The 123,357-nt window shown below is 46.0% G+C and overlaps 3 protein-coding genes across 6 annotated transcripts in view; 1 reads left to right on the forward strand and 2 right to left on the reverse strand.

Moving 5' to 3' along the window:
* The window catches only part of HMGB3 (high mobility group box 3), a 6,668-nt gene extending 6,089 nt beyond the window's left edge, over nucleotides 1–579 (reverse strand). Inside the window, exon 1 of the mRNA XM_068152181.1 lies at nucleotides 480–579. The gene's annotated coding sequence lies outside the window, so the exon portion shown is untranslated. The remainder of the gene's footprint in view (nucleotides 1–479) is intronic.
* A 37,892-nt stretch (nucleotides 580–38,471) lies between these two features.
* CD99L2 (CD99 molecule like 2) lies at nucleotides 38,472–71,899 on the forward strand. The gene is made up of 11 exons (XM_068152182.1): nucleotides 38,472–38,585; nucleotides 57,382–57,447; nucleotides 58,714–58,752; nucleotides 59,908–60,003; nucleotides 61,038–61,115; nucleotides 61,836–61,928; nucleotides 63,683–63,745; nucleotides 64,818–64,850; nucleotides 64,945–65,064; nucleotides 67,667–67,732; nucleotides 68,190–71,899. The coding sequence occupies exons 1-11, from the start codon at nucleotides 38,528–38,530 to the stop codon at nucleotides 68,252–68,254; spliced, it is 777 nt and encodes a 258-aa protein (XP_068008283.1). The 5' UTR covers nucleotides 38,472–38,527; the 3' UTR covers nucleotides 68,255–71,899.
* Nucleotides 71,900–75,622: 3,723 nt separating this feature from the next.
* Nucleotides 75,623–121,596, reverse strand: MTMR1 (myotubularin related protein 1). Of its 4 annotated transcripts, XM_068152183.1 has the most exons (17): nucleotides 121,338–121,596; nucleotides 118,518–118,623; nucleotides 116,385–116,408; nucleotides 114,159–114,209; nucleotides 112,761–112,836; nucleotides 111,774–111,868; nucleotides 111,488–111,595; nucleotides 110,988–111,089; nucleotides 110,205–110,288; nucleotides 109,407–109,556; nucleotides 108,885–109,073; nucleotides 107,848–108,033; nucleotides 104,219–104,425; nucleotides 98,398–98,490; nucleotides 92,655–92,768; nucleotides 90,526–90,702; nucleotides 75,623–76,870 (listed from the first exon to the last, which is right to left on the reverse strand). In XM_068152183.1, the coding sequence occupies exons 1-17, from the start codon at nucleotides 121,454–121,456 to the stop codon at nucleotides 76,706–76,708; spliced, it is 2,046 nt and encodes a 681-aa protein (XP_068008284.1). In that variant the 5' UTR covers nucleotides 121,457–121,596; the 3' UTR covers nucleotides 75,623–76,705. The 4 variants fall into 4 exon arrangements, with proteins under 4 accessions (XP_068008284.1, XP_068008285.1, XP_068008286.1 ...); XM_068152184.1 differs by lacking the exon at nucleotides 116,385–116,408; XM_068152185.1 differs by lacking the exon at nucleotides 114,159–114,209.
* Nucleotides 121,597–123,357: the final 1,761 nt, after the last annotated feature.

Raw genomic sequence — 123,357 nt, forward strand, 5'->3', positions numbered from 1 at the left:
GAGGAGTTAGTCCCGGTGTAGTTGCTGCACCAGCCATATTACTCTCGGCAGTACGGGAGCCCGGCGCGGAGAAAAGGGGCTACACCGGGGACAGGTAACCCCTCCGCGCCAGGGGGGTGCTCCCGGTGGGGCTGGGGATGAGGACGGGGGGCAAACGCTGTTCCTCGCCTTCTGCCCACCGCCCCACCAGCTGCGTGCGGCATCTGCCCCGACACCACCGATCCGCTGGCGAGGAGGACAGAAAGTTTTGGGTGATTTTCCCTTTTTCCCCCCTTTTCCCCCCCCTTTTAGTTAAGGAAAAAAAAAAAAAAAACTCGGAAGAGGGAAGCAACGAAAAACAACAACAAAAAAATATAATAAAAAAAATAATCCCGGGGCAAGTAGAGCAAAGGGGTGAAGGCGCGGGGGTAGGGCGGGGCGGCGGCAGGGCGGACAGGGGGCAGCCGCCCCCCGAAAAGTTGCGGCGGGGCTGCACGTACCTGTATTGTTCGCGGTAGTGTGGACAGGAGCTGGAGCGCAGGGCACGACGCGGGGCTCGGCGCGGCGCGGCTCAGCCTCGCGTTGGCTGCCTACGAGAGCGGCCTGATTGGCTGCAGGGCTCTGCCGTTTAAAACAACCTCCTCGCCCGCTGATTGGCGAGGCGCCTCATGAATATTAAGCACGGCGGTGCGGCGGTTGGCGGGCGCGGGTGAGGTCATTCATTCAAAACGAGCGCCCGCCGGGGACAGGGGCGCGAGGCGGCGCGCGCCAGGGGTGTAAGGGGGGAAAGTTGGTGCGGAGGGCAGGCAGGGGCGGGATCGCGCACCGCTGCGCGCCCCGCGAAGTCTCCGCCACGGGCGGGACGGAGCCCTGCGGCCTCACGCCGGGAAAGAACTGCCCTCGCCACGTGGTTGTGGCTGTTCGGGGCACTCGGCAGCCCCACGCAGCGTGGCCGTGTGAGGAGCTCAGTCTTACCCCACACACATTCCCCGTGTGGGGCAGCGGTGATGGGCATCGTGGGCCGCGCCGTGAGCGGCTGTTTACGCTGTCCGCTCTGGTATCCTGTGGAAGATGAGATCCCTGCGAGAGTAGGGGGACGCGGAGGCACGGCTAGCAGGGACAAGGGACAGCTACGGGAGCACCCTGGCCTACAACAGTCCATCACCGCTAACTTCTGTCCTGCTGCCCGATTACAGTTTCAATAGCACCGTTTGCAGAGCCGGTTACTACTGTGTATAACAGGGAGGGAACGAGCCTACAATAAACTCTACTGACAGTCCCAACACAACAATAAATGGAAAAGGAACTACAGAGCAAGAAACTGCGTGTTTGTTGCAGGGCACGGGGTGGATCAGACAGTTTTACCTACTCATTAATTTGAATTACTATTTCTGATCTACTGCCACGATTTGTTTAGTACTCACTTTCTAGGATTTGGCTGTTATTACAGAAGCTGGTTGTATGCAAGGAAATCTGTAAACATGCCCTGTGACAGAAACCAGCCCAGCATGGCTCAGAGGCCAAGGGGACAAGACCTCCTTTGGCTCTCTTGAAAGAGCTATTTCCTATAAGGCAGCTGCCAAATGGTTAAACTGGTATTAGTGGCTGACCATAATTGTTGGTTGGCTTGGAAAAAAGAGCTGTTACTTCAAGGCTGGAGCGGTAAGACTCAGAAACCACCACATACTGTTATGGGCTGGGCGTAACTGCCACCCTGCTTTTATGATAGCCAGAAGAAACAGTTGCCCTCTTTAAGGAAGAGATAGTGAAAAGAAGCCTCCACCCTGGGCTGAGACACTGCCAGGCAGTGGGGTTTCCCAGCTACTGCCCTGCGGAAGCACTTACGGCTATAACAACATATGGTCACAGGTTGCCTTTGCCGGAAGACATCAAAACAAAACAAGCAATGAGCCGTAGAGGAGTGCCAACCTCCTGCTGACAGATCCACTGGGAAGCATGTAGAATTTCACCCAGGATTTTAGCCAAAGTCCTCCCTTAAGGTATGCCTCCGCTGTCTAGCAAGCGCCTGAATCCAATTGTTATCCCTACATAGAACCACTGAGCCTTACACCCATGTCCTTGGGCTTTCCAAAACATGTATGGTAAAACCAGTCTTACTAGCCTCTTGCCCTAATTCTGCCTCCAAAAACCAAAAGCATAAAACAAGGGGTTCATTCATAAACATTAATGAGGCTACCTGAGGGACTGTATTTTGTAGCATCATCATAAAACAAGACAAGCAATACTACTGCAGGATAATCCCTTTGTAGCTGACAAACATCCTTCTCACCTATTTTTAGGGATACTTTAAAGTGTTTCAAACTAGTTGAATAATTAAAGCTTTTTTTCTTGGTTCTGGAGTTGCACAGTTTTTTGCTCTGAAACACATTCTTCCTCGAACTGTAGCATCACCCTACAAAGCACACCAAGCTGAGAGCATTGCAAAGGCAAGGGGTGGCAAGCCCAATGGACAGGCACCTGACATCAGTACACATTCCTTTTAGTCCTGCTATTCCAGGGCATCCATCCCATTTCTCACAGGCCAAGGGAAACACTCCCTGAGATGCTTGTACTAGGAAGTCTAGTAAAAGTTTTGACAGCTGGTCAAGGGGCAAAGGAGATATTTTGGTAGCTGAGAGACAGCTGGGTTGAAGGTTTTGTCCTAGTACTCACAGCACAGTTTTGAAAGCAGTGGAGAGCTGAGCAGCAAATGGGTGAAATTATCCCTGTAGGGAAAGCTCCTACTCACCCCAAGAACTGCCACTGCTGAAAGAAATTCTCCTGCAGTGCCCTCTGCCCTGTGCACTGCATCTGGCCCCTGTGTCTGAGTGCTTTCCTGCAGTGCACCAAGAAAACAGCCAAGAATGTTGGCTGAGCAAATCTAACCTGCTGCTTCAACCTCTTCCAGATCGTGCAATCCTACTTCCTCACACTACCCAGCTCAGGCCTTCACCTGGCCCCTCTGGGAACCACAGCAGCTTACTAAGCTAACAGAAAATAAACAAACCAAGCCCAAAATTCAACCTCCTTATTTTTTATTTTTGATGGGTCAGTTTTCTGCTGCATTAGCCATGAACCAGCATGTCAAGGAGCTGGGTGACTACCAGAGCTGAGGCAAAGGAAGGTGCAGAACAGTACAGCCGGGAGTAGGGACACACTCCTAAGAAGTGTAGGTGTGGCAAATTTTAAGGTTTCTGTTGTCTGATTTAACATTACAGATTCTCTCTTATTTATGCTACCAAAACTAAAAGAGATTTCAGGATGCCTGGCTCTTGGTACAGAAGGCAGCAAGGTTTGCAACAATGATAGGACAGCTCAATGTGTAGTCTTGTGCTTTCCCCTTTGGAAAGTTCTGACCTGATCCTCACCTACAGGCAGGATTTATTTAGCAAACATTTGCTACATTTTAATCAACTGTCAGCCATAGCCTGCATCCCACAGCAGGAACCCAGGCCAGGCAATATCTTGAATACAGGCACCAAGGCATAATATTTGGTTCAAGGTCCCATAGCAAGCAGCTTCCAATACTCGCAGTAGCTCGTTGCTGAGAAGACTGACTGCAAAGCCCTGTCCAAGCTGGAGTCACCAAAAACTGAAGGCTTCTGGCCCACATATGTCATGTTGTCCAAGTTAACAGCAGAGATGCAAACAGCTGAGGCCACATCACTACTGGCCTAAATGTAATGGCATCTCTTCAGCCTCAGATGATAGAACAGGGAGGCTGCTGTGAAAAAATCTAGAGTCACCAAGGAGTCCTCCAACAGATTAACAGATTACATAAATGCACTTTAAATTCAAGAGAGTCATCCACTCTTACAAATGAAGTGTCTCTTTCTGCTCCCTAGAATTGCCTGAGGTGTAGAGTAAGTTCACCTGTTCTTTAGCCAACAGCTAGAGCTCATCTAAACACTAGTGATTGCTTGGTGGTGTTGGCCCTCTCACAGCGCTGTCCTGCTCCAGTTGTATCAAATAGCTAGCAAAATAAGGCCCACCATGTATTTAAGCTGTTCAGAAGTGCTGGAAAGGACCAGAACAATTAATTGATCTTTGGAACACCACACAATGGTTGTAGTAAGGAAACTGTATCCTCACCACCACTGATGAGCTCCACAGCTCATCCAGCCATTCTCACAATATACCTCAAATATCTTGTTGCCATTGGTAAGACCGTGAACACTTCAGAGGGATTCTAGAGGACAACTGTGTGTGAAAGATTAGTCCTCTAGATCTCTAACAAGCTTCCCAGATTGAATCCAGGTTCTCTTGATCTAGAAATTCAGCCTGACATTAACTTGTCCTTGACCTCTTGCTAGTTTCACTAGACACTCGCTCAGCATTTGGGATGATTTCAGTCAAACAGGTGATTTGGGTTTATATCCTGTCCTTGCAGGATTTGTCCAATAGTGGTCAGGGCTCATGGTGCTTGCTGTTCTGGGTGTCTTGCTCATGGGTCACATCACCTACTAACAACTAGGAAGAGGCTAGTATGACTTCACATATTGACATTGCAAAGCATCTCAGTGAATTAGAAACGCACCAGTCACAAAAAATGACTAGGTCCCTCGATGCAATGACAACTTCAAAATGAGCTACCATGTCTGAAAAGCTTCCCAAACATACATGATCATTTCCACAAGGAATAAGTCCATTAGCTGGTTCACATTTTGGAGGGGCAGGTCAAATACACAGTGTGTTGCCAAGGCAGTTTCCTTACTGTGGTGCTTCTTGGGCTCTAATTCAGCAGCAGCATTGGGAGTAGCCACAGAAGATCTGGTCTGCAGTATACATGTACTATTGTACTACTTGAAGATGTGCTATTTCACCCCATCAGCCTTTGTTTTCCAGTGCTGGTATCTGAGTTTCCACTTTTCTATCTGCTCAACTGATGCAGGTATCAGAAAGCCACGAAAGTCAGGGTGGGGCAAATAACTGCAATGAGGTATTGGATATCAACAATCCTTTTGCCCTTTACCCAGCTTTGGAATACACTGAGTATGTGATTGTGTGGTTAAATTAGGTGCACCCATGGTCTCGTGCTCCTGACCACTCCACTGGGCAGTTCAAGGCAAGGAGTACAGGAGGCATCAGGAAATCTCACTGGAAGCCTGGGGCCATCTGCCTGCTGTCCTGCTCAGCTATGAAGTAATTTTCTGAGGCCTTCTAAGCTGCAGAGCACCATGAGTCACAGGCAAAACCAGAAGTCTCCCAGGAAGAAACGCACTTGGCTTTTCACAGGGTAAGGAAGCTCAGGAAAACATTTCTGATCCTAAGTTCTATCAGATGTGCAGCTTGGTTCCCATGAAAGGTTTTTTTAAGCAACCTCAGCATCCAAGGTCCAGATGCCAAAGGTATGCTCAAAGCCCTGGTAGAAATACCAGTGAGGGGGCTACCCACCTCTGTTGCTAGGGGTTAGCTACCAGGCAGGCATTGGCAGAAGGGTCCATTCCACCAGCCCCGTTTAGAATCCTTCCCCAAGGCTGGGACTGCACCAGGCTTCAATGGATTGCAGGCAGCTCCACAAAATGGTCCTAGCGTAGAGGCAGCAATCCTGGCACATCGTCAGATGTTCCTCACAGTGTATCAGACCATCCTGCCCTTAGCAAACCAGTTATTCCACTGGGGTTGGTAGGATGCAGCTTTAGCAGTATAATTCCAACTGTGTTTGGTGCTTCCACTTCTGCATGGATCACACCTCTTTACACCCCTGACCTACTGGCAAAATTCTCTGGTGAAGGTTTGACCCAAATGGAAAGGCTGATATAAATACATCTGCAGGGTTCTTCCAGCAATTGGGAATCAGGGCAGGGGGAAATCCCTCCTAGGAATCTAACAAAGCCAGGAAACCTTTTTAAGCACAACCAGCCTATCAGAGTGACAGAAATGACATTTAAGGTTGGATGGACAATAGTGACATGAAAAGTATTAAATGACCTGTTCATCTCAACAGCATATTCATTAGGCTAGTTAGGGGCCTGTTTCAAAAGCCTTCGGTTTGGACCTAGCTTCTCCCATCACTGACCTTCTGTGCTAACATGCAATAGAGACAGAGAGGCTTGGTTAACCCTTCTCTAACTGGCACAGTCAAAAGATGCTTGCAGAGGTTTGACTTACAAATGAGAGAGATCATCATTTTCTTTCTCTAAAAATTAAGAGTTTGGCCTCAGAAAAGATGAGGAGGGATCCCTCCGTATGAAATACTCCCAGTCTTACAACACGTGGGATTTCCATGCATGGATTTTCTGATGCCTAGCCTAAGGCTGAATTCCAAATCCTGTACCTACAGTAAAATATTTGTAATTGCTCACTGGGATCCCAGCCAGTGAGAATATTTTCATCTTTAACCTATGAAACAAAAAAAAAAAGAGTTATCTTAAATGCACGCCAAAAGTAGAAAATAAAATTAGCAATGGTGTTTAAGGAGCTTGTCAGCATGCAGGGTCAGGGAGGCAGAGGTTAATCTGATCCCAATTCAACCACAAGAAAGCTAATCTTCCAACAATTAAAATATTAGTCCAGATGAACAGGTGACCCCCCCTCAGATCCCCTAATGGGGTGGCACAGCCTGTTATCCCCAGTAGCCATATCCCATTAAGCTGACACCTCTGCAGGAGTAGGATACACTCCCAGTTGCACACACAAAATTAATTATTGTCAAATGCACTTCATGGGGACTGAGGTGAGAAATAGAAGTTAAAATAACTGACAGTCATATTAGGCAGCAATTCAAAACCTCCTTGCAGTGTAACTACAGGCAAGATAAACAGAAAGTCGTGGTTACCTTCACAGGTGGGCTCCCCACACTTCTTGTCATGTTGTCCCTACTCCTCATGGCTTTTTTTCTTCCTTTCTCTCCCTTTTTCCCATCCTGGTTTGCTTCCCTTCACACCTTAGCCCTGGCTCTTTCCCAGCACACACTGCCAAGCTGTCCAGGGGGTAGAGGCAGGCAGTTTGCCCCTGCACACCTGTTCCAAGAGATTTGCCACCTCAGTACAGCACCTCCTACACTACCAGACTCCTGGAAATTGCTTGCCTCCTGCATGCTGCCTCCTTTCATTCCCTGCTCATCTCTGCTCCCTCATCTAACACATCCTTCCTGCCATAACACACTTTCTTCAGGCGTCTCCTTCCATGCTCGGCTACCACAGGACCATCTGCTTCCAAGTATCTTCTTTTTTAGAAGCACTATCCCAAACCTTGTAAACTCCAAGTGACCTGGCACATGAGCAATGTGCAAAATTCAACTTCAGAAGGGTATTTCTGTGTATGTTTTCCATGCAAAGGATCACACTCAAATTAAAGGCACTGGGGGGAATACAAAATAAAAGGGTGCATTTATCTACCTACCCCACCAAGACAAAAACTGTATGTAGAAAGCCAGAACAACTGGACACAATCTCTGCAAGTTTCTCATAGCCTTCAGTGGAGATGGAATCTAAATGCAATTTTAAAGGAGAAGATTTTAAGTGTTTTGCTTCCACTTTAATTGGCAAGTAATCAAGACCACATTCAATGCAAAGCAAGTCCTCGCAATCACGCTGTGACAGCAGACCAAAAAACTCTATTAGGAATCTAATGCAATTACAACCCAACAGCAGTCCAGCAAAGGACTAGATATAAAGGCAGGCATGACCCCACATTAGAAAGAAACTGGTGATGGTATGGCTAAAGCGTAGTTCAGATACCATTCAAGTGACATAAACAAAAGCAATCAGAATGGTTGGTGCTGGGACAAGAAAGCTGCCACTGGATACTTACTTCACAGTCCTGAGATGTCTCTATATTCAGAGTTGATTTAAATCATCAAACAACAATTTTCAAACCCAAGAATACCCCTCCTGCACTCAGCCATACCTGAACACAAGTGTGCATCCTTTTCTCTTTAGCCACCCTGCCACTGTCCTCGGGATTAGGCCAGCACACGGCATGCAGACAGGATGATACGTCAGAACCACTTGCTTTCAAATGAATGAAAGAGAAGACTATCCACAAGAAGCATGATCTTAGTGGTACACTATCTCACAACATGCTTCTGAATGAAGCTTTAGGTCTGGCCATGGTTTGTAACTTTTAAAGACAGGCTGTCTGTCTCCAGATACCCATGTCACTGCCAAGACAGGGAGTGATGTACAAAGTCCTTGGCTAGAGAGGAGGAACAAGAAGTTTTCTCCACAGGAACCATGAACCAAGTGCTTGGTCTCACCTGTGCCTGGTCAGGGTGCTGGGCAATCATCTGTGGGAGCACATTGCACAGACCAGCTGTACTGGCTGGCATCTTAGTAGATTGAAGGTCTGAGTGTAAGAAAACAAGAAGAGTGTTGGATGATTCCAGCCTAGTGGGGGGAACATGCCACAAGAATAACAGGGCTTGAAGAGGTGCTAAAAACCTAATTGTCAGAAAAGACATAAACAATATAGGTCCTGCAAAGGCAGAGACTAAAGAAGGTGTTTTCTCGATCTGTGACCTGCACTATGCTGCTGGGACATAAGCTCTCCAAGCTGCCTAAAGCTATGAAATTAACACATTGCCCATGTGCACACGGACTCCCAAAAAGCAAGGGAAAAATTACAGACTGAAGTTACAAACATCTATCATTTAGGAGTATATTGAACTGGTTGGAAAAAAAACCCACTGGGGTGACACTGCACAAGATGATTCTTGGATTGTCTTCAAAGGGTTAAGTGGACCTTCAGTTAAAAAGGGAATGAAAAACACAAGCGCAGAAAAGCCCTCAAAGTCCTGTAAGCTTCCCCTCCTCTCCCCCACGACCTCTCTGTCCCCTGTGCATTTTCTTCTTCTAATAAATCTGCTCAGAAAATATCGTTTCCTTTTTGGTACCACTTTGGTGCCATCACTTCACCATAGCAACAGACAGCAAACAGCAGCTTGAACAACTGGAAGTTGCTGGCTGACTCAGGTAGGCTCTCCTGCAGCAGCAGGCTTGAGTGACTCTGCTTTTGGAAAACGATCAGTTGCATAATTCCAGATTAAATTCCACTAAAAGGGAATATACACAATTAACTAAATGCCACCAATTAAACTATCAAGAAGGCAGGAATATTTTCAGTCAGTGCACTTTGTGTGCAGCTACACTGTAATCAAGGTATGACAGCAGCTCCTGTAGGCACACCAAGCTGCTTTTAAAGTAACTACCTCAAGTTCTGGTGACAGACATGGACAACAAATCCCACTGGGGGCAGCTGGGTCCATCACAGGCAGCTCCCCTGCTGCCTGTGCTGGCATGAGCCAAACTGTCAGCAGTGCCCAAGCTACTAGAGCCTGGGGGTGAGATTTTGTGAAAGACCAAAAGCCTAGGTCACTCTTAAGCAATGCTCAGCAGTGAGGATGGATCTGAGCTAAGACACAATAATACAAATCGATGATCTTTGAGGTCTCTTCCAGCCTTAGTGATACTGTGAAATTGAAGCAGATGAGGCTCAATCCTGCTGCTAGACCACGGAGGTATTACACTCAGCAGGGCAGCTGGGTTCTAAAGTAGTCAACAGGAAGAAGCAGCAGTGAAGGAGAGGAAGTGGGGTGTTGCAACACACGTCTGGGACTTGCACAAGTATCTTTACATTACTGAAAGGCACAGGAGAATCGTAGACTGAGACAAGGTATCCAGCTCAGGTTGCTGCCACCAGGTGCTTACATCTACTCTTGATGATGTGAAAGGAACAACTAATTTGGGGGGGGAAGTGTAGTAATAAAGCATGTAGATTTCTGCCAAGTATTCCAGAATCGAATTATTCTTCTTGCTTTAGATTCCATTGAACATCTGCTTTGTTAACATATTTAATCCCTGTTTTGCATAGGAGGGTAGGAACAAGTGAGTAGCAACTACATTTACAGTGAAACTGGTTTTAAAATTGTATAATTGATGTGTGCACATATTCTTTCCAGAGACACACAAACGGATACATACACAAGAAACGCTTTACAGTTAAAGGAAGGTGAATTTACCTTACCCCCCCCCAAAAAAAAAAAACACCCCTGCAACCATTTCATTTTTCTTTTAGGCTTCTTAACCCATTTAATATTTAAAAGACATTGTCTGTTGAGATCAGGGTGTGTATAATATATTTATCATCAAAGATTCCACTGAAGTCAATTAACTATTTTTTTTTTGTTTTGTTTAATTACAACTTCTCCTATCAAGACAAAGGTGTTTTGAGAAAACTCTCCCCCAAATGTCTCAGCTTTGTGCTTTTCCCCAACTAAAAATAGATGCCTTTCAAAGAAAAACGGCTTCAATCACAAAAGAAAAGACAAACACGCTGAAAAGATTAAACCAAAATGAAAACTCAAGAAAACCTGCCAAACTTCCTTCCCTGTATCATCAGAGGCAGCACATTTTCAGGATGTCAGCAGCAGCCCACCGTCTCTGGCATTTTAAAGCATTCCCCCCAAAATTCAGACCCTGCACAGCCTTTGCTGCTCTTTTAATTTATAAGCTAGTGCCCAAATCCTGACCTCCAGTCACAACCCCCGAGTTCACTGGAATTTCATCGACTAAATACAGGACAGAATGAAACTTTTTGTAACTGAGGCATTATTGACCCACAGTACGTTAGCTGGTGGAAGATGTTGGGGGTTTTTTTCTTACCACTGCATGAGACACAAAGTCAGGAACTAAAAATATTATTCTTTTTTTCAGAATCCCATTTTCCTGTGGGGTGGGGGGAAGAAAAAGAAAAGAAAGGTAATTATAGGGAAATGGCAAAGTTATTTGGTCTAGCTGTGAACATGGCAACTGTGATCTCGGGGTCGTCTTGTGCTCTTTCCATCAGCTCATTTGTTTTCCCTGTGGCTGCTTGTGTATATACAATTGTCTCCGGTTATCATATGCTGAGCATGATTGTTCCACACTCAGATTTATTCCCAGCATGAAAATTATTTGAAAATGGGTGGAATGAGGGGGAGAAACACAGCCATCATTTGAGGAACTCACACACTAGAGTGCTCAAGAGCTTCCTTTTAGATGTGCCTTTCCTGCCAAGAGAAGGCATTGTTCCAGTGACAGCCAAGAGGCGTGTGTTACAACAGGAAAATCTTATGGGAGGCAAAATTTAAATCTCAATCACAGGTGAAAAATCAAGGCAGCAGAGGAGGGTATGTATTGCTCTTTTCTCCCTGCCTCCTAGAGAAAGTTGTGACTGCCTTGTTCTTACTGACGTGATTCTGCAAGATAGCCAAAGCCCAGAGCAAGGTAGCTAAGCGCACTCCCAAGCGCTGCATCTTTTCTTAGCACAATGTAGTTTTAGAATAGAATAAACCAGGTTGGAAGAGACCCTCAAGATCATTGTGTCCAACCTATCATCCAACACCACCTGAGCTCTGTGCAGAGCAGGAGAGCGGTGACACTGTAGTCACTGGTTAGCTTCAGTGCACCAAGCCCTGTCTGTACTCCACCAGCTTGGGTCCCTGGTCCTGTCAGGTCTGCAACTCAAGGCCAACTATGACCCATCTGACCAACTGCTTGTCTCTCAGCTCTTCCACACCACTCAGAAGAAGCAGTGTCTGCATCTGTAGCAGGTGTAGGAAGTGGAAGAGGTCACCCCTTCTACCAGGGCATCAGCTGATGGGGCCTTTCCAGCCCTAAGCTCATAAAAGACCTCCTCTGCCAGCACAGCTGAGCCTACATCAGTCCTTACCAGTCAATTCCACCAAAGGAGAAGTGCAGCTTCCTTATACTCCAAACTGATGTGGCAACACTGGCAGGATTTTGCAGTGTGGCTCAAGTGCCAGCATCACTTGTACACCAGTTATGGTTTCCACAGAGGAGCACAGTGCTAACACCTGCACTCAGGCAATTATTCGAGTCGTGCCTGATGACAATTTAAGACAAACATGTCAAGCCTGTGCAGATCCAGAGAGAACTCAGGTGGGGTTTCTCCACACACAGACCACTGTAATTCTGAATGGCAGATCACACTCCTCAGCTTCTTCTACTCCCAGCTACTCAGCATTTCTCCCCTGTTGTAGTAATTCTGGCAACAGCGCTCACTACTACTCATCCTCTTTGGATAATCACACCCTGAAGAGTACCTCTTGCAGCCAAATGTTTTACAGTGAAATCTGAGAAGGTCTGAACAATCCTAAGAGCGGGTCAGCAGCGGCACTCCCACAATTATTATATACAAGGTAAACGTGCTCCTGCCCGCTCTCCATTGAAATTTATAGTGATTGATTCCATACAGTAACACAGTAAGCAGAAAAATCTCACAGCCTTCATTTAAGAGGTTTCCAGTTAATAAAAAAAATGCCACGGGTTGTGTGCTGGCCCCCAGCCTGTCAGCTCCCTGTGCAGGAAGGGGACTCGGCTCCCTTTGCTAGGCTCACATAAAATGCCGGGTGATATACGGCTCCGCTCCGCCAGCGGCGTGGCTGCAGCACAAGCCAGAGGAACTCAGGCTGCGGGTCCTAAGGAAACCTCCTCTGCAAGCCCAGGCTGGAAGGCCCAAGGCAGAAATCACCCATGGCCTCATGCAGACTGCTTTTCCAGTGACACTCCAGCATCTGTGGGGAGGGTTTGGCGATGCACCGTTTCCCAGGTACAAGCAGCATGGAGTTGAGTCCCTGATTAATTTGGTATGCAGCATACCTGACTGCATGCAACAAAAGCTGGCATCTGTCAGATGTGGCCAGGATCACTGGAGTTATTTTTTCCACAAGGAATACAGACCTTAAGAAGGTTTTTAAACTTTCCCCAGACACTAAAGGTGGCCCTGTTGCTCTGAATTCAGACTGCAGAGAAGACAGCTCTTCACCTGTGAGATTTTAATTGCAGTAGCTGTACAAGTAACTCAAGAAAATTTACCTGGGGTCCAATCCTGACTCTTACTGAAGCCAAAGGCCAAGATTCTGCACAAGGGATATCATTGCATTGGTGTGGGATGATTCATTCCAGCCAAGAGCACACACCCTATGAAGGAAGAAAGAATCTCCCCTATTTCCCCCATCCATTTCCTCCTTAAAATAAATAAACAAACGAATGCATCGCTGCCTGAGCCTTGAGCCTACACAGCCCACACCACTGGCAGGTCCCCACTGCTCCCTGGCAAGGCCCCTCTTCCCCAGAGCTCTCAGACACAGCACACTGTGACCTGTCACCCTCAGGTCTGGTGCAGCCTTTTCCCCTTGCGCACCCATACAGGTTATATTGCCTGTCCCCTCAGCTGCTGGAATTTCACAGCAAGGAATGGATGCCAGTGTTCTCTCTAGAGGGGGAAGAGTCACCAGCCGTGCAACACCCAGCAACAGATCCCAGCTCCTGGCATAGTCAGTCATGGCCAGTGTCTACCTGCCAATCACTGTGTTAATGCATTTCAGGACTCATCCCACGTTTAGAGAAATTCTCCTGTCTGCGCAAGAGGACACCAGCATCTCTCAAGACAGACTGGTGAGCCAGTGGTGAATCCGAGCGCAGGACAGGGTTTGTAAAACTGCATTTGTAAATCCCTCAGTGGGAGAAGTCATGGTCCCCCCTCCCCCTGCTCACAGGATCTCTAGCGCCAGGGGCTTTACACTCCAGTGGCACACTCCCAGTGTGCCTTGCACATCTGCTGAACTAAGGAAAAACTGGACACTGCAGAGCTGTGATTTATACGACCAGGGTAAGGCGCTGCTGGAGAGGTGCCTCCCTGCTGCAGGAGGAACATGCACTCACTTCTCTTTCTCTCCTCGTGCATCCTGCCCTTGTGATTACCACACAGTTGCAGAGGGGAAGCTTGTTATGAGACCGTCGCATCTCCTCGTCCTTTTGCAGCATCCACAAACCCCAAGGCGTGCAGCTACTGGGCTAGGCAAAGGCTCCAGACAGAAGAAAGGCCCAGGCAGCTGCGCCAGCTCTGCCACACGAGACCCCCAGACCTCAGTGCTTTAGAGGCAGCAAAGCACTTTCACAAGTGCTGAGTGCTTGAAGAGCTCCACCAGAACTGGCCAGGTAGCTTGGCTGCAAGAAGAGTTAACTCAGTGGAAGAAGGCAGAGGAATAAAAGGACTTCCTTTCTTTGTCAGGCAACAGGTCACACATGCATGCAGACAGATCCCAAAGCCTGTCTCCACTCTTACATTTCCTCTCTTCCTTTCCCTGATGCTTTCCTGACACATCTTCTTGTGCACTTTGCTCAGCTTTCGAAGTAACACTCCTCCCTGCTTGTTCTCCTTCCCACTCCTTGTCACTGGAGTCCTGCTGCTGTCATCACACTCCCATCAGACTTCTCCTTTCAACTGTGCGTTTCCACGCTGTCTCTCCCAACTGTCACATACGCTTCTGGTTCAAACATCTGTTCCTCCCCCTCCCAGGGAAGTTACTCCAAAGCATGCTGCTTTTTGTCTGAATGGCAGGAAGGATAGATGTGATTGTACACGTGGCACTACACAGCGAGCCGTGCTGCCGAGTGGAAGGCTCCTCTTCTGTGGTTTGGGCACATCAATTCCCAGGGCTACAGGCTCAATCCCTCCTTATTCTGCCAGGCTGAAGAGTGAGATGCCTGCTTCTTGCACCCTACAGCCTAGCTGCCAAGAGCTAACAGCCTCTGCTCTGCAGGGAAGCCAAGGAGAGGAATACTTGCTACCTGGCACAGAAGGAAGGTCTGCACAATCATTTGCTGTATGGGGTAAACAGATGCCCCTGCAAGAATGACCCAACTCAGTGGTGGTACAAGGAGGCCATGTGTTTCACAGTGCCAGCAAAAGGCTGGCCATTTGCAGGAGTAATGTGACTACCCAGTGCCTAATAGCTGGCATTGCCCACTGGCCTCAAAGAGCTTGTGCCATTGTGTGGTGAGATTCAGGCCAGTGCTGAATAGAGCTGTAGGGGTTAACCCAGGCAGCATGTCCAGCAAGATGTCCTGCACAGTCTGCTCAGAGGCAGACCGTGTTGCCAGGTGTCTGCAGACCACCACAGCCCCACTGCCTGGTGCCCAGCTCTGCTAGCAGCCCTTGAACTGTCACAGAATCATATGATGGTAAGGGACCTTCAGAGATCATTGAGTCCAACCCCACTGCCAAAGCAGGATCACCTAGGACAGATCATCCAGGAATGCATCTAGTCAGGTCCTTAAAGTCTCTAGAGAAGACTCCACAATCTTTCTGAGCAGCCTGTTCCAGTGCTCTGTCCAACCTCACTGACACCATGGGGAGGCTGGAGAGTGATCATGGGGGGAAGAAAAGCAGTCTCTGGCCTCCTCATTTTTCTGCCCCCATGCATTGGGTACAGGAGCCACATGCATTAGTGGTGTGCTTGGACAGCATGTCTCCATGCTGGGACAGACAGAATCCCCAGATCGAGTTCTGTGTAAAACAGCAGGCTGTAAAATGACATCCCAGTCCTTAGGTTCTTCTATCCTTCTCCAGAGCATTTGCTGTTACTCAGCAGAGACAGCAACTGGACCTGTGAAGGGTTTCACACTTCACCTAGTGATCCTCTGTTTCTAGGCAGCGGGAGGACTGCAAGCCCATGCTATATAACCACCATCACACCAGGAATGTCTCCTTCAACACTTCAGCTCAGCCATCCCCACAGGCTGGGTATCAGTTCCCAGCACGTTCTCATTCACCAGGCACACTGCATGTGAGTGCCCAAGGCGGCTCCCTATGCACAGCAAACCTTTGAACAAACAGTGCAGCTGGTCACAAGCCCCTCGAGTTAACGCAGGTGAAGTGGTTGGTTCCTCTACTGGTGTGGTCACTCAGAGTCTTTCTTATCATAGAGAAAATTGGTCTTTCATGGGTTTTCAGGCACACCCCCAAACCAGGTGTCAGATCTTAGAAAAGAAGGTTCAGAAGGTTTTTGTTTCGGTTGCTAAGTTCTGCAGCCCCAGTGAAGAAACTGAAATGTAGTTTCTACTCTATTCCCTTTTCAGCTGCTTCTAGGTTGTTCAAACAGATTCCTACTCAGGGTGAAATGTTCACTGCTTGGTCTCAGCTCAGAGATGATTTCTTTTATTTCCCCCTGCAGGAACTGTGAGCAAAATACTAAATGCAGTAGATTTGGAGTTTGGGGAGCACAAGCAATCAGATATTTCCCCCTCGTTCCCTCTGATACCATATGTTCCAATTGGAAATTTTACACTTGCATACTGGTAACTCATAAATGGTGGAGATGATAGACTTCAAATGTTCTCATTGAGAGGCAGAAAACAAACCCAAATTTAACAAAATAATTGGTTCAATACTGTTAAGATGAGTTTAAAGAATTCTGATAATGCTTTTCCCTTCCCCGGTGTCCCAGGAGGGACAAGTACACACATTTTATTTTAATCTATGTGCCATAATTTTAAGGATAGCTGACACAAGGTGGGCTTTGTTAAGAGGTATCTATTTGCTTTGAAATCTAAAGAAGTTCAGCACTTACAGGCTGCCAGAAATATTCATGGAACTTTTGAGCTCTGCTGTCAAAACCACCAGAAGTCTGTAAGCTGAACAGCTCCCGTTCAATGCATTTTTGTGCTCCATTGCAAACGCTACAGTGGGGTTGCTTGGACCTATATTCCCCTCAACCCCAAATTCACTTAAAACTAGAGAACCTCAGTGGTATGTTTGGAAACCCAGCCTTCCTCACCCACAGTGTCAGCTAGGTCACCTTACATGTCACACACACGGGATTCTTTTACTTCAGTCAGCCCTGCGAACCCCACACGAGCTTTGGATAACCTATTCATGCTCTACATGTTGGTATATAAATGCATTAGTTATAAGACACCATGAACTTTAAGCACAGGTACTTTCTGATCACAACAGCTCAATCATTAGCAAAGTCACCTATGCATGTAGGGGGTTATATACATTCGCTTTTCTAGGGGCAGGTTGCTACTAAGGGAATGTAGGGAGGCAATATCCCTTGGTACCCTTCTCCCATTACCACTGCATGGCACAGATGTCCTTTTCTATGTGGCTTAGGAGTCGCTGAACAGCTTCTTTCACTCCATCCATTGTCCTGTTTATGGCCAAAAGAGTCACTACTGACAACTCACATGTATTGAGATCACTACCAAACCAGACTAGCACATTGTGGCATAATGAAACAGCACACCAAATCACCCTGTTTGGGCAAGGAAATCTCACAACCTGAAACTCACCAAACACAGGGGCTGGCAGACCATTGAAGAAGCAGATGATGGCTCTCTTCCCATCCTGCTGACCAAACTGACCTAGTGGCCACCTGGAACACAGCAAGAGACGAAACCTCTTTGGCAAGCAGCTCCCAGCCTGTTCTCTGCCTCCACAGCATCTGGCATGAGCTAGTTTCACATCTAGTGCTCTTGCTCACTTTGATATCTCAGATAGTTGTGTACCTTAATGATTCATGATTGTTACTCAAGTCCCACCTGCAAGCAAGGAAGCCTCCACACCAGCCTGCTAACCTTATGGGGTAGCTGTGGGCTCACTTCCTCAGCCTCCTGGGAGCTACTTCGTTACACCAATCTCACAGCATGGTGATTCTATTAAGTGCTATGGAAGTAATCTTGATTTATGCCAGTGGGAGGGAAAGAATAATCAAGTCCTGTGTCCTCACCTTCTGAGCTACTAGTACTGCTCTGATCTTCTTCATACTTTGAAGTGCTTTATTCCAGTCAGGTTGGTAGAATTACTTTGCTTCTGTATCCTTAAGCTCTGGTCATTCTTTGCCGTAATTCCTTGCAGCAGCTCCTGGAAAGGTGTTTTTCTCCCTCCACTCCCCACAATAAATGAGTTTGTCACTTCAAATATACTGCCAATGTGTTACATGTCCCACAGTGTTTGTGGTTATATCAGAAGTGTTTGTTTATAGCACCATAATTCAGCAATATCTTGATTACAGGAGAGACGGTGTTGTAACTCACTGTGGCTAGGGAGAATATTATTTTTCTTTTCCTTTAATATAAAATGTTGATTTTCAGTCAATACACTGAAAGAAAAAAGTGCATTTGTTGCCCTAGTAACCAGCTGCCTCGTAAACAATAAGATGTTAGGAGCACAAGGTGTTAATTGTTCTAAGTGATGCTTACGGTCAGGGATAAAAGCTAGAAAGGAAGAGATCATAAGAAACATCTGGGAAGATACAGGCAGCTGTTCTCTGCTTGGAGGAAGCCTAGACAAAAGCAAAGGGAGACACAAGGCAGTAAGTAACACGGCCACCAGAGGAGCAGAATGAAGTGAATTGTGGCCATGTGTGAAAGCACCCCTGAGCAAAGCCTCCAAAAGCACAACATGCTTCTGGGAGCCTGACAGGGTTTTACCAAGCACACTCCAAGTTCAGCATCTCCACCCCCAGATGTAGTAGCTTTTCTGCTGCTGCTTATTCCCTCCTGCTGACCAGACTCGTATCCATTTCCCCTTCTGCTCCTTGGCCTGGAGTTTCTGTGTGCTGTGCTCCAGAAGCCTCCTTCCCATGTGCTGTTTATCCAGCATGAACTGAGGCCTGTCTTGGAGCAGGTGCCACCTCCCTGCAGAGTATTTCCACCACTGGCACAGGCCAGGCTGGAGCCCCCTCCCTGTCACATACCTGCCCATGGTGCAACACAACTTCATTGCCCTGTAGAGCAGCAATTCCTTTCAGGGTCTTGGCATAGCACACCACACCACATCTCCATGGCTGCTCCTGTCCCAGTCATGCAGACTGCTGAGAAGTGAGAGCAGCTGATGGCCTGGAGGGCAGACTGGACTCCAGAAAGCACCTGGGTTTCTGCTCCAGCATTCTACCAGACTGATCCTGTCAACCCCAGTGGGCTGCATGCTGGGGCTGGGTGAGCAGCACCAGAAGGGCTCCTTCTGCAAGAGGCCTCTAAGGGAGAAAGACTGCATGAGAGCTCCTCTCCCATGTCTCTCTAAGATGAAAGCAAGCTGGCGAGACAGCAGTCTCATGCTCTGCGGCATCTGCCACCTCTCACCTCCCTCCCCCACTCCCAGACCCTGCAAACTGGAGAGGAAACATGAATACTGCCAGATCTGGAAGAAAGTTTTCTACTTGAGCCCTTTTCTAGGTGCTCACTTAACCTTGCCAGCATCTTCATTCCCTTAGGAAATAAAGGCAAGGAGCACAAAACCAGCAGTGTAGTTGTAAACTAAGCCCCTCCCAGGGGCAGGGTTATGCTAATCAGAGTCTGTCCCAGCATGGTACATGGATTATGTGTACACTGTAGTGACATATGGTGAGGAAGGCTTATGTTCCTCACACTGCTGCCCTCTGGCAGGCATGGCTGGAGGGTTTCATGCCACATGTTAGCCATGGGCACTCAGAAGGAGAGAAGAAAGGCCAAGCTTCTGCTTTGACCTGAAGAGGAAAAGGCTGGGACATCAGGATTGGTGTACCCTTGGACTCCAGTTTCCAGTGGTATGTTCTTGATGTCTCATTAACTTCTGGGGGGAGATTTTTTTTTCCCCCTGTTGTTTTTGTTTACTAACTATTGGTGTTTATACTTGGTAATAAAGCCATATAGCGCAGTAACCTACACCACAAAGCCCTGTATGCAATCTAATGATGCATCACACTGGTGATGAAGACTACATCTAGCTACACAAACTTCATATAAAATTAGAGCTTTATTTTCTTTCTCTTGCTCCCCCTGGTACAGTTGCTTGTGATAATGCAGCCATCTCCATCTCAGCACAGCCTAACATACACCTCTGCCACTGACCAAGGCTGGGGTGTCTGCCATGCATCCTTTTTTACACTAAGAAAACAGAGTTTGAGTGAATAAAGCTGAAAACCAGAGAATTTCTTCAAATGGAGACTGCCTGGGCAGCACTTCACATAACAAAGCTGCATTTAAACTGAAGTCTGTGGGTAAGACTGAAAAATAAAGACGAACGAGTTTGGTTGGGTAATTAGATAATAAAATTGAAGGCTCTGGAATTTAGCCCAGGAATATAATCCAGTATATGTGGCTGGCTAGTCTGCTCCCTCTCCCACTGCTAACAGCACTATCTTAACCTAGCAAGGAAAGCTGTACTTCACATGGAGTCCAAAGAGAGAAATGTGCTCAGGTAGCACAGCCCATGTACTAGCACAGAATCAGTCCCGCCATCTGTCAGTCTCCAGCAGCTGGTTTGCTCCCCATGTGAGAGGCAGGGCTGCAGAGGGGTGCTGCAGGACTTGAGGTGGGCTTGCCTGCTGCTATAGCAGTACCCATAGCTCTGCACAGCAGAATAGACCCCATCCCAGGGAGTGTTTACAGGAGGCTCTGTGTTTAGTAGGAACACAAGGCAGGTGTTTAGGAGCAGCAATCTGGCTGATGGCTTGGGAGCTTCACAGAGCTCATTTGGGCACAGTGCAAGTCTTCCCATGGGTAGGCATGAGGAATACCTCTGCTCATAGCCCACTGGAGTAAAGCTTGCTCAGGCTCAGAGAGATGTTTGGGCAGAGCTAAAGCTAATTCTCCTACATACCTCACTCTGCCAATAGATACCAATGTGGCTATGTAAAGAGCGGCGTCTAAGCGTAGAAGGGGCAGTACGGACAATCTGAAAGGAAAACTCAGAGTGGCTTTTGCTTTCTGGAGTGACTGTTTTCCTACATTTGGCTTTCAAATTGCTGCAGAACTGAAAAGCAAAGTAGAGGCAAGTTCTCTTTAACTTGGAAAATCCTTCAAAAATAAAGCAAAGCCGTTTTGAAAGGCAGACTTTGTCAGCTGCCCTATTTTTAGGATTGACTCCTACAGGTTCTTCCTTCAGTGATAGCAGTTTTGCCTGAGCAATGACTAGGGACTGCAGAATTTAGGCTTTTAATAAAGCAATTGTGTAATTAAAAATAAATGGGTCTCTAGTGTCACTATTTAAAAGAAAAGAAAACTTAGATCAAATAAGGCATTTCTTTCTTTTTGGTTTAGTCTGCTTGGATCATGCAGAGCTTTAATGACGCAGTCACAAATGTTGTATTTAAAAGGCCTCTTAGTTGCTGAGAGCAGCCCCAGGAGAGGGCTATTAACTGGCCAAATTAGGCTATTTATTTTTGTGAGTTTTGCAAGTTTGAAAAAGAGAGGCACATTTTCACTTAGGAGAGTGATATTTCAAATAGGTCACAGGAAACTCTGGCAGGCAGGGAGCAAAGCAGAGCGTCAGTAGGAAAACATTAACCAGAGACATTTTGCAAGTGCAAGTCGACATTTGGGTTCCTAATGGCTTCTGAAGTCCATTCAAAAATCTTTCAGTGTATGTAAAACAGGGGCAAGGCACCGCAGCTGTGCAGGAGCCCTGGCCTAATCCTGAAAGCCTTTAAAACGGCAGAGCTATGCCTGCGGGTGCTGCTTCGAGAGAACTCGGCGCTGTCAGCACTGCTGACAAGCTCAGCAGTAAGTGTTTGAAGGAGGTGGACTCTGCCTGTTAGTTAGGAGATAGCTGATGCTTGCACAGATGGCCAGTCAGTCCTGAAATCTCACTGCACTTTTCCCTCCTCCAGCTTTGCTTTTGATTCTTCAGATAATCAATGAACTTAATTTTCCTCTTACATAATCACAGCCTGGAACAAATCAAGAGCGACTTCAGTAAATCCCACAAAGCAAGATGCAGGCACACCTTAAGAACCAGGCCAAGTACTTTTTACATGCGAGGCTGGCTGGAAAGGGTCCCTACATACCACCTCAATGGGCATGGCACGTGGTGGCCATTAGCACACCACTGCCTCCTTTTCACATTTGCAAACAGAACCAATTAACTTAAAAGTCCACTCAGGAATGACTCACATGAAGTTACTTTGAAGGATGCCCCACCTGCCGTTAACTTCAGCAGCTCAGGAGCAAAAGAAGCCTCTGGGTCCTGTCCCTCCTCCAGCAGGGCTAGGGTCCCTTGAGCTGCTCCTACGCAGGTGACCTGAGTACCACTGCATCGATATGTGATGGAAATGCTTTGCAGGACCAGGACCAAAAAGAGACAACAAATTCTAGAAGAAGATACTAAAAAGCAGTGTTCCTAGAAAGTGGTGTCTAACTGGTTCCTCTTGATGGACTGCAAATCGATTAGTCATACAAGTCATAAAACCAGAGAAGGTTAGAGGAAAACTAATCACAACCTATTACAGCAATCTTTCTCCTCTCCAAGGCTTTTTTTTCTGATATAAACCAGTTAATCGAGGACTTAGAGGATTGGTATTATCTGAGACTGTGACTGGCCCATCAAGTGCTTTGGTCAGTGAACAAATCTCTCTCAAATTTGGACAAATCTCTATCAAAACAAATTTCTGTGATGGTGGTGGGCTGGGCTGGCAGAACCACACTCTCCTCCTTCAGCTGGGGAACCAGGTGGAGTTGCAGGTGCTTTGTGCCCAGCATTCCCATGGGATTTCAGGTTTTTACAGCACACACAACTTAATGTTTTATTGCATCAGAATGTGAGAGCTGGTGTTGGAAGAAAGGGAACTGAAACAGAAACACAGAGTATGCAACTTCACCAAAAACCTTGACAGCTGACGCACAAAACATCAAACAGACCTTATCTCTAGTTTTTCTTCTTCCCATAGTTATTGTGCTCTGTCCTACTAACATAAACCAACCACCCCACCGCACAGAGAGCCCAGCTAAAACTAGGAGGGATTTCTGGCATGGTGAGGCCATGGTCTGGACTGTGAACACCACTGTACACTCAGCAAGAGAAAACTAGGGACAGAGGGAGTCCCTCCAGCCATGCCGTGGAAGAAACTCCTGCTCCAGCCTGTGTCACTGGCAGCATGTGACAAGGCAGGTGTTAAAGCTCACACTGTTGTGCAGAGGAGAGGAGGGAATTTATAGGGACAGGGAAAGGACAAACATGTTGCTTGTCCATTTGGCATGAAAAGAGCTATAAATATTGTGATAATTGTCTCCAGAAACCTAGGGCAACCTCTGCCCTGACTTGCAACCACATGCTGTCCCTTTGGACTTTACTGAAGCTTTTCAGGTTACAAGTCACCAGCTCAGCTGGCTCAATTGTCAATATACCCTAAAAATACCATAGCAAAAGCATCCCTTTCCAAGGAGATGTGGAGCCTGCTTCTCTGCCTCAGACAAACCTGATGAAGCTCTAGTATCACTCATCATCCAGTTGTACAGTGCTATTCTCCAGCTGGACCTTGTGTCTGCTCCAGTGTGGTAATGCCTCCAGATCTACTCTGTGTATTAGCTTAGCTCAGCAATATTTATTTAGCAGATAAAACTTTCATGCCACTCCCGTAGAAATAGTTTGCAATATATTAACAGGGCCATAATATTAGTCAAAAGCATTTATCTGAGTGCCCTCAAACATTTGGTGTAAAAGAAGTAGCAGATGCCAGAGGTCACAAAGCAAATTAAGTCCCTATGAGAAGTTAACCATTGGATAAAGAAAAATATAGAAGATGATCTGAGGGTACTTTAAACCACTCTTTCCTCCAGAACTTTGCAGCTCACAGCATGCTGTCCATAATGCACTCCAGGTTACTGCTTGAGACAGCTAAATATGGGTCCAAGTCCATTAAGAAATAAAGAAATAGTTTGTCTTTTTCTCATCAATAGGTACTATGTAAACCATGCCAACATGCAGTCTCAGGACAAAGAAGTGTTTCTTGACCCATGCACCTGCATCAACATCTCACTGCTTACCTGGCCAAGATGAGCCTCTCAAGAAGACCTGCATGGATTTGGGTCTCTCTTGCTTTCCCTAAATTTTCAGCTCTCCACCAAGGCACTGGGGCACCTTCTTCCACTGCTGCCCTTCTGGGAAGGCAGTGGCCCTCAGCCAACACCAGTCACAGAATGGCTTCTGCTGACCCTGCCACCACGCAGGGGTGCAAGAGGGGAGGCCCTTCTGGGAGCCAGGTTCCCTTCCCCAGCCAAGGGAAAAGATGTTCTTCACAGCGGTGTGGGGCTGGCAATGCCCACTGCAGAAACCTCTCCTTGGCCTGTTTTCTTTTTGTCTCTGTTTCCCCATTCAGGAAAAAGCTTCTGTCACAACAGCTGCTGATTCATTTTCTGACTTGGTGCCGAGCGCGCCAGACATAACATTCGTTTGCTGCCAGAGTGGTAAAAACAATGACTTACCAGCTCATTTTTCTTCAGTTGATTATGTTTGGGGGGGAGGGAGAGGAGAAAGGAGCTTTAATTAAAATTAGATAAGGAGAAGAATAAATCCACTGAGATGCAAAGAAAAATGTTCTGCAAGGCAGGAAAGGGGAGAGCATCTGAGGCAGGGTGGGAATACTCCTGACCAAACAAAGAAAAACAAGAGAGTCCGTGGTCAGTGTGAGAGACTTTGTGGCCCTTTGCTGCCCTTCACCAGTTTTGGTTTTTATACACTTTCCACCTTTCAGGTGCCAACGGCTTCCCAAACCAGTGTCTCCCAGATCCCACATGATGCTTTCTGGACTGAGAGGTGAACCACCCAAAGACAGCTCCAATAAGGGCAGTACAAGTAATCTGATCTTCGGTCCTTCACACCTTTCTTTCCTGACTCCTTTCTGGGATGAAGTAGTCCCACCATCAACATTTATTTGCTTCTTACTAACATTTTTTCTACTATTTGCTTCTGACTAACAATTTACCCCCTAGATAGAATCTACATCTAACTCACATTCTGAAGATGCTGAGGACAGTGGTGATTGAACTAGGATTTTGGCTCGCTTGTTAGACATTAGAGACAAAACAGCCAAGTCTGGACTTGATGAGTGAAGTCTGGACTGGTAGATTGTCCAGAATTTTTCTCAGTATTTGACAGGGTGCTTTGCACACATGAGAATTAAGCTAATCCATATTCCCTGACCTCAGTCGTATACCACAGGTCATGTTTTGAAATAGCTCACCAAGTCACTAACTTTCATGGCAAATATTCAAGAGAAGCTTACATGCCAAGAAAACAATGGCACAAGTGGCCTGAACACTCTAGTGTCCTGCTGATGTTTAGCAACAAATGATTTCCTAACAGACTGGCCTATCCACAACCACCACAGAGAAAGCAGGACCCTGGCCCAGTCTGCTGGCCAGTATAGACCAAGAACCACATTAATTCACATATTTAAGTTCTCTAATCTTTCTGATAGGAGTTAGTGTAGCAGCACAGTAAAGTGCTGATGCTTGACCTGAAGTCTTTGGTTCCACTGTCTTCAAACAATGGCCAAAGCAAGCTGCTGTCCTCCTCCAAGTGTTTCATTCTCATCAGGTTTGTTTCAGTTCTTATTTGACAGAAATGGAAGTCAATCAGTGCAAGAAAATGTAGAAGAGTCACAGTAGCCAGCACAAGAGTGAGGACCAGCTACTGAAGAGCCTTCCAAAGCCACTGTCCCAACACTACTGTTATCATTGAGTCTGATGCTAAAGAAGAGGCTAAGTCTTGAAGAGCACCAGAGGCTGTGCAAGAAGATTTTTAAAAGGAGCAGTCATTCCACAGGTCCCCAGCTGTGTGGTCAGATAATATGAACTAAACCAATGATTCATCAAAGACTGCTTATCTAATGTGAGGTAATCAAACATATGAGGAGGAAATGCCTTACCTGTATACTTAGGAAGTCCTTGCATTCTTTGCATTAAATGGTTGTTTGCTCTCTCTACTTGAGAGGAATATGAAGAATGGCTATTTGGAATGCAAAACTCAAGATCAAGAGGTCATTCTTGTTCACCAGATGAAATGAAACAGAAACTAGAGAATGTCTTAAGCAAAAATGGAGGATTTTCAAGAACACCCAACGAGGTGCACACAGTTACCACTACCAAACCACCAGAATAGCTGTCCACCTTCTTGGAATATTTTTAGAAATCCACCTCATTATGTCAATTTCTATTGAGAACCAGAGGGGAATATTTTCACCATTGTCCTCTCACAGAATAGGGGAGAAGGGATTTAAGGGATCTTTTACATTCTCCACTCTTCTCTCTGCTCCACAACTAAATTGCTAGTTGCTTGACTTCATCTACCTACATCGTTTCATGAGGGCTTGTACCCACTGTCCTTTGGATGACCTTGCTAAATCATCTTCCTCTAGCAAAATAGAAATAGTTAAGAAAATCTCCAACACAACCAACCAAATTATGAGAACACCACCAAGAAAGATTTCTCCCTCCCATTACCTTTTGCAGACCCTGCAGAATGGCATGTTGCACTGCAGAGCAACGCTCATGCTGTGGATCAACATATTACATAGAATAAACCAGGTTGGAAGAGACCTTCAAGATCATCGCGTCCAACCCATCAACCAATCCAACCCACCCAAACAACTAACCCATGGCACCAAGCACCCCATCAAGTCTCCTCCTGAACACCTCCAATGACAGTGACTCCACCACCTCCCCAGGCAGCCCGTTCCAATGGGCAATCACTCTCTCTATACAGAACTTCTTCCTAACACCCAACCTAAACCTCCCCTGGTGCAGCCTGAGACTGTGTCCTCTTGTGCTGGTACTGGCTGCCTGGGAGAAGAGACCAACATCAGCCTGTCTACAACCTCCCTTCAGGTAGTTGTAGAGAGTAATAAGGTCACCTCTGAGTCTCCTCTTCTCCAGGCTCTGACCATCCAGAGACACCCTCCTCTTTTTGGCTTCAGTTGGACACGTAGTTGCTCAGCACCTTTGCAAATTAAGCCCAGAAACCAACACATTAAATTGTATTGCTGCACAAGGACCTTCATTTGCAGGCTTTTATCTGCAGGAATGATACTGCATTCCGTACACTAGACCTGCTTTTGTAATACTATGGTTCATCAGGATTTTTTATGTTAATACCCAACCAGAAATAATCCACATGTGATTCATAATAATCTAACTGAATGGCTGCACTGAATGTATTGTAAGAAATTCTGGTTAGGAAAGAAACTCATTAAAGAAATAGTGACTACTATTATCCCACTGCATATATTGTTCTACTGGAAAGTTTCCTTGAGTAGTTTCTTTAATTAGCAATTTGATATTTGGAAATAGTGTGATCTCCACCACACACAATTTGTTGAGCAGACTTTTGCTGGCAATACAGAGGAAAACAAGCAGCCTTTTCAGAGTTTGCATCTCTAGGGCTTCTCTTGTCATTTTTCTAGCTATTCAGCTGCTGTATATATGTGTATAGCACGGTGACACCGTTCTTGGGGGATTTGGATTCTTAAAAGTTACACAGATGAAGAGCTCTTTTATTGGAGCAGAATATATTGTCTCTCTCTTTTTTTTTCTCTTTCTTTTTTTTTTTCTCTTTTTTTTTTCTTTTTTTTTTTTCTTTTTTCTTTTTTAATCCACATAAAAATATTTGCATAACTTTGGGCTATTCAAATGGAAGGTGTTGACCCCAGCTGTGTTCTAGTGAATGAATCATTTATGTAGGAGCTCTTTGCACAGAACGTATGGTATTTTATCTTTGCTGGTTTTCTGCCAAACACAGTCTGCAACAATTTTTCCCCTTTGCCACATTTGCTGCTTGATATCCTTTAAAATATACCAGCTCTAAGTGTGAGAAAGCAAAGCAGACTCTGGGCCCACTCTGACTGGGAGTTCTCTGTATGGGTACTCCTATGCTGGCACTGAGACACCCTTGCTTTTGGAGAACATCCATTCCAGATCTGGGATCTCCTTGTGATGAATATCTTGAATTAATGCTGATTTAAAGTTCATTTAAGTCTGCAGGGAACTGCAAAAGCCTGGGAACAAGCACAGAAACAGAGATCCTCTTCATATACAAAACAGGAGCTGCCCTGGAGCAGAGGTACAGAATTCCACCGCCTTGAACATCCTAAGCTCTGCACCTGCAGGGAAGGCCTGGAGGAAGGGAGACTGTTCCTGCCATGCTCTGTTATGACTATCCTCCAGGTACTGCTTAAGTGGTATTTTGGCATGACATATTTCTACCCACAAGGGCAGGGAACAAGACTATTTCATTAAGGGATTGAGGCACTGCACGGCCAAGCCACTATTTCACTGGGTTTGATTTGAAACGGTAAGCGAGAGGTCAAACTCTCTCATCACTGATCTCCCGAGGGAGAAGAGATAAGGTGGAGTGCTAAGATTTCCACAATCCAATGTGAGTAGATAAGGTCTGAATGAGCAGCCTCAACCGTAGGCTGCTTCTCTAAGTGTTTTTTATGGCTTACACTAGAAACCCTCATACCTCTCTACACTGAATCACATAATTACAGTTTCCACAAGAAATTCAGAGCAGGATCTCCTCCCACTAAATTTTCTCTCACCTGTACTCCTTTCATCACCAAAGATGACTGTTTGTCAGCACTAGCTCTACTGCTGAGACAGTTCACATGCAGCTCAATTTAGCAGCCAACAAAGACAAGACTATTCCCCCTTCTAAAATGCTTGCCCATGATTGTGAACATTGCCGTGAGGAATTGTTTGTTCAGGACACACTTGTGGTCTTGGTGCATTCTCCCTGCTAAACAAGGAACTGATTTTACAGCAGCTTTCATCACTGGGAGGTTACCTTCCAGATTCCCAGGAAAGCCTTGCTCAGATGGGGATACTGTAGATGGGATGCAGCCCCATTCATCTTTGCCATCCCAGCTTCCTCCTGCCCAAGCTCTTCCTTGTCACAGGAGGCTCCCTCTTCATTATGCCCTTCCTCTCATGTGCAAGAGAAACATAATAGCCCAGCTAAACCTGACCCTGGCTAAACACTAAACACAGACAAGACACTTCTCTGTCACTGTTAATTCATCTTTCAGAAGCAGATCATTTCTGGTATGAAATGCTTGCTGCCATCCTCTCCAGCCAGCAAGCTGGGGTTTATATACTGCTCTTCCTGAGTCACCCAAGAACACTGGGTGACACGTGTAAATGTTACAGGCAGAGCTGAAAGTACCACTGTAATTACAGCTGACTATTGTGTAACTCCAGTTTTAGTTGCTTGTAATTTCATCCATAATTAATTGTTTGGGCTGAAAATTTCTCCAGCTGGGTTTGGCCTCAGGCTAAACTTTTTCATTTCAGCTGAAATGGCTCAAGTCTTTCCCAAGAATGTGTTTAAGGAAAAAGACACTTTTGCCCCTGTTAAAAGGATCTTTTTGTCATCTACTGAAATGCTGTCATGTCTCCACACTTCTAAAAGCAGTACCTTGAAATACTGGCAGACTCAAGTGCTGTGAAATACACATTTTTTCATATTCTCAGAAGGAAAAAAAAAGATCATAGTTTGCCTGTTTTCAGTCTCAGACTTTATATATATATATATATGTATGTACACACACACACATATACATATATACATTTGCTGTTCACACACGTGCAGCAGAGATCCAAGCAGCTACTCTGACTCTTCTTCATGCTGAGCAAGCTGAGTGCCCCGCTGTGCTAGACACACCAGTGAGGCAGCACGTGCAGTGACCAAAGATACTCCTGCAGCTGCAGGGCTTGGTAGGGCATTCATTGCAAATATGCCCTTTGGTTGCAGGGCCTCTGTGGTACCAGGCCAGAAGAGAGCTGGAGCATAGCTCAAGCTGGGTGAGGATACAGACCCTACATCTCAGCAAAAACTGAGGAGGCAGCTATTAAAAAAAGCCTGTCATCAGCCTACCTCCAGAGCAAGGTCTGACCTGTAGACAATGAGGATGACCCTGAGTGCACATGGAGCAGCAAAGACAAGCCAAAATATTCAAGACTTGTTCAGTAAACAGCTGCTGTATACTCAGGTTAGCCAAAGAGACAGAGGTGAAGAAAACAAGTATGTGATCACTCATTAAAAACAGCACAGCACACCTCAATAGGCATGAATGCAAGCTGTACAGACAAACTTAACCTAACATTTCTTCTGGAATATCTGAACTTCAGACCTTATGTCAGGCAAAGGTGTTGCACCCACTTTCAGAGGGAGTACATACCCAGTGACTTCTGGTCATGCAGAAACCAGTCAAAAAGCCCATCTCAGAACAGAGAACAAAGCCCACAGGAAGTGTGTTTATCAAGAAAAATCTGAACTACTTCATTACGATCTATACCAACCCAACAGAGTCCAGAGATGTCATTAACAATAAAGAAAGCCCAGTGCTTAGCTGCCTAGGAGCCAACTGAAAGAACAAAATGGGCCCAATCTGAAGCAGAAATTAAAACACTCAGAGATAGTTCTTACTACTCTGTGAACATGAGTCAATACAAGTGAAAATGGTGCACAGATGGGCCAGCACAGAAGCAACAGAAGTGCCGTGATATTTACAAGGGGAAAAAAAAATATCTTTCCTTACAAGTGTAAATATACCAGAGAAATCATCCGCTCACAGCACAAACCGGGGCTTTGATGTAGCAAACACTCCCACTAGGGACGGCACTGGCTCCGCCGGGAGGAGCAGGGATGGCAGACGTTGCATCTGGAAGACAGTAGGCTCATGGCACTGAGCTTTCCCAAGGAGTGACAACACACAGAAACATGCCAGATGACATGGACCATTTTATAGCCTTTATAAAATCATCAGCGAGGGGCCAAGCACTGTCCCATGCCACAGAGAGATGCTAAGAAGGGAAGAACCATGGTGAGTGCTGGCTCTACCATCTGGTAACAGCAGCATGAGAGCCCCGCCAGGCTGGGCTCCAGATGCACACAGCCTGCGCTCCTCAGCTCAAGGCAAACCACAGCCGGTCACACCACCAGCAATGCACCAGCTTAAAGACACGTGAATCAAAGCTGGTGCTGTTCCACATGGAGCCAAGCAGGTGGCATTTGGGGTTCCTTGGCACCTCCTGGAGCAGTGATAGCATGAGCCTCTTGTCCCAGGTCACCCATCAGTGCAAGCTGCTCAGTTCGCAGCACAGCCATGGGGCTGAGCTCTCTAGGCAAACCAAGTTTCTTCCCACCCATCTTCCCCACACCTGTAAGACAGCAATAGCAATATTTACATTGTACAGTTGGCTCAGGATGGGGAAAGGAAAACCTAACTGTCATCAGTGCTGTTCAGAGAGGAACAGCTCATGGCCTGACCACTGCAGGAATGACAACAGACTCCACAAAGGAGACTGTGCTCCCAGAGCTCATCAGGAAGCTGGAGATAGCACAAACCTCACCCCAGTGCTAGAATGGACTGGCAGCTTTGAATGGGGAAGAAACAGCTTCTTCATCACTAAGGATTACAGTGAATTGTCACAGAATTTCAAAATGGGTTTCCAAGTGGGTAAACCAAACTCTTTCCCATCCAGCTGCTCTGACCACTGACGCTGCAGTAGCACAAGCACTTGTGTTCTACAGGAAAACCAATTTTAAAGAATAAAACCAACTTTCAGAACCTCTAACCTCCCCAGGGTCCCTCTAAAAACTTTGTGGGTTTGCACTATATCGTCTCCCTCTCAGAGACTTATTTCTTTTACTGGTGTGGTGTGAGAGACCCGAGCATGGCAGAAGAAATTAATTAACTGAGCAGACAGCAATTCTGCCATCAAATGAACAAAATGAAAGAGTAACAGAGACTCACACTTATAGTCACCCCTAAGTATTTCACATGACAACAGCAGGGAAAACACAGTCCAGACTGTTGTTTTAATGTTGATAGTATTCCAAAATCTGCAGTGCTTACTAATTTCTCACTGGAAATAAAACCTTTGACTTCAGTGAGAATTCTGTCTGGGTATTGAAGTTGGTTGTTACACTACAGTCTAGCAATAAGAGTCTGTTTTGATAGTAAGATCTTTAGCACAAAGATAACTCCTCTCTATGCCTGCCCAGAGCACCTGGACTGAGAAGCGGAGGATAAAACTTTGGATGAACTGCATTAGGTCTGAATACCTCCATGAACACACATGCTCTCTACCAACGGCTGCGACAGCAGAGAGTCTGAGCTCTTCTTTGCTATGGGTAAAGTTTATACTCTGCAATCACCTGCTGGCTGCCAGAGGTCTGCCTGACACATCAGCCTGCTCTGCTAGGTAATGTTTGCTCTTTGCATCTCAGCACCAGGCTTGTCATTGCTGCACGCATCCTGCTTGAACACAGACCAGGACCAGGATGAAATGAGGCTGCTAAGTTCTCCTCAAATCAGAAAAATGCTAAAGAATATAGGAGGGGACAGGGGAGGGAAGAGAGGAAGGAAAGTGTTGTGATCACAGCAATAGTAAGAGGGAAAGGAAAAGAGTTAAAATTAAAACAGAAAAGAAAAAAAAGCAAGCCGTGTGAGCGTAAAACAGAATCACTTCAGGCATGTGTCAAAACAGTGTCAGATCTTTTTCTGTTCATTAAGTCAGCAGTTAAACACCCACCAGCTCTGCTTTTTGCTAACCCTGGAGTTCTGCTACACCTGGAGATCCACTCGGTGGCATCAGCAGTAGAAACAACTGGGTTTGTAGGCAACCAACTTCATCTAAGGTTGAGTGAACCCTTCCACCAGCAGGGGTCAGGTCACATACTCCATAGGGCGGTGACCAGCCCAAGAGCCCAGACCAGCACACACCAAAAGCCGTGGAAACGGGGCCAGAATTTTATAGAGTGGGTTGGTTTTTTTTTCCTAAGTGACACATAATAGCTCTTAATATATGTCTCCAGGGTCTGATAATAAGAAAATTACTCCCATAATACTATGTTCAAAACATCAAATTCATATCTATCCAGCTAATGTGGTAGAGATTACCAGCCTGTAACAAGGCTTGACAACCCCAGCAAGGGAACAACTGTGCACTGATCCGAGAAAAACTTGCCCATCTGCAAAAGTTGGGGGTTTTAACTCTCTCTCACATTGAAAGCAGAGTCACAGAGAAAGTACCAGACATGTGAGCACTTCTTGATAAGGTTTTGAACCTGTAACAAAATACATTATCACTGCCTGATCACAAACTTTTGTAGCATGGTTAAAAAAGAAATACCACACAGCACAATACAACACCACCACACAGAACACAATGCCAACCCCCACACACTGTGTAAGAACAATCCCACACATCTGAGATTTTAAAAGCCTTACTTTGCTTTTTTTGTACATAACTTCTGTTACATTTGATGGAACAGGTAGAATGAGTAAACAAACCAAGCCTTATACACAAAAGGGAGATGACATTGTACAAGACAGAGTGCATATTAGACTGAGACCATGGTGATTTGCTAGGGCTGTATTTAGATGAAAGAGTCTGGGATTTTTAGTGGTTTGGCCTTGAAATCCTTCCCGAGGGTCATGTACAATTTAGCTGTGCTAAAAGTCTCCTTTAGATTCAGGAGCCAAGAAGATAATAATTTCTTTTTTTCCAAAAGCCAGCATCTAGAATTTGGCAACAAATCCACTTTCCTCCCAGGCAGTATTAGCCCTGAGTTGTACCCGCTCTTTGCCAGTGACCATGCCACCACTGTACTAACACAGCCACATAGATCACACCTGTCCAGTGCAAGGGGAAAAACGACCAAGCAGACAACTTGACTCCCTGACACTACCTGTTCTGCACTCAAATTTCCACACTTCCCAGTCTGAATAAGGCTGCTTTATACACCATTTTACTACCGCAGGTAATACTGCACACTCTCAGCCACAGGAACAGAGATTTTGGTGAAACCAAGTTTGAGGGTTTGGGAGGATTTTTCCCCTTAAAAAAACCCCACAACTCCCCACTTGTAACTATGAACATTCCTCACCAGTCAGCCAAAAAACACACAAGGTCTTTCTGAGAAACTAAGGCCTGTGCAACAAAGTTTTTAACTGCTGTGGAAAGCAGGAAAGCTCTTTTACAGCTCTTCACTGATCCACTGGACGTCACCTTACACTCTGCAGCCCCTCTTGGATTCTGCAGACTTATGGAGTAGGCTGAGAAAAAAAAATAAAAACCTTGGCTGTGAGCAGTTACACTGATTCTTGAGGCATGTTTTCTTTGGGTTCAGGCCTCAGATTCTCAGCCAGTGATTTCTGTCCCTGGTGGAAAATGAAAAAAGAATAATAACAAAAAATAAAAGAAGATGAAAACGCCAGGCAGGGTTTTCTGCTTTTCAGGAATCTGGAGAACATACACGAGTTTCTGTTGCATTTCTGAAAGATGTGAACTGACCCTAATGCTCTGGTGCCCTTCCATTTGAGATCGCAGTTATTCTGACAAAATAAAGTCCTGCACATCTCTGCCTGTGAGTCCTGCTGGCGGAAGAGCAGGGCAGCACCCAGCACTGTCATGCTGGGAAGCAGGAAAGGAGGCAGCCTGGCCATGCTAGCTCCCATTTGGTACTGGGGACCTTCAGGCACCAAGCAAAGCATATCCCTGTGCACACTCTGGTTGTGCTCCCATGGAAGGGGAATGCCTGGTCCCCCCCCCGCCCAGTGCTGAAGTCCACATTGCTGACACTTGAGCATGTTCACACGATGGCTTTAATGACTCTCAGAAACCTTTTACATAGGCACCATGGCTTGTGTCAGTTACTCCAGTTTCAAACAGGTGCACAGCAGCCTTGTTTTAAGCACTTGGCTGTTGGCCTGGAGTAGACGAGCCCAGAATTAATTTTCTTCATTTAATTTACAATTCAATATTTATTCCAAAACTGCACACTGCTGCTTGGGATGGACAGGTGCATTTCATCAGTACATAAACCACACTCAAGCAGTCCAGTTTCTTCTCATTCCCAGCTCCTTAGAACAAACACAACATTCCTCACACACAATCTGCCGCTTAGCTTTCTCTTTCCCTTTCAAATGGCACAGACAGCTGACGAAGAGCCAGGCACTCACCTTGACCCAGACTCGAAGCTCCATCAGACTTTCTCAGCAGGAACAGCCAGGCTTGAAATGAGAAGTAATGCTTGGCAGGTGCTCCCAGGGGACTGGCCAAAAATAAATGTACTCTCCAGTTAATTTCCATTCAAGTACTACTAACATTTCCCCTGTAAGAAGCTAAAGTTTTTGATTTACACAAACCAAGGTGGTTCTCTATTTGTTTGCAGTAGCAGTGGCAGACCCATCACACAACAGGGAATATTTAGACCCATTTTAAGCACCTACATAAGGTACCCATGCTCCCCATACAGACAAGGGATCTTTTAGGGTGTAATTTAGAGCAGTGTAATTAGGAACCTGCCTCTCACCTTTGATTATAGCAGAAGTCTAGACATCTAATTTAGGAGAGAAATTACATACTTAAAATCAGCTTGTACAAACAACCCCTAATGCATCAGTTCTGCAAGGAACCAGACTGGAGGCTCTCTGGGAAAATGGTTACAGCAAGCAGTGCCTGGCACTTGGCAGGTAGTGAGAAGAGGAGTAAGCCTGTTTATAGGGAGCTCTACTCAGCTGTGACTTCCACCAGGCAAGCCACTGCAGCCAGCCACAGCACGCAGCAGGATGGAGGTGGAACCAAGTACCAAAGACCCACAGCCACTTCCCTCAGCTCAGCTGCTGCTATTGATGGAGAAAAAGTCTGCTGGATCTCAGCTCTGGCACAGGACCAGAGCTGGCAGCACAGTGACCTGCCAGCCCATCGCCCAGGGAAACCTGCTCCTTCTCTCTTCACAGTGTGATGCAGCTGTGACGGAAGAGACTGGCAATATCTCTGAGCCCTTTAACTGCAGGGCCACTGGGGTGGTGCAGGCTAAGGATTGTTTGCAATCTTACTGCTGTTTACTGCCTTTTTCTTTCCTTTTTTTTTTTTTTTTAATATATACAGGAACAGCTTGGATCATAAATTTAATCAAGACTTTAGAAAACAAGGCATTCAGAAAATTTGACCAGATGCATTCCAACTTCTTAAGGGAATTTAAAATACCTCCAAATTAGCAATTTCCTCCCCTACCCCACCCCTATTTTTTTTTTTTTTTTTAACTTAAAAAAAGGATTGTTGCATTTGGGAATGGGGCCACAAACAAATAACACCTCAGGCAGGAGAGGGATACAGGTGGAAATTTAATTCAGCCTCTGAAATTGTTCATTTTAAATTGTGTATAGTATTTTCATTTTCCATCACGGATAACTGTGTGGCAAGGGTATGCATTTCTACATGACAGCTCACTCTGCTTTTAAAACAGCAGCACTTCAGCAGCAGCTAAATTGATGCTTTTTATGTGCCCATTGCTTATGAGAGCTAATTGATGAGTGGCTGCAAGGGGTACTCAGATGTAACGGATTACATGTTCTGAGCCTGCTAAATTTTTTTAACAGATTCAGAAAGAAAAAGATCCTAAATCAGATTTTTGTCTCTCCCAGCATTACCTTTTGGATCACCATTTTCCCTTCCCTTTAAACATGTTTTAGCTCAGAGAGACAAAAGCATGCTAAGCCCAGGGAGCAGATTTTCAAGGCAGTAAGAGGAGTTAAGCATGATAGCTATTAAAGTATAACCGGAGACAAGTGTATTTCCTCACTGAAAGTTTCTCCAATGGCTGTTTAATTGGCTATTTAAAGATTATAGATTTAATCTATCTCAAGAGAAGAAAATGGAAAGGTCGTATTCTCTTTGAGCCTGGAGGAAAGTGATCCAAGGGGAACACAGCACTTGCACTCCTGGACATGACGTGTGCCAGGCTCCAGTCTCAGCACAGGCACATCCTCTGCAGAGCAACTGGAAGTGTTTAAGCCTGGGCTGCCTGCCTTAAACACTCCCCAAACCAAGAATAGCCTGGATTCCTGGCGCAGGTCAGGCGATGCTGAGTCACTTGCTGGCCAGCACCCAGGCTCTCCAGAAGCCTCGGGCCCAGACTCCCTTAAAGGCACAACTTGCACTCGCCACAGAGAGCCCCAGCTCTGGCTGGGCATGACATGCTAGCGACAGCACCCCTGGATATCGAGGGCTCGTTTAGCCAGATGAGCTGTTCCATCAAGAATTCCCACTTCTCACAGCCCTATTTCCATCCAGCCTCGGAGCACAGCGCTGCTGCCCTCCTGCCAATGCCACATTCATACTTTCCTTTGTAGTTATGAATCAACTCACAAGCACTGGTGTGCACCCCAGGCTCACACAGAACAGGAGACAATATAGTGTCACGGGTTGCATCAGCTGCTTCGACACTCCCTCAGGCCTTCAGGCTTGCAAAAGCTGATCTAACTCTACTATAAAGGCCTTTTTACCCGCCTCCTCCCCCAACAATTACCACAGGCTTGGAAAGCCATTGAAATGCAAATAGCTGATGGAGGTTATTGGGGAACAAATAGGAAGAAACGATATTGTGAATGCATGGACAGCCTTCTGCAGCAGCTGAACTGCATCTTCTCTAGTTCATCTTTTCTGTAACCCAGGACTCCTGTAACTCCCGTTTGCTGCTGCAGCAGCAGAGAGAACTGCATGATACAGAAGCATCTATCTGCATGGTACATGCTGAACTGTGCAACTTACTGAAACATGCTCTACTGCAAGCTTTAGAGATTTCCCCCTCCAGAAGACTTGTGGAAGGCAAGAAACTGGGAGCTGTGGAGCCTGCAGTAGAGCATCTCTCCTCCTGCTATCCCACCACAGCCTTCAAATTGAACATTTCTAAAGAGGACAGTAACTCCTCCATGGTTTCTTTGCTCACTATCCTTTCAAGTGATGTTGCCATCAAGGACAAACAGCACTGTCCAGACCTGATGCAGTAACAACACTCAGCCGCAGCATCAACAAAGAAGATATTTACCTTATTACTACACTTAGAAGAGATGTAGAGAAGAGGATGCAACACCTGGTGCATACAAACCACAAGGAGCAGCTTGCTTGCATTGGCAAGAAGGTGGCTGAGGGCTGATCTAATTGAAGCTTACAGCTGCATAAGGGCAGTTACCAAGATGACAGCGGTAAACTCTTAATGGTAGTGGCAGTCAGTACAACGGGGGTGATGGCCAAAGGATCAGTAAGAGAGAAGGATTGGACCCAGAAGAATCTCCTCCACTAGGCAGTGGGGAGACAGTTCTGTAGATCACCCAGTAAGGTGGAGGAGCCTTCATCTCTTAAAGTTTTCAACTTCCCACCAGACATAGCCCTGGCTGATGTACCCTGCGGTGCGTGGGGCCCGCTCTGAGGGGGCGTTTGGGTTAGAGACCTCCAGAGGTCGCTTCCAGCCAACATTTCCATGGCTCCGTAACCTTCACGTCAAAACCTTAGCACTAAAGCATGCACCAGCTCCCTCCCCTGCACTTCGGCAGAGACCTTTCCCGGGAGCTGGGCAGAGCCGGCACCACCGTCTCATCCCGCCATCACCGCTGCATTCTAGCTAGCGCCCAGAGCCCCCGGGCGTCCTGCCCACTGGCACCCAAGATTCCCACATTCACCGGGTTCCTGCCCACCGACACCCAGGGCTCCTACGGCCATGGGGGGTCCTGCCCGCCGAGCCTTCCCCACCGCTTTAGCGCGTTACATCCAGGCTGCACCAGCCCAACGCCCCGCAAAGGCTTCCTGCGCATCTCCTCATCGCTGTTTGCTGCCCAGGTTCTCCCCACTCCGGTGAGTAAATACGGGGCTGAGCCCAGCAGCACCCACCGCACACGCCCGGCGGAAGAATGTGCACCGGGGCCGGGGTGGCAGAAACCCGTTTTCGCCGCGACGGGAAGAGGTGAACAGGGCACGGAGCCACCCAGTGCGGCAGGCTCCGCTGCCAGGGATCCTCCGCGGACCGCAGTTCTCGCCGGCCACGCTCACTGCTGTCCCTGGCAGGGGCACACGCCCGGGCAGAAAGGCAGCCCAGAGGGTGTGGGAAGCTGGGAGCAGTGGGGGCGGTGGCATTGTGCGCCCGCCCCGCCCCGCCTCGTCCCGCCCCGGCGGAGACAGGCGGCTGTTCCGCGGCAGACGCGCAGCCCCGCCGCGACATGGCCAGCCGCCGTCTCCTGGGGCTCCTCCTCGCCTTCGCCGCGCTGCTGGGCGCAGGTAGGGCGGCCCGGCCGCGGGCACCGCGGGGCGGCAGCGGGAGGGGGGAAGGCCCGGGGCAGGGGGGGGTGTCGGGGCGCGGCAGGGGGACGCGGTACGGTTTGCGCATGATCGCAGCGCCGGGCCCGGCCGAGGCCGGCGGACCCCCTTTCACTGTCCGCCCGCGGTCACCCCGCAGGGCTTGCAGACACCCCCAGCTATGGTGACTTCTCTAATTGGAGGCCTCCCCCACTTGCATGTAATCTCGGGGCCAGGAGAGGCTCTCGGGGGCGGGGAGATGCACCTCCAAGGAGGGTCCCTAGCAGGGGGCTCCCAGGAGGATGCACCGCCCGAGGGATCGCCCTGCGGGGGAGGTGGGGGCGGCTGCTCCCCCCGAGGCCCCACCCCGCGCAGAGCGCCCCGGCTCCGCAGCTGATGGCGGAACGCCAGCCCCTGCGTAGGGCCAGGCCCGGCCGAGGCCATTCCCTGTCACCCCTCAGGTTCCTTCGGATCCCCCCGGCCTGGACTCTTACCGACCTCCCCTAGGGACCGGCCTTTGTCCCCCCACCCGGCGGCTAGGGATGCGTCTATACAGGTATCTAGCAGATAAGATGGCTCTAAACCCGTCATTAGGTGACAACACAGGGGATTAAAGCATCCTCGAATGCAACGGATGTCTCTTTGTGAGAAAGTGTCACAACTGGTATTTAAACGAATGTGTCATTCTGTAGGTATGAAGCCGCGCAGCAGCCCCTGCCTCGAATAATATGAAACAGAGGGAGTCACTGGGTAGTCTGGAAAGGAGTTTGATTTTGTGTCTCTGCTTACTGAGCTGTTAGAATAGTGGATTCTCTGCGTGACCCAAATTTCTCAGGCTGCTGGTTGTATTCTCGCTTATTTCAGTCCCACTGCTATTTCTGCAGATCAGAATGGTCTAACCCAGAAAGCAGTCCCAGTTGGACACTAACTAGAAAGATATGGGGGAAAAGCCAACAACAACCAAAGACTTATTTTGTTTGTTGTTTTTTTGGGGTCGGGATTGTTTTGTTGGTTTTTGGTGGGGGTGGTTTTGTTTGGTTTCGGTTAGGGGGTGGGAATTAAAATCAATGCAAATCTTACTCCAATTCTTTTGTTTCTTTAAGAAAAAAAACAACAAACCTGTTACTCTTAATATGCTCTATGTTTAAATAGAAAAACAAATAAGTCCTCTGCAAGGTTGTCCAGAGCAGATAGGCTGAAATCAGGTAAAAGGTCTTGGGAAGTTGTTTTCTTTTAAGAGAAACCCTGCTGGGCTATGAGCAGCTTCTGCAGTTGGAAGAGATGAGGTTTACCATAAGTCAGCCTAGAATTAGTCTCTGATTGGGTTAGGTACTTACCTGCTCACGCACCTAGAAGGGTAACGGCGTGGTATGGAGTTATTTATGCTCACCAGTGTAGCAGCTATGGTTTTAGTTAGTGGATATCAGTTTGACAGGCTGAGCTAGAAGACTGAATACAGTCTGGTTTTAGATTAAACTAATAAAGAAAATCTGATTAGTTAGCAGTAGAGCTATTTGCATTCTGTGTTGTTTGCAGCATGGGGAAAGAAAAATGCTGTTGTGTTTCATTTTGGAGCACTGAGCTGCAGGGTCCAGCTCTTAAATATCCTTGGCTGTGTTTGTATCAAAAAGAATTTCACTGAAACGTTCATAAATCATTCCTGCTAGCGAGGTTTCACAGGTAATTGAACAACATTAAGTTCAGCTCCTGTCTGAGCTGCTTTAAATTGCCTCTCCATGGAAATAACTCTACAAAGGTAAGCAGGTGCTGCACTTGCAACCTCTTCCACACAGAGCCCCGCCAAAACTGGGCACGTAGAGACAAGGTACTGGTGTGTGGCTTCAGCCTTTCCACGTGGCCTCTGGTTCCTCCCATGGCGTTTCTGTGGCTGCTCTCCCACTCCATGGGCAAGTGCCTGCTCCTCCCTCCGTCTCTCTCCCGAATGTTTTGGAGCAGCTTTGCAGCACCCTGACAGAGGCTCAGAGAGTCCTTCCCCACCCTAGCACTGAACTGGCCTTTTGGGTACCCGGGAGACTTCTCTGCTGTCATCCTGTGCCCACAGGAAAATAACACGTGGTGGGAAGGAAGGAAGTGGGTTACTGAGGCAGGGCTTTTTACTCTCTCTCTCCTTTGTTTTTTTTTTTCTCATTCTGAAACAGTCTTTCCAGCCTTGCTGGTGATGGGTGACTGACTCTTACAAACTCAGAGATTTACAAAATTCAAAGAACCAAGGCCAGCAAACTTAGAGAACAAAATTGGTACTTACCATGATTCCTGGAGCTGAGGTCCAGATCCACTCCTGGCACAGGAAGAATGTGCATCTTGTCTGTGGCTCTCCTGTAGAGCAGAAACAAACCCTCAATTCTTAATTGAAAATACGTGGTGGGGTTTAGGTTTCCTTTTGGTCAAATTCCACAGCATTTCCTTCATACACTAGTGTGAGCTTTAGCCATGCTGCATTTTTCTGCACCTCTAAGCTGCCATGCTCCCTGTGCCCTCCCCACCCATCTGGCTGAGGGTGCAATGCTAGAAACAGGAATTGCTTGCAGGGCTCCAAGTCGTCTTCTACTGCCACTAAACTCAGGTGCAGTTTAATGCAATAAGGGGCAGAAGTATGAAAGTGTTTTGAAGCAGAGTAGGAAACCAAATGCCCTGCAAAGCCTTTTTGCTGCAGCCAGAGGCAAGCACTCCTTGTGCTAGCATGTTTTAAACATGCAGATCTGTGGCTTCACCAGAAAGTAGTTATGTTTGAGTCAGCCAGGCTTATCCACATGCTTGTGGAAAATCATAAGGAAAACAGTCAGAGAAAGAACTTTCTGTGGTTGTTTTTTTCCCCCTCTCCTATCCTTGCTCTCGTGGTAAGCCAGTACAGAAACATGCTCATGTATTTTCCTGGGAAGACAGCAGATTTGACATCTGAGTACAGCGTCCTTGCAGGTTACCTCTTGTGGGCCGGGCAGAAGGGGCACATCTAGATTTTATGCTTTGCCTTGTGTAAGAAAAACTTGAAGAAGTTTGTGATTGCAAACTGGCAATAGGAATAGTTTGGCACATCCTCCAAAGCTGCAGTATCAGCAGTGACAGGCAACTCTGCGTTGACATCCTGCATCTATTAAGACAGTGTCTCAGAGATCACCTCGCCTCTCGAGTATGACTACAATATCCCACCAGCAATTACAATAATTACTTAAATGTGAAAGGAATATTAGTATAATTAGTTATGAATAACTGTTGCACAGATGGCTGCAGTCACTGCAGGCAGCTCCTCTGCACAACAGTGCCCAACTAAGAGTGCAGAGAAAGCAGAGAGGAGCCAGCTCTTTTCCAGCTGTTTTTTTGCAGGTGTCCAGGCTCCACTTTGCAGTGGTGGACACAGCTGGCAGAAAAGGGAGTGCTGGTGCCAGGTGACCCATTGGCTCCGTGCCCATCACTTGCCGGGGTCAATTGCCATGCTTGTGGGAGAGATGCAGAAGGAATTACTAGGGGCAGAAGCAAAAGCCTTGGTGTGGCATCGATAGCTGCTCTGTGTAAGGTGTTTACCTGCCCACCATTGGTTTTTTTTGTTATAATACCTTACTATGTTGTTAAAGTTTTAAGTACTAGGTATCAATGAGTCAAAGTAACACACTTTAAGAATTATTTTGACTTTGATACTGCCTTTAGTGCGCTTGGCAAAGCAGAAAAAGCTAAATGGGTTTTCTTACAAGCTATCTCTGATCTTAAAACAGATCTGCATTAATTAAGTGTGCCACTCCCAGATATTTGTGCATATAGCTTTAGAAATAATTAATTTCCACACTCCTTATATTTCAGAACTTTTTCTTCTACCAGCCTAGTGATACCAGTGCTTTGAAATGGCCATCTCTTTTTTTTTGCCTCTACAAAAATGTGTTTTTATTCCTTACCATCTGTTGCAACCCTTTCAGCCCTTGAAGCACATAAACCAGAAGAGTCTATTGATCTCCAGCATTGACTGGAATAAAGTTTTAGGACTGCTCAGTTTTAAAAAACTATTTTGTTTCTCCTTGGAAAAAAAAAAAAAAAGATATCTCTTGGAGGTTTAAGGCATTGACTTTACAATTAAGTAAAGGGAGACCCGGGGTTTTATTAGGCAGTGCTTCAGAAGCTGCTTCCATAACAGTATCACAGTATAACTAAGGTTGGAAGAGACCTTGAGAATCATCGAGTCCAACCTATAAACACAGACCCCATGACTAGACCATGGCACCAGGTGCCACATCCAATCTCCTCTTGAACGCCTCCAGGGACGGCGACTCAACTGCCTCCCTGGGCAGCACATTCCAATGATGAATGACTCGCTCGGTGAAGAACTTTCTCCTCACCTCGAGTCTAAACTTCCCCTGGCGCAGCTTGAGACTGTGTCCCCTTGTTCTGCTGCTGGTTGTCTGGGAGAAGAGACCAACCTCCTCCCGGCTACAACCACCCTTCAGGTAGTTGTAGAGGGCAATGAGGTCACCCCTGAGCCTTCTCTTCTCCAGGCTAAACAATCCCAGCTCCCTCAGCCTCTCCTCATAGGGCTTGTGTTCAAGACCTCTCCCCAGCCTTGTTGCCCTTCTCTGGACACATTCAAATGTTTCGATGTCCTTCTTAAACTGAGGGGCCCAGAACAGGACACAGGACTCAAGGTGCAGACAACAAAACGTACAAACAAAACATACGCTTAATACACTACAATACACTGATGGCAAAGAGAAAACCTTTGCATTATTTCCTTCTTAATCGGATTGATGAAATTCACAATGGGTGAAAGTTTGAACAGAGGAAAACACGGGAAGATGAACGTGGCATATCAAAACACAGAACATGAAAGGGCCTTTTCTGAAAGGGAAACTTCAAAGCTGGGGACCCAGATGCTGGAGTCACTAGCTGTGATTTGCGGCGCGAGCACACAAACACCTTTGCTGAGCGAACGAGGCTTTTGAGAAGAAAACAGAGCCTCAATACAAGCCTGTGAGCCATTGCAAAGCAAGAGGCAAACATTTCCTGTATTTTCTGCAGGGATTTCAGTGGAGGTGCACAAGATCGTGTCTACTTTGGTCTTCTGAAAGCTCAGCCTACTGGTGCGATGTGGCTGAAGTCCACGCTAATATGTATTTACCAAACTGACTTGTAGGCACTCCAGAATCCCTTTTCATTGCTTTCCAACCTTGTCTAGGAAACACAGAAAATTGCTGTGATAGGAATACCAGGACCACAGGCAGAAAGCGTGCTGAGTGCAAGCTTCTCTTCCCTGAGATACTCACCCACATAAGCAGCATCTTCAGACCTGGCCCACTCCTTCCCTGCTGTAGGGCTTCAGTGCTGGCACAGCATATACATGTGGAGAAGCCAAAGAAAACAAACACAGAGGCCCTGGCATGATTTTAGAGGTGGTGACTCAGAAAGGGAGGAGAGACTGTATGCAGCATTGTTTTGCTGTTGCGTGACTCCGCAGGTTGGCTCCAAGCAAGCAAGGTGCTGGGCCAAGACAATTGTTCAGCATTTGCTTCCCCTGTGCACTGCTCTCTTTGCCTGTGCACCAAGAAACCTGGACAGAAAGAACTTCTTACTGAAATTCTGCTTCAGAAGGATGTGTTCCTGGCTGGGTGTTTAGGGGCAGCTGCAGTAGGGAGTCCAGCAGGTAAAGATGGGAAAGATAAACAAGCAGAAGAGGTTTCCAGCCCATGCTGCAGCTGGCAAAGGAGATGCTTGTGCTGTAGAAGGGGCATTAGGTATGTGGGTAAGATTTGGAACAGCACATTAATCTGTGACCATAAAGTGTGGTCTGCTGACAAAAGTGCTTCTAGGGGTAGTTAGGGGAGGGTCTCTATACCAGATGTCTGTGAGACCTATATGGGATGACAGCAGGCAGCTAGGTGAAGCATGCATCTCCATGATGTCCGACCACCTCCATCTAGGTGTCTTTGCTACTGCAGGGCTTGGGTCATATTTACAGACAACACAATTTGAGCAAAGCTAATGCCAGACCCTGTCTACCTACTTTGGAGCAAAAACCTTCCTAGGTCACATCCTGCCTCCCAGAAAGTAGCATTCTTCTTGGAGATTTCCATACACTGCAAAGCCTGGGTGTACCCCAGGGTATGCTTTCACACTGTAGGGAGGTAGAAAGACCAAGAACCAACAAGCTCCCACTTGCCCAGCACATTTTCCCACCCAGTAAGTTCTTTTGTCCAGGGAATCATAGAATCAATAAAGTTAGAAAAGACCTCAAAATCATCAGGTCCAACCTTTCACCCAAGACCTCATGATTACTAGACCATGGCACCAAGTGTCACATCCAGTCCCCTCTTGAACACCTCCAGGGACAGTGACTCCACCACATCCCTGGGCAGCACATTCCCCATACAACCTGATGACAACACAACACTGGGCTGAAGAGGTTGCAGATCCCCAGAGCTGAACCATCTAGGGTGATGTTTCCAGTGGGTGCAAGCCTGGCCTAAGCATCCCCTGCACACCCCCAGGAAAAAAGCCTGCTTTCTGGCCCTGAAACAGGCTGGTTTCTAACCCAGGTGCTTCAGCTGGGCATCAGCTACTGCTGCTGGTGACAGACCGTCTCACACACTGTCAGGAGCCACTGAGTGGATGCCATGCTGTTTGTGTGTCATTATTTGCCAAGAAACTAGAATCTGCGATTTCCAAAAATCCACAGCACTAAGCTTTGAGCCTGCCTCTGCTTTTGAAGATACAGACAGATCCCAATACATGTCTTTGGCCTCATACAGAAAACAGAGCATTCTTAAGTGAGGTTAAACATATGTTTGGAGAGAAGGGTCTCTCTCATTTGTAACGATGGCCTATAGCAGAGTGAATGACTTAGATCACTTTTTGCAGAGGAAGTCTCGGAGCCATAACACTGGAATTAAAGTCACAGTTCACAAACAGTTGGGTCTGTAAATGTTGGTGCTGTTTCCTCCACAAGTAGGGTCAAGAGACCTGCTGGTGGATTTCTCTTTGAAGTCAGTGAGTGCCTGTTTTTGTGTTTAAATTATTTCATGCCACATCAATAGCAAATGGTGCTCTGGTGATAAGGCAGCTGTTCCTCTGGTGATGAGAGGCAAAATGGGTAGCTCTGCACCTCCTTCATCTAGAAAAGTGTTTTGTCTTGGGGTTGAACAGCTGTCTTTCATGATGCAGAAAGTGACAAATTATAGTCATGAATTATTTTTTCTTATTAAAAGAAGTCATTAAATTCTGTCACAAAGGCTTCCAGAACTTGCCCTGATGTCATTGACTTAACATAAACACTTTTCCCCCCACCAGATCTTTCCCACCCAAAGAACAGAGAACTCCACTTTTGCCTCCTCATAGTGCATTTGGGAGGTGATGGGAACATGGTAGGGGCTCACCAGCTGGTCGTAGGAGACAGCTCTAGGTTAAAGCAGGCTTCACCTACCCAGTTGCTTGTGCTGGGCACAAGAAGCAGCAGAGGCTAGATGTACATCCCAAACTCTGCTCCCAGGGGACTTCTCCAAATTCCTCTATGAAAGCAAAGAGCCAAACCTACCTTATTGAAAAATGAGCTGTTGCAAAAGGCTGAAGAATGTAGCACAGCTTCAGGCTCAGAAAGCAGCTCCTCTTGCTGCAAGTGAGCCACGAAGAGTGGTGTTGCACCCACCAGGAAGGGTGAAGTAACCCGCCCCAGCTACAGCTGGCCCTGGCTGGCAGTTTAAAATCACTGCTGTTCTTGCAGCACCTGCTTAAAATTAGCTCCAGCAGATCTCTGCCGTTGCTTCTTAATTGGAGTAGGGGGCTGTGTGGTTTCCTACCCTACTGTCTGTCCTTGGTGGAAGGCCCATCCTATGGCAGGACAGTTCAGCCCCTTGGCTGCATGGCTTGGATCTGCTATGCTCCCCAAAGTATCAGGGAGCAGAAGCACGGCCAGGAGAGCCCTGTGTGTCCCAGCACACCCAGTGCAGGGAGAGTGCAGACAGTGAGCAGCAGAGGCTGCTCCACAACTGCCACTCTGATCCCAGTACCCAGGCGCTATGGGAAGGCCAACAGGCAGCTGCAGGCGCTGCACTGCAGCAGCCAGGCAGGAGCCCTGCATTGCAGGCTGCAGTGACAGGGGACAGACAAATGCCTTCAGCCAGAGGAGAGGGCTGTACCCCCCCCCCCCACCCCCCTGTGTTCTCCCAGGGCCTCACTCCATCTGTCAGCATCGCCTAAGTCTTCATTTCCACTGCTGCTCCGCTTCCGATTTTAAATAGCTCAGTACGACAGGAGCAGCACATCCCAAGTGATGAAGCAGCATTTTTACTGTGTAATTCCCTATTTACCTACTTTTAACTACAGCATCTTCTCTTGATCTTTATCTGCTGAGAGCAATCTCTTCCCATCGGGAATCAGGTGCTAAGCGTTTAATCTCCAGCTTTGCTTTTCTGTGGGCTCCTGCATCGCTGGCTGTGTCATCAAAGTTGTTCCATGCTGGCTTATGAGCAAAGTGCTTTCATGCCACAGTTTGTTGCCTGGTTGATAAACAGGCATCTTTGGCCCCAGGCAAATTCAGTCATTGCTTAACATGTAAGCAGAAATCAGGTGGCTAATGTGGATGTATCTTGCAAAGTTTCTGCATGCAGGGAAGCATGAAAGCACCCCGATTTTAACCCCTTACTCACAGTCATAGGTGGAAAGGAACTTCATGTGTTTTCTGACGTTCACTAGGGACCATGGACTGAGCAAGTTCATGTTTCCCACTTTCTACCTTGTGAAGCTGTGGCAAAGGCCAGGGGCAGGACATCTGGATACAGGTGGTGCCAAGGCTGCCCCCAAAGTGGTTTCAGCTCAGATCTTGGCTCCTGCTCCCAGCCGCCCTTTCCCTGGCTCTTGGTATCACTGCACTGGGCTGCACCCAACTGCCCAAATTGCAGGGAGAACAGAATGGAACTTCTCAAGAGAGAGATCAGGGCACCCCCATGTCTCCCTTTCCCTTGCTGCAGGAGCAGTAATCCACTTCTGTAGACCCCTGCACACTGCATCTGGGTGGGGACAAACTTGAGTCCTGGATGTCACTGCTAGTTCTTTGGTGACCTAAGCCACCTTCAACCCACCTTTGTGGTGGGGTCGGTGCTTATTTCCCCTCTGCTACTTGCAAAGTGGTTGGGATGTGGGAATTAAAATAACAACTATGTCATCCACGTTCTTTTCCCCTTTAGGTATAGTAAGGTTTTTGTTCTCAGAACAAAACCCCCAACAGAACAGCAAAAGAGTGAGAAGATGCAATTCCCTTTCTTATGTGATGTGCCTTTGAATTATTGAGAGTTACCTGGGGCATTTTCCCAGAATCCCTGGGAGGGTCAGAGATTTGCTTTTGAGGCTCAGCAGCAGCGGTCCTGAGAGGGCTGGGACAGGCTGAGCTCCTTCTACCCTCATTAGTCCATGGCCACAATGTCCTGGTACACAACACAGGCACAAAAGGATGGGCATCATCCCACAGTCATCCTGTGTGCAGCTGGGCTCAGACTCTCCCTAGAAAGGGGGAAACTTAAATACTTGGGCCCAAAACTGTCCAGCCCAATGCAGTTGATCTGTGAGTAATGGAAAACAGGTTTTGACAGTGCTGTACCAGAGGCCTCTTTCACACAAACTTCAAAGAATTATTATCTTCTTGCTTAGAAAATGTCACCCACTCTATGCACAGAGGTGTCAGAGAGCCTTGGAAACCTTGAAAACTTTGAGTGCTGATACTGGAGAAAAACATTTTGATTGGCATCTTGTGTTACCACATCAGAGATACCTGCTTTCCAACCATGCTGAGGTGGAAGAAGACCTGGTGAAATGTTTGTTTCACGTGTCATAGACAAGTCGTAGACAAGACTTAGATGCTGTGGGTTAGACCTGGTCAGCGGCTGGCAGTCCAAGGCATCCTGTGGGAAGCCCTGATGAAGGGCCTGGCCTAGCTCCAGTAATGCTGCTCTTCACAGGGTTTTGCTTTCACACTGAGCTGTTGAGGGCTGCTGGTGACACATGCAAGTGTTTGTCCATCCAAGTGTTTGTTTGTGGTGGGTGTTACTGCCGTGGGCAGTGCACCTGGGGAGCCTGGAGTGCCCTTGTGGGTCAGGGAACTGCTGGTCTCCTGCAGAGCTGAGGGCTCCAGCCCAGCTTTGCAGCATCTGGGTGGCCAGACACTTCAATTCAGCAGGTCAAACCCTGGGTGATCCCTGCACAGACCTTGGGGATGATGTAGTTCATGGCACTGTGCAGCCGTACTCCTCCTTGGGATTGTTCCCAGAGAGTGGTTTGGAAATCACATTAAAGGGTAGACAAGGGCCCTTTGCAATGCCACAAACACCGAGGCTGTGGCCTGCTCCCTGTCAGCCTGCAGGGATAGGACAGTCCCCTGGGCAGCAGGGCTCCTCCGTAGCCTCACTGCTGTTACACTGACTTCTGTGAGATTGCATGAGGCATGGTGTGGACCCCTCAACCTTCCCTCCCAGCCCTGCACAGCCCTGGGCTGGGCACACACACCTCTCCTCTTGTCCAAAACAGATGTTGTGGCTGCCCATGGGTGCTCAGTACATCATCCCCAGGATTAGGCTGTCTGTATCAGAGCTGCAGTGTCGCAAGGCCAGCTGGCGCTTGCAGCCCCCTCATGTTCCCAGCTTCAAGGCAGTGACACACTGGCACCACACCAGCAGAGCAGTCAGATGTGTGGAAACACTTTGTTTCCCTCCGACGGCAAATCTGCTCCCTTGCATCTCAGTCCCCAAGTGTGTGGAGAAAGACTCTTGCTACACTTCTGCAGCCTCCAAGCTAGCAGCCCTGCACAGATTTGAAAAGCAAAATCACCTGGCAGGGACTCCACAAATACCCTTCCTCATCTCATTTTTTTAGTAAAACAGGGAAATAGGGTAATCAGCACTGGTTTGAGTTGGTAAGACTGAGAGCAGGGGAGGGAGGGAGGGAGAAGAAAGTTAGGCTAAGAGTTTAGCATGAGAAATGCTTCTGGATTTGAGCATGCTTTCTGCTCCTTTGGTGATGAAGACTGGTGAGCTTGGTGATGGAGACAGGTAGATTTGTTGATGGAGACTGGGTGGATTTGTTGATGGAGTCTAGGTGGATTTGTTGATGGAGGCTAGTGATTTTGGTGGTGATGGGTTTGGCAGTGGACGCTGGGTGGTGGTAGTGGCTGGTGGGTTTGGTGGTGGGAGCTGCTGCTGCTCCAAGAAGGGCTGGCTAGGGTTAAATCACAGTACCTCATGACTTTGGACTCCATCTGTTATGCTGGTCACTCAGGACAGGAGAGGTGGTGTGTTGCATGGAATTACTGGGCACCAAATCCAGCTCAGTTTCAAGTCACTGCTCACTTGCACTGCTTCTTGCAAGGCTTCTCTTCTGGTTCAAGTGGTTCCTGCTATGGTAATTCCCATAGCATGCAGTTAAAGTCCTCTGTTACAACAGTTTAGAGGTATTTTTTCCATTACAAAGTCCACTCTTGGTCTCTTTGGACCAGGCTGTTTGGTTTAACGTCACAATTAACTCCTCCCCTTGCCCCTGCTCTGGCTTGAATTTACCCACAGATTGTAGTTTCTTAGAGTTGTGCCTGCCCCAAGTGGAGCCTTATCTATGAGCCGCAGTCCCTTTACAGGTGTGCCTGCTGCAACATAGGCATCCACAGCCACAGTTGCTTTCAGGTGTACCTGTGCCAGAGTGGCCTTATCCATGGGCCACAATACCTTCAAAGATAAACCTGTTCCAGCATGGCTTTACATGTAGCTACAGTCCCTTCAGACATAAACCTGCTCCAGCATGGCCTTAGTCATGGCTGCAGTCCCTCTAGGGGTGCAGCTGCCTGTCATGGGCTTATCCATGGCCACATGCTCTGAGGTGCTCCATCATGACCTCATGCACAGTCATTGATGCTTCAAGGTATACCTTCTCCAGTGGGGATTTATCCTTGAGCCACAATCCCTTCAGAGGCCTACCTGTCGTGGCACAGACATTACCATGGCCACAGATCCTCTGGCATGGACTCCACCACAGCCACTTCAGAGCGTCCTGCTCCTCTTCATGGGCTCATACACAGGTCACAGTCACTTTGACTCAAGATCATGCTGGAGTTCCAGCCTGTCCAGTACAGCAGCACTGAAACAGCTGTGATGCCCTGGCCATCTGCCAGCCTGAGCACATCCTCACTGCTGTGACCAAAATGGACCCCAGCACAGCAGCAGTAGAGCGGCACAGCATGCAGAGACAGCAAAAGCAGGCTGCCTGGGGGGGGTGTGCGATTTCCTTGCTGATCCCATCACTCTTGCTGGGTGCAGAGCATATTGGGTGCTGCCACCGAATCATTTAAATTATCCCTAGTAAGCTTTGAAATCAAATTGTAACAGAGCTCTGCTTCCTGCCCAGCTGCTCTGGCACACAGAGCGGCTGAATTTCCCTGTGGCTTACAGCCCCGGAGCAGGCACGTTGCCCTGTGCTGCAGACTGCGCTGCTTGGCAGGGGCTCTGCTGCCCCTCCTGCCCCACCCAGCCTGCCCAGCCCGGCTTGCCCTGCTGCTCAAGTGGCCCAAGGAGAGGGCAGAACTGGGAGTGTTGTGGCCCTGAGGCTCCCTGCAGGGAGGGGACTGGGCAGTGTGAAGGGCAGGGTGGGCGAGGGGCCTGCGTGGGTCCTGGTGGCTCGGCAGCAACGCACTGACTTCAGCAGAGGCTTTGGGCATTTCCGTTAATACCTTTCAAACATAACCACCATTAGTCCTTCCACAAAGAGAAAGTCTTCATTATGCAAATTCTCATCTTAAAGCTTTATTCATGTGCTTCCTGGCAGGCTTTCCTTTAATCTCAAGAGCAAGATTGCTTGGAATTACCATATACCCTTGTTAATTGCATGAAAAAAATAAATTCAGCAGAGGTTGTTTTTGCCATAATCAAGAGTGATTTTGATTAGTACTTCTGGAAATCAAAATGTTTCTCTAGGAAGGGGGAATGAGGATGGCTCTGTTGCCTTGTCCCCCGCAAAGAGCAGAGCCATGCCAGCCGGGAAGCTGTGCCCTACCGCTCTCCCCTGACTGCGCCCTGGACTGAGGCAATGTATCCCTGGCTTCAGCCATCAGTCCTGCTGCTGTGGTGGGTGCAGGGGACAAGTTTCACCCCATGTTGCTTCCCAGCAGAGCCCTGCCTCCCCTCACCTTTATGGGCTGCCACAGGAATGTTTGTGCAGGAGCATGTCCCTGGGCAGTCTGTCTTCCCTGGCAGTGGCCAAGGAACTGGAGGAAGTTCAGAGTCTGCCTTTCAAAGCAGAACTAATGTCAGGAGGAGGTCTGTGTTCAGGAGACAGCCTGAACCTCTTCATGTCTGGAGAGAAGTCTAACTGCTCTAAGGGTGTCCTTATCCACCTGGCCCACCAATGCTGTTCCCACAGACTACCAGTAACAGCCCAGCTCCAAGGGGCTCTGCTCTCCCTACACACACAGGGGTTGTGCTTTGGTCATAGTAGTTAGCAGTAACTCAAGAGTTGCAAGCAACTGGGCACTTGCAAATGAATTTCCCACACTTGGCAGGTGGCTGAGTCCAGCACCCAGGTAGTGGTAGTGCAGAGCATCAGCAAGTATGAAGCTCTGGTCTGTGCTGGCTGGGATCACTGCTTCGGCCAGTGGCCAAAGAGGTCCCTCAGTGCTGTCAGAGTCACCCCAGCTGCTGCAGAGCAGACCTTCACCCACAGAGCAGCAACTGTAGGTTCCCTGCACACCTTCGGGGCTGTATCTTTGCTGAGACAACAGGAAACACCACTGTGAGGATGTGGTCCGGTATCAGCAGCAGGACACAGCCCTGCACCCAAAGCCCCTCCAACCTCAGCACCCTGCCCAGAGGTGCCAGCAGAGCAGTGGGTGCCCTGCTCACAGACCCTCCGTGTGCTGATGCTATAACTCAGAGCTGCACAGACACGGTGGTCCCTGGGAGCTCCTGGTGCTTTGGGGTACCTCAGCACATGCTTTGCTCCTGCTTTTCCATTTCTGCCCCTGCATCGCTCCTGAGGTAGGTGGCTGAAAGTCAGGCAGTTGGAATGAGTTTCTGCTGCCCTTGTACCTGCTTTGCATTCTCCGGCAGTCTCCCGGGCTGTCAATCTGGCACCGTGGCGGGCTCTCAATTCCCAGGGAAGCTAAACACATATATATATTGCACAAAGAATTCCGTGGGCTGGCACTGAAAATGGAATGCACCTCACTCCGAGCCCTGCAGACGGCTTAGCAAGATACTGGGTGTGAGTTATGATACTGTAATTCAGGCTTTGTCAAACAGTGGGGCTTAATTAGAATATATATATAATTGTAAGAACTAAAAAGCTGACGAGTACAATTGTGCATTTGAGCTGCCTGCTACAGAAAATAATGAGGAGAGAATACATTAAGGCACAGAACCCTTCTACCTTCAAAGAGCAGCTAGCTCTGATTAAAAATACCCCCAGCAAGGCGAGGGGACTCGGTGAGAGGCAAGGGAGCCTGCGGCGCCAGCTCGACCATAACTCTTACCTCTGTTTTACAGCCTCCTCCCAGCACAGCTGTAGACTTGGATTCCCCCCACCTCCCTGGTCTGGAATTGGGGGATTCATATTAGGTACCAGCAGATGTCCTGTCTTGGTTTCTTCTGATTGTCATGCTGAAATAAAATATGGAAAACACATCATGTTTGCCTGTTTTCCCCCCAGCACAGACCTGCAGTCCTGCTCCAGTGCCCTTGGCCAGCTGGCACAGAGGCCTTGAGTTGCCTCCCAGCTGCCCTTGGGAATGTGCATTTGCTCCCAGCAGCCAGAGAAAAGAGTTCTTCCAAGGACCCAGTGCAAGTGTGTGGAAATAGACCCCCAAACTAGCATAGTCATCAGCCCTGACAACAATCCCATACCACTCCCCAACACAGAGCAACCAGCAGAGGATGGTTGTGCTTATTAGTGGCTTTACAGCCCTGTAACAGGTTGCAGGCAGTGTGGGGATGTCGTAGAGGGCAGGTGAGATGTCAGGGCATGATTGACTGGCGTGGTTTAACCCCAGCTGGCCACTAAGCCCCACACAGCTGCTTGCTCACTCCCTCATAATGAGATGGGGGAGAGAATCAGAAGGGTGAAAGCAAGACAACTTGTGGGTTGACATAAAGACAGTTCAATGGGTAAAGCAAAAGCCATGCACACAAGCAAAGCAAAGCAAGGAATGAATTCAGCGCTTCCCATGGGCAGGCAGGTACAGCCATCCCCAGGAAAGCAGGGCTCCATCACAGGTGATGGTGACACAGGAAGATAATACCACTTCAAACATGCCCACTTCCTTCTTCCCCCAGCTCTAGACTGTTGAGCATGATAGCACATGGAAAGGGATATCCCTTTGGTCAGTTAGGGTCAGTTGTCCCAGCTGTGTCCCCTTCCAGGTCCTTGTTCACTCCCATCCTATCTGCTGGTGGGGTGGTGTGAGGAGCAGAAAAGGCCTTGACTGTGTGGGCGTTGCTCAGCAGTAACCAAAACATCCCTGTGTTGTTAACACAGTTTTCAGCACAAATCCAAAGAGCAGCCCCACAGTAGCTACTGTAGAAACAATTAACTCTGTCTCAGCCAAAGCCAGCACAGGGACCCTGACTGATGGGCTCACCTTACAGACAAACACCTCTGCTACCCAACAGTGGGCTGCTTGTCACCTCCAGCAGGTGGGAATGTGTCACAGCTTCTCCCCAGGGAGCCCCACTTCTGCCATGACCATGGAGCAGGTCCGGGGCCCCAGGATCAAAGGGATTTGCATGAGGCAGCACAGGGAGCAGCTGTGCCACCTCCCAAAAGCCTGCGTTTGCAGACAGCCCTGGGTGCTGAGTGCTGGTTGGGTTTAAGTGGCTGTAAAGTGCCAAATTTGTCACCACTTAAAAACTGAATAAAAGAAGGAGCAGGGAAGTGTTCTGCTCTTACCTGTTGGAGCAAGCAGGCAGGTTTGTGTGCATGTGGTGACAGCCTTTGGTTATTGATCCTTAAAAGGTGTAACATGTCTCTCTAGCACCCTTTGCATGAAATAAAGATGTTAGCTTCAGCTGTCAATCTGTTATTAATGCCTGCCAGTGCCGAGGGGAGTCTTGGGTTTAAATTGCTTTGGAAAGGATCTCAGCTTGCTGTGGGCAGTGGTGGGAAAGCCCTGGGAAATGGACAGCAGCTCCCAGGGAAGCTTTTACCAGGCGTTTCCATGCATCAACAGTCTTCCTAACCTTCCCGTGGGCTCCATGCACACCTTTTCCCAGTGGCAGCTGGGATGCAGCTGCAACCCCGGACTTGCTAGTGGTTGCTGGTTTACGTCAGCCCCATAAGGATGTAGGGCCCTGAACACCTTTCATCCCTGCTGGGCTCACTCATGTACCAAGTGGCTCCTTGGAAAGTGATTTTTTAAGTGGCCCCCTCCTTGGTGGGTATCCTGTCCTGCAGGGAGAGATGCCAAGAGGAGCTGTCACCAAACCCAGGGAGGTGTAAGTGCTGCCCAGTTGATGGGACCGATGGGCCCCCCGAAACTGGGGGGGGAGGGGTGGGGGGTGGGCATTTTTGAGGCACTTGGCATTCCTTGCAGGGCCCGTGGGGGGTGGGTATCTTCTTGCAGCCCCACAACCCCTGTAGCCCTTCTGCAGAAGACTAGGCAAACTGCACAGACCCTCATGGCTGCCTGCTCTCTCGCGCTTTGTATCTGTGCTCCCACATCACAGGCAAAGCACAGGGAGGATGTGCTAACTGCAGGGCTTGGAGTGCTGCTAGTCAGTGCCCTTAAGATTTATTTAATCACAGAGAGCAGGGAGGAGAGGGGAGGGACAGCCTCTGGCATACCAGTGTGATTCTTGCTGCTGCTGCTGCTACCTCCCTCCTGCCAGCTCGCTGCCTGCTACAGAGGCAAGGGGAACTGAAAGGAAATGTGGTCATGATGCATTTCTCCCAGCTGGGTTTGTAGGGCTTCTTGTCCTGCCAGAGATGCACCATGGTTTCCCCCTTCCACCTTTTTTTAAACACAGATTAAAATAGAAAGACGAACCCTGTCTGGTTCCTGAAAGTCCCCTAAAGGCTGGGGGAAAAGCCAAGCAGGGAAGGGGAGCTGACATGGAGTTGCCAGAATAGCAAGCTTGGGACAGCCAGCCTCAGCAGTAATGAGCTGGTGGGGTCTCAGCAGGGGTGTGCTGGTGCTTTGGCAGGGTGGAGCTGGGCAGGTTGGGGTTTTTGGCACCATGGACGTGCCTTATTTTGCTCCTTGGTACAGACACACCGCCTGATGACCCTGTGGCTTCACCTGGGTTATCAGAGCAGGAGAGCATTGCTTGTCTCACAGGGCCAGTGTTTCACCAGCAGTAAGGCCCAAGAGGCAAATATTTTGCCAAGGGAGCAGAGGGTCCTGTGTGAAGGCTGAGGGTGCCAAGCAGAGCCCTGCCACACTGCCGTGCTGCACAAGGGGCTCTCCTGTGCGCCTCGCTCTGTGCCATCACACACCTGGTAACAGGCTGCACCTGTGCCGGGGCACTGCCTGCCACCAGCCCTCGCTCCGGGCTAACAGGGCAGGCGCCGGCACCCCTCCCTCCTCTCCATGGGAAGTGCGGCCATGTGCTGGTACGCATTACTTACACACACGCCCCAGCAGTAGCTTAACTCCGAGCGCTTCTCCAGGGGAGGGAAGCCCAGAGCAACTTCCCAGCCATAGTCCCTGAATTTAAATCGCTCTCGGGTGCGCCGAAGGTCCCTTTAACTAGGCAGCAAACGCAATGAGATGTGATGTGTGAGTAAGTGAAACCGGAGCTGGAGGTGTTGCGGTACTTAGTGACCACTCTCAGTGGAAGTTTTTCACCGAAATGCTGATACCTGCTTTCTGATGGACTGGTGCCTTCCACTTGTTATTGTCCTTGTCAGTAAAGCCTTAAATTTATTCATGAAGCACGCTGGAGCTCAGGTGGCAATAGCTAAATCCATTTAGCAGTAGGAATAAGAGGAAAGCCATTTTAATGTTCTCTTACAGTGCTGCAGTACTTAGCAAACCCAAAGGATATTAATTACTCAGCATGCTCTGAGATGTAAAAGCATGAATTTATCAAGACAAATACATTCAGAACTAGGGTAAGTCAACAGTAATTAACAGGATGCACAAAAAAACCCAAGATGGAGAAAGGAAGGATTAGCTGGCCCTATGGCAGGAGAGCGCGGCGCAGCACCGAGCCGTCCCCGGGATATTGCAGAGTGACTGCAGTTGTGGTGAAGCATCCCTAGCGAAAAACATTGCCTCTGCCTGTCAGGTGTGTCCCTAAGATGGGAGTTTGCATTGCCCAGGCAGAATGATGCAGGTGGCCTCTGAAATGCTAAGTTGTGCTTGGCAGCCAGCAGCAGCGTTGTCATAGGAAGGCTTTGATGTTGGGAGGCTGTGGTGAAGGAGAGGTGCATTGGGCTCGTTTGTTTTTCACCACCCTTGGCTGTGCTGTCCCAATGTTTTCGTGGTGTTCAGCAAACATGCATAATGGTGAGCACAGCCACACGTGAGTGACAGCCCTAGAGATGAAGTGTTAGGCTCTCCTTGACAAATTTAAGCATAGCCTGTGTTTTTATACCACATCCATTAGGGCAGACAAATGGAAAATCCAGAGATGACTGCTCTGCAATTTAACAGTCACAGCAGCTGGAGAAGGCTGATGTCTTCCTCATCACCGGTGATGGGTCAGGCTTGGAAAAGCCCAGAGAGTTCTCTAAAAACTAAAGCAATTGGAGCAAATGAGCCTAGCCCTGTCATGTTTAAAGGCAACTGCAAGTACAACCAGTGCTGATTCTTTGTCTCCAGGTCATGGGGACGACTCAGATGACTTCAACCTAGAAGATGCCCTCCTTGACACTGTCACCAAGCGACGTAAGTTACATTTATTTGTTCTTTTTTTTTTTGAAGAGGAGGAAACAAGCAGGTATTAATAGAGGCCATTTGTTCTTTGGGGCCTGATGCTGGTGGGAGAGTGCTGGCAGGTATAGAATAGAATAGAGTAGAATAGAATAGAAAGACTAGACTAGGCTAGAATACAATAGACCAGGTTGGAAGAGACCTTCGAGATCATCGTGTCCAACCCATCACCCAACACCATCTAATCAACTAAACCATGGCACCAAGCACGCCTCCAAGGCTCCTCCAGTGATAGACTACCTCATCACCTCTGCCCAGCAAGCCCTTGAATACAGCATGTGGGGAGACCTGGTTAGAAACACCCTACATCCACCTCATGCAGAGGGAAAGCAGTGTTTCTCCAGGATGGAGTTCTAGTTGTGAGTGGAAGAAGAGTCAACACTGTCCCCACAGCCTCTCCCAGCTGCTGCATCCCACTCTGGACTTCACATCAGCCCAGAATAAAAGCAGATGAAGGGTCTGGAGTTAGGTCTTATCAAGCTGTGCCAGCACGCTGGAAATGAAGCCCAGCAGAAGCACTCTGGTATTCAGAGGCGCAAATGGAAATTCATGGGAATAGAGCAGCCACAACTCCTGCTCATAATTTATTCATGTACTTGTAATGCCAGCCACTATTAATAGATAGTGGCTTATAGGGGTGTTAAAAAATAAAAAGCACCCCCTCCACATGCTGAGCAGAGTGGGGTTTAGGGGTGACCAGGGGAGCTGGGGTGTCGCCAGAATCCCTCCAGCTGACAGACCCCCCATACAAAATGCAGCGCTGGAATTTGTCTGTCGTCTAACAGACCAGCAGGGAACAACAAAACACTGGCAGCCTAGCCTTGTTTTTCATACTGTTCTGCACAGTATCTATTCTTGCTCTGTTTACTGTTGTCTCCAGGAGTCTTCCCTCAGAGCAGTTCATTGCAGCTCTCTGCTCTCTTTGTGGTGGGCTGCTGGCCTGCACAGTGGCAGCATTCAGCCTCAGCCTCAGCCACTGCAGAGCCCTGGGCTCAGTGCTGCATGGAGCTGCAGCCTCTTGCCCTGGTGCACGGCAGTCCCACTCCTTGCCCCCACGTGCTGTGTGTGGTGGGTTTGGTGGCTCTGGGCTCCAAGTTTACAGATGATGGTCAGCTGGAAAGCTTGTGGTGAAATCTTTGCCGTTTATTTTCAAACCAGAAGTGACACATTTTTGCTGATGCCCATGACTAACATTTTCCTCCCCCATCTGTTTTGTCACAGCCACTCCCAAAGGCCCCAAGAAGCCGGCAGGTGGGACAGGTGAGACCTCCTTCCATGTATCTCATTTAAGCACAGCACGAGATTTGCTTCTCATGAGGGTTGTAACCATGAGCTGCATGTGTGCATCTGGGTGCTGCTGCCTTAGCAGAGGCTTTGGGACACCTTTGCTTGCTCATAAGAGAGCTGGTAGCAGCATGCAGATGTGCATTCCCCCTGTACAGCTCAAGTAAATGCAATATTGATATTTCTGTCCATGCTGAAGGCAAGTGGCAGTGGAGCATTTACAGCCAAGGCTGAATTTTGCACACTTTGCAGTATCCTAATGGGAAAGACACAAATCATCCCTCAGCTACACAAGGGCTTTTGTTTCTGGCACCTGCTGGCTTTCCTTCCAGGAACGAACCCACAGGATATTTTCCTTCTTTTTTTCACTCCAAGGGAGCCCCAACCTCTACAGAAAGGCCCAGCCTAGTGGCATTTCCCAAAGCCAGGGAAGATTGTTTCTTCAGCTCCTTGTGCCTGTCAGATGTGCTGGCTGGGTAGCTCCACAGCACCTGCCCTGGCTGGGGAAGCTCCTTTAAATGCACCCAAGTTTGACTGCTGGCAGCTCTTGTGGCGCAGTTCTGGCCAAACACACCTACTTAAATATAGAGCAGTCACAAGAGCTGAGGCTTGCTCAACCCTGCCAGAGGAGCCCAAAATAAACTGCAGCAGGGGAGCGCTCACGAGTGAATCCACTTGCCCTGCATGAGGATCTTGGCGCAAATCTGACTGTCCAGCTCCTTGGCCACTGTGGTCTTCACTTGGGACAAGAAAAGCCAAGTGCCAGAAGCATGCACAGGGCTTCAGCATTTGGATTGCAGCCTAAAGGAGAGGCTCTTGGAGCCAATAAACTCTCCCTGAGAAATGGATGCATGCTGAGGCTGAAGCTTCTTCCCCAGGGAGTGCTTCTCAGATGAGTGATGGCACCAAAGGGCTCCCGTGGCGGGTTGCTGTGCTTTGGTCCCTGTCCTGTGCATGGGCTGCTCAGCCTGGTGTCATTCATGCCGACACCAGAGCTGGTGGCCTTGGGCCATGGTGCAGTGACTCTTGTGCAGCACCCACAGAGCTGCCGTGCTGGGGAAGTGTCCTGAAAGCCTTACACCATCCCCATAACATTATGGGGGGTTTAACAATCCCTTCTCTCCCACACAGGCTTTGATTTGGCTGATTACTTTGACACCCCTGCGGAGACTACCACCAAACCACCCAAGCCAACTCCAAAGCCCTTCCCCAGGCCAGGCAAGCCAGGTACTACAGAGCTCCCTGTGCCCTGGGGAGGGTGCATGTGTGCCCAGCTTTGGGGCTCTGGATGGGAAAAATGCTCCCCAAGGTAACCAGGAGCCACCCCAGCAGCCGGGCAGCTGGGATCCAGCATTGACACACCAGCTCCAGCAACAGGTGACTTCATAGGTTTAGGTTGGAAAAAGATTGTTAAGATCACTTCCAACCTAGCCTGGCCCTGCCAAATCCACCACTAGACCATGTCTCTCAGCACCACAGTTACAGATCTTTTAAATACCTCCAGGGCTGGTGACTCCACCACTTCCCTTGGCAGCTTCTTCTAGGATTTGTCAACCCTTTCTGCAAAGACATTCTTCGTTATGCCCCATCTAAAGCTCTCCTGACACAACTTGGGGCCATATCCTCTTGTCCTAAAGGTGGTCACCTTTTAAGGTCCTTAAAAGGTGATCACATCCTCCTGCTCCACTGTTCATAGAAGAACTGGCAGAGGAGATGTGCTAGGAGCATCATCATTGGCATTTTACCATCCTTCCTTCCTGCTGTCCCCATGTCCTGCCTGAGCCATACCAGGGGGCTTTGCCAAGCAGCATTTGTAAAATGCTGTTGGGTGGGGAGCTTCATCAACAGAGAAGCACATCCTTAAGGATCTTTCCAGCAGTGCCTGGTTGTCCTCTTGTGTGCCACAGGTAGCTGGCAGTGCAGGGCTGCCCTCGAGGTGGCAGAGCGTTCAGGAACAGGTGGCAGCATGTGTCCCACCTGCAGCATGTCTAGGTGGTGTTTCTTGGTAGCTCTGCTTGTCAACCCTTCTCAAATTCAAGACCCACTGACATCAGGCCTGGTGCAGGAGATCCCACCACCCACACTGAGGCATCCTGAGAGCACCAATGGGCAGGAGGTGCCCCTGGCGTCAAGGGCAGCTGAAGCTGTGGAGAGACCAGAGCACTGAACTGCCCCAGCACAGCCCCAATCTCCCTGAAGGAGGCAGCTCCCCTCCCAGGGTAATGTCATGTTGAGCTCTTGGATTTTTTCCTTCCCTTCAGACAACTTTTGGGATGGCATCCACAGCACCACAACCAAGCAGCCAAAAACTACAAGGGCTCCCCCCAAGTATAAACCAGGTGAGTGTGAGCTCCCCAATTCCCATGGCTTTGCCCTGACTTCACTGCTGCACAGACAAAGGCTTTGGGATGGGCCATGGCAGCGGCACTGTGACCCTTTGCCCCCTCTGTTCACATCAGACACCTTGGGAGGAAAACCCACACAGCAGACAAAGCATCTCAGCATTTCCCTGCACTTCCCTCGGGGGTCTCGATGGATCCTGGACCATTTTGCATTCCCCTGCCTGATGTGAGGCTGCAGGCATGCTGTCCTCCCTGGCGTGGCACAGTGCACCATGGCACAGCACAATAGCTGCTGTGTTGGAGCCAGGCTGCTCAGGGTGCCAAGTGGGGGGCAGTGGCACCACGCAGTCAAGGCTCAGGCGGCTCCAGCCTGCATGCCAGCAGAGCACAGCCAGCTCCTTCCCCCTCACTAATGAGCCCTGGGGAGCACCTGCTTGGCTCTGACCTTTCCTACCAAGCCTGACTTATCTGACTGCCTGGTACTCGAGCCATGGTGAGAGACTCTGTGGAGAGAACATGGCTTTTCTCACCACAGTGGTGCAGGGACATGAAACAGGATGGGTTTGGAAGATCTGCAGAGCACAACTAGGAGGTGCTTCTGTCAGGGGGCTTCATCCCTTTCACCAGCACTTTTACCTGACCAAGCTAAGCATTCCCTTGATTAATTCATTTATTGCAGAGTCCCTTAGCACTGCTAACCCCCATGTCGTTTCCTAGGAAAGGATCCTATGGATTTTGACTTGGCTGATGCCCTTGATGATAAAAACGATGGGAAAGATGCTGGGAGACCGAATGTAAAGCCAGGTGAAGGTATGTAGATTTCCCCTCCCCTCGCCACCAGGGCCTGCAGGAGATCCTGCCCTGCCCCTCCTGGGAACACACTGTCACTGCCAGGCACTACCCCTGCCAAGTGACAGCGTAAGGAGAAACCCAGGGGCTTCCCTGCCCGAGGCACCTGGCTGCAGCCAGCACTGCTGCCTCTTCCCTGCCCACACAGAGGAGGGGAAGGTTTGCCTTCCAGCGGGGAGGAAGGAGCCCCCACCTCAGTGGTCCTTGGCAAAGAGGGGCTCTGGCTAATGAACTGTTGCCTGTCTGCAGGTTTCTTTCCCAGGGTCTCTTCTGACCCATTGAAATATGATGATCACGCTAAGTTCCCCCTTGTCCACATACCTGACAGCTATTTAACCAAGGGCATGTGCTGTTGGGGTTCGCAGCCATTGCCAAGACATAAATCTGGAGCAGGCTGAAGGCCTGGCATAGCACACACTACAGGCTGGGAGAGGGTTTTTTCCATCTCTAAAAGCCTCTGGTAAATGAATCACTTGTCTGCCAGGATTGTTCCCTTGAGCACTTGAGCTGGAAAGCAGACTTTGCATGGCTAGTTTATGGATGTCGAGATGGCCATATCCCCTGCTCACACGTGTAATTAATGCTCAGGTATTTTATTGGGTTGTCTTAACTAGGTGACTTGTCTGCACTTTGATATTCTGGGCTTGTTGAGGTTTCAGCAAAGGTTGAGGTGTTGAACTGCTGGAACGTGGCACCCATCACAAACCAGCACGTGATTCCTCTGGCCTTGCTGCACCCTGGGCTGCCTCAGCCCTCTCCAAGTTCTGTGAGAGTCAGGGGGGTTCTCTTTGCACGCTCATTACTAACACCACAAGTCTGGTTTTGTGTGGGAAGCTGGTGAATAAGGGCAGTCTCTTTCAAGCTGTTGTGGCAAAGGTAACCCTTCCCAAAGCACAGCATCAGAGAAGGAGCCTTTTGCTGGCTCATTGTTTGATCTCTTCTCCCATCATGCATGTTGCTGCACTGTGAAGATCCCTCTGGGACTAGGACCAAGGAGTTCAACAGCTCCACTCATTCAGCTGCTGATGCCCAGGCCATGCTTCTCTGTGCCTGTCCTGCACAACATTCCCTCTGCAACATATTTTCACCTGTGCCAAGATGTGCTAGTGCTCACTTCTTCCACTAGACCTCTTTTTTTCTTTGGGGAAGAGGCAGAGTCAGGTCTCTGCCTGCAGGACCCTGGGATAATCTATCTGTCTGACTGGGAGTCCACTGGTTTAAATCTCTGGGCCTTGGTGCACAGAGAGCCACACACAGCTCTTCAAAACAGCCAGAGAGTTCTGCAGAAAATAATCATATGACAGAAGCCTCTGCCCAGCAGAGGAACATTTCCCCAGGAGCAAGGGCTTGCAGGAGGCCGATCCCACCCTGGGTGTCTGATGCTTACAGATGACCCCTACCCAGAATCCCCCAAAAGCCTTGTTTCCAGGCCCTGTCTATCCAAAGGCAATTGGTTTTGGGGACCTCTTTCATCCCAAGCCAGCCACACACTATTTCTCCTTCCTGCTGTGTTGTTTTCTAGGCAGCCCTGGCTACATTTTCTCCTTTGGGAAGGAGGCTTTGGTGTTTTGCTGGGACAATTTGGCTTTGTGCAGGTTAAGAGGATAAGCTTCCCTATATGTCATGGAGCCTGTGAAGCCCATGGCCACTACCTCCCACTGGGGCCATGTCTCCCTTTGGGTGCCAACCACCATTTGTTGTTGTTGTATTTAAAGCCTTTTCAGACAGTGACCTGGCGGACATTGTGGATGGCGGCTACAGCCCGGACAAGAAGAAGGGTAAGCAGTGACCTATGTGTCTTTGGTTGCTGTAGCAGTCACAGCTTGGGCAATAATCCCCATGTCAGTCACACTCCTAGAAACCACCTTGAGCAGAGTGGTGCTCATCTTTGATGGCTATGGAGGTCTCAGTCATGGGAACAGGGTGGGACACATTTCTGTCCTTCATGGTCACACGTGATACCAGCGGATGGAGGTGCATGGTTTGGATCTCACAAAGGCTCTGCAGCTCCAGCTGCCACCAGAGCAGATGGGAGCTGCACCTTCCCATCCACCTTGAAAGCAGATGCCCAACCCTGTGCTGTGAGAGGGCACAAGCCTTTGCTTGCTTTCCACTATGCAACCACCAATGGTTGAAACAGGGTAGGAAACCAGCAAGAGTGGGATAAGCTTGCACACTTGCAAGGATCCACAGCATTAAATGTTAAAAGCAGTTGAGTAAAGAGATGAACACCACAAGGCCAATCAACAATTAATGAATCCCCGTGCCAAGGACAAATTGCATTAGAGACATTAATACAATGCTGACCTGCTTCCATAAATTCAGGATGCAAGTGACTCAATGAGGACTGAAGATTCCAGCAGGAGTAGCTTCTCCTCCCAGCCCTGTTTCTCCAGGGAAGGTGATTTTAAAATAGACTTCAAGCCAAGTGAAGATCCCCTGACATTATGGAGCTTATCCAGTCACCTCTGTGATGGCACAAGTGTGCTGTGTAACTGTCAGACAGTGTTTCATTTATCTGCTCTTTACACCAGCAGTGGCATGGGGCAAGGGTGAGGTTAATCTGAGGTTAACAGGCAGAGGTGTCCTCTGCAGAGGCTCATCCCAAAGCTCCCTCCAGGCACACATGGTGGGGGAGAGGAGCAGCTTCAGACCCCTCTGAGAAACAGCGAGGGGTAACCCTGGGCAGCCAGGCAGAGGTGTGGGACAGCAGAGACATTAGTCCCCGACCCGGAGGCACCCCTGGGGCCAGGTTGCTGCCCCTCTCCCTGCTCCCTCTCAGGCTGCCTGGCACAGAGGTGGAGGGAGCAGAGGGATGCGGGGCCACTGACAGGCTGATGTCTCTTACAGGTGATGGGGGTGGCACAGACAACAACTACGGAGGTAGGTACCACCGGGGCCAGGGGGTTGGTGGTGTGCTGGGCTGGGTGGTGTGTGCACCCCTGCTGCACAGCACCCTGCTCTCTGCACCCCACAGGCACAGCAGTGGAGACAGGGACGATCGCCGGCATAGCCAGCGGCCTGGCCATGGCACTCATCGGGGCTGTCTCCAGCTACATCTCCTACCAGCAGAAGAAGTTCTGCTTCAGCATCCAGCGTAAGTCCCCCCACATCGAGCACCTTGGGGGTACAGAGTAAACACCCACCCATGTGACCCCTGAATCCCACTGCCATTTGCTGTCAGGCATCCAGCGACCCAGAGCTGGCAGAGCAAAGCCCAGCCATGGGTTATGAAGCACCCCACCTGGTCAGGCATTGCACAGGCAGAGACCCACCAGCACCAACATCCCCAGCACCCACTGCCACTCCACAGGCTGTGCACAGCCCCTCACACAGACAGCCAGGACAAAGATGAACATGCTGACACCAAATAAGATAAATATAGGAGGGGAAATACACCCCAAAACAAAAACTCACCTAAAATTTCAGCAGGAGGTAAAAAATCACCAGGCAGAAGCAAAGGAAACCGAACAAGCACCTGCAGCTGTGAGTGATGCAGCCCAGCCCTCCCTACCCCACCCTCCCACAGTCCTACAGCAATCACTGCAATTAAGGGCAAATTAAGCAGCAAAGCTTCATGCTCTCACGAGGCACCTTGTGCATCAGCTGCTCCATAATGCTGCTCGGTGTAAGGGTGCCCCGACAGCCTCACCTCACAGCTCCAGCCTGGCCATGGTGGGCTCCTGCAGCCTGTTCTGGGGTGGGTTGTAAACAGATGCAGGAAAGCTCTTTTGAAATTCATCAGCTGAAATCTGCAAGTTTCCTTTGCTCTGGGGGGAAAAGGGTGTTTGGGGTTGGAAGTTTCTGCTGGAATGGTGCTATTTTCCCAGTTGTGCCTGAGACAAACAGGAGCATTTTGGTAAATTAGATCAGCAGGAAAAGTCAAATGAATGTGATGGAATGAAACACCCTTGTATGTTTCCCCCCACTTAAATGATATTTTGGCAAGAATAAATAATTAAACCAAAGAAAAAAAAGAGTAAAGGCTTTGATGAGGGGGAAGCTGAGAGACACAAAGCCCCAGAAAGGCGGCAGGAAATTAAAGTTAATTATAAAGGAGGATTAATTTAAGCCATCAGACATGGCATGCTGGGCTAATGTCAGGCCTTAGATGCATTGCAATGCATGACAGAAATCTGAGAGCCGTCAGCTACTGCAAATGTGGCTTTTCACTGAAGAACATAAATTGCATTTGGTGTTATCCCAGCAAAACACATGTCTTGGAGGAGGCAGCAGTGCTGTGTGATGACCACACCCTTCAAGCACAGAGGGACAGGCTCAGCTTTTCTCCTTGCCCAGCTGTCCTCCTGTGGTGGCAAGTGTGGCTCCATTGCTTGGTTTTGAGCCTCTTCTGACCAGGATTTGCTGGTTCCTCTAAAGGAGAGGTACGATGCTGACTAATGCTCTTATCCCACTTTCATTCCTTACACCACATCTGCTGTGCCCTGGGCTACGGCTCAGCCCACGCTCCTCTGCCCCAAGCCACTTTGCTATGCCCAGGCAGGACAGGAGTCATCAAGTGCTGCTCTGGCAGGTCCCCTCCTGCCTCCACAGCTTGGCCAGCCACAGACTGCAGTGTCTGTGCTGGCATGGAGGTTCCTTTAGTCAGCTGCAGAAAACTTTCTTCTCTCCTGTGCCTTGGTGGCAGCAGCTGCCCCATTGCTGAATGAGGCCTCCCATTGCATGGTTTTGCTTTGGCTCAAGCACTGCTCCCTGCCTTCCTCTTTCCCCATGAGGTACAAATGAGCCCTGTCAAAACCTGCTGGTAGGGCATAGTGGGTCCCTTCCACTCTTTGTGCTGCCTTTGGATGCATATGAAGTTTAGATGCCTGAAAGTGCATGTTGGCTGGCCACAGTATGGACTGCCTCAGCCTTCCTTTGAAAACCACCATGGTCCCTACTCCATCCTGCTCCCTCCCTAACAGGGCACAATGGTTAGCGCAGGACTCATGTCTCTGCCTCTCTCCAGAGAGGTCCTAGAGAAGCTACAGAGCACGGCTGAGGTGTGGTGATGCATCCTGAACAGTCTTAACTGAATCTTCTGCAACTCTGATCTGGACCAGGGTGATCAGAGCCACCTCCTTTCCTTTGCACACCCTCTCACTGCCACCTTGCAGCCACCTGCCTCCCCACCAGCCTTGCCTGTTTGCCTGGGCTGCACTTGTTGCAAACACCAGAGACTTCTTTGCATTTAAATAAAGGACTTACTCAGGATTTGACACCCCACTGGGATCCTGCTTCATCACCACAGCCCAGCTTCTTGCAGCTCTGCATAACTTAGCTCTTAATGAGAACTAGACCATCTATCTGTGCTGAGCCGCAGCCACTGCTACACAGCAGCCCTGTCCAGAAGCTGTCGCTCCTCCATGCTTCTCCTGGCTGAGCCTTAGCACAGTGATTAGCCTTGCTGCCTCACATGAGAAAGATGAAACCAGAGACTCAGAGAAAGGGGCTGCTGCTAGAAGCTGTGCCTTCTAGGTAAGCCTGTGTGGTCACTTTAAAATCCAGCAACACTTCCTCAGCACTGAGTGGTTTACTGGTATTTCTATACTGCTGTTAATGCAGAGGAGGCTGCAAAAAGGTATCTTGGCTTTCACAGCAGCTAGGCCCTATTACCAGGGTTTTTAAGGCAAGACATCAAAGCAGATGATTTTTAGTTTCTACCCGCCCAGCTCACTTTCTTTATTGTTACTTCGCAGAGGGACTTAATGCGGAATATGTGAAGGGAGAAAACATGGAAGCCGTTGTGAGCGAGGAACCCCAAGGTGAGAACCTGGCATTTCTTACCCTGTCTGCATCCAGCCACAAAAGCAGCTTTACTGAGGGACTTTCTTAACATCCCTTGTGCTGTACTTAGTCAGTGCATCTCTTTGATGAAGACACCACTTAGGTGACGCTTCAGCTTTTTGTGAAACACCCACTGCAGTGTTTCCCCCCCCTGCTCTATTGCACACAAAGGAAAGCCATGGTAAGAGACCAAGGAGCTCATGCTGCAAATGCTGGCAGTTAATATTTAGCTTTAATGTTTTCAGCCATCATGAGTGGCTTATACAAGAAAACCATGATCCTTCTTTCCTAAGATAATTGAGGCTGTGACAAAGGCTTTTCCACTGTCACATACAACCAGCCAGTACTGGGCACCCGTTGCTTGCACTCTGGTTCCATTGTGTGCTATTGTACTCATCATCTGTTGTGTTTGTTGTTTTTTTTTTCTCTCCCTAGTTAAATATTCAGTACTGCAAACACAGTCAGCAGAACCACCAAAACAAGACAGTGGAAAGATGTAAAAGCATGGCCTGGGGCTAGAAAGGAATCAGTCAGCGGCAAACGGAGATCTTACATGCTTGTAATTTAGCTTATTATTTAATTTGACTCCAAAGCTATTTAATGTGTACTAAGGCTTGAACTGGCTTCTTACTGCTCTAGGCTTTAGGGTTAGAGTGGTAGCATTTGTGTAGTTTTTTGTAAAGAGGTATTATGTTTACAGCAAAGTCATAGTGTAGGTTTAACATCCAGTTGTATGCAAACCAAACAGAAGGTGCTTCAGTAGTGGTCAGTTTTAATTAAGGGACAAGGTCTTTTTTGAGAAGTTGAAGGGCTTACAGGATTGAGGACAGTGAAGTGCCTGTACATAGCAATCCAAAGCCAACCGTGCAAAGACTCTTGCTCCCGCAATCCAGGAGGAAATGATCAACGACCTATTGTGCCTCTGAGATGTGCACAAGTCTATGGGACTGGATGGGATCCACCAGAGGGTACTTAAGGAGCTGGCAGATGTGCTCACCAAGCCACTCCTCATGATTTGTCAACAGTCCTGGCTAACTGGGCAGGTTCCAGCTGACTGAAGGCTAGCTAATGTGACAGCCATTGACAAGAAGGGCCAAAAGGATGATCCAGGGAACTACAGGCATGTCAGTCTGACCTGGGTGCCAGGAAAGGACAATAAGGCGACACACCTAGTGGATGAGGGAAGTGCCATGGACATTGTCTACCTGGACTTTAGTCAAGCCTTTGACATTGTCTACCTGCATTGTCGCTGAAAGGAAAACTCTGTGTTTGGATGCTTTCAAGGGCAGGTTCAGCTCTCATTCTCACTAGAACATACTACAGATTTAATGCAAAAGAAAATACAGTAAGTGTCTGTTACAACTTGTAATGTTCACTACCACAAGAGAGGTCAAGCTTAGCAAGATGCACTCTGGCATCTGAGGCAGCAAAAGGATATAAAGCTTCATCCTTTGTGTGACTTGCTAACCTCTGAAAGAGGCAGAATCTCCTGAGCGAATGGTGCTCCACTGCTGTCCTGCGTGGGGTTCCTGCAGCCTTCTGGGAAGCACCAGGCCGCGCTGATGCCCCCACCCCAATCCCTGTGAGCAAGAGCTCACACAACCCTCCTCAGTGCTGCGGAACCGGTATCGAGACCTGACCTTCACTATCTTGCAAGAATTGGTGTTTGTGTCTTCAATTCCTCCCCAGCCCTTTTTTATCACTGCTAAAAATGTGATACTGCCACTTTCTGATGCATTTATCCAAATCAATGATTGCCTACAAAGCATGCTCTCAAGTGAAGAAGAATGCACTTCACAAGGTGTGAAAGGTACTCACTGTTTATATATAAACCTGAGATGTTTGCATTTTGTACTGTTTTGCAAACCCCACACTGTGTGAATGTATGTATATTTAAGCAAAAAAAAGAGAAGCTTTTCAGCTTGATGTACAAAATTCAGGGTTTTCAGGTAGACACAGCTTACAGAAGGCCTGGCCAGGAGGTGAATCAGCCTAGGAGCATCACTGCCTAATAGCTCCATTTGAAAGGAAATTGCCTAGTAGCATGGTTAAGTATTTTGCAATAGCTGCACAATTCTTTATGCTCTTTTTAACACTTGCATTTTTAAAGCCTTACACTAGCTCTAGCGGAACAGCCACCGGGGTTGTGAGGGAGAGGAGTTCTAGGGATAAATGGTGCCTCACACAACAGCACTGCTATCTATAAACTGCTGCTGCTTTGCTTTCCAAGTGTGTTTGGATTAGAAACCAAAAAAAACCAAAAAGTAGTTATTGGTGGAACTAGAGCTGGGATGCACTTTGTGTTTGCTTACTCCCAGAGAAGGATTTTCCTGGAGGAAGGATTTGGATCATCACAGCAGGAGCTCAGGTGCGATAAAGCCACACAGTGGAGTTTTGGCATCTCCATTACCAAGTACCATCTCCTGGTTTTCTTTCTTAGCCAAATACATTTGAGAGCTGTAGCATGAAAAAATATTTTGAGAAAGTTATTGTAGGTGTTACACCCTGGCACTCCTGGTCACTAGGAGCCATTGTCCTGGCTTAGATCAAGCAACTGCAATTCCATTTCTCCTTTTGCCAGTGATGGTGTTTTCAGTAGATGCCGCTCACTGGTTTTACAGCATTCACTGTGCCCTCCCTGCTTGTCTAGTGTACAGTGCAGTGGGATGTTAAGGCACTTGCCCCTCCTCTGGGAAACTCTTAACACAAGAACAGAGGAGAAACAAGCGTCCAAATCACACAAAACCCCCAACCAAAGCAAACAACAACCACCAACCAAAACCCCAACCAAAACCATGGCTGTTTCACTTACAACACCCCCCCCCTACACACACACTTTTTACAACTCAGAAGTAGCTTCTTTCCTCAGGGCCTTTTCTATGGCTTTGGTGAACACTTAATGCCTTGGTGTAATTTCTATGTATGAGGAAAGCCAAAAATGCCCAGTGAAAGGGAATACTTCCTCCAAAGTGTACAGTAGCAGAATTCAAGATCTCTTTCTCTAGGATTCAAAGAGGAAAATACCAACAAATACCACACTGGAGAAATCACACTTGGGTCTTCTCTTCAAAACCTGACAAAAGTCAAAAGTCTTAACATCTAAATGTCAGTAAAGGTTTAAATTGATTGCAGCTTGTCTCCTCCTCCATCTGAAGTGCCAGAGCAGTCTCTGAGAAACAGGGAGTCCCTGTGTCATCCATATTGTAGGCATTCCAGCAAAGGAGAGGACTCCTCTGTATTTTCCTAGTAGTGACCCAGGTTCCGAAACACCTGCCCCTCATTTGATTCGTAGCTCTTCTCTTTCCAATGGGATATGGAATTCTCAAATCCTGCCCTTAGGTTCTGTATTCCTGGCATGAACTTCCTCAGCCTTTATAACAAAAGGCCAGAAAAGACTGGAAAATCAGGATGACTTTCTTTGCACGAGTCAAAAAAATACACTTAAGAGTTGTCCTGAGAGCTTAGCTACTACCTGTGCCGTGAGCTCTTTTTACTGCCACACCTCCCCTCGGCTTACCTAAAGCTGGTTTTAATAAAATGATTCCCTTAGGGTTTCTCAATTGCAGAGAAAGCAGAGAATTGGGAGGGTTTCACTAGCTCCTTTCCTGGTGTTTATCCTGTCTGCTCCTTGCATTTTCCTTTGGCAATACTGTAGCAGCTCCTTTGACCTTTAGCAATACTGTAGTAGTTTTGTCCTTTTAGATTCTTCAGTTGAGAATACTGACATGAATTTCAGATCTCTTTGGCTCTGTAGACTCATTTTCATGCAAGCCCACTAATGGACCCTTACAAGTGCTGCATTGTTGTTCTTTACTCATTTGTTGTGGCAGAAGTGGAAGTTCTGATAAAATAAAGTAACCAATGGGTTAAGGCTTTAAAAATCTGCTTCTGCAACACAGGAGGTTCAGGAATGAATGAAGTTCAGAAACAAAGGCATGAAATTAGAGCAGCTTTGTCATGAAGGCCTTACTTAAAAGCAAGGCATATTGTTTGCTGATGCAGAAGTGAGCTACACCAAATGGAAAGTTCAGTGTTGCACTGTAAGGTTAGATGAATTTTGCTAAATGTGTCTGTAAGGTTCATGGGGTAAAAATCAGAATTTGACTACCATTGGAAAACACCAAATAAAACAAGTTGACTACTAAGACATTTTAGACTTGATTCATTTTTGTGGTTGGTTGGTTGGGGTGTTTTTTTCCCATATTGGAAGCTAACTGCAGTGGTGGCCTGCATTGTCTTCATCCATCACCTCTTCTGCAACTACACAGATTCACAGATTGCATTGGGATGGAAAGGACCCTCAAAGGTCATCTTGCCCAAGCACCCTGCAGTGAGCAGGGACACCTCCAACTAGTTTCAAGTGGCAAGGACCACGATGAGTCTGATCTTGAATGTCTCCAGGGACAAGGCCTCAATCACATCCTTCAGCAACCTGTTCCAGTATTTTACCACTCATTATGAAGAACTTCTTCCTTATGTCCAACCTAAACCTCCCACGACCCCTCCTCATGTCACCACAAGCTCTTTTAACCACCACTGCCCCTTGTCTTATGACCACAAGCCCTTCTAAACACTCCTGCCCCAGCCTTCCTGTAGGTCCCATTCAGATACTGAAAAGTAGCTATGAAGTCACCCTGGAACCTTCTCTTCTCTAGGCTGAACAGCCCCAGTTCTTTCAGCCTGTCTTCACAGGAGAGCTGCTCGAGCCCTCTGGTCATCTTTGTGACCCTCCTCCAGACTTGCTCCAGCAGCTCCATGTCTCTTTAGTACTGGGGAGCCCCAGAGCTGAACACTAACAACTTCATTTACAAAACCAAAAGCAAGTGGTCTTTGTGAGAACACAAGTAACGTTATGACAACTTTAATGGTAAAAGCGAAGTATTTACACACGTGTACACTCGCCTCAGGTCATCCAGCAGTGAAACTCCAGGGAGTGTCCTGCATCCCTGGCTGCCCTCAGGCTCATCTGGTTTTCAGTCTTTCCACTACCCCAGGCTTCCTGCATGCCCCTCTGGATTTTCACCTCTAGTAGATGACTCTCCCCTGCATTTTCACCTTCATATAAGGACACAGTGCTTACTCTGTCAAAAAAGAAAGGTGGTTTATATTTTAAACCAGCTACTTCTGACTCATATTTCTTGCAGAAATAAAATTCTCTTTCCCACTGCCCAGTAGCTGGCAGTCAGAAGATTTCTACTCTGATACCCCCTTAGTTCAGCAGATGTGATCTCTCAGCAAACTGACATTCTTTTTGTTTTTGTGCTTTAAGCTAAATGCTTCAAGGGGAATACTCTAAATTGCCCACTTACTTTGTCCTCTGCTGTGGGGCTCAAGGCACATGAATGAGAGCTGCTGATTCCTTATTTCCAGCTGGTTTTGCTGTTGCTAGAGCCAGCGTATGAATCAGTGCAGCTTTTCTCAGAAAACAAGAAAAACCAAGCACTTGGTTCAAGCTTTAACTCCTTGAGAGGAAGGCTGCCTACGCAGGGAACAAACCCAGGCAGACAGGAGTGTTTACCAGCTTTAAAGCCTTCTTCCATTTTAATTAAAAACAACAAAAGAGTTGCTTTTATCTACAAAGAGGAAAAAGTGTAATTCAGCTCTGAAAGAGGACTAAAATGGCAAGGTGTCAGATGCTGATGATTCACTAAACTTACTTTACAGCCGAATGATGTTTCATTTGGTTACCAAGGCTTCATCCCATTCTGGGACACTGGGTTCAGGCTGTTCCCCCTCTCACATGTCACTGACAATAGGAAAATCCCACAGGTCAGATTTAACTGCTTGCTATTTCTGCACATCCCCTTTTTACACCAGCAGAGCCAAAACAAAATAACAAAGCCAATGAAGATCCAGCTTTTGCATCAGAAGTTAATAGTTGTGTCCAAGGTACATCATCAGGGAACAGGGCTCTGCTCTCTCCTCAACCAGTTCAATACTGCTTCATTAAAAACTGAAAAATAATGACAAAATTAGTTGTTAATAGGAAAAAAAAAAACCAACAAAACACACTAATTACCAGAAAGCAGACTGAGCAGTCAGTCACCTCTTCAAAACTATGCTTTAACTAGCATCTATGAGCAATATGAGACCTTTGAAAACTTCCATGCTAAGTACGTCCTGGAACACCCATTGTGCTTACACATCATCTAACTCCCCCAGTGCCCTCCCCACGGATCTGATAAACAGCTGCAGTAACTGGTATTCTCCTACCAAAACTCTATGCTCAGATTTTAGCTCTGGGAATGTAAGCTTTAACAAAAAAAATCTCAGAATGCCTGAGGTAAATCCAGTCATCACTTTTACAATAATTATAGAGGAAATGTTGTGATTATTAGCACCAATAACGAGAAAAACTTGAGCAGATTTTCTTTAGCACTGCATTTTCGAGATAATGTGCTTTACTTTCAATACAGTTAAAATGTGAAGGAAATCCCAAGTATGGAATACTTGGGGGTGCTGGTGGACAAAAAGCTCAACATGAGCTCTCAGTGTGCACTTGCAGCCCGGAAAGCCAATCAGATCCTGGGCTGCATCAGGAGAAGTGTGGCTAGCAGGTCGAGGGAGGTGATCCTCCTCCTCTACTCAGCCCTGGTGAGACCCCACCTGGAGTACTGCCTCCAGTTCTGGAGCCCCTATTACAAGAGGGATGTGGAGGTACTGGAGCGTGTCCAGAGAAGGGCCACAAGGATGATCAGAGGGCTGGAGCATCTCTCCTATGAGGACAGACTGAAGGAGTTGGAGCTGTTCAGTCTGCAGAAGCGAAGGCTCCGAGGTGACCTAATTGTGGCCTTCCAGTATCTGAAGGGGGCCTACAGGAAGGCTGGGGAAGGACTTCTCAGGATCTCAGGTAGTGATAAGTCTAGGGGGAATGGAATGAAGCTGGAGGTGGGGAGATTCAGGCTAGATGTGAGGAGGAAGTTCTTCCCCATGAGAGTGGTTGGAATGGGTTGTCCAGGGAGGTGGTCGAGGCCCCGTCCCTGGGGGTGTTTAAGAGCAGGCTGGATGAGGCTCTGTCCAGCCTGATCTAGTGTGGGGTGTCCCTGCCCATGGCAGGGGGGTTGGAACTAGATGATCCTTGTGGTCCCTTCCAACCCTGAATGATACTATGATACTATGATGAATTCAATACCAGCTCAACATATTTTGGCAATGTAAGATTCACTGCTGGCATCCTGTTCAGCAGAACCATTTTTACAGGAAAACATCTTTCATCTCTTTATAAGAAGCCTGAGGTTGCTTAAGAGATGCAACACGACAAGCCTTCCCGACCTTTGTTCTTGTAGGTGAGTATCTCATATAGAAAGCATTCACTGGAACAAAAAAAACATGTTGAAATACCTGCACTGCACAGGAAACCTCTAAGGCTGGATGCAGCACATTAGCCTTGCCAGCTGAAGTTAGGCAAGTGCTCAGCAGCTCATCAACTACACGTAACGCATATGAATGCAGAGAAACAGAGAGGAGGCAGCCCACAGTAAGCACAAACGTGAAGTTAGAAGTGATACCACAGGCAGCAAAAAACACAATTAGCACAGAGAATCAACTGGCTCTTAAGAGGGGGGCTTAGAACTTGGAGCACTACAAGCATGAGTCAAAATGCAGAGCTGCAGTATCTAAGTAGCCTAAGGAGAAGAACCAAATTCTCATGAAACACAGCAAGGAAAATGATCCCAGGGAAAACTGTCAGCAGGTAACCACTTCTGGGCCTTCTGAAAAAGGCCACTGAATCATTTTTTTAAAGGCTGGAGGTTATAGCAATCAAATGAATGTTTGGAGAGGGGAGAGGAAAGAAAGTTGGGAATGTGTATTTTATAGAAAGCACAGTTGAACTCTTCACTTTAGAGGAAAGACATGCTAGCAGCAACTTACAAAACAAAAAGCCAAGAGGCTTTATTTCAAGAAAACCAATTAAGATCGTATTGTTTAAAATCTTTGTCAAACAAAGTCATTACAAGTTAAGGTCATCAAAAGAGTTTGGACAGGCAGGATCCGTTTTCTGAACTCAAAACCCACAGAATTCTGCATATGTTTAGCATCTCACACACACATGTGTATAAATGAGCAGGGCTTTGCATTTTGTGTGAACCAAAACACACAGACTGTGGAGCTATACAGACTATACAATTTACACAGCTGGCTGTCACTCCCACCCCAGGCATCACCACTGGCTACAAAACGAACTTTTTACTTTGTACATGACTTGGACCTGCCTAAGTTTACCCCCAAGGCTCAGGAGGCTGAAACTGAACGATGAACTAAACAGTCCAAAAACTTTATTTCAGCTTGTACAAAAGGCATTAAAAACCCTAAACCGCGTGCTGTACCAAATATATTACATCATACGAGCCGGTCTGGTGCACTTGATAAACCCGGCTTAACTTCAACCGCTCTTAAGGGCATGTTTAGTCGAAACGTAAAACCGGCTACACTGGGAAACACATCAAATCCTTTTCCAAGTGCATTCATTACCTAAAAAAATAAATTGCTCTAGCAACAACAACAGAAAAATAGACACATCACTGAGGGAAGTACGGAGCTCCCATTCAGAAAAATCTCCTGTGCTCTGTGTAAGCGTCACGTGGCGTCTTGTCTGATTCTCTCAACCAGGCATGGTACCCTAGGCGGCACGAGAGGCAGCTTTCTGTCTGCTTGGCAGATGGATTCCCTTTTAGGATGGTTAAATTGTTAGTTGTTCAAAACAAAGTTTAATTTCACAATTGGTGATTTAGCTAGAGCTGTCAAAACACATGTGGGAACTGCCAACAAGAAAATACATCACATCTATTGAAGCTCTTTTTGGCCTCATCATGATAATATCAGACACAGAGTAAGGCATGTAGATCATAGCAATTACAAGTCACTCACAATCCTATTGTGATGGGAAAAGCGTCTCACCCTCCTCTCTGCATCACCTGACACAAATTTTTTCACATGGCTTTTATTACACATCACACAGAGGTGTGCACTGGCGTGGCTGAATGGGAAGGAGATGAACCTCTATCAGAGGAGGAAGAAATGGATCGTGTGGCAGCTTCCCTCTGCAATTCTTCCACCTTCTTCTGCAGCTCTGTCCGGATGGCAAGGAGCTCTTTAAGATTCTGATGGATTGGAACCTGATGGGTAAAGAAAGAAAAAGCTTACTTTGACTCTCATAGCGAGTTGTCTTCTCAAGCAATGCCTACACTGTTTCCTTCAGTGACAGAAGGAATCCAACATCTGTGAATTTCAGTATATCAACATTCAGGGAAAGTGTTTCTGTAGTCATTTGAAATGAACCATTTCAGCAAACTGTCCCTTTCCAACAACACAGCTGGCAGGAAATCAATTCAAAAGACTGCAAACGGTCTTGATGGGATACCAAACCTATTCCAGGAAATGTACCCCACTCCCTTATCAATACCACTTTCAGTTCAACTTAAAATGCCTTTCCTGGGTACTGCTGCCCCTGCTTGTCGGGACAGAACTTGCTATGTACAGAGAGAACAGTTCACAAAGATGGCTCTGTATGAAGCATCTTATTACTCTTCTAACCAGGCATCTTTTCAAGAGTCTGACCCCTTCCAGCTTGTCAGTGAGAAAAGTGCAACAGCCCAGTGAATTGTGCTTGTGGCAGGCCTCCCAGAGTCACACTCCCATAAACCTATCATTGAAGTGGGTTGCACAGGTTTCTGCCTCTGCCAGCACTCAAAAAACACCAGAAATGCACCACTCTGCGTCAGAGCTCCAGGTGCTTTTCATCCTCATCTGGAACATTCAGCAATATCATGGCCAAAGCAAGATGTTAGCTACACTGGTTTTGCAACTGGATCTGTTCACTCAGACAAGCAAAGAGAGAGACCCTTCCTTCCTCTGACTGCCAAGGAAAGGCCAAAAAACGTTTGACTGCAAATTCCTTTTGATTTCTTTTATCCTGCATAATCTCTAAATGTTCATAGCTTCAGGAAAGAGTAAGATGGGAAAAGAATTTAACTGGGCTGGGGAGGCAGTGATGGGGAGATGCAGCAATGGTAACCCTGTGTACTGCTGGATGTTAATTCCCAGCCTGGGCTCCAGGGAACTGCATTCACCCACGATCACTCCCTACTGCTTAAAAGCGATTACAGGGCTGGGATGCACACATGAGCATGAAATCCTCACATGGTGCTACGTGCAGAAGACATCAAAAACCAGAAAGGGATTCTCTTCTTGCCATCAACACACCACTGAGTCACACTTGACACTTGCATGAGTTCTGGCTTTTTAAAGAAAGCACATCAAAAATCCATGCATTAGATTTAGGTATTTGTAAACCCTAACACTCTTGTTTCTGAAAGAGGAAAACATCATTTAATTTCTATCTTTACTTCTAACTCAAAAGAATAAACCAGCATCAAATAGTGTTTTAGGTCAACTTTTTTTTTTAGCCATATAGTATCTTGTTTGTGGCTTAGCCCATGAAAGAAATTTCAGTACATTCACAAAGTGCTGCTCTCAGAACCCTGAGAGTCATCAATTCATCCAACATGTCACCCACAGTGACTTCAAAAGTCTAACTTTCCTAGTACTCAGTAGAACAACTGCTGCATGCCACCAAGCTCCCACTGATCCCAGAGTCCTGCCTTCATTATGTAATTAATTCCTTCTCTTCTTGCACTCTTCCCCTGCATCCACATAAGCCCACAGACAACACAAAGCACACAAAGCACCCTCCAGAAAGCAAACCTCCTGTTTCTGAGGCAGTCTACAGCAAATGCATACACCTAAAACCATGGCAAAACTGACTTTGGTGGAGAAGGTTGACCAAGATTTTCTGCTATGGCAAATGTAAGTCTAAGTAAAAATTAACACATTCTGGTCTTGATTTAGCACATACAACTCTACCCCCCAGCCCCCCAGCCCCGTTTTTTCCTTTCTCAAATGAAAGATCCCTTCCTCATACACTCCCACTTCAGATTGCTTTATGAAGGCGTTCTCCTGAAAGGCTTAGGTCCACAGCAGAGTGATTTACCCTTGGTGTCATTAGTCATGCAAGCCCTGGGTCACAGGAGATTTGTTCACCTGATTCCTACCCAGCTTAATCATGATTCAGCAGAACAGGTCAATTTCTCTTAGACACCTTTCTTTCACCAGCAATAGCCAGCGTGTTCCACTGCACGATGCTCCAGCACGCAGAAAAAGCAGTTCTGCACAAATGGCTTTTGGGGAACCTGCTACAAAACCTTTCAGGACACACAACACAAAAGCTGCTGCAGAACTTGGCACATGGTGTAAGGTGCTTTGAGGAGGGAAAGCGTGGCTGCACATCTCAATCCTTCTTCTGCCTTCCCCCAGAACCTGATTCAACAAGGCACGTGCCCAAACTTTGACGCAAGTGCTGTTCTCCCCACACGTCCACCTCAAAGAACAGGGCTGTCTTTAAATGAATTAGCTAAATAACAAGAATGACATTTAAAAAGTCTGGGTAGATTCGAGTCACACAAAAACCTCTTCAACATTAAGATTGCAAAATTATGCTCTCCAAAAATGAGGAGGTGTCAGAATGAAGATTCCTTCTCCAAACTCCATTCAGCCTTCCTGTGCCTCTGTGTAAAACTGTTGGTTAAATAAACATTAAAACACTAGCTTCCCCCTTGTCTTCCTCATTTATTCAGTGCACAGTTTGATGCTACTCAATTAGTGAGCAGTGATTCAATATTTAGTTTTCTCTGCAGTATCTGACCCCATCCTTTATTTATTCTTCTGAACTTGAAACGCTTAAGTTTCCTTTTCTGTACTTTCATCTCATGTCAAGAAACAAATTTATTTCTGCAGCACCCTAATGAGGTATGGGAGTATTAACACTTCACTTTTACAGGCAAGGCTCTGAAGCAAGCACCCCCTGGTTTTGCATACCTCGGATCACAAACTGGTTTAACGGAGCTCAGGGATACCGCAGTTCGGCCTTGCAGGTATCAAGCAGGACACCCAGCACGTGAGCACACGCACGGAGACTGCTCTGCAGGGCAATGCCAGCAACGAGCAGTGTGAGCAATCTGGCAGTGCAGGCCTAGAGCCTGACATGGAGGTAGGCCATGCTCAGCATAAAGTGCAGAGCCAGCTAGCAGTGTAGCAAAACAGTGCTGTGCCTGCAGCATGTAACTAAAACAAGGCACTGGTAGCTATAAACATGGACAGTTATCTTGGGACAACAGGACATGCACCTGCATCAACAAACCTTGCATGTGATTAGTAGTTGGACCAACAATCTGTAATAGTGCGATGGGAACCAATGAAGCCATGCCAACAAGGCACTCCGAGTTTATGTAAGCTGTAGAAGTTCCCTTGCTACGCACTTCTGCCTTTCCTGTCTCTTCTTCTTCTACACTTTACTTTACAGTGCTATACTTGCACTATAGGCCTGCTCTACAGGCCTGCAACACTGAAACAATAAAGGAACAATACTCGATCATATTGGTCAGCCGTATTGATTCCAATCTCCGTCACCCATACTCTGCTCCAGCTCATCTGCCTTACAACAGAAGAATCCTGTGGCAAAGGCAGGGAGAAACTTCATCACTCTAGAGCAGCATCCTGCTCCCTCACCCAGAGGACAATTCTTCCTTTGCCTGCAGCCATGCCCGCTGCAGCCCGCTCTCCCAGATTGTATTCCACTGTTGAACAGAAAGCAAAGAGCTCTAACACCTGGAGCACACCGAGTTCCTATTCCCAGTTAGCCACACTTTTCCCAGACTCTGTGGAAAATCCATTTCTCAGCCCTTTTGCTTTCATTTATTCTCAGCCCTTGAGAATTCTCTTACGTGATTTCAGCTCAGACCTCCAAACTGGATGAATATCTTTCAGGATACAAGCAGGCACAGCCCTGAAACACTGTTTTTCTTACTAAAATCTCACATTTGCCCTAGAGATGGAATATTCACAGAAGTATTCCACAAAAGAAGTCCAGAGTACCAGCATTTTGATAAGGGGAAACATCTTTCTTAGGCACATTCTCATGAGCAACTGATTCTGCTGGGACTGAAGTTCTGCAAAACCATTCAGTCACACATACACACTAGATGAATCACAGAATCATCAAGGTTGGAAGAGACCTCAAAGATCATCAAGTCCAACCTGTCACCACCAACCTCATGACTAAACCATGGCACCAAGAGCCATGTCCAATCCCCTCCTGAACACCTCCAGGGATGGTGACTACACCACCTCCCCGGGCAGCACATTCCAATGGCCAACAACTCTCTCTGTGAAGAACTTTGTCCTCACCTTGAGCCTAAACCTCCCCTGGTGCAGCTTGAGACTGTGTCCTCTTGTTCTGGCGCTGGTTGCCTGGGAGAAGAGACCAACCCCCACCTGGATACAACCACCTTTCAGGTAGTTGTAGACAGCAATAAGGTCTCCCCTGAGCATCCTCTTCTCCAGGCTAAACAATCCCAGCTCCCTCAGCCTCTCCTCACAGGGCTGTGCTCAAGGCCTCTCCCCAGCCTTGTTGCCCTTCTCTGAACACGCTCAAGTGTCTCAATGTCCTTCTTAAACTGAGGGGCCCAGAACTGGACACAGGACTCAAGGTGTGGCCTAACAAGTGCTGAGTCCAGGGGCACAATGACTTCCCTGCTCCTGCTGGCCATGCTATTCTTGATGCATGCCAGGATGCCATTGGCCTTCTTGGCCACCTGGGCACACTGCTGGCTCATGTTTAGGCAGCTGTCAATCAGCACACCCAGGTCCTTCTCTGTTTGGGAGCTCTCCAGCCACTCTGACCCCAGCCTGTAGCTCTGCATGGGGTTATTCTGGCCAAAGTGCAGCACCCAGCACTTGGATTTGTATCAAAGCCCAGCAAAGCTGTTAGCAAGGCAGAGTAGTGTCTTACAATGTGAAACAAAAAAAACAAAGGATCACCTTTAAAATGTGGGCCACCTTCTAATAATTGCATGCTGGATGTAAACACTGCAAGACATCTCTACATCTAAATACCATCATGTCATTTCATATGGTAGTGTAAACACAAATGGGTTTCTAATGTCAGGTCCATCCCAAGGAAAGAATCTTCCAGCTTGCCATTAAAACACAGCATTATGGAGATGCACGCTGGTGTAAACCAGCAAAATCCCAAGGACATATTTCACGCATTAAACCCCTAATACATACTTCAATTCATGAAATAACATCTCAATTTCAGTCCAGAGAAATCTCTAGCACTTTAGGAGTATTTTAAAGCAGCTGACACTAACTGACTTTAAGTGATAAAGGTCCACATTAGAATTACATACTTGAGAGATATAAAAAGGCTGGTGTAGGCAGCTGAAAGACCAAAAAAAATTACCATAGATATTCCTACAAAAAGGCCTGAAAAGCAGCCTGACATGAGGAGCTGTGTTTTGCCCCAGACACCTTCAATTCTTTTACTGGAAGTTCCCTTTCTGGAAAGAAAGCAGCCAGTTCAAACGTAAAAGAATGAAAAAACCAGAGAGCTGCGGGGGGAAAGGGAGGGCAACGAACAAAGCAAAGCCTCAACCTCAAGTCATATCTATCTATCTATGAAACCAATAAGAGAACCAAATAGAATCATGGTATTGTGCAGCTTTCTGGAAGCCTCTTTCCATCTTGGAAGGAGGAGGAGGCCCTGTTGCTGCCAGTACTTCCTCAGACCGTCCTGTGCAAATTCTTACAGCAAACATCTCTATTTTTGCCACTTCACACCATTGTGTTTCGGTGAGCGACTCCTCTCTCAAACAAAGCCTTCTTCAGAAGGAGAGAGTTACAACAGCCTTCACAAAAACACCTGCAATGGCTTGCTCTGAATGAGGTTCTCCTTTGCTTTGCTTCTGTGTAGAATAAAAGGAAGTGGAAGAGTGACAGATTCTGTAAGGAACAAGAAGTTTGGAGAAGATGGGTTATTATGAGATCTTGTTAGCACCTTAACCCTAGAAGTGTATACTTGCACAGCACAAGTAGTGTCTCCATGGCAAGCTTTTATTACAGTCCTGTTAAGATATCATATAATTGATTTGACTGGGATGAGTTTGTTGGGAGTCTAACAGCAGACTGTCTTCTACTCTCTCATGCTGCCTCTCAAATTAGAAGTGGAAGCTCAAAAGATGACTCTGTACCCATCATCCAGGTGCATTTGTGTTATTTTTTGCTGCTCTACTCCACTGTATCGATACCAGATATCCAGAGGATTGTGCATCCTCTCCTTTGTCATGCCAGCTTCCCAGTGTGCTGCTGCAGTAATGCTGCTAGGCAACACCCAGCCACTACCACCAAGTCCCCATCATTTCTGTCCATGCTCCAAGGGGAAGCAGAGATCTCCTGCTGCACAAGAGAAGCCTGCGTGGATGAAACCTAACCTGGTATCACAGTCGTAGGTTTGTTGGGCTGGAAAGTTGGCTGAGCCATTGCTTATGTTAGGTTGTCAGGATGTTTTTCACATACTATTTAAACTATTACCTCAAGGTGCTGAAAAACAGTACATTTCATTTCTGTTATTTAACAAAATATTCCAGTAAAAAGCAAATAGAAATGTAAAGGTCAATGTACTGCATCTGAAGAGGTTTCGCTGGGGTAACCTCAAAACAAACCCTGTTATTTAACTATTTATGAGAAACAGAATCAGATTTCTCTAATCACATCAAGTTACTTGAAACATGTAAAAACAAAAGTGGCATTTACATCTAATACAGCAATACAGTCCAAGCAGAGGCAAGAGTAAGCACACTGCCAACAGCACTAAGTAGTGGGGAAAAGGGCCAGAGACTGGTTTTCTTCCCCCCCGTGATCACTCCCCTGCCTCCCCATGGTGTCAGTGAGGTTGGACAGAGCACTGGAGCAGGCTGCTCAGAGACATTGTGGAGTCTACTTCTCTAGAGATTTTCAAGACCTGCCTGGATGCATTCCTGTGTGACCAGCCCTAGGTGCTCCTGCTTTGGCAGAGGGGGTTGGACTCGATCTCGGAGGTCCCTTTCAACCTCTAACATTCTGTGCTTCTGTGATTCCTGCTAGATGAGGACTTGAGGAAAGATAAAGTTGGCAGGAGGAGGTTAATTACACCCACACAAAGTACAACTATGCTATGCCACATACTTACTACATCTAGACATAAGACAGCTTCGTTTCCTAAAAAATCCAAAGCCTTCTCTTCACAGAATTACTACACATCCCTTGCAATATTGACTTTCAGGTTTTCATTCCCAAGTAATCTTCCAGGATCCCAGAGTGCTTTTGGACAGCAAAATTTGTCAACACAAGGATAGGTACAAAAGAAATTCTAATAGCTACTCACTTACAGTAGCACCAAGTCTTAATTAGATGGATATCTACTGTGTACTACTGTACTAGCTCAAGGACAGTCATGCACATGAAAATTGTTCAACAGTGAATCTATTCTGTCTCATTCAGCAAGCATACTTTATCTATTTCAGCAACAGGGAAGAAAGGCTGCAGAGGAAAATGGTTATTTCAAATTCACTGCTTGACTTAAGACTGCCAGTTTTTAAAAACCCCTGCTCTGTGCACTGGAAAGACAACAGTATCTTTCACTTCAGCTTTTTGCTGCTCTCTGTGAAGAGCTGGAACTCTTGACAGACTCGCTTTTAAAACCTGGTTAACACCACAGGCACAGAACAAGCCATTCTCACACAATGACAACAGCAGCTTTTCAATATTAATCAACAGTTACCCACTTGCTGTAGAGGTATGCTCCTTAGAAACCAAGCAAAAAACCCTGGCCTCCTGCAAAAGCCATGACTAGCCCACAGAAATTATGAACCCTACACCATGTGGAACTAGAACAGAGGTTTTTGCAAACAGCTGCACAGCCTTCCAGACTTGGGAAACTCTACACGCCACAAGCTGATGCCATTGCTTGTTAAAACCCATGGCCTAGTTAGATTTGGACATCTGATGCACTAGAGCAATACTTTGAGTGCTTGCTTTCAAAATACGTTAGAAACTCCCCCAGATGAAGTTTATTTACACAGTAGCAGTTTCTCCTTTTCTGTGCATCTTCTCATACCCATCTTTTTTTTTTCCTTCAATACCTAGAGACCATTCCAGCACACAGTATAAGCAGTTAATCTATATCTTATTCCATAACAATTGAATGCTGAGAGGTTTATCTGCAGATCTATATTGCCTGCAGTAAACCAGACTGGAAATCTAGATTTAGACATCCAGATAGAGGGAAACGCTCAGGTACTGTAGAAACTTGCCTTGTCTCACAAGAAACTGTGTACCAAATGAAGGGATGAAATCTTAGCTAGGGCAATGCACAGCTATCTAACCCACCAGGTGATTCCTTCTCCTGCCTCATTCTTTCATGCAGAAAGTTAGACTCAACATCATGGACGACAGAGCAGCAATGCCAGGCACTTCTAGAGCCACATGATGGGTTTGTCCTGCCACAAAATGCTGGTAAATCAAATGCATAAACTTTGAAAATATTACAACCAATGTCAACATGTTCAGAGGTAAAGGCCAGGCAAGGTGACTGAAGGCAGGTATGAAGAACATGAACACCCCATGTGCCAGACTCTTAAGTTACACCCTGTTATATGTAGAATCAAGCACCTCAGTAACTATGTCTTCCACCTTATTCTCAACCATTTTCCAGTGATGATTAACATCTTATGTGTTCTTCTAAACATGCAATATTATGTGCTCCTTAACACTGAAGTTCAACTGACATCTAATCACTCAACTGTTCAACACATCAAATCCTTCTGCAATTCTGTACGCAGCATAAAAACAAACAAAGCAAGCAACACTGTAACTTACTGACCTGCCTTCCAGTCATTTCTGTGTAGGCTAAATAAACAGTTATCTATTCCTACCTTTTCAGTTTCTTTTTTCAAGCCAAGTGCTAACAGAGCTTACCTGGCTTTCCATGGAAGACTCAAAGACTGCCTTCAGCAGTAGCTGAATTGAATTTCTAGGTTATAGAGCGTGCTAGCCTTATATCCTGGATGAAAGTCCAGGGATACAAGATGTCAGGGGTTGGAAGGGACCTCCAAAGATCATTGAGTCAAACTCCCCTGCCAGAGCAAGACAATAGAAGCTAGCACAGGTCACACAGGAATGCATCCAGATAGGTCTTGAAAGTCTCCAGAGAAGACAACTCCACAACCTCTCGGGGCAGCTGGTTCCAGTGCTCTGTGACCCTCACAGTGAAGAAGTTTCTCCTCATGTTGAGGTGGAACCTCCTGTGCTGTAGTTTATATCCACACACACACACAAAGAATGAATCTGAAAAACCTAAAGGGATTCCTATGACATTATTTCTATCCCAGTGGCCAAATTCCCACAACAGAGCTTGAAAGAAAACTTCCAGGCATAGAAAAACCAAAACCAAAAACCAACCCAGAAGAAAAACCACCCCACAATTTAACCACAAGAAGTTTAAGCCCTAATGGACTGTGCAAGTTTTGTGACTAAAACACATTCTTTTCTTGCCTCTCACACAGCAAGACTCAGCTTGAACTGAAAGGAGTAGAACTGTTACTCATGTTGTGCATGTATGAACGGTAAGAATGTATTAGTTCCAAAGCACTGCCCCTGCAGAAGACACAAACAGCAGCATATTTTTTTCTGTTCTCCCCATCTTCCAGAGTTGCCCAAGCAAACATCTAACTGACATCTGGCAGACAGAACCCCTCAAGAGTCTCAAGAAAGTCTGAATGACTACACAGAAAAGGAAAAAGAGAAATGTGTATCATCAACTGCAGAAAACCAAAAGCGTGCTGTCTTATCTATTCCAGACCAGCAGGGTCATCTTAAGTCCAGTAGTAGGTACCCACAGAGTACATGCCTCTGTAAGAGAGAATGAAAGAGCTTGTCTTCCATAGGTCACATGCAAATATGCATTTTTCCAACCCAAGGAAAGGGCAAATCTGAAAAAATTCTCCACAGTCAAGAAACTCCAGTAAGATAGGGCTAAAATTTATCTCATTTTCTTGGGACAAGAAGTCAATAATGATGTAATACCTCCAAACTGAAACTAAGGAACATTTTATTTCACTTAAGAATTAGAATGACCTTGTTGAAGTGTACTTTAGCAAAAATGGAATGTACAAGAGAAGTCCATATTTAACCTAGAATTTTCCAGTGTTCACTTCCCAGACACTTGAGCTTTGAACCCTATGGGAAGAGGCTGTGTGTTACCTAATTGCATAGGATTTATTGCAATACAGATGCAATCCTAAAGTGGGGCTCTGATACAAATAAACAGCATTTAAACCACCAATTCAGCCTTCCACAAAACTTAGTTACAACTGAAGATACAGCATTATGAGGAATTTTTCCAGAAATGGGGCCACAAGGATGATCAGAGGGCTGGAGCACCTCTCCTGTGAGGACAGACTGAAGGAGTTGGGGCTGTTCAGTCTGGAGAAAAGAAGGCTCCGAGGTGACCTAATTGTGGCCTCCCAGTATCTGAACAGGGCCTACAAGAAGGCTGGGGAAGGACTTCTCAGGATATCAAGTAGTGATAGGACTAGGGGGAATGGAATGAAGCTGGAGGTGGGGAGATTCAGGCTGGATGTGAGGAGGAGGTTCTTCACCATGAGAGTGGTGAAGCCCTGGAATGGGTTGTCCAGGGAGGTGGTTGAGGCCCCGTCCCTGGAGGTGTTTAAGCCCAGGCTGGATGAGGCTCTGGCCAGCCTGATCTAGTATGAGGTGTCCCTGCCCATGGCAGGGGGGTTGGAACTGGATGATCCTTGTGGTCCCTTCCAACCCTGACTGACACTATGTTAAACTCTGTATGTCCTAGTGCAATGAAGAATATCTCAGACCTTACTATACTGTTAAAAGTCTGATGAAACACGGATATTCAATGAGTGCAACGATGCAAAACTCAATGGCTGCCTCCAGTTTGCATTCAGTAATTTTGTAATTAAAAAATAAATGTATGCTTATTTCCAATGGAAAAGTCAGTGAAGTGCAATGATTAACTTCTCTCAGCCCATGTAAAAATTCAAGCCTCACTCACTACTCAAGTTGAAATTAGAAAACCTTAAGATATTGCCTCAAACCAAAACCTGCCCGGTGAGTTTCCTCTCCCATAATACAAAGTTGGTTGAAAACAGGAAACAAACATCCATTCTGATTATATTAAAGGACTATTATTCACCTTCCCTTAAAGTCACCTACTAGACATTCTCCTTTTTGGTGAGCTCCCAGAAGACAATAAGCAATTTCTGGTTTCTGCAGCTGATAAAGCAGCACATGAGTTTGCCTTGAACTGCTATTCATCACAGAGCTCTTCATTCACATTAAGTATTTCATTTTCTCTAACTCCACTTGGTTACCAAAAGAACTACATTAAAAGGTATTCAACAACAACACCTTTTATCAGTAGGCAGCAATGCCCATTCTTCTAATAAACCCACTGATTAAGACATTTTTTCACTGAAGATAAGTGAAAACCTGCTGAGTGTCACAATGGTCACTGGGGGTTTTTCTGTCACTGAATGGGCCTGAATGTTACTGAATTGGCTAACAGTGTGAAACTAGACAACACAAATACAGAAGAAAGCAAAGTTAGTATATTGTGATTACAAAGACCATTTATTTATGTGCTTGCCTGAGTTTGTGCTTTCATAATTAGGCTGAAGAACACAACACTGCAACAAAAGAAATTCTAATTTCTGCAGCAAATATATCCAAGTAGAGGTGAAACACTTCCAAATATGTGTTACAAATATCACATAAATTCAGGCTGATGACAAGAGGAAAGTCACAATGTATCTTCACAAGACAAAGCTCATGTGGTGAAACCAAAGAGTCCAAACAGTTGTGTTAGTTGTTCAGGAAAAAAAGTGGTACTGAAGTTAAGGCAGTTACCAGCATCATCAAATTTTGTTACCTTCAGCCTGCTGATCTGAGGGACCTGTTCTCAAATACAAATGAAGAGCAATGATTCACATATGCTGGAGTGCCTGCAGAGTGCTCTCCACCAGAAGTGGACAGAGCACTCTCCACCAGAGAGGCAGCGAGCAGAGCCTGCCACTAAGTGCATGATAGCTCTGCTATTTTTTCATTATGTGATCTCTCCCTCACCCTCCTCTCTTTTGGGCAGGGACTAGCTTTTCGATGTGTTTACAAATCCTGCTCACATTCAGGGCCTACAGATCTCAATTAAATACAAGTCAGAAACTGACACTGCGGCAGTTTAGTTACACTACAGCCTTGCATAAACCACACAGATGTTTTGCAGCAAACAGGCTAACAGGAAGATGATGCTGTGCTAAAAAGCAGTTGACAAATTTACTTTAAAACCACAAAATATAAAATATACCATCTTTATTTAGCATAAACCAGGTTGGAAGAGACCTTCAAGATCATCACGTCCAGCCCATCAACCAATCCAACCCACCTAAACAACTAACCCATGGCACCAAGCACCCCATCAAGTCTCCTCCTGAACACCTCCAATGACGGCGACTCCACCACCTCCCCAGGCAGCCCATTCCAATGGGCAATCACCCTCTCTGTATAGAACTTCTTCCTAACATCCAGCCTAAACCTCCCCTGGTGCAGCCTGAGACTGTGTCCTCTTGTTCTGGTACTGGCTGCCTGGGAGAAGAGACCATCATCCGCCAGTCTACAACCTCCCTTCAGGTAGTTGTAGAGAGTGATAAGGTCACCCCTGAGTCTCCTCTTCTCCAGGCTAAGCAATCCCAGCTCCTTCAGTCTTTTCTCATAGGGCTTGTGTTGTGTTAATCTTCAAGGCTTTAACAGGTACCTAACAGTCAGAGGACTGGATCAACCACAACAGAACACGTGAGGGAAACGAAGCAGCTCAGAGGAAACACCTCAGTGAGAAAGCAGGCAAGCTGGACTTTTCCAGGACCTTAAAAGGTGTTTCTCTGACGCCTGGACTTCTACCAGTGTACTGTCCTTGAAACTTACCTTGGAACACCATCTTTTACAACAGCCTCTGATTTGTGGGTGTCTTAATGAATTTGAAACTCACATCTCATTCTGACTGCTAGAAGATGAAAGCAGCTTTTGAGCAGTCACTTAATACAGGTAATTTATCATAATATGCTTGGGGGTACCTTGGAATGTTATCTTAATAAAGAGATGGTGTAGCACCCTCAGATATATTACGGTTGTGACACAAACTGCACGTTCTTTCTTCAGACTTCTAAGCCTAAGAGCATATGGAGTATTTGAAGAGATGCAAAGATTTATCTGAATAGCAGACATTACTTGTAAGAACAAATGCTGGATGAATCAAGGAGCACATACAGGGAGTGTTTAATCTTTAGCATATCAGCTTGAAGCAGTAAAGGTCAACTGAAAACAAGCATCCACGTGATGCTGAGTTTAGAAAGCCTCCAAAATGAGTCGGTATGTAGCCCAATTCTTTCAGAAATTGCTGCTATATTTTATATCATTGTTGGTAAAGGGCAAAACATGATTAAAAACAAAAGTACGTTCAACACTACAAGGAGGTTAAGGCAATAAAAGTATTAAAAAGCCTTACACAGTATTAGAGAAGCGTTACAAAAGTCATCTTCTGACAACAAAACCTGTTAATCTGTTACCTTTCACAAGCCAATACAGTGATGCTGTGACTCCCTATTCTAGTGGTGAAAACATCATTTTACCAAGTTTGAACTCATCCCACATCTCCTTGGAGAAAATCACCTTCTACTTAGCAGCTGAAATACATGCAGCAGATGAGCACTTTGGAAATCAAGTGCTGCATTTGACACTATGAAAAAGAGAGATTTTTTTCCCCCCCATCTCTGTGCTTTTCATTTAAACAAAAAAGCCACGCAAAAGCTCATACCTGAGGCCGCATCCTTGGGTTCCACCTGACGTAGTAGTTCACCCACAGCTCCAAATGGTTCAGACTGGCAACAGGATACAGGACATGGTTTTCATAGTTTACGTAGAAAGGATTTGTGAACTCATCTAACTGGCTGTTTATATAGGACCACAGCGACACAGTCTTTGTGCTTACCTCCTAATAAAACAGAATAATATTCATTATATGGATTGCAAAACCTTACTGTGAGGTTGATTTCTACATGTTAGTAATTTTCCCTGTCAAATTTAGCTTGCCTATTAGAAAATGGCAAGAACTCTGAGAACGCCCCCAGTAGCTGATCATTGAACAGCTTTAAGTCTTTAGCAAAACAGCTGAACACTTATTCTGGTCCAGTAGGGGAGATCCAAGAATGTCATTTTCAGAGACACTAAGCTCTAGTTGAGAAAGTGAAAGCTGTATTGCTCATAATTTATAGGAATGTTTACAGCTACTTAAATACCAGGTTACCCACTGACCAACATAAAAACAAAACTAGCTTTGACAAGAAAATCAGGGAAGAGATACATGGTTCAGAAGGTCCAAAACCAGCATCGGTGAAAAATATTTATTCAGTTCTTCCACTCATGCTATTTGCTCCTATCAATTGATACTATGCTTTAAAATATCTGTTTTATTTGCATTTCTGCAAATTGTATCATTCTAAATGCAATCAGCATGATCACGGTTACGTCAAAGATTGGAAAGCTAAACTTACAGCAGATTCATGCTGCAATTTTACCCTCCTTCAGTGCTGTAAAGCATGTGTTTCTACTACTGCTGTATCTTAAATTGCTATTCTTTATTGAGAATTGCATCTGACTATTCATTTATGAAAGAAAGCTGCCTGGAAACCCTGCATTTGCTGAGAACACGTTATTCAGCTCCATCTTGTGGTATTCACATGCAACTTTTCTCTGCAGAAGCAGTAGAAAGAAACGACAATAAAAAAAAGTCCAAAACTACATATGGCAAGGGATTGCTGCTTGCTTTAAAAAAATACTGAGGCTGAGGGAGCTGGGGTTGCTTAGCCTGGAGAAGAGGAGGCTCAGAGGAGACCTTATTGCTGTCTACAATGACCTGAAGGGAGGCTGTAGCCAGGTGGGGGTTGGTATCTTCTCCCAGGCAACCAGCACCAGAACAAGAGGACGCAGTCTCAAGCTGTGCCAGGGGAGATTTAGGCTGGATGTTAGGAAGACATTTTTCACAGAAGGAGTGACTGGCCATTGGAATGGGCTGCCCAGGTTGGTGGCGGAGTCACCATCACTGGAGGTGTTTAGGAAGAGACTGGATGGGGTGCTTGGTGCCACGGTTTAGTGGATTAGATGGTGCTGGGTGATAGGTTGGACTCGATGATCTCAAAGGTCTTTCCAACCTGGTTAATTCTATTCTGCATTATATAAAATATTTAAACCAACAAAGCTGAAAGTAAGCAAAAGTGTACTTAGAATATTAACATGCATTTGATTTTTTTTTCCCAAACTGGAATTATTCCATGAAGTCCTAACTACATTTATTTAGGTATTTTAAACACCAACTGCATGTTCTATGCAATTATGTTCTAGTGTGACTTTCAAAGTCATCCACAGCTATTCCTTCAGAAATAACAGAAGAAATGCTAATGTAATTTGATAATGATGATTTAAAGTTGCACACATTGTCTAGAAATATCTGAAAGAGGACACTCTAAAACCCTCAAACCCCTGAACAGGTAACAGCAAAATAAGATTGAACATTAGTAAAAACATCTTTACTGTGAGAGGGGTGAGGTGCTAGAACAGACTGTCAGGGAGGTGATGGAGTCTCCATCCCTGGAAGTGTTCAAGAAGCGTGTACATCTGGATCTTCAGGACATGGTTTAGAGGTCATGGTTGTGGTTGGACTCAATGATCTTAAAGGTCTTTTCCAACCTTAGTGATTCTATGATTCTAAGAGTGTAATTTCATTTAATAGCAAGGTATCTCTCATACCACGAAATTTCCTGTGTTGTCTTTTAAGACTATGTCACAAACACATCCAAAACCACAGCTCGCATGTTCTCAGGTCTTGCATTTTAAGCATTTTCATACCAAATCCATAAATTGAGAATGGGCCTTACACTGCTGATTTACCTCTTTTAATCTCTCTTTTTCACAGTTGCATAAGAAAGTCCCAAAGAGACAGCTGTAAAGGTGATCCAGAATGGTGATCAAAAATAACTCGTTGAATTCAAAGGCTGCAGGAAACTGAAAAAAAATTGGCATGTAACTTGAAATTTCATTTTAAGCAGTGTAGAAAGGACAAAACTCAACATAAGAAATAATAAAAAGATACAGGCAAGACTTTTTTTTCCCTTATTTAGTAATTATTCCATTGCAGTAATACATTTCACCTACATACTTCTTAATAAACACTCCTGAGAGACAAACCTTACATTCGTTATGCGAGTATAGTGGAATACAAACATAGAAACATTAGCTAGCATGGCACTGGTGACACAAAATAATCCATTTTAAGGAGCTCTAACAAACCCAAGCTGTTTCCAATGCATGCTTTAATTCTCTTGTTATAGGCTAAGAAATTATTTTATATCCTATTCTACCATGCAGTGAATGGGATAACAATGACTACTGCACATACAGTGTGCTTAACAAACATTTCAAATGGTTCTTTCACTTCCTACCCAAGTAAGTTACTTTTTCCTCTACTTCACCCCTGGAGTTACCACCAACTACATACAATAAGCCTTTAATCCTCCTTCTTTTGTATTGAAAAGTAAATCCTGTACTTCTGAAGTGAAAGAACTGTTACTGCACTGAGCACCACTAGGTGCTTTATTCACAAGCCGAAGTTACCGGATACATTTTAGGACAAAAAGAGTTAGAAATTTGGAAACACTCAAAGTGTTTAATATATATCTTAATCTGTCATGCTCTAAAAAATCATAAAAGGAAGAAATTAGTGCAGACCACATGGGCTGCTGCTACCTATTCAGATGGAATCAAATTTTATTATAGGACTACATATGGCAACTGCTTGATGTGTCAAAATAACTTCATGTTCAGTATGACAAGGGTCTCAAACACAAACGCAGAATGATAAACATTTAAGAGAAACAAAATATTAAAAGACTAAAGGAAAATCCAAGAAGTAGCATTTCTCTCATTACCATGAAAGAAAATGTTGTAAGAGACTAATTTTTAAGGTCAGGCTGGATGTGGCTCTGGGCAACCTGATCGGGTGCAAGGTGTCCCTGCCCGTGGCAGGGGAGTTGGAACTAGACGATCCTTGAGGTCCTTTCCAACCCTAACAATTCTATGATTCTATGGTTCTATAATTTTCAGAAGAAATAAAACAAATTCTGTTCATTCCCACTAAAGGAGTAAATCCTTCCAGAAGTCTAACATGCAAAGTTACAGATTCATACAGAAGAATTTCCTGCTACACTGCAAAATCTCAAACCAGCATTTCAGATCCAAAGAAAACAGCAGACTGGTTTCTGTTGTGTGCCACTGAAGAGCACTGAACACCTTGGCAGGAGTGACTCCACAGCTACTTTAAATAACAACAAAAAAAACAGAAAAAGAAAAGATTACAAGTATGGCTAGAAGGAATAATGCAGCAACTGGGACTGTGGATGAGCTAGCTGATCCAGAAATTCCTCCTCGGTGTCATCTGTGATTTATGAAGGGCAAATGTTTATTCATGTTGAAGGTAAAGAGTTGAGTAACACACAATGAGTGTGCTTGTATTAAACTCAGAAAGATCTAAGTTTTAAGCAATGTTCTTCTAAAATAAATTGATTTACATCAAACACCACAAAACCAATCTCTTTCAAGACTTCAAGCTAAGCTATACCAACTTTCAACTGAAAACTCTGAGAAAGGAAACTATCATTATGCCTGACAAAACAAAGGAGAGCCTTCCTTCTTCTGACTCCTGTATGGACTACACACTGTCCAACAGCACAGTATGCTCACACTGGGGCTTCTCTCTCAAATCACTGGTTTGTTTTCAAACCCCTAGCCATTTGTTTTCAGAAGAGGTACAGGAACTTATGATTATCAGGTTCTCTTTTTCAGTCATGTTCAAAAGTTATCATTTACAGCACTTCCTCCTCTCCAGGAAATCATGCCAAAACTCAATTACAATACAAAGATGTTAACAACACAGCTATGATTTTTAAGAAGCATGAAGATAACTGCTGGTGTGCTGAATCAAGACAGGAGAAGACTCATAGGTCTCAGACCTCAATCTCCTGCACCCATTCCAAAGCAGGAATTGGACAGAACAAAAAGAGTTTGCAAAAGATCAAAATCGTATTTGGAAACAACTTTGAAGACAAAGCCTCTCCTAAAGGGACTCTCTTTAACTGAAAGCACTTAATGAGCCTTGTCACATCAGGGCTCTGTGTTGTGATGGGTCCATACTAATCAGATAGATGCCGACATGGCTGCTATTCCAATCCAGTGAAGCATATTCAAAATTCCATACATCAGTGGTTGCACTCCAACTAATTTATTAATAAGTGATAGCACTTTATTGAAACCCTGTCTTTGGATACAAGAGTTGTACTGTTGGAGCTGATGTATCAAGACTGTAAAGCTTCTATTACTGCTGCTGAAAAATCACTGACCTAAAAATGCTTTCCTCTGTAGTTCCAAGCCCATTAGTGTCTGTTTGAAGATTCAGGTGGAAAAATTCCCCAAATGAAAATTTACTTCTTGTCAAATCCACTAATTGTGAGAGAACACACAGGTCATTAAAATCTCCTACTTGATGCTGCTGGAGTTGTTGGGGGTTTTTGTAAGGGAGGTATTTAAAAGAGGAACTCTCTCATTTAAAAGCCTGATGATGTCTAGTGGCATTTGATTCAAAGACAGGCAAAATGAACTTGCTTTGTAATCAATGAATTTCTTTTGCACTATAGTTAACATTTAAAGGTGAAAAACTTTGCAAAATAGTTTTTAGGATTGTGAAACTGAACTGAATTGGGTTAACTGAATGTTAGATTTCCTAATGGTACACTACTGAAACCCATGAAAAATGCATCTCTGACAACAGATGACAGCCAGTAGCAAACAGGATGCAACTTTCTAACTCTAAACATAACTTCCTCCTGTGTGGGCACTGTGCATGAAAGGTAGAGAGCTACACCTGAGCTGTAATGCTACATGCAGGCTTTACAGCTTTGTTCCATTTTTGACAGGGCATCAGTATGTCATCAGATCACATGTGGCCTTTCCAATTTGACAATTACTACTCAAAATGCACAGAATTTACTAACAGAGAAAGGAAATCACATTGCCATATGCTTTCTATTAAAATCTGGTATCAATGTACTTCTCTCAAGTTCTTTATTACTCTGTGTGTCACAAAGACGATAAAAAAAGGGAAAATATAAGGCTGTCAAGGATTAAGTTTCATTGTCTGAAGCTGCCTGGAAGTTTGTATCATAGTGGGAAGTTACAAGATTCTCTCACTGCAGCAATTGGCTGTTTTAAGAACATAATTTTCAGAACTCAGAAAAGAAAATGTGCTTGTTTTGAGTCCCTGCCCAAACCCAAGCCCTTACACTCTCCCGCAGTCATTAACACTTATTTGAGCGTTGGAACGTTTCACATATGTTTACCATGGATTCTACAGAATGAAACTAGCACTGCTGCACAAGCCAGAGAGAAAATACAATCCTGGTTTCCATAGGTCCATGTCAAGGTAATCCTGATTTTCACATCTATTCTCTAGGTTTTGAAGTCAACTGAAAAATAAAAATAAGCACAGGAGAACTCTCCAGGAATGAGATTTTCTTTCTGTTTTTTTCCTGCTGTAACACCAGTGATTTTTCAAAGCCACTGCAGTACATGCACTTCAGAAGTATCTGAAAGCAGGTTTTGAACAGATGTGGTATTGGCAGAATGTTTCATAGATTTCTCCCCACCCCTCAAAAGAAAGGGGGGAGTGGGGAGGGAGTTAACTAGAGGGATCTAAACTGTTTATAGCAAGAAATAGGAGGCAGCAAGGGAGATCACAAAAATAGAAGAGGCTGCTCTCAATTAAGGATGTCCCCAGAGGACTTTTGTTCCTTCCAGGTGTTTAGAACTGCTTCTCTTTGCTATTGTTATTAGCTTTCCTCTGAGAGAGGGACAGAATTTTTCATTTATTTTCTCAAGCCATGCTAAAGAACACGTTAATGTGAAACAAGCTACAAGGAAAGAGAAAGTCTTCAAGAGACTCTGGACAAGGGCCCAGTATTACAGCAGGGAACTTTCATAAAGCACCAAAGATGACTGCTTCAAATACAAGTTTTGGAAACTATGATCTAAGTTTTTAAGAATCACGTTCAGAACAAGAAGAATAAGGCAAGAGATCTGGGAATGCTAACCAGGCTGTTACCCTCCCCTCTTCAAAGGAAATCACACACTATACAGGCTTCAGTATAATAGCTTTTGCTGTAAGAGCACAGAGCTAGGCTAGGTTTTAAGAAGGAAAAACAAAAGAGAGAGAGAGGGAGAAAAAGGTGGGGAAAGGGGGGGAAAAGGTGGGGAAAAGGGGGAAAAAGGGGGGAAAAGGGGGGGAAAAGGGGGGAAAAGGGGGGAAAAGGGGGGAAAAGGGGGGAAAAGGGGGGAAAAGGGGGGAAAAGGGGGGAAAAGGGGGGAAAAGGGGGGAAAAGGGGGGGAAGGGGGGGAAGGGGGGGAAAGTGGGGAAAGTGGGGGAAAGTGGGGAAAGGGGGGGAAAGGGGGGGAAAGGGGGGAAAGGGGGGGAAAGGGGGGGAAAGGGGGGGAAAGGGGGGAAAGGGGGGAAAGGGGGGAAAGGGGGGGAAAGGGGGGGAAAGGGGGGGAAAGGGGGGGAAAGGGGGGGAAAGGGGGGGAAAGGGGGGGAAAGGGGGGAAAGGGGGGAAAAGGGGGGAAAGGGGGGAAAGGGGGGAAAGGGGGGAAAGGGGGAAAAGGGGGAAAAGGGGGGAAAAGGGGGGAAAAGGGGGGAAAAGGGGGGAAAAGGGGGGAAAAGGGGGGAAAAGGGGGGAAAAGGGGGGAAAAGGGGGGAAAAGGGGGGGAAAAGGGGGGAAAAGGGGGGAAAAGGGGGGAAAAGGGGGGAAAAGGGGGGAAAAGGGGGGAAAAGGGGGGAAAAGGGGGGAAAAGGGGGGAAAAGCACTTCTAATTTACTTGGAAATAAACCCTTCACATGGACAACTTATTTCAGTAACACCATTAAAGAAGAGCAATATGCTGCTGTTTGATGTCCTTTAAACAGTTTATGCTCATGGAGGTACAAACAAGGAAAATCCAGGCTAAAGCTGTTCTATAGTTTAACATATTAAGATTTTTTTCAAATTGTGTTATTCTGATACCTTAAACATTACCAATTTCAAAGGTCTCCCCTGAGCCAGAGGTAAAAGAAACACAAGAAAAATGTATCTGGTAATATGTTTGTATTATTATATGCTAGAAATGCTGCTCTTGTATGCATAACTATGCCAACATCAACTTATATTTCAAATTTCAGACATATGCAGGAGAACCCTCTCCTCCCCTCAGTTCACAATCAGCCCAAATTTTTGCTTAAGGACAATAAAAATCCATACACGTTTACTCTACCAGTGAATACGCAATGCCAATAATTTAACTCATCAATAACCCTCGTTTATGTCAACAGACAATTCTTTTGAAACCCAGCTTAAGCAAAAAAGGATTACTAGTGTCTCGGTTTCAAGTCAACACATCTAGCTCCTTGTACCTCTCTTTTGAGCAAAAACTTTCCCTATGTGCACAGTGCGGTGACAGCGCAACCAACAAGCTACTGCTCTGCAAATGTATCTCCTGCATGACTTATGTATCCAAGACTGAGACCCTCACAGAAACACACTTTTAAGCATCTTACCTGCTTTGTCATCTGCCAAACACAGTCGATGAACTGAAGGAAAATGGGAGATCTGTCTGCATCAGCATGATCATCATCTCCATGTCCGACTCGCTGGAAGTCAAACCAAACTTTTCATTTCAGTCTAGTTTACAGTACCACTCCAACAATTCAAACCAGAGTAACTCTAAAATATGTTCCAACTATGTGCAAGACAAGCAGATCTTCCATAATGAGAACCTGTGTTCTTCAACTACTAAAAATGCCTCCCAATATTCATTTATGGCCATGCCCTCGCTGTTGAGCCAAGCCGGAAAGACACTTGGCCGAAGCACTGTGCCAGGCGTTTTCCCATCTTTCACTGCACAGCCATTTATTGCTACCAGTGGGTCAAACTAGTAGGTATCTAGTAAGACTATACTGAAATGACAATTATTCAGATTGCCTACCTGCCGGAGGGCAGTGACGTAGCTGGGGGAGGGGTTGCCGCGGAGACCGCGCGCAAACCAAACAGAACCCAGCGCGTGGCTGAGAGAGGAGGCAGCTTGAGCAGCGCAGCTCTGGGAGTTTGGCTTTTGGCTTTGATTCCCTTGCTTTTCAGGCGGTAAGGGGCTGGTGGCTTGGGACTTTCCAAAGAGAGGAGGAGGGGCAGCGGGCTCAGATTGCCTACCTGCCGGAGGGCAGTGACGTAGCTGGGGGAGGGGTTGCCGCGGAGACCGCGCGCAAACCAAACAGAACCCAGCGCGTGGCTGAGAGAGGAGGCAGCTTGAGCAGCGCAGCTCTGGGAGTTTGGCTTTTGGCTTTGATTCCCTTGCTTTTCAGGCGGTAAGGGGCTGGTGGCTTGGGACTTTCCAAAGAGAGGAGGAGGGGCAGCGGGCTCAGATTGCCTACCTGCCGGAGGGCAGTGACGTAGCTGGGGGAGGGGTTGCCGCGGAGACCGCGCGCAAACCAAACAGAACCCAGCGCGTGGCTGAGAGAGGAGGCAGCTTGAGCAGCGCAGCTCTGGGAGTTTGGCTTTTGGCTTTGATTCCCTTGCTTTTCAGGCGGTAAGGGGCTGGTGGCTTGGGACTTTCCAAAGAGAGGAGGAGGGGCAGCGGGCTCAGATTGCCTACCTGCCGGAGGGCAGTGACGTAGCTGGGGGAGGGGTTGCCGCGGAGACCGCGCGCAAACCAAGCAGAACCCAGCGCGTGGCTGAGAGAGGAGGCAGCTTGAGCAGCGCAGCTCGGCTGCTCACTGACAGGGAAAAAAAAAAAAAAAAAAAAAGCCGTGTGGAGAGGGTGGTTACTGCAAGATGGTCACCACTAGAGCAAAGGCTAGCAGAAGGACAGTGGGCACCCAAACAGAGACCACACACAAGCATGCAGATGTTCAGGCAGGTGGCTGCAGTGAGTGCTGGAACCTGGCACTCGACATGGAGGCTGGAGGGAGCAGCTCCTGTTTCAGGTGTGAGCAGGTCAGTGACCTGATGAGCATGGTGGTCAAACTAAAAGAAGAGGTAGAAAGGCTAAGAGATAGAAGAGATGGTGAGCAGAAAATTGACGATTCCCATAATGTAATCTCTTCTAAACCAGAACAGGGGGTAATCTCTTCTAAACCAGAACAGGGGGTAACACTTAGGGGAACAGGAAGTTTGATACCTTCCCAGCAGCAAGCCTCTCAGCCTCCCTGTAGTAACCCCCATGAGCAGGGCCAATGGGAACAGGTCTCTGCCCGACGGAAGAAACGCAAACAAAGGAAGTCTGCTCCTGTGAGCAGCACGCTGCCTCCAGTGCAGTTACAGAACAGGTATGAGGCTCTGCAGGAGGAACAGGTCATTGGTAAGGTCGAGGACCCAAGAAGGTCAGAAGCTGCACCAATGACAGGTTGCCTCATGCCAGCCATCAAAACTTACCCAGAAAAGAAACCTCGCAGGGTCATCGTCATAGGAGACTCCCTACTGAGGGGAACAGAGGGCCCAATATGCAGACCAGACCCATTTCATAGAGCGGTCAGCTGCCTCCCTGGTGCCCAAGTAAAAGATGTTGTAGATAGAATTCCCAACCTCGTGAGTCCTTCAGACTACTACCCACTGCTGGTCTTTCAGGTGGGCAGTGACGATGTAACAATGAGAGGCTCACAATCTATTAAGAAAGACTTCAGAACCTTAGGGCAAATGCTAAAGGGATCAGGGGCTCAAGTCGTGTTCTCTGCCATCCCTCTAACGTCAGCAATGGATGAGGACACACTGAGGAAAGGCCGACAGATCAATTCATGGCTCAGGGGCTGGTGCCATCGACAGGGCTTTGGGTTCCACAATCATGGATTGGTTTTCAAGGCACCTGAGCTGAAAACAACTCATGGGACACACTTGTCCCAGAGTGGGATAAGAATCCTGGGGCAGGAATTGGCAGGGCTCATTGATAGGGCTTTAAACTAGATTTGAAGGGGGAAGGGGTTAATAGTCTCCTGCTGGCTGGTGACAAACAGAGGGGCAGCTCACCAGCAGTAGAGAGAAGGAGAGCTGGTAAGGGCTCTCAACTTGCTACCCTGAGGCAAGCCACGAATGATCCACCAGGACATTCTGTGGAAACCGAGGGGATTTGTCACAAGAGGAGGACAGGGCCAGCCCAGCTGAAGTGCTTCTATGCGAATGCGCGCAGCTTGGGCAATAAACAGGATGAGTTAAGGGCACTGTGCTGCTGGGATGCCACGACATAGTGGCTGTTACTGAAACTTGGTGGGATGAATCCCATGACTGGGATGTAGGCATAGATGGGTATAAACTCTTTAGGAAGGATAGGCAGGGAAGGAGAGGAGGAGGTGTTGCCCTCTATGTCAATAGCAAGTTGGAATCAGTGGAGCTCCAACTGGGGAGGGATGATAAGCTAGTTGAGAGTGTATGGGTCAAAATTAAAGGCAGGACAGGGGAAGAAGATATTACTGTGGGGGTCTCCTACAGGCCACCTGACCAGCAGATCCAAGCAGATGAGGCCCTCCATAGGCAAATAGAAGCAGCTTCCAGGTCACAAGCCCTGGTCCTCATGGGTGATTTCAACCACCCGGACATCTGCTGGAGGGACAACACAGCAAGGCACCAGCAATCCAGGATGTTCCTGGACTGCATAGAAGACAACTTCCTCCTCCAAATGGTGGAGGAACCAACAAGAAATGGTGCTATGCTGGACCTTGTTCTCACCAACAGGGAAGGGCTGGTAAGCAATGTGAGGCTCATAGACGGCCTTGGCTGCAGTGACCATGAAGCAGTTGAATTTAACATCCTCAGGGCAATCAGGAGGAAGTATTCCAAGCTCACAACCCTAGACTTTAGGCATGCAGATTTTGATCGCTTCAGGGATCTGCTAGCCAAAGTGTCATGGGACAAAGCCCTGGAGGGAAGAGGGACCCAGGACAGCTGGTCAGTATTCAAGGACCACCTCCTCTGTGTCCAGGAGCTCTGTGTACCAACAAAGAGAAAAGCAGGTAAGAATGCTAGGAGGCCTGCCTGGATGAGCAAGGAGCTACTGGACACACTATTACTTAAAAGGAAACTCTACAGGAAGTGGAGGGAAGGACAGGTAGAACAGGGGGAATACAAGGAAGCTGCCCGAGCAGCAAGAGTCCTGGTCAGGAAAGCCAAAGCAGAGTTTGAGTTGAATCTAGCCAGGGAGATTAAAGGGAATACTAAGAACTTTTACAGGTATATTAATGGGAAGAAGAAGACTAGGGAAGGTGTGGGCCCCCTCAGAAAAGAAAATGGTGACATGGTCACCTGTGATGAGGAAAAGGCTGAGGTACTTAATAACTTCTTTACCTCAGTCTTCACTGCAAGGGCCTCTAGCCACACTCCTGATGTTATGGAAGTCAAAGCCAGGGACAGGGAGGAAGAACTGCCCATTGTAAGTGCAGATCAGGTTCGTGATCATCTGAAGAACCTGAAAGTGTTCAAGTCCATGGGACCCGACGGGTTACACCCACGGGTGCTGAGAGAACTGGCAGATGAGGTTGCTAAACCCCTCTCTATTATATTTCAAAAGTCCTGGCAGTCTGGTGAAGTCCCCACAGACTGGAAAAGGGGAAACATTGCCCCCATCTTCAAAAAGGGCAAGAAGGAGGAACCAGGGAACTACAGGCCAGTCAGTCTCACCTCTGTGCCTGGAAAGATCATGGAACAGATCCTCCTGGAGTCACTACTCGCTCAAAAGAATAGTGAAGAGGTGATTGGGAACAGTCAGCATGGCTTTGCCAAGGGCAAATCCTGCCTGACCAACCTGGTGGCCTTCTATGAGCAGGTGACAAAATTAATAGATGAGGGGCGAGCAACTGATGTCATTTACCTGGACCTGAGCAAAGCCTTCGACACTGTCCCGCACCACATCCTGGTCTCCAAACTGGTGACACATGGGTTTGATTGGTGGACCACTAGATGGATAAGGAACTGGCTTGATGGCCGCACCCAAAGAGTGGCTGTCAATGGCTCCATGTCCCAGTGGAGGCCAGTGACAAGTGGAGTCCCTCAGGGATCAGTCCTGGGACCTATCTTATTCAACATCTTTGTGGGGGACATGGACAGTGGCATTGAGTGCACCCTCAGCAAGTTTGCTGATGACACCAAGCTGTGTGGTGCAGCAGACACGCTGGAGGGAAGGGAGGCCATCCAGAGGGACCTTGACAGGCTGGAGAGGTGGGCACAGGCCAACCTCATGAAGTTCAATAAGAGCAAGTGCAGGGTCCTGCATCTGGGTCGAGGCAATCCCAGGCACAAATACAGGCTGGGCAGTGACTGGCTGGAGGATAGCCCTGAGGAGAGAGACTTGGGGGTGCTGGTGGACAAAAAGCTCAACATGAGCTCTCAGTGTGCACTTGCAGCCCGCAAAGCCAATCAGATCCTGGGCTGCATCAGGAGAAGTGTGGCTAGCAGGTCGAGGGAGGTGATCCTCCCCCTCTACTCAGCCCTGGTGAGACCCCACCTGGAGTACTGTGTCCAGTTCTGGAGCCCCTATTACAAGAGGGATGTGGAGGTGCTGGAGCGTGTCCAGAGAAGGGCCACGAGGATGATCAGAGGGCTGGAGCACCTCTCCTATGAGGACAGACTGAAGGAGTTGGGGCTGTACAGTCTGCAGAAGAGAAGGCTCCGAGGTGACCTAATTGTCGCCTTCCAGTATCTGAAGGGGGCCTACAGGAAGGCAGGGGAAGGACTTCTCAGGATATCAGGTAGTGATAGGACTAGGGGGAATGGAATGAAGCTGGAGGTGGGGAGATTCAGGCTGGATGTGAGGAGGAGGTTCTTCACCATGAGAGTGGTGAAACCCTGGAATGGGTTGTCCAGGGAGGTGGTCGAGGCCCCGTCCCTGGGGGTGTTTAAGAGCAGGCTGGATGAGGCTCTGTCCAGCCTGATCTAGTGTGGGGTGTCCCTGCCCATGGCAGGGGGGTTGGAACTAGATGATCCTTGTGGTCCCTTCCAACCCTGAATGAAACTATGAAACTATGAAACTATGAAATCAGCAGCATGGTTCCAGCAATTTAAACTTCTAGACACCTTGTTTTCCCTCTTTCTCCATTCATAAGATTGTTAAAGATGAAGCAATGTACTGCAATCCCTATTCCTTGTAAAAGAAACATTAATTAATTCATTCATTTTACCATTATGTTCAAGCCACTTAATCCTTCCTTAATTCATATTATATCTCTCTCACAGATTTCCTGTCCAAAAAGAACAGGTCTCAGTTCCCTGACACACTCACACCATTCAAATAAGGACACCAGCAATGATAACGATAATGCAGCAGAGCATTGTGAGAAAAGATGCTATTCAAAATAAAAGGCCTTGAAGGTGACAAATTGCATATTAAATCTTTTAGCTTACCATTGCAAATCGGTGTCCAAAACTGATCCATTCTTTCTCTATAAGGACTTCAAAGCCTTTAATGGTTCTGTAATAGCTGTCCAGCATGAGCATAGCCAGCGCCGTCAGCTGCGCTGTTCTGTCCCAGCCATCGCTGCAGTGAACCACTACAGAAGTTTTACCAGATTCAATTTTATCTGCAATTCTCACTGCCCCAGCAAGAAGCATCTTAAAGAAACAGAAAAACAAAGCATATTAAACACTAACCAAAACTCTACCAAAATCAAAACCAGCTACAAGCTTTTACTCTTAGTGCTAACATATTTTAAAGTTTCAAATTAGCTAAGCGCCTGGATGACACTGCTTTAAATGAGGGATTTCCAAATGGTGGTATGCATACTCCTAGAGATAAAAAGAACTGTTGTCCAGAAGACAGTCCCCAACAGCTCTCCCAGCACATGGTAAAAAACCTGGGAATCCCTTCTCCAAATCAAAACTGAAACTCTGTGTCACGATGAAAAGACACAAATACTGCAAGCTACGCCAAAGGCTCAAAGGTCAGTGTTTGGAATGCTCAATTTCACAGTAATCAATCACTCTTCCTCAGTTTTCAGTTGTCAAATACTAAGTTTGGAGAAGGGCAAACTATCCAGCTAATCTAAATAAAAAGCACAACACAAACACAGAAACCCCTGGCTGGGAGCCTGTGCCACTGTGCTGGTGAATGAAATGGATGTTGTATTCGAGCCATGAGGACACCTAACAGCCTGGACTCAGAAGCACGCTGGAGAGCGTTAAGATAGATGTGGCACAGGGCTGAGATCACCTGTGTGAATTTGTTACCCTTCTACCCCACAAACTCCCTCTCTTGTTCTCTTATGCCACTCTGCAGTTTTTTAAAACCTGGACAGCCTCTCTCCTGTGAAGATTTCTCTCTGCAACATGGCCTACTGTGGCACTGCAAAATACGTGAAGAAAACAAGCACTAGAATGGGACCGCAAGACAAATTCCTGTGCTGCAGCTCACAACATCAGAAAATGGAATCTTGCAAAACATTTGTATTCTTCCCTTCCCAGGCACGTAAAAACATCTTCTGGGAAGCAAGAAAGCCAGCATCCACTGAAGCAGCTGTGCACAAGACCAGTCTTCAAAGCTATTTCAAGAACCATGCTTTAGAGACAATTTTCATTGACTGTATCTTTCATTGACTGTATTATTTATGGCAAAACTGAAGGGTGCCAGGATGGAAATAGCAGAAAACAATATAAAAGCTTCTATGGGAGAACAGAGCTTGTGGCCTGAACTCATTAATCACCAACTACTTTAGCTACAAAGCTCTACTGCACTGAAAAAGTGCAAATATTAAAACAGTTTGGTCTTTGATAAAAGCAGAAAATGAATCTGTATAAAATAGCCTGCTCTAAATTGTCCTAAACAGAATGCAGATGAGGGAGTAAAGCTGAAAATGTTTCAAAGCTTAGCAACCAACACAGTATTTCACTTAGGGCTCCTAATGAATTATTTTAGATTGGTTCAAAAATGAGAATTGGTTTAAAAATAATTACTAAACACTACTTCTACCCTGAAAGACAGAAAATACTCTGAGGGGGAGGGATGTGAGGAGGGCACCACATCCTGGGTGTACAAAAAAGCATCAAGTGACTCCTGCTGTTAACTGCCATCTTCACCCAGACAAAAAGTTACTGGTGCCTCTCTGGACAGTCCTGGACCATCATCAAAATGTTCTGTGTGCCCAGAGCTAGGAAGGTGAAGTTCCAGTAATGCATTTCATTAAACTGGGATATAATCACACTGGTCCAAGCCCAGAAAACAGAAGCTGTGCTCAAGCAAAGACGTGAATTTGTTAACCTGTATTCCAAGCCAAACTGAATAGGCAAGGAAGGTGTGCAAGTCTTGGATATAAGCACAAACTGCTCTGCTCTTGTCATCTGTGCAGCAGTGGTATCAAAGTGCCCTTCTGACATTGGCTAAGCTCAGGAACCCCACCGAAGACAACATCAATGAAAGGTGACCACTGGCTCAAACAATTCCATTTTTAAAACCAGATTTTTGTACTTAAGACCATGGCTGATAAAAAAAAAAAGTTTCCAGATATGCAGATTCCCAAAGCTGTTTGAAACAGTCCCACTTCTAGTGAATAAGGAAATTAACCTGTTCCCAAAAGACCATTACATTTATTTAGTTCTTAATTTAAGCATTTGCTCCCTCTGCTGGTTCTCCCACAGCAGTTAGCAAGCACTAGTTACCAGGAAAGGGTCAAAGGAATGAACAATCTCAAAGACGTTTTGCATGAGTGACATTTGAGCCAGCTGATAATAAAACAAATGCCACTTCATCCATACTTATAATAAACAGGGTAATGAAATAATCTGTTTTAAAACATTTCATAGATTAGTGCAGCAGACTGCAAAACTCAGTATGGTGGTGATTTATTTTAGTATTATGCCAAATAACAGAGCAGATTATAACCCAGTAAAGCACTGACTATAAACAGCCCATGAAAATGTAGGTGCCCAACACATGAACACCAAACACTGCATTGAAGGAGGGAAGGATGAGAAAGACTGTAGAATTTACAGTCAAGTCCTTTTGGCAGCTGCTCAGATAAAATCTGAAGTTCCCAGGGCATTCTTCCAAAAAGCAGGGATAACCCTGGACTGCTCACAAACATTCCCTCTCAAGAAAATAAAACATTGTCCAACACTAAATATGATCCTACGCTATCAGGAATTAACTCATTACCTACCAACATACAAAAGTGGAAATACAAACTTCTTATGGAATGCTCAAAATGCTGTGTTCTAAGTGACCATTTAAAACCTCTTTCTTTCCTTTATTTGTTTTAAACAAGATAGATCTGTTAAACTTATTATTTTAGAATATATAGAATATAGAATAGAATAAACCAGGTTGGAAGAGACCTTCAAGATCATCGTGTCCAACCCTTCAACCAATCCAACCCACCCAAACAACTAACCCATGGCACCAAGCACCCCATCAAGTCTCCTCCTGAACACCTCCAATGACGGCGACTCCACCACCTCCCCAGGCAGCCCATTCCAATGGGCAATCACTCTCTCTGTATAGAACTTCTTTCTAACATCCAACCTAAACCTCCCCTGGTGCAGTTTGAGACTGTGTCCTCTTGTTCTGGTACTGGCTGCCTGGGAGAAGAGATCAACATCCGCCTGTCTACAACCTCCCTTCAGGTAGTTGTAGAGAGTGATAAGGTCACCCCTGAGTCTCCTCCTCTCCAGGCTAAGCAATCCCAGCTCCCTCAGTCTTTCCTCATAGGGCTTGTGTTCCAAACCCCTCACCAACTTCGTTGCCCTTCTCTGGACACGCTCCAGCAAGTCAACATCCTTCCTAAACTGAGGGGCCCAGAACTGGACACAGTACTCGAGGTGCGGCCTAACCAGTACAGTGTACAGGGGCAGAATGACCTCCCTGCTCCTGCTGGCCACACTGTTCTTGATGCAGGCCAGGATGCCATTGGCCCTTCTTGGCTGCCTGGGCACACTGCAGGCTCATGTTCAGCCTACCATCGACCAGTAGTATTTTCAGAAATGCAAGTTAAAAACACAACTTAAAACAAACCAAATAGTTTCTCTCATCAGAAGTGTTTTACCCTTATGTATTCCAGCCAATGCGTTGAGTCCACATTTGACAGCCACCGGGTCTCATCGATAGTAGGATAAACTATTTCTTTCAGCTTACGCAGGGATTCTCTCATCACATGGATGTTGTGAATTTCCAGAAAGACCAGCTCTGCATTTGGGTAGGCACTTTCACTTTCATATCCTCCACCTTTTGCCTGTCATTCAAAAAGTGAAAAAAAACCCAAAGAAAAGAACATGTAGAAGACGTTCGTGTATATAGTACTATTTTGGTCAAGTTTCAGAACTTTCTGAGAAAGTGTTTCTCAGCACTAATAATGTATTTTTGGCTTTTGCTTTCTACAAAGCACTACAGTATTTTTTGTAGGTGAAAAAAAAATTCTAATTCTAATAGGCTTCATTTGATAATACACATACACACCCTCCCCCTTTTATTACTGAAGCCTCCAGTCTTCCATGGGCTTTACCACATCATTTCTGTTACGCCTTCATGCTGCCTTCAATTCTTGATGGGACTTTCCAAAACAGAATAGAATAGAATAGAATAAACCAGGTTGGAAGAGACTTTCAAGATCATCGCGTTCAACCCATCATCCAACACCATCTAATCAACTAAACCATGCGACCAAGCACCCCATCAGCTCTCCTCCCAAACACCTCCAATGATGGCGACTCCACCACCTCCCTGGGCAGCCCATTCCAATGGACAATCACTCTCTCTATGAAGAATTTCTTCCTAACATCCAGTCTAAACCTCCCCTGGTGTAGTTTGAGACTGTGTCCTCTTGTTCTGGTGCTGGTTGCCTGGGAGAAGAGACCAGCCCCTGCCTGCCTACAACTTCCCTTCAGGTAGTTGTAGACAGCACTAAGGTCTCCCCTGAGCTTCCTCTTCTCCAGGCTAAGCAACAAGCAACTTACCTTCCTTCTCAACCCCTCTTTAGAGACCCTTTGTTATCTGTTTTTCACATCAAGTTCTCATACTCATCTCTTACTCAGTCTTCAGACTTGTAGCACAGAACTTCTAATGCTAGTTTTGACTCCAATCTACCTTGTTTGTATCTGCAACACTGTTCTGTCTGGCATCAAAGATGATAAGTTTATGTGACTGAGCATTGGCATCCATGATTGTCTGCAAATACTTTTCATCTTCTTTGCAACGCTTATCATTTGGGCCTACTGAGGGCTGACTGCATCGTGTTATTGTTGCTTGGCTTTCAGGATGAATCCAGGATAAAACCTGTAGGGAAAGAAAATCATGTTAGTTTACTATACCACTATAAAAGCAGCAGACCAGGGTGCAATTAAACAACCACACTGCCTGCATGGCATTGTTTCCTGGCTAATAAATGCAAAATTAAGTGCAAGCTGGTGCAAAACCATAATGATGGCACACTAGCACTGCTCAGTCCAAATCTGAGCTTGAAATACAAAGTGATTGCAAACATCTCAAAGTACTCTGAGAATTTTATGAAATTCTCAGAAAGTCTTAAGACATTTTAAGAAATTGTAGCTTATATATAAGCTGCCATTGTGTAGAGTACTTGCATCTCCTTGTCAAAGTTTCACTTACTGGAACTCTGCCTTTTGCTCTAAATGCAGCCACCTTTGTGAGGTCATCATCCTTTACACTGGTTGGCACAACGAGAACTGCAGGATATGTATCACAAAGCTCATAGGTGCTGTTAATTTTGGATATTTTCCAACTCTCATTGGGCAAGCCCTGCATGAATGTAAGAAAATGTTTGTATTTTTCAGGTTAGACCTTAACAAATCTGAGTTTAGGCTGATGAAAATGTTTATATGCTCTGTACTTGCTTAATAAAACTGTGCATTCATTTTTCTTCTAAATAAGCTGTAAAATGTAGGTCTTCATGTTGAACCATAAACCAAAACATTAAAAGTCTTCCCTATTTTATTGCCTTCAACAATTATATGCAAAATACTAACTGGAATAAACTGCATACTAAGTTAGAAAGTGCTCATATAGTGAAATAAAAATACTTTGCTAACTAGGAAACTGCAGATTTACAATGGTAAACTACACTCACCCTTCTACTTAATGACACTTATTCAAACCCAAAGTTTTCAAAGCCTGTATTTTCCAGCAACAGCACTCTGAAAATGTGTATTTAAGAATGCATGTTAAGAAAGACCACTCTGCCCAAGTACTCAGCACCTGCTATCTCCATCAAATTTAGCAGGTGCTCAACACTCCCACAGTCAAGCCACTAGGCATTTTAGTATCTAAACTTGGGAGCTAGACAGTCTGTGAGTGTAGCTAGAGTTGAAAATATTTTTTCTTGTTTGAATGGCTTTGGGGGAAATGTGAGGAAAAAAAATAAATACAGCAAATACTCATGTAACTTACCTGCCTCTTATATTCTGCCATTGGATCATACACTTTCCAGCCATTAACAGCAAACTTTTCTTTATAGCTGAATGCAAAAAGAGGCTAAGAACAGCAAAGCAAAAGCCTAAATTACCATCTGATGGGGTGTAATGCACAATAAGCTCCAAAACAGTGACCTTTCTAGTACTGCATATTTAACACCTGTAAAACTCTTTAACAGCACACATAAAACCTTCGGTCATGAGTGGACCACACTGTGCTAGAAAGAAACTGCAAGGCATGTTTTCTCCTTCAAGTACATGCTATGCAATTAATGAAATCAAGGTAGGGGACAGAGTTGATGTTACTTGCCAGCTATCACACAACACATCGATGGCACAACCAGGATGAGGAAATTGGTCTCCTACCCCCCAAGCAGTACAAGCAACCGAAATAACATTCTGCAGCTAACTAGTAAGATGACTAACTGTACCCATCTGTGGTTTCAGACAGAACTTCAAGTCTGAATTATCTACTGCAGAAAGTAAGAGTCAATACATACACATTTTTAATCAGCAACATTAGGCAAATCTAGACCTCAGGGGCTATGTACAAATTAACTTCACTGATAGCAGGCCACAGAGTAGAGTTTTATGAACTAATGCAGAACAGAAGCGGAGTCAGAGCAGCTCGCCTGCTCTGTAACAGATTTTAACGATCAACATTTCAATGCCTCTTATACAGACCTTGTATTTCCCCCACCCACATCTTCCAAAAATGAGGAAGAGCCAGTGACAGCCTTTTCTGCACCTTAAGACTTACCAGCCCGTTCGAAACAGGAAATGCACGTATTACAAGGTTTTCAAAAATCTCCAGCCTGTTCTGCTCCTCCTGCTTATAGGCCAGCCGCAGATTTCTCATATCCTATCAAAAACAAGCGGCACTGTTTTACTCTGTGATGAATTAAGGGGGAAAAACAGTGGTAAGAAATTGGATTGAAGGAAGGCACATACGAAGCACTAAGTCACTAACACAATCTAACCCACATTAGAGTTCTGTAAGCATTCATATGGTGACTAAGAGCATCACTACAGTTGCTAGACATAAAAATAGCCACTTTTCCTATGAATCCACTTGAGAGAAAAGGCAGAAGTGTTTAAGACTAAGTATCATAAGAGGAATTGAAAAAAATTATCTAAATGAAGGAGGGTTCAAATAGAGGGAACTGATCAGACAGAAAACCAGCAAGTGTATACAGATTCCCCTTGCAGAAATATGAAATGAAAATACTTCAGTATGAACAAATCTCTACCATGCCATACCTTGCAAACTATTTCTATACCACACGAGTTGTCTCCATGGCTCTGTACTCCAATTTTTTCAACTCTATTTATGACTCCAAGGGGAACATCAACAACAAAAGGTGGGTCCTGAGTTTTGTATACAAAAGAAAAGAACATGGTTACATTAGGAGGAACACAACCTAAGATTTTTCATGTACATTTCACTGCAGTCAACTACAACTCATACCAAATTTGTCACTTGGTGAAACCTACTTCAGCAACATCCCCACCTGAAACAATATGCAATCAGATAGCAAAGTCTTACCCTTTCAACACTTTTGATAAACATCCTGAAGTCTGTCACTGTTAGTGTACCACTGACTGCTCCCATGAATGGACAGATATACATAACATCTTTAGCTGGAAAACAGACCAATAAAACAGACCAATTTTACCATTATACACATTTGTTCCATACAAATCTACATCCACTTTTAAACAGCAAGAATTTTGCAGCTCTGTAAGATTTTGATGCCTGACCTCAACAGGAATGCCTGCCCCTCAGACACTGTCAGGACTGAAAGAGCTGTCTTTACCTCAACAATGAAAACAATCAAATTCCTCAAGTCCCACTGCTGCTCAGCAACTGCTGAGCAACTGAGGCAAGGATCAGCTAACACGGGCTGCTGTAAGGGCAGGCAGGTAGCAAAGTAACTGCTGGTATTCCTAGCTGCTGGCAGCTCTGGTCCCTGCCCTGAGGTGTATAGCACCCACACTCACCTCAGAGAGAGCATCCAAATAGGCAGTCACTGCAACTGAGCTCCAAGTAGTTCAGTTATATGCCCATACCTCATTTTCACTTGTATTGGGAAGTGCTAGAACTCTTCTCTAGCCAACTACTGCACTGCTAATGCAGAGATTGCTGACACAAGCTAAAGCAAAACAAATCTCATTAAGAACCGGACAGACGTTTTCCATATCTTCATCTTCTCTGATACCACAATTTTGAGGCTTTTCAATCTACAAGCAGACATACTACTAACACAGCTATATGGACCACATTAACCCTTGAAACAAAGAACAGTCACACATGTGAACAGTCACATATGTGAACAGTCACATATGTGAACAGTCATCCTCTGAAACCAATTTCTCTTTCTTACATTTGGATTTAAGAGAAAAGAAATTCACATCACATTAGCTATGCTAAAGTGGCAATAAAATAATAAGAGTGAAAAGGAAATAACATTTGTTTCTTTAAATAAACTAGCCATTTAATAGCATTCAGTGTAACATTCCATAGTATGCTTACCAATCACTTTGATTGATTCTCCAGGAAAAAGCGGAGCCTCTTCCATCTGCGCGAGCTTGTTTCCATCCCGCAGTGCCTGGCAGAAATCCAAAACCATGAGTAAATCTCACTTTCCATCTGCACTACATCAATACATTTTGATGCAAAGTACTGTTACTACCAGATTACTGAACACAAGAAGTGTATCTTTTTTTTTTGTTTTTTACAAGGCACAACTGTATTAAACAGTACCAGAGTAAAAAAACCAAAGAGCCGCACACAAAATCCAGTATTGTAACACAGACATGCAAGTTAGCAACGTATTAGTATTAAAGCATTTATGCAAACATTAGATCCACGTGCTAGCTACATAAAGCTTACAAAAATGAGAACAAGAAGATCAGCCCAAATTTATAATTGCTAGTTTGTTAGCCTTTTGCTACATGCCAGTGTTATTTGGGGTACTTTATCTACTTAAAAGTGTTTTAAAGCTCACAGTAACTTTTTTTTCCCCCCTATTCATACTTGTTTACTTAGTATTTGAGTACTTCCTGTGAGAATTCTATGGCAGAAGCTTTATACACTTAACATTTTTTTAACTTTCTATTTTTGACAGCAAGAAGTCAGAAGCACCCCATGATGCTCTTTCAATCGGTACCCTACTGACATCACCAAGGGTTATGGAGGAGGTCTATTACAGAAATTTTGGATCCAGATTAGATCATGAAGGAAGTAATAATGAAATACAGAAGAACAATTAGCAATTTAATATAAAGGCTACTGCCATACATATTCATTGAGGTAAATGGCTTCATTCTTGAATGATACAAGATTGATTCTTTGGGTTCTTTGTTGGCAGTTACAATGTACTGAAGATTTTTAATGAAGAATAAATGGGCTTGCAAGACTTTTAAGGACCATGTGAGAAAGTGATCTCTCTCAAGTCCATGTGATGAGTTATTAAGTTTAAATTTTTTACATCCTGAAGTGGGAATAATTATAATGGGCTATGTTACAGTAAACAAATAACTCTTCCCTTGTATTACAGATGTGATCAGTTTGCCTCTAAACTACCCAAGCCCTCATTGATGAATAATTTCTAAAGATATTTCAATTGATCTATGATTTTAGATTTTCTTGAAAGCTAACAGCATCCAATGACAAAAGATGATGTGCAGAGAATTAGCCAACACTTACAAACTTGGTAGGATGGATGTGCTCTGTCAGACAGGGGCTTATGTGCAGAAACATATTTTAGACTACATGATACTACAAGAAAACCCTACCTAGCAAAAAAGTGTTAATACACTAAATTACTTCTATGGATTCTCTTGCATGAGAATGTCTGTACTGTACAAGTACTAATATATAGTACCTTGCTACACAGTTAATGAATGAAAGATGAGTAAAACTTGCCACCTGATCGGGTTCTGCTTCAGAATGATAGCCATTGTGTCCATCCTGAATCTCCTGCATTGCATGAGGCAGCAGTAGGGCAAGAGAGAACAGGAAAAAACATGCAGACAACAGGTGAAAGGCTAGAATCTTTTCTTTCTTGTTGCCCTATTTTTACTTTCCTTTCCTTAAAAGGACAGCATATACTTAAAACTCCAGCTTAGCTATTCAAAATCTGCCACTCCTGGCACAAGCTACTCTCCACAGAAGGGAATTCAAGCTCTTAGCACTCTACTTTTAATTTTATTTGGCAGAACACAAAATGAAAAATGTACTCCCTTTTTTCACAAAAGAGTCAGTGCTGGTAGATAAGAACATGAAAGTATGTACTGTCTTTTTAAGACAAACAACCATAGAGCGAAGAAAATGAATCCGAAGTATGCCACATGCTTATCAATAGACGAAATTGAGTACAGCTTGCAATGGCAGCATTAGGGGAAAACTCATGCAATCTTTCAAGGAAAAAGTAGGTTGACATCAGATAGAAGCATCTAGACAATTAAAAAAAAAAAGACTTTACTGTGTAAAACATGTTTAATTGAACTTTCAGTTTTCACATGGTTTCAGATGTTTTTCCAGCAATTTCTGGATTGTTGTGGGTAACAGTTAGGAAGTTTACAGAACTCGAAATCACTCCTTGTAGGAAAATATGCAAACAATTCACATTTTTATGCTAGTTTACTTTTGCATCATATTGGCAGCAAATCCTGAATATTAATTGAATCTCTTTAATAAACATAAGGTCCCTGTGCACTCCAGAAAGAAGCACAAATGTCATAGGGTTATATGAAGTAATTGTTTTAATATGTTCAGCCAAAATTGTTCTTCCCTATTAACTAGAGGGAAGTTGTGTTCACGACACTCTATTATTCCCAGTTGACATGCAAAGAACTTTTCACTTGATCAACTGCAAAACCAGCCTCAGACTACATTTACAAATGTTTCCTAAAGTTATTTTTCCTTTTTACAGCATTTCTGTAGAACCTTCAAAAACCAAAAACTTAGAAGGAGGACTTCACGTTTCTTCAGATAATTTGAATTCTAAAGGACTTCAAATCAATAAAAAATTCCTTTCAAATTATAAAGGACTCCTAACATATATATATTGGTGGGGGTTCTGATAAATAGAAATTACTTAAATGCAAATCCATGAAAGTGCTGTTTCTGAAATGAGAGCAAAGTACACACTGTGATCTCTGGAAGGAAACCAGGATAACCAACAAATACACCATAAGATTTGTAATAAATGAGAAGCACAGCAGATCATTCAAAGACCAAAGACCAAGCAACTGTGGAAAACTGAATGAAAACAATACATTTTTTGTTACTCAACCCAGACCAATTATTTCAAGAGCTATCTATTAAAAAAAAATAAATAAATAGAACTCAGCTTGTGGATTTGTGTGGTTGGACTAAAATTATTTTCCAATATGTAAACAACAGATGAGAAAAAGAAATCTTTCAGACCTCATCTCTTGGTTTAAGACCGAACAAGAAGTCTTTGTTTGAATAAAAGCATTTCATGAACAATGTCAGAACACTATCCAGATCATTTCTCACTCCATAAATGTTGCTAAGAGAGTGAGAGAGAGAGAAGAAAACAAGGCACGCTTTTTTTTGTATCTCCAATGAACAATGGGCAAGGCCCAGTCTCAAAACGATCATTAAAAAGATGCAGGTCATTGCACTAGTGCCTAATTTTAAACCTAACTTTCAATCCTACCACAGGGTGGTAACAATTAAGGTAAAGCACGTACAAAGGCAAGCATGAATTGGTATCTTGTTTAAACAGGATAGACAAAGACGTAACCACTAATATTCTTTAGCATAGATAACACATTAGAGCTGCTAATTCTGCACTCTGTAGTCCAAAGCATGTAAGGCCCAGTTGCAAGCATCCCTTTTGTCAAAACTGATGTAATAAAACTGAAGTTAGTACAGCACATTCATAACATAATTTTAAAATACTGCTCTCTTACACACTGACTTTTATTGCCCACAAAAACATTGTCGTCTAGATAAAGCATTTCTATGGCAGAAAAGCTGTTGCACTGCATAGCAAAATGGTCTGACTGCTTCATAAAAACCATTAATGAAGTAAAGAAGAACGCTCGACACACCAAGATCTCACACAGCACAAAGGACAAACAGGTAGGAGGCCGTTCCGCTGCTAGCCAAAGGTAATCTTACCCGTATAACAGGCCTCCTGTACACCTGTTAGTTAAAATATAAAATGTTACCCAACAAAACTCATGGAGTTGGTTTGTTAAAGACATTACATTGTACTTCATCAGATTTTCAGAAGAACTCTACTTCCAAACCTTTTAATTATAGCCGGATTTTGAAAGGACAAAACGAAACTGCGCAGCTCTAGTAACTCTCATTTGCAGAATGGTTTTGATGTAAAAACAATCTAGCCACTTCATTTTAATAATGCAACAAATGCCAAGCTCTTCTGAAATACTCATTCCTAACCACCCTTTTATCCATTTACAATGTGCTATTGTGGAAAGAGAAGAAAAACTCTGGTAATATCTCTGTGTGGAGGACAATGAGCCTACAACAACAGCCATGAAGTATAACCACCCTATCTTTTAGATTCAAATGGAGTAACAAGGTTAGTCACAACTCTCCTCGAGGTTATTTCTGAAGACGTCTACACTTAGCTAACTCTACCTAAGTGAGTTTCATTGGTATGAAACTCTCATTCAAGAATATTCTCCAGAGTTCAAACTCAGAGTAAGATCATGTTCTTGCAGGTTTAGCAAGCAAGAACATTCAGCACTCTACAGTTTTGGCGATTTCATTTGCAATCCCTTTGCTTCTGCACTCTCTAAGTTACATTCTGGTGAGAGTAGTTAAAGAGAGTAACATAAGTAGCACCATAAGATACAGGAATCCATATGTTTATCTGGTTTTGCAAAAATATGGTTTAGAACATTATGAAAAGGGTGAAAAAAAGAATAAAGAAATGAGTTCCTGGTAAACCTACTGATGAGTTCCAGAAGCAAACACGCACATCTGGCCCCACCTCAAGTTCCTAAGTTGTTTTAAGATAGTCTTTGGTATGGAGAAGGAGGTCATTTAGAATTAAAAAGCTCTCTTTATTCCAAGAGAATGCATTCTGACTCAGGGATCTGAACACCAACCTTACACACTTGGGTTTCACTATAATCAAGTCCTTGATCTACAGGGCAAATACAACATCGACAGCTGTAATGCAAGGCTTCCCTCAATGTTTTATCAAAGATGTTAGCCTTGACCTGAAGTAAGCATTTCCAATTCAGCTGCCACTGTAGGGAAGAGCTGTACTTTTTTATGAGTATAAGCTGCTGACTGTGCCAATAGCATGAAACTCTGTGAGGGGAATTTTTAAGTAGACTACGGTCAAAAACGTTTTGCAGATACATCTTTTAGGCTTGGGCTGAATATGACCTGCTGTCTGGACAGCAAACTTTTTAGTAACAGAGCATATTAGAAAATAATTTGAAATATAGTAAAACCAAAAAGAAGGCAGCATCTTCATCTGACCATTTTGCATGAAGATCATGCAAAATGAAGATGTTTCCAAATACAGGAAGGAAAAAAAGGGATCTAGGTAGCAACAGTCTGGGTGTCTTAAAGGGACATGAAAGACAGATGATTTCTAACAATTTGTATGAGAAGTAAAACTACATATACTCTACTCAATAGCTCACTTGTCTGGCTCCATAATGGCAACAGCAAATAAGCTGAAAGAATAGGGGTCAAAAAGCATAATGGAACCTGTAAGGTGTTAATCCTGTGCAATCATTGCCTGAGTGACAACAATGCTGCTGGGAGGGAATGGAAAACATGATTTGTTTGTTTGTTTGAAGTGAAATACTTTCTCTCCTGGTGAAACCCCATGAAAAAGGATAGTCATTTATGTTCTTTGCAGAGTAACAATGACATGCATTTACCTGGAGAGCTCTATTCTGCACTATGAAAGACACACACTAGAAACTATTTCAACCTCTAAACGTACCTAACAAAAATTTTCCTACGTAGTAATCAAAAGAAAAGACAACTCACTTTTGACATTTTATTCAAAACATTGACTTTTAATTTTCCTTTCACCTCTCTCTTAACTTTTGTTCTGTAGACTTCAATGCCACTATTCCAAATACAGAGGAAACCACGAAGCTTATTCAAAAGACTCCTACGCATAATGAGATGTTTCTAGTTCTGAAACATTCAGCAATTTCCTAAGTACTCACCACCTGATAATCAAGGTAGCAAGGACTTTCATGATCATTCACTGTTTTACCTTAAACAAATCAATGCATTCCTCAAATCACTTACCCTGTAGTCTCTGGACACACCTTCTGATGGGACAGACCCTGAAATCTGACTAGAAATGGTTGCAGCTATCAGCTGTTTACACCATTCCACATGGGATCCAGTCGGGCTACAAAACCAGAATATTTCAAGTTATTTAGCAACAATTCAAAATGTATCTTGAGAACAGCACAGCAACTGAGCACATCCAGAAAACAAGACCATAAATAATCACCAACGTAAAAATTAGCTTGCTTGGCAGGCAGAATGCAACTACTGTGCTGATTAAATTAGGGAAAAGGATTTTACTAGGACTTCTCAGAGCTGTAGAGCTGTCAGGAGGTTAAAAGCAAGGTTAGGGTCCTAGCAATTTGTAAAATGTTTCCTTATGCAGAGTAATTTTTTTCATCTTTCACACACTTACTACTACTTGACCAAATTCCTTCCATGGATGGTTTTAAGAAACAGGAAACTCCTTACACTTCCTTTATTATTATTTCCTAATTATTCAGTAAATTCTCAACATTAAATTATGCTGGGATTTAAAAATCTATACTGTGTTAGTGTTGCATTCTGTATCAACACTAAAGGTAGGAAACACAGGTTTTCTAAAGGACTACTTCTAATTAGCCTTTTTTTTTTTCCCCTATTCATTAAACAAACTCTGAGTAATCTTTAGAACAGGCCTTCCCATGCTACAACAAGGAATTGTGCACTGTAGGGTGTTTATAGGAATCCTAAAGACAAAGCACTTAACAGGAGAATTCACCACATTCCTGATGAGGCATTTTGAGAACAGTTGCCTGATCTAGTGCTGCTTACAAATAACACTTTGAAGAGTACCAGCATCTGATGAAATCCTGAGAATGCCAGGGAAGTGGCACAGCAGTCTCAGCTGTGGATAACTGAAATTTCATCAAACAGCTGGGCTCTTCTACAGATCTAGAGCTTGTTCAGAAGTCAGATACAGAAAGAAAATGTTAATGCATTTTTAGTATTCATTAATAAACTATGGAATCTGGGAGCATCCTGTGACATTGAGGTGAATAGCTACATACCCAGCACCATAGGTGCTCCACAATTAGGATATTAACAGGGTGGGTAACAGGGTAAGATGAACAATTACTATTTAACTAGAGGTCTTTTCTCACATGAGCTCTGCTAGGACAGGTAAATACAAGGTGAAGATGCATGCAACAACTCCATATCTGAACTGAAAAGCTCACTCAGAACTTCTCTAATAAATTCTAGTAGCTTTCTCCCCACCTGCAAAGTTCTACACAGCACTAGATCACAAAATATCATTTTGCTACTCTAACACACCCATGATATTACTGCTTGAACAAGGAAGATACTCAGCTTAGTGCTGGAGTCCAGATTCACTGAGAAAAACTTCTAAGTTTTGCAAAAGAGTACATGAGCTACAGCCTACAGTAATCCTTTTCTGGTCTCATTTACCTCTCCTTCTCTCACATTTCTTAGTTTTTAGTGCCTTTCTTTCAGAATTTGCTTGTTTCCAAGTAAGTGGTTACTTGTTAATTAAGGAATTGTTTTTCTATAGCTTATCTTCACCAGGAATCACTACAACCACAAAGTTAACAGCAGCAAGAAAAGGAATCTGAGCGCAAGCCCATCTCCTATAATCACTGTCTCAAGATGCATCAGTGTACCACAGGGTGATGATCACACTGACTTGACTTATCACCATCTGTCAAGTGGGACACCCACTAGTACACCTCCTCTCATTATGTCTCATCTGAGGTCACACACATTACTGTAGCCTGGTACCACCACACCAACAAACTAATTAACTATATGACAAATGGACATTTGTACTTTCCAGGGTATAACAAGATTAGGACAAAAAGAAAAAAAAATTAAGTTGACAGAGTGCATTAATAAGGAATACAAAGATGTTTTAGTGATGGGAAATGGACATTTGCATTCCACCTTCACTGGAACGATGCAGAACTCCCAGGTTTCTCCGAACAGAAAAGAGAGACAATATGGAGACTGGAACTTGACACTTATTTTTAAGTGGCCTTTTTTCTTTATTTTTTTATCTTGGTGAAACTAGTTTCTACTCCTTGTTTAAGGATTTTTCAGTTCAGGTCTGAAGCCTGCCTTTAGCTGGAAACCTCCAAAGGAAGGAGTTGCTCTGCCAGGGTCTGCAGAGGAGAGGGGGTAGCACCTGGCACTAAACCCTGCTCACCTGCAGCCTGCCAGTGAGCCACAAACCATCACATGCACATACAGTTAAACGGGGACACACAGCACCGCTCCAAGATTGTTACAGCTCTGCAAATGAAACACACACTTGAATGGGGGGGAAGAGGGAGGGGACGGGGAAGCGGGAATAAAGACTTCATATCCTAGAACAGTCTGGCTTGGGTTTGGAAAGATGAGAAGCTGCGCACTTCCCAAAAACCTAACCCTGGGCCCAAATCTTGCAGGCAGCCTCAGCCTTCGCAAAACCGATGACGTTAATGACTAAGAGTAGACAACCGCAAGCAGGAAACTTTGACAACAGGCAGTTCCCCAGCCGAGGAAAATCTGCCCTTAGCCTGCCCGGTTAGACTAAAATAAAGCCCCAGATTGCAGCTGCCGGGGCTGGCCGGCTCCACGCCGCAGCCCCGCTTCGCTCTCCACGCCGGTTTCGGGGCGCGGGGCGGCGGCGGGGAGGCCGCCCCAAGGCCGGGGGCTGCGTTACGCCGAGGCGCGAGGCGAGGGACGCCGCCGCCTGGCCCCGCGGGGAGCGCAGGCCGCGGCGTCCCCCCCGCGCGCGGGAAGCAGAGACACCCCCCCCCCCCCTCGCGCCCGCCTTTCGCCGCTGGCTCCGCTCACCTGTCCAGCGTCTCCGTGCTGGCCTGCCGCGACGCCGTCCCCGCCGCGCCTCCCGCCCGCACGGGTCTCCTGCTCACACCGCCGCCCTCCACTGCCGGCCCCGCCGCCGCCCGCTCCATGTTTCCGGCCGCCGGCGGGACTCGCTGCGCCGGCAGGATGGCGGCCGCCCGCCCCTCCGCGGGTCCCCGGCCCGACCCTACCGCCTCGGCCCGGCACTCTCGGGCCCCGGCGGCGGCCGAGAGCTGTCACCTGGCGGCGGAGCTTACCCAGAGGCCTCCGCGCCGCCGTGAGGGCGGGCAGCGGCCCCGCGCGGCGGGGGAAGGCCCGGCTGCAGCCGCCCCGCGCACCAGCTTCAGGGGTCCGGCCCGGGCCCCAGACACCCCAGCACCTTGCCCAGAGGCCACGCTGCTGGATGGAATGGACGGGTGCCAGCTGCCACGGAAATGTGCGAACACTACGCTTCCAGTATGCCAGTAAACGTTTGTCAGAGGCAAAGGGCTTAAAAGTGACATCTTTTATTCTTTCCCCATCACACACATACACGGCAGACGGATGTTAAGCTGTCACTCAACAAATGACACCCAGCTCCAGAGCAGTCCCGTGGAGGTGTCCATCAAGGGCAGCTAACGCTGTTAAGGTGCACAGATTCCTGGTCAGTTATGAAAACCTGCTTTCTAAAGCAGGAACAAAATGCTCAGTCTGAGACAAAAACTGAACTCAAGGCAGACTTTAAAAATACATCAAAGGAGGTAGCATGCAAATAATTTCTAGGGTACGCCCATAAACAGTGATGTTGGGGTGGGTAAGGCATGAGCAAATCCAGAAGGCATTCAACAAATAAAACTTTCTGAACAAGTAGTTGAAACCCAGCACAAGTGCTAGGTTGGCTTCTCAGGTCCATGGATGGAAGTATACAGAAAGGAAAAAAACAAAATACTGTTCCAAGATGGATATTCATTATTGGATACTGGGCCCCTTACAACTGCTGATGTTCACATCCCCACCCTCCTTCGAACCCTCCCGGTAAAGGCACTTAGCTCCTCAATTCCCTTCACTCACCACCTCAAAAGCTTCTCCAGTTTGGTTCTTGGCCATTACAGCCACAACAGGGAACCAACCACATTTAGGGGGCAGCTGCTGCACCCACAGCTCAGGGCGGGGCATACAGACTTGCTCTGTGTGCACGCAGTGTGCTGCAGGAGTGCAGCCCAGATCATGCACCAAAGTGGAAAAGGGAAAAAGTTAGAATTCTGTTAACATTGTGTTTGTACGCCTTCATTCACAACTTTAAAGTTGTATTTTCCAGCAAACGTTGGATTAAAAACACCTCTATGCCACATAAAAACAGAATTAAAACAAACATCTGTCGACTTGAAAAAAAAAGAATTCAAGTTTGCCCAGAGCTATGTTAGAGAGCTTCAAAGACAGAAATTGGACTGCACCGGTAAGAATGGTATATATGTCATGATGTAAGTGCAAAAAGCTCCTTTCCATTATATTACACTTTTTCAAACACAATAGGTCATCATGTAGTGTTTACACAGTAAAAACAGTTAGATTTTTCTGAACTTCACACTACTCAGAGATGTCATCAATACATTCAACTCAAATACAGAAACTTTAAATATTCTAATAAAAATAGCTTTTGTTATAGCTTTTCCACAAGTAGAAGGCAAATATACCAGAGTATGCATAGCTTTCAAAATGTAAAGTATATAATGAACAACCGTGTATCCTTCATCATTTATCTGATGTGATGCATCTTATTTAGCCTTAAAGCACGATTTGGGGACTGTGTTGTTTTGGAAACAAATCGAGGAACATCAATGGGAAAGTGAAATTTAGAGGACAAAAGTCAGATAAAGCACATATATTAAGAACACACATGCTGTATGCTCTGAGCTTCCCTGAAAAAAAATAGTGCAATTCAGTGTATATTCTGAATCAAATGAAGAGGCGGTATACTCTTATTCCTCTGAAAAAATACTGTTCTAAAAATACTCAGATGTCCTCCAAACTT

Source organism: Melanerpes formicivorus, unplaced genomic scaffold (genome assembly GCF_026170545.1).
Source record: "Melanerpes formicivorus ecotype bairdi unplaced genomic scaffold, bMelFor1.0.p_v2 SCAF_22, whole genome shotgun sequence".
NCBI classification, from domain to species: domain Eukaryota; kingdom Metazoa; phylum Chordata; class Aves; order Piciformes; family Picidae; genus Melanerpes; species Melanerpes formicivorus.

Coding starts and splice junctions, on each gene's coding strand:
- CD99L2 (XM_068152182.1), top strand. CDS start 38,528: ATGGCCAGCCGCCGTCTCCTGGGGCTCCTCCTCGCCTTCGCCGCGCTG. Junction 57,448..58,713: donor TGACACTGTCACCAAGCGAC/GTAAGTTACATT, acceptor GTTTTGTCACAG/CCACTCCCAAAGGCCCCAAG. Junction 63,746..64,817: donor CAGCCCGGACAAGAAGAAGG/GTAAGCAGTGAC, acceptor TGTCTCTTACAG/GTGATGGGGGTGGCACAGAC.
- MTMR1 (XM_068152183.1), bottom strand. CDS start 121,456: ATGGAGCGGGCGGCGGCGGGGCCGGCAGTGGAGGGCGGCGGTGTGAGC. Junction 111,596..111,773: donor TTATCAAAAGTGTTGAAAGG/GTAAGACTTTGC, acceptor TACAAAACTCAG/GACCCACCTTTTGTTGTTGA. Junction 90,703..92,654: donor AAAAAGAGAGATTAAAAGAG/GTAAATCAGCAG, acceptor CTGTTTTATTAG/GAGGTAAGCACAAAGACTGT.